The sequence below is a fragment of the Leuresthes tenuis genome, unplaced genomic scaffold (genome assembly GCF_036924035.1).
Source record: "Leuresthes tenuis unplaced genomic scaffold, fLeuTen1.0.hap1 SCAF_13, whole genome shotgun sequence".
In the NCBI taxonomy this organism is placed as follows: Eukaryota; Metazoa; Chordata; class Actinopteri; order Atheriniformes; family Atherinopsidae; genus Leuresthes; species Leuresthes tenuis.
The window spans coordinates 33,648,032-33,754,030 of NW_027325367.1; the positions used below are offsets into that span (position 1 = coordinate 33,648,032).

The 105,999-nt window shown below is 43.0% G+C and overlaps 5 protein-coding genes and 1 long non-coding RNA gene across 8 annotated transcripts in view; 2 read left to right on the forward strand and 4 right to left on the reverse strand.

Moving 5' to 3' along the window:
* Positions 1–655: 655 nt before the first annotated feature.
* Positions 656–1,001, reverse strand: LOC140267521 (uncharacterized). Its single transcript, XR_011907219.1, has 2 exons — positions 850–1,001; positions 656–730 (listed from the first exon to the last, which is right to left on the reverse strand). It is a non-coding gene; the product is annotated as an uncharacterized lncRNA (long non-coding RNA).
* Positions 724–46,023, forward strand: tab2 (TGF-beta activated kinase 1 (MAP3K7) binding protein 2). 2 transcript variants are annotated; one of them, XM_072362828.1, is made up of 7 exons: positions 724–841; positions 25,166–25,361; positions 25,833–27,468; positions 36,806–36,966; positions 41,025–41,118; positions 42,914–43,009; positions 43,982–46,023. In XM_072362828.1, the coding sequence occupies exons 2-7, from the start codon at positions 25,260–25,262 to the stop codon at positions 44,119–44,121; spliced, it is 2,229 nt and encodes a 742-aa protein (XP_072218929.1). In that variant the 5' UTR covers positions 724–841; positions 25,166–25,259; the 3' UTR covers positions 44,122–46,023. The 2 variants fall into 2 exon arrangements, with proteins under 2 accessions (XP_072218929.1, XP_072218930.1); XM_072362829.1 differs by having other exon boundaries at positions 42,914–42,994.
* A 5,534-nt stretch (positions 46,024–51,557) lies between these two features.
* LOC140267522 (probable ribonuclease ZC3H12D) lies at positions 51,558–62,971 on the reverse strand. 2 transcript variants are annotated; one of them, XM_072362830.1, is made up of 6 exons: positions 62,736–62,971; positions 61,189–61,601; positions 57,754–57,893; positions 55,678–55,912; positions 55,453–55,559; positions 51,558–52,906 (listed from the first exon to the last, which is right to left on the reverse strand). In XM_072362830.1, exons 2-6 carry the CDS (start codon positions 61,485–61,487, stop codon positions 51,996–51,998), a joined length of 1,692 nt encoding a protein of 563 aa, XP_072218931.1. In that variant the 5' UTR covers positions 61,488–61,601; positions 62,736–62,971; the 3' UTR covers positions 51,558–51,995. The 2 variants fall into 2 exon arrangements, with proteins under 2 accessions (XP_072218931.1, XP_072218932.1); XM_072362831.1 differs by lacking the exon at positions 62,736–62,971 and having other exon boundaries at positions 61,189–61,776.
* Positions 62,972–75,050: 12,079 nt separating this feature from the next.
* On the reverse strand, positions 75,051–89,746 carry ppil4 (peptidylprolyl isomerase (cyclophilin)-like 4). The gene is made up of 13 exons (XM_072362832.1): positions 89,649–89,746; positions 89,292–89,359; positions 88,287–88,351; positions 88,078–88,195; positions 87,717–87,859; positions 87,343–87,439; positions 87,077–87,193; positions 86,873–86,997; positions 86,681–86,747; positions 81,936–82,047; positions 81,688–81,784; positions 81,438–81,570; positions 75,051–75,402 (listed from the first exon to the last, which is right to left on the reverse strand). Exons 1-13 carry the CDS (start codon positions 89,716–89,718, stop codon positions 75,208–75,210), a joined length of 1,407 nt encoding a protein of 468 aa, XP_072218933.1. The 5' UTR covers positions 89,719–89,746; the 3' UTR covers positions 75,051–75,207.
* A 24-nt stretch (positions 89,747–89,770) lies between these two features.
* ginm1 (glycoprotein integral membrane 1) lies at positions 89,771–94,075 on the forward strand. Its single transcript, XM_072362833.1, has 8 exons — positions 89,771–89,928; positions 90,041–90,112; positions 90,193–90,292; positions 90,662–90,816; positions 91,288–91,447; positions 91,551–91,780; positions 92,327–92,490; positions 92,606–94,075. Exons 1-8 carry the CDS (start codon positions 89,845–89,847, stop codon positions 92,709–92,711), a joined length of 1,071 nt encoding a protein of 356 aa, XP_072218934.1. The 5' UTR covers positions 89,771–89,844; the 3' UTR covers positions 92,712–94,075.
* A 10,664-nt stretch (positions 94,076–104,739) lies between these two features.
* Positions 104,740–105,999, reverse strand: part of katna1 (katanin p60 (ATPase containing) subunit A 1) — a 15,570-nt gene continuing 14,310 nt past the window's right edge. Inside the window, exon 11 of the mRNA XM_072362834.1 lies at positions 104,740–105,441. Within this exon, the coding sequence (XP_072218935.1) occupies positions 105,243–105,441 (199 nt within the window). The 3' untranslated portion in view covers positions 104,740–105,242. The remainder of the gene's footprint in view (positions 105,442–105,999) is intronic.

Sequence of the window (105,999 nt, forward strand, 5' to 3'; positions counted from 1 at the left end):
TGTAGCACTGTGAATGGCCTGTGAATCCATCGTGCCACACAAACTGCAGTGAATATTTGCCCATTTCAGCTCCAGAATAAGCATCATTGTAAAAGCTTCGAGGCTGTTCTGTAGCAGCCTCTCCAGGAATCAAATTAAAGTCAGATGAGATCACGGTATCGTTGGTCATTCTTCTCTCGCTTCATGAGTCACAGTGAAACAAACACCTTGAGCTTTCATGGTTTTATTCCATTAAACATGCTTTCTTTCCTTCGTCTACATCCTCTGCAGATGCGAGCAGCATATTTTGCAATCCTAACGTTCACCTCCCTCGACACAACTCTGCAAACTAGAAAAAAAAGTAAAAAGAAAAACAATTCTTCTTCTCGCGATAGTAGCTCGATCAAGCGGCCGCCATATTCTGAGACAGTATTTTGATTCGTATCTGCTGGTAGTGAGGAAAAAGAGAAAAGTGAAAGGCTGCTGAGGGGAGGGGGCAGAAGACGAGGAGCTGTCAATAAGGTATTCCTGAGTCTCTGTCAAACAGCGCAGGGCCGAGGCTCAGTTTACCTCCCCCTTACGCTATTTCGAGGACACAGAAGGCCCGGGGCCTCGGTGCAGTTGGCTCTTCTTTTCCCTGCTAGTTGCTGGACCCCTTACGGCTTTTTTTCCCAGCTCCGCGGCCCTTCGGAGGCCCGGCGGCTGTCTCGGGTATTGAAGGCGGCCCGGGGAGCGGCAGCGGCAGTGTGGACTGGAAGGCAAGTTACATTTAATTAACACTTTGGCCAATTAGCAACACGCAGAAGAATATGGTTTTAATGGCTTCGCTGTGGGGAGAAAACACATTCCGGTGTTTTCCGCGGTAAGTACTTCTGTGTACGGTCCCAGTCTGTTTGAGGGAAAATGGAGAGAAAAAGTTTTCAGATGTGGAAAAAGTTTTTGTCTACAGCAGTCGGCTAGCTGAGTCAGCTAGCTGGAGTGTTTCGAAGCTGGTTCGAGCTACACGGAGTTGGCAGATCAGCGTAAAGCTGGAAATGAATTCGCTGTCGTCTCCGCTGTGTCCTCTTTGACGTTAACAGCTAAAAGCAGAAATTCGGAGCCGCTTTCTGAAAGTATTCCGCTGCCTGGCGCTACATGTTTTGTAGCCCGTGTTAGCCCATGCTACTTTTTCCATTGAACCCTCCGCTGAAACGCCTCAACATTAGTCGTGGATGGAAACGTTCAATCATAAAACTGTAAGTTCAGCTAGCCTCCCGGGCGGGCTGCTTTCTCTCTAACTAACCTCCAAAGGCAGTCATCACATCACAACCTTTGCCTGAAAACACTGATTTTGTGCAACAGGAAGACTTGGGAGTGAACGCGTCTCCACGCCAGCCTGGAGGCTTCTGAATGTGTCCTTCATCAGTCCAAACGGAACTAACAAACCCTTGGTGGTGTTGGTGTGGGCCGAGTTCAAAACAAGCCGTTAGAACTGAGCTTATGTGTCCGTTTCCGTTTTCCACAGTGTGTGAAATATGTCCGATTTTTGGCAGCTGATGATTGAGTCAGGAGTGGGTCTTGACCTTTGCAGGATGAGCTGCTGTTGTTCTTGGTACAGCCGGGATGGGGATGTGTTCTTCTGAGATCCTTCCAACATGTTGGCCTCTTTCAGTCGTGCTTTATCTATTAATTTATGGCCACTAAACTGGCCCGATGGATGGGGTGGTGGTACACAGGATTCCACAGTTGTTTGAAAGGTGTGATGGAACTGGACTGAGTTAGAGGGAAAATGAGTGTTCCCAGCAGACCTTTGACATATTATCTCTGTTCCTGGTCGGTTATTTTCTTGTGGTGAGTCCATCCTTATTTGTCTTGGTTTTCTCAACACCTTGTAATTGTTGGTAGCATTTTCACACCCAGAAGGGTGTGTTCTGACAGACTGGGTTCATTTAGTGGTACATGTTGGTGGTGGCTGCAGAGGCTGCTGCTTCTGCCAGAAAGTTTGGACGGTAATCTACGTCCAGGTCGTGTTTTTGTCCTGAACGTGAGGTGATCTTGATGTGGTTGTAAATGACAGACGGTTACTTTTCCCTGGTGGTTTAACTGCTCTGCTCTAAAATGGATGAGCTTATTCACGACTCCTACAGCGCTCAGAATCACTTCTCTGTCCGAGTCTTAACTCGGCCGGTGTTGTCGCAGCTACACTGTGAGAGAGTATGTCATTCATTAGCAGCTTGTGCCTGTCTTGACTTGCAGTCAACACTGCACTTCCTGACCAATAAGCTGCCATGGCCAACTGTTTATAGGTGCAGACCCTAACTGAAACCATGTGTGCCTGGAGCTGCGTGAATATGTTGCCAGGAGACCTGGCTGATTTGCCACTCAGCAGTGTCTGCTCAGGGCTCGTATCATAAGTGTTAAGTCGGGATTCTTGTGCAGATCATGGACTTTGCATAAGTGACAAACTGCTACTTGCTTAATGTGGATGCTCTTGGGTAAAAGCTAATGGGCTTCATGAGCCCTGCACAGATGTAAAGGTGGAGTTTGTCATGTTTCTCCATGCCTGCTGATAGAGGTGAAGACATTTAGCTTCTGTACAACAAACAAACAGGGCTTAAACTTGTGTTTCCGAGCAGACTAGGTCTGTGGCATGTTGTTACGAGGACTGTGCCAACACTTAAAGGCTTCTTTCCTGTAAAACCTGTTTCCTGATTTATCATTCGCAGTTTGTACAAGTTATCACCGCTGAGCAAGGGGTGGGGGTGTAGTTTTTTCCCCTTTCACAAGGGGAAAGATAATTACTGTGTGTCTGCATGGCGTACAAATGCTAGTTTGGACTGACAGTGCAGTATCAGTCCCACTCTGGAAAGTGGTTTCTGTGTCTCTGGGCGTCTCGACGGCAGCAGTCACAGATCTGCTGTGTTATTAGCCAGTTTCTGTGCTCATCCACTTGTCTAGATAAGGAAACGGAGAGTGCGTTTTCTTCACTTAGCTGAGCGTCAGCTAAAGTCCTGTAATGCTAACTGTGAGTCAAGTAGGTGGAAGGGAAGGATCCATCACATGGCCAATACTGCAGACTCAGGAAGAGAGCTTGGTGTTTTTAACCCTCCCCCCTTCATAGTGTGTGGCTGTCAGGAAGAGAGCCCCCTCCCCCTGTCGACTTCTCCTGACTTCTCTACTTTAAATGGAGGCTTCCATTACACATGCTCCTCATGGTCCTCCTCAGTCCAAGGGTTAAGTAACATGTAATGAGACTGATACTGCTGCGCCTGCCCAGGCTTACAATTCAGATGTTAGAACTCAAAGGCAGAAAAGCTCTTTAGAAATCATCATATCGAGGCAAAAAGCACGTCTAAAAAAGGTCTAACCTTCTCACAGCTCTGCTCAAATATAGCATGACATGCATATTTATGAGCAAAATCAAAGCTCTCAGCAGAAAACTGTCCGTATGCATCCAGAACGTTGATGAGGGGCTTTGGGAATTCTACAGAATAGTTTTCCTGGTTGCAAAGGTCCTTGTTGTGACCAACAGCCTTTGACTCAGGATGATATTCACTTGTCGTCTTCCCATGTTTTTGCCTCCTGTGTGTCAGCTCCAGACGGAGTAGAGATGTAGGTGCATAGCCTCAGTACAGGCAAGGCAGGGAGCACAGGAAGGAAGAAAAGGCTTATATTTGACTGTAGTTAAGGTATGTTCCATTTATTTTTTTAACTTGGTGCTCTTTGAGGAAAATGTGCAAAAGGTGTTAAAAAAAAGGAATAAAAGTCACTAATTGTATTTGACAAAAGTCAGCAAGTGTTTAAGAGTTGATGCTAATCTGTTAATGCTCTCCACTGGCTCATCACTGCTGTGAAACGCATTAATGTAAAGCTCTGTAATCTTGTATTTATTTCTTTTATTTTTGCAAAAGTGCTATGCAAACAAAGTTCTTATTTAGCTATGATGCTAACACAGAAACAGTGGTCCTGATTCACAGTCTTTGCATCTTGCATGCTTTTGCATCATGTCCTGAATGAATTAGACACTCCTTTGCATACCTGAAACTGTTAACTGCTTGCACTCCCTCACTTTGCTGATCCACTGTGATGCACCTTCATCAGGGATGTATCTCATGAGTTTTGTGTATTTGCAGCAGTTTCAAGCTACATGTGATTAGTTGGACAGGGCAAAATGAACCAATTCTTCATGTTCTACCCATTTATAACTCAGACATTTGTTTAGCACACAGGATGAAAAGCCAAGTTTTACTTGTCAAACTGACTAACTGTTAGTGTTGCAGTACTAATGCAGATAAGAAAATCAAGATACTTTGAGATTAGGTAATGGCTTACAAAAGTGTTAAGTGTTATATAAATGAGATGTAGTTACGGTGTGTTATAAAAGACAACTGTGCATAATTATTCTTATTACAGTAGAGCTGAAACTTACCTATGTTAAAACTGGAAAATGAAACAAGTGCTGCGGACAGTTTCCATTTTAGTACGTTTGGCTAATATTTTCTCACCAGCGCTTAATAGTTTTGATAGTTGCCATTTATGACATCTATTTCAGTTTTATTAATATAGCGCCAAATTACAACAAATGTCACCTCAAGGCACTTCAATAATACAGTCCAATTCAAGCCAATTAGAGTCAAATTCAATCAATAATCCAATGAAATCCAATTAATTAAATTCCAATTTATACAAACTGAGCCAATTAAATAACACAAAAACTTCTCTGATCCAATCCCTCCATCCTGCGCGTGCACGAGGTGACTGTGGAGAGAAAAAACTTCCTTTTAACAGGAAGAAACCTCCATCAGAACCAGAACCAGGAAGAAACCTCCATCAGAACCAGAACCAGGAAGGGTCCATCTGCCTGGACCAGCTGGGGCTGAGAGGACAGGAAAGAGGGGACAACAAGCAGCGTAACACCAGGCCAGAGACACCTGCTGAGAGAGAGAAACACAAGTTAATGACAGCGATGATGTCATCTGTACATGGAGGGAGGAGAGGTGCATCATGGGAGCTCCCCCAGCAGGCTGCGCCTATAGCAGCAGAACTATGGGATGTTTCAGGGTACCCTGAGCCATCCCTAACTATAAGCTTTATCAGAAAGGAAAGTTTCAGCCTGATCTTAAAGGTAGAGAGGGTGTCTGTGGAACCAGCTGCCACTTTGGGTTCAGGAAGCAGAGAGTTATATTTGGCAATATTACGAAGGTGAAAGAAGGCAGTCCTAGAAACCAGTTTTATATGTGCGTCAAATGATAAATTCTGGTCAAAAATAACTCCAAGGTTCCTCACTGTAGAACTAGAAGCCAAGGAAATACCATCTAGAGTAACTATATAACTAGACAATTTCTCTCTGAAGCGCTCAGGTCCAAAGAGAACAACTTCAGTTTTGTCTGAATTTAAAAGCAGACAGTTCTGAGTCATCCAGGTCTTTATGTCTTTAAGACAGGCTTGTAGTCTGACCAACCTGTAGGTTTCATCTGGTTTCATAGATAAGTACAGCTGAGTATCATCAGCATAACAATGGAAATTTATGCCACGCTGTCTGATAATGTTACCTAATGGAAGCATGTACAAAGTAAAAAGAATCGGTCCAAGCACAGAACCCTGAGGAACTCCATGACTTACTTCAACATGTGAGGAAGATTCTTCATTTACAAGAACAAACTGGAATCTATAAGATAAATATGACTTAAACCAGCCTAATGCAGTTCCTTTAATCCCAATAACATGTTCAAGTCTCTGTAACAGAATGCTGTGATCGATCGTATCAAATGCAGCACTGAGATCCAACAGGACAAGCACAGAAACAAGTCCGCTATCAGAGGCTAAGAGGAGATCATTGGTAACTTTTTTTCCCCGTTGTCCTATCCAGCATCATGGCAGCAGAATTGTAATCTGAATACCGTTTTATGCCACATTTACTTTGCCAAATGAAGCTTTATGAATGTAAAAAATGTAAAAAAAAAAATTCAAAAGCACAAGCAGCAACAACACCAGCAGCAAGTACATATAACATAACTGTGGGTACGGATGGCCTGAAACCACAGTTGCTGTGTTGTCCCAACTGTATAATAGGCGTGTGTGTGTTACATGAATTGTGCTCAGTCATGAGTACAATGATAGCAGTTTTGGGGTGCAGATGCTTAGAAGTCCTGCTACCCTAATGGGGAGTTGTAAGTCTGGTTGGTGGAGGATATATTTCTTGGTTATTATAGACTTAAGTTGTTGATATTCTAGGAATTTATTGCTGCCTATCTCATGTTGTGATATGAGCTCATCAAATGAAATAAAATTTCCATTTTGGATTATATGTTCCAGATGTTTGATTCCTTTGATCTTCCACAGAGTAAAGTTTAGCATTTTTCTGTTTTGTAGGATGTCAGGATTGTTCCAGATGGGTGTAAGCTTACATGGGACAAGTGAAGACTTTGTTATTTTAAGAAATTCCCACCAGGCTGTCAGAGAGGTGCTGATGTTAATGCTTTTGAAACATTTGTGATTTTTTCGTTTTGACTAATAAGTGGCAGGTCAGAGATTTCCAGATTATCACACAATGCTTGTTCTATATTTATCCATGGTTCATCTATTGGGCTAGGTTTAAACCATTTTGATATATACTGTAACCTATTGGCTAAGGAATAGTGCTGAAAATTAGGTAAATCTAATCCACCACTGTCCTTGGTCTTCTGTAGGGTTTTTAAACTAATACGTGGTGGTTTGTTTTTCCACAGAAATTTGGAGATGCATGAATCTAGTGACTTAAACCAAGTAGCAGATGGTTTTATGGGGATCATTGAGAACAAATAGTTAACTTTTGGTAGTATCATCATTTTAATGGTTGTAACTCTCCCCATAAGTGATATAGGTAAGGACTTCCAACGAGAGAGATCGTCCTCTACTGTCTTTAATAATTGCACATAATTTAGCTTTGTTAGCTCTGAGAGCCTGGAGGAAATGTTTATGCCTAAATATCTAATATTTCATGACTGTAAAGTGATCGCAGGTATATTCTGGACCCTACAGTTAATGGGCAGAACTGTGGTCTTAGACCAGTTGATAGAGTAGTCAGAAAGTGCTGAGAATTTATTTATGAGTGTGATGGTGTGAGTGAGAGACGTCTGTGAGTTCTGAAGGAAAAGTAAAACATCATCAGCATAAAGACTTATTTTATGCTCAATATTTTGGGGTTGGATGCCTTTAATATTTCTTTCTTGTCTGATAGCAGCTGCTAAAGGTTTGATGAAAATAGCAAAAAGTGAGGGAGAAAGTGGGCAACCCTGTCTTGTACCTCTCTGCAGACTGAAGCTTGGAGAGTTTTGATCATTTGTCCTGAGACTTGCATTTGGGGAGCTATATAATATCCTTATCTAGTTGATGAAGTGTGACCCAAACCCAAATTTGTTTAATGCTGCGAATAAAAATTTCCAGTTCACTCGATCAAATGCTTTTTCTGCATCTAGAGAGACTATTGTGGTTTCCAGCTTGTTGATGGTAGAATAGTCTATGAGATTAATTAGCCTGTGAGTGTTAGTGGATGAGTGTCTACCCTTTATGAAACCTGTCTGGTCAGGATGTATTATAAGTGGAGTTATTTTTTCTATTCTTTTGGCGAGGGCTTTACAAATTATTTTGAGGTCTGCATTTATTAGAGATATTGGGCGGTAGCTGGATGGAAGTATGGGGTCTTTTCCTGGTTTCTGTAGCAGGATAATGTTAGCAGAGTTCATGTGTGGGGATAATCTGCCATTCTGCTTAACTTGTAATACCATTTTGTGAAATGCAGGTGCCAAAACAGTCCAAAATTCTTTGTAGAACTCTGCTGGAAAACCATCTGGTCCCGGGGCTTTGTTACTAGGCATATGTTGAAGGGCTTCATGGAGTTCTCCTATTGAAAGAGGTGAATCCAGAGCCATTGCCTGTTCGGTTTGTAATTTTGGAAGGTTGATATTACTAAGAAACTGATCTATGTTACTGTCTGATGGATCATTTTGTGATGAATATAAGGTTTTATAGCAGTCCCTAAAAGCATTGTTGATTACATCAGGGTCATGGGTGACATTTCCTTCTGAGTCTTTAACAGAAGTGATTGTTGTTTTCTCTTTGCTTCTCTTTAGTTGATTTGCTTAGGAACCTTCCAGATTTATTGTCCTTGCATCAGAAACTGTGTTTGTTTGTTAATAATTTAATTTAACTCGAGTTAACTTTCCTTAATTCATTCAGTATGTTCCTCTTGGGAAGCACTGTAGACAACTTCTAATGATTTAATCCTGAGTTGTAATTCTGATATTCTTGAAATCTCTTGTTTTTCTTAATTGATGAAAAAGATTTATTTATTAAATCTCCAATTCCTAGCTGGTGGTGTAACTCTGTTATTCTTCAGTGTGATAGAAACTGGAGCGTGATCACTGATAGTGATGGGGTGGATTCTGGTGTCTGAAATATCATCATCAAAGAGCTGTTAACTTAGAAATAATCTATTCTTGAATGTGAGTGGTGTATTCTCTAAGAGTGGGGTGGTGGGAGCGCAAAGCATCACAAAGACCAAAATCATTCATATACTGTTTAACAATATTTGTGGACTGCCAGTTCTGCTGACTTCCTGAAGTACTGAGTCTGTCTACTCCTGAGTCAGATACTAAGACCTACTTCTGAAGCTGTTGCACTTGATGATACATCAGTGATAACAGAGGAAGGATTCCATCAATCTTCTCTCTGATAGAAACAATTTTCTTGATGATAAAACTAACTGCTTCATGCAGCACTGGCCACCACAGTGCTGTGAACATGAGATTCAGTTCCATTTTGTTCCTTTTGTATGCACACGCACTACTCGGATGTTGGGCTCGTTGTAGCTCACCTCTTCCTTGCTTTACTTTTTATGTGCATTGGTACACAGATGACGAACCACATCCTGAATAACTCAGACGCATCTTCTGACACAAGCTGAACCTTGGACTGTCTTGGCTGGATGTAGTTCTTCAACCCCAAAAGAAAAAGAAAAGTCTACCCAGTAATTAGTGGGACATGTGCACTTGATAGCTTTACAAAGTTAACATGAAGACTGGAATTAGGTATATGCATTTGAAGTGAAAATACTGTCACTGTCAGTTATTTGAATCTGTCAGCTGGTTGATAGACGCATTAACACATTAATACCAGGTGCTGGTTGATACAAGATGTTCCCATATCAAAACAATATTTGAGATCTACTTATTTTACTTATAATATATTGTATAGTTTTTGATTTAGAAAATTGCTTATTCCTATGGATTATCAGATGAATGCTGTGAAAGTTGTTTGTTTCTCTTGGCTTTTGAATGGCTATATTTATCAGAAAAGTCCACTAAAAATACATTTTTGTTCATAAATATGGGTCCAATTCAATTTCTGTATGAGGCACCTATGCTTACATCGTTAACTAATTGGATATTGGACTGATGTCTCTGATCTGTGTCACAATCCCATCATGGATAAACGTACTTGGATATCTCAGTTTACTGTTGCACATTCTCCTCAACATCCCCAGAGTTCCTGCATTTTGGATGGATAAACACTCATTTGGAAATGCTTATGATCACATGGTAATAGAATACCTTGCAGTCATCTCCAGTGAAGATCTTCACCGCTCAGTAAAGTTGCTTTACTGTTGACATCTGCTCACGGCTTGAAGGTAGAGTGCTGGCATTAAAAGCATTTGGTTCTATAGTTTATAGTCTATAGTACAGGTTTTAGTGAACAATCACTTCAAACTGCTCATTTATAGTGAATGAAATGCACTTTGTTTGGGAAACGGAGAAATGCAAAAACAGCAAAGTGTCAGTATTAATTCAGCTAAATTTATAATAATGCGCCTCATTCACATATTTGTTTCATCACAAACTCAGCCCATTAAGACTATGTGTTAGCTGGTGGTCACTTAAAGCACTTCCAGATTTTATAACCGCATCAGTGACATGTCCAGGATTCCACCATCTGTTGGTAACAAGCTCTGTAATCCTCCTTTACCGTTACCTCCCTGTCTGCAGTCTGAAAGCTGAAAGTTAGAGCTCTTCCTGCAGCCATGTCTCGTTGAAACAAATGATGCTGTTTTGCCAATACTCCAGCTGCATCCTTGTCCAGGCTTCATGATTGTCCATTTTATTGTCTAGCCATGACGTGTTGATCTTGGAAAGAAATGGTTTAAACTTCCCTTTTGTTCTTGTTCGGCACCCGAGATGCCTCGTCTTCAGCTGATCTGGATTTAGGGTCTTATTCCTGCTTTACAGAGCTCAATTAGCTACTTCCCACATGCAAACATCTTTCCTATATTCATGGTTCTGTATTATGTGCCAGAATTACCAGCACAAGTAATTCCAGCCACACAGCATCCAAACCAGCAAAGAAAAACGTGTTTTCACTCAAAAAAATCTCGAGATCCAAAAGATGTCTGGAACTACAGCAGTAGGCTGCCATTCCAGAGTTTATACCTACATTTTAAAGATATCTCCATGTAGCACGAGCTCCCACAGAAAAAAACCAAAGCAGCACAAAGTGGTGGTCCAGGGAAGTGGCACATCCGAACTTTAACTGAATGCACACAGACTGTAGGTTATGGCTGTGCTTAGGTTTTTCTATCTTCCATTCACTGCCTATGCAGGACAGACGGTGAGACGTGTCAGAAAAAAGCAGGCTAAGATGGTAACAAGGACAATAAGTTGTGAGTGAAACTACTGACAGCTACAACTGCAGAGGGACAGCAGGGGTTAGATAAATAAAAAGGTTATCCAGTCCATGACTAATCTATATTGGTCTGAACTGTAATGTCTCAATGCAGATGTTATTTGAAGAGCTATGTGCAGGTATAACAAGAAGGTTTATGTGCTCCTCAGCTGGATCATAACTATTATGATAAGTGTTTCACCTGCATTAACAGAGAAATAAACCTACTAGTGCTAAGATGGATGACAGAAAGTTTGGGAACTTCTTTAATGATTGTTTGGTGTTGCTGTCTTAAACCGACGGGTCATGAGTGAGACTGAGTCATTTTTCAGTAAATGGAACTGATGTTTTATGAGCAAGCACATTGTGAGTTTACTTTCCTGTTGCATGTTTTCTGAAGAACGGATATTGGCGGCGGTTGTCTTATCACTCCTCTGCTTATCCTGTTGGCAGGCTCTGGCCCCTCAGCCCGAACAGAAAGCTTTTCTTATTCTGTGCTGTTCTCAAGTACCATACCGGGACTGCTCTGTCCTGCGTTGGTCCCACTCTCAGCTTTTTAATCTTGCTGTCCAGTTGAACACATGCTGGATGTAACCACCTGAGCTGGTCTTGGTGAAGGAATCCTTAATTGCTGTGATACTTTAAAGGAAACGTTTTCCCTTCACAACACCGTCACAGAGGGAGCCATTAACTTATAAAAGCGAGGACTTTTGCAGCTCGGTGTCAGTGATCTGTCCTGTTAATCTGTGAGAACCTTTCTTCATTGTATAACCTTAAGCAGAAAGTATTGCACAGCAAAGCCAGCCCTCTGCACAGACACACACACACATGCACACCTCCCTTACTGCTGGCCTGTCTCCACTCGTGGTTAGATATGTCATAACAGGTCCACGTTGCTGTGGTGCTACTTGAGCTGCATGTTGTGTGCACAATAGAAGAATTTAAAATTTTAGTGCAACAGTTTCATATTTTTAAAGGAAAAAACAGGAAATTGATGTGTTTTTAAAGGGAAAATACCTTAAAAGATGCTACAGAGGCCACATGAATAAATAAATCTGCAATATGAATCCCTTCCTTTAAAAGTTTAAAGTGTGTGTTAATCACCAAAACATTTCTCAGCGTGGTCTTAAGATAGAATGATAATTAATGTGTTGAGTTTTTAGGGTTCACTTCACTGAGCTGCACGTGTGTTGTCCACTTTCGAACAGTCAGATGTTCACTTGAGCTCCTTTCTTCTTCTTCTTGTAATTGACTCATTTGGAGTGAATGGCAGCTCCTTCTTCAGCACCTGGTTGGATGCATTGAATTTCATTGACATATCTGTCTCTCCTCTTCCATTAGTTTCCTCTTCCATCTGTGGAAGCTGTCTCTGTAAATGTTTGGGCGCAGCTGTACTTAAAGTACATAGTATATAATCCTTTATTTCATATTTTTACCTTTTAAACTGCATAACTGTTTCCTGTCTGAAGGAGATCCAGCCCTGCTCATTCCACAGCATATGAATGCTCGTTTGTTTTGAGAAATAAATCATGTTTCAAAGGGTTGAGCGAAGCAAGACTGACACAAAGTTGCTTTCTGAGCAGACGGGTTGTTCCAAATCTCTTTGTTTCTGAAGTTCAGCACAAAAATGAAACTACTGAGTGTCCGACGTAAGTAGTCCTGAAACTTTGGTTCACTGATGAGCTGATGTGCGTCTCACAGGCAGCTATTTTTTTCTAAAGTGCCGTAAACAGTGTACACACACTGCACTCTTCTCTTTGAATCTGACAGAATAAGGCTCATCTATCAAGAAGCCTTTTATTACCTGTTTTGTTGGGACATACTTCAGCTCAGTGTTCATACCACTTACTATAATGTCAAAGTGTCAGCTGATTTTCTGGCTTTAACACCAGAAGAGAGAATAATTCCTTTGGTGCGTATCTTTGAAGTGCCTTAAGATGACATCCGCTGTGATTTGGCGCTGTATGAATAAAACTGAACTGGATTGAATTGAGTGAAATGATCAATGATTTTCAAAGCTGAGGGAACCATTCTGGAAGCTTGCCACGGTAGAATCCCAGAGTCCACAGGAGAGCTGCCTCCATCATCAAAGACCCCACCCACCCCCAACATGGAGTGTCCCCTCAGGCCGTAGGTACAGAAGTGTGAAATGCACGACCACCAGGCTCAAGAACCCCCCCCATAACCTGTTATTGGTAGTGCAAGGAAAGCGATAACAATATCAGTGTATTAATATACTGTTTTTCTTTTGTTATTTGTATTTTGCACATAACATTTTTTACTGTATATAGCTTTTTTTACTCTGGCATTCTTGCACAGCAAAGTAAGTTTTTCATTGTACAGGGAAACGTGTTTCTACTGTGCTTATGACAGTAAAAAAAACTTTGAATCTTGAATCTAGAAATGATATGACAAGTCCTTGCCATTACTGACAATTGTGTAGTAGGAATCGGGAATGATTTTCAAACCGAAAGATGGATCCACTGAGTGTAGTAAGTGTCAGGACTTACTGCGTCGTGTCTCTGAGGAAGTGCAGACTGCACATTGGCTGGGGAACAAGGCTTCAAGGTATACCAAGTTTGGGATAGGCGACCCAGCAGCTAGTTGTCATGCGTCAATACCACCACAAGATGGCAGTAATGCACAGAGCTGCTTGCTGAATGGAAGACTACTTCCTTTTTACAACGTATCAAGCACTGTGAGCTCAGATGCTAATGGTCCAACAATAAGAAATGTGAAAAATAAAGACCGCAGCCATCACAAATGTTTCGGTGTGGAACTCCTCCAGGTAAAGCTACGAAGTTTACCACAACTATCCCTGCATTTTTTTTTTACAAAAGAACGTGATGGCAAGATAAATAGTTGTGAGAAAGTTAGCTGGCTGTGCGTGCATAATTCTCCTGAGATTTTCACTTGAATTGCACATGTCTAGTTGTAATGTGTTACTGTCACCATAAGGTGGCAGTTTTGCAGAGTTGTGTGGCAGCTGCCATGGAAACATCAACAGAAGACCACTGGTGCGCTGTAGTGAAAATGCTAATGTTGCTCCAACAAGAGGAACAGGAAAAGCTAAAGACTGTAGCAGTCAAACACTTGTGTGCAGCACCCTTTCAAAAACAAATGAGAATGGAAATCCAGTACAAACTCCAGCAGGTAAACATTATACCTTTTAACAGTGGCACAACTCTTCAGGTCTTTCTCAAATAGGGTTCTGGTTAAAATGTATGGGATTGTTCTTGAGAGAGACAGCTTCTTCTTACCATGGCAACTGCTGAGCATGCAGTGGAGGACAAGAAGGAGCTGAAGAACTGAGCAACTGTACGAGTTTGGACTGGAGTGAGACCCTGAACAAGAAGGAGCTCCTGGACAGGTTCTGCCATATAGGCTTAATCAGGACTTGGGTGAAGGGTTAGTTTCTATACGTTTGTATATTGGCTAAAGACACACTGTCATGTTGGCTGTCGCTAACACAAGTTCATGTCATGCTGTGTGTACCGCGTCTTCCTGTCATAAAAACCAGGGCATCCTGTGTGCAGCTTAATACAATGAATGCAAACAACCGATCCGTCTTTGTGAAGTCCAGTGTGGAACAGGCCCACATTGGTGAAACCGTCAGAAGAAATTTGGTTGCTGCACATGCAGTCTTTTGCTAACTCTTTGTGGAACGGTAACTTGTTTTGTCTGCCTCATGTCCATGACTCACTTTATGACTCGTTGTGAATAGACCAGGAGCTCATCATTATAGCAGAGTGATTGGTGAAAATACATCTTTTTTGTGCAGTTACTGGGCACAGTAGTGTTTCCATTTCTGTCCGTTTGGCTAATTCACATTAGACTTGCATTTCAAAGTCAGGCAGACTGTAAAAGGCAAGTTAGCAACTCCTGCTTTGAGGAAACTGTGGAGCTCTGATGCCAGCAAACACGCACTGACCAAGGTTTATAGGTCACTTACTGTTTTCTTACCTTTTAAAATGATATCTTGGTGTGAGAATCTCAAATACAGAAAACAAACTCATCCGGGTTGTTAATCAGACTGGATATTTCCCTGTCTCTCTCTCACACACACCCTATATATCTCTCTCTCTCTCTCTATATATATATATATATATATATATATATATATATATATATATATATATATATATATATATATATATATATATATATATATATATATATATATATATATATATATATATATAGCTCACCCTTTGCAGCTATAACAGCTTCAACTCTCCTGGGAAAGCTTTCCACAAGGTTCAGGAGTGTGTTTATGGGAATTTTTGACCATTCTTCCAGAAGTGCATTTGTGAGATCAGGCAGGTCTGATGTTGGACAGAAGGCTCACAGTCTCTGCTCTAATTCATCCCAAAGGTGTTCTATCGGGTTGAGGTCAGGACTCTGTGCAGGCCAGTCAGGTTCTTCCTCACCAAACTGGCTCATCCATGTCTTTATGGACCCTGCTTTGTGCACTGGTGCGCAGTCATGTTGGAACAGGAGGGGGCCATCCCCAAACTGTTTCCACAGAGTTGGGAGCATGAAATGGTCCAAAATCTCTTGGTATGCTGAAGCATTCAGAGTTCCTTTCACTGGAACTAAGGGGCCAAGCCCAGCTCCTGAAGAACAACCCCACACCATAATCCCCCCTCCACCAAACTTTACACTTAGCACAATGCAGTCAGACAAGTACCGTTCCCCTGGCAACCGCCAAACCCAGACTCCTCCATCAGGTTGCCAGATGGAGAAGCGTGATTGGTCACTCCAGAGTCTCCACTGCTCTCGAGTCCAGTGGCGGCAGCTTTACACCACTGCATCCGACATCACTTGGTGATGTATGGCTTGGATGCAGTTACCATGGAACCCCATTCCATGAAGCTCTCTACGCTGTAGCGATGGACTCTGCAGAAAGTTGGCGACCTCTGCCCACTATGCCTCAGCATCCTCTGACCCCACTCTGTCATTTTACGTGGCCGACCACTTCATGGCTGAGCTGCTGTCGTTCCCAATCACTTCCACTCTGTTATAATACCACTGACAGCTGACTGTGGAATATTTAGCAGCGAGGACATTTCCCGACTGGACTTGTTGCACAGGTGGCATCCTGTCACAGTACCACGCTGGAATCCACTGAGCTCCTGAGAGCGAGCCATTCTTTCACAGACGTTTGTAGAAGCAGGCTGCATGCCGAGGCGCTTGAATTTATGCACCAGTGGCCATGGAAAGCACTGGAACACCTGCATTTAATTATTTGGATGGTTGAAGACTTTTGGCAATATAGTGTATATCTATATATCAATATCTATAGATATACACTATATAGGTGCTATTTTACTGTCCCTGTACTGTTAATTACTGTGAGAGTGAGGAGAGGACCGGTGTTGTGTTGGAAACGCACCTTAAACACTGCTGCAGGTTGTCTGAGTTACAGAACGGAACCGTTCAACCAGAAAGCTTCAGCTAACAAAGTAATGTGAAATATTAGAGCCTCTCTGAATCCACTTCACCATCATCATCATTTTCAATCTTTACTTTTCTCATTATTATTATTTTTCTTTTCCCCAGTATTGTTGTTTTCATTGATCGTAGCATGGTGGTGTTAGCATATGTTCGTCCGATTCTTATCATTATCATTGACGGTAGTATTATTATTATTATTATTATTGTTTGTTATGATGATCAATGTTGCTGTTAAAGCAGGGCTGCTTTAATATATTTTCCAAACGCAGACAAATATTACATGGCTGCTGATTTTTATTTTAATTTCTTTTACTCACACACTGTAATGGTTTTGGTTCATGTGTGTGTGTAACCCTTCCTTCTCTCTTGTCTCTGCAGCTAAATGTCTTGTTTTATCTTCTCACTACTGAAATAAAAGTAAAACTAAATAAATGGACTCATGAACATGAAAGGCGTTTCAGGAGATGTTTCCTTCAGAAAGCAGCATGTAAACAGCTGGTTGTACCTTCTGTAGCGTGTTTCTGTTTTACTCGAGCTGGAGAAATGAAAGCCAGGGTTGTGTTTTGGAAAGCTTTTCTCTTGCTGGGGACTTTTTTAAATATCTCCTTTAAGATAAAACAGCAGTTTGGTGTTTCTTCGTGTTAAAACATTTGTCAGTAATGATGTGAAGATGGAATAAAGCATGTGTTGAGTTGCACGTTATTTGGTTGATAACCACAGACAGCGAGCACACTGCCAGGCTACATTTTGTATTTATGTGTTCAGCTCAGCGCCTGCCACCATGTTTGGCTTTTTTTTTTTTGTCATGGATCAAATTATTTGCTGACACATCAGCCTGCAACACGGTAGGATGAACCGTGAAGGATTTATTTTGTTGGTCATCTCAGTTTCTTCTGCTGACTGACTAGTTGACGCGTACTGCTGTCATTTGGCATCTGTTTCTGCAGATTTTGTGTCATGCTGACCTTGCGCTTCATAATCATCTCATGTTTGGTTTTTCCAGTAAACTAGTTGTCTGTGCAAATGTTGAGCTGCAATGCTAGCAGTACATGAAAGAGCTAGTGTTCCATTCTTTGCAATATCTTCACCTGACAGACTGTTTGGTGTCAGAAGCAGAAGATCTCTGCCTGCTGATTCTGGATGTTATTCACATCTTTGACTGGGATGGTCTTGTCTGAATGGTTGTTTCTTTTGAAAAATACACCATAGTTCAAAGGATCAAGCCAAACGAGGGCAACATTAACAGAGTTGACACAGGTAGACCTGCGCAGACGTGATGTAATCATGACTGAGCAAACTCTCGTTGCCTCTTCGGTTTCTGCCACGCATGCACACTGGTGTGCATGATTTTAAAATACTGCAAATGTCTGCATGTTCTAGTGTTTTGCTGCCACGTAGAAGCAGTCTCATCGATATCTGGAGCCATTTGAGCAGTGGGCTGCTCTTGGTTGTGTTGTGGAAGTGGAAAAAGAGTGAAACGAGGTGTTAAATAATGAGGATTATAAATAATAATTATTATGATAAATAATGAGTAACTTTCAACCACAGGCATTAGACCAGCACATAGTGTCATCTCTGGTTAGCTGTAAGGAAACCGGCACTTCCATTCGTCTAAAAAAAAAAACTGTCCAGGCGCAGAGACAGAGGAATACATAAAATAGATCTAAGTGTTAAGCTCTTACATCAATAAAAAACAGTCATTGTAAGTTTTATGCTGCCACAGCAGCCAGCTCAGTACTATAGGGATATCAATACTAGATGCTGCTTTTAGTATCAGAATAGCTATTTATTTAGTTATTTCTTGACCTTCCTCTAATTTGCCCTCATGTGTGGTCCTTCTATTCACTTCTTAGGATGACTCTCCAGCAGGAAACATTCCACTTCCAGTGTCCATTCCTTTCAGATGCCACTGACACTTAAGGCATAATGATCCAGCCACACAGTCACACCTCCCTTAACACCACTGAAAAGTCTCTGATGCTGTAGAGTTTCTGGATTGCGGTCTTTAAGAACCTCCGACCTGGCAGCTCATAGTGGTGTTTGAAGGTCTGTAGCATGCCCTTACGTGCACTGTCTCCATGTTTCCCTGTCACACCACTTGTATGGATGTTTGATGCTATGTTTCTAGCACCAGTTCAAAGTGTTGGTCGTATAAATTTGGATAAGTTTCAAACTTTGCACATACCACAGCAGAGGGGATCTTTTACAAGCGTATTTAGGCCAAATCAATTCACTGATTTAATTTTTAATCCTAATGCATCACTGACTGTAGGATTGGCTGTAAATGGGTTGAAATGATGGGGAATAGATGAGTTATTAATTGTTAATAATTCAATGATAATGCATTTCATCCATCCATGCTCTTATTGGTCCCCCACACCCCCCTGGTCTCTTCCATCACAATGTTTTAATGCTGACTTTACCGTGTCACAACTCGGTTGGAGCAAACAGGGGGAATAGTTTGTATTAGTTTTCCAGATTTGGACCGTATGACTTGGACATATTACTACGTCTTTGGTGGATAATGTACCTGGGCAGTGTTGTGTGTAAGAATGCTGTTTCCATATTCAGTGAGCAGCCATGTAACGTTTCTAAAAGCTTGCTCACAATAACCGTCATTCAGCCGCTGCATTCATACGATCTAACTTTTCAGCCATCTGTTACTGAAACTTTGAAAACTCTGAGAACCATAGGAGCTGAAATTGTGTTCTAATGATTTTCACCTGTCATTTGTCTAGAGTCTGCATTATAGTTATATTCATTTATGAATTTCTGGTGGTGAAGATGGTGAAAAGAAAAGAAAACTGCGTTTGGGAACATTTTTCTCTCTGGGTTGTGTTTTCACAGCAGAACTTCAGGTGTTTTATGAATGTCCCAACAAAGAAGGCACACGATCTTCTGAGGTACCCAGACATTGCAACTCTTTCTAACTAGCTGTTTGAAGATCAGCATTTGGAAGAAGGATTACTTACCTACAGTATGTATTTGGATCATAAAGTAGGAACAAGTGCTCAGTGAGGGCTGTAACCAACCAAAGAAATTCTTGGGCGACTGAAACCCTGAAATTTCTACAAAAAATCGAGTAATTGGGAGGGGGGGCAAACTCGACTCGGAAGGCTCTGACAGTGCTTTGCATCATGCGCATCTACACAATCTAATAGCCCATGATAAACGAAAATATACTGATATCATATATTGACATAGATGATGGAGGAGGACTCGCTGTAAATGAAACGCTCAAAATAAAGATAAATGTTCAGGAAACCACCGGACGTTGAATAACGTTCAATCTACCTGTCTGTGGTGGGTTGGGCTAATCCAAAATAAGGTAAGCACTCGGTACTTTCCTCCTGATGAAATTAACCCTAGACTGTATGAAATTAACACGGCAAAAAAAATGGACCAATCAGAATTTTGGTCGACCAAGAAGTCTCGACCAGTCGACTGGGACTTTACAGCCCTAGTGAGGACAGTGAGTTTGTTTCATCCATCCATGTCCATAGTTTGGAAGACTGTACGACCCAAATATCCCTCTTTCATCCTCCTTCTGGAGGATATCAGATATAATATCTCTGCAGTGAGTTGTGGGTCATCTGCCAGTCGAACATGCCCAAAAACCTCCACATGGAGGCGACCAGGAGGCAGATACCGAACCACCTGAGCTGACTGCGTTTAATGAGGAGGAGCATTTAACACGAGCCCTTCTCCAGCCACAGAAAAACTTTTGACTCCTGATACTTTTCTCAGCTCTACCGATGGGAAGGTATGGACTTCTGAGGGACAAAATGTGTCTTTAAACAGCTTCAGGAGAACGCTTTCATCACGTTGGTGATCCCAACTACAAAACTTGATTTAAAAGTTTAATAAAACACTCTTATAAAACATATTATTTTGCTCTTGACTGCATTACTGATTTGGTCAAAACAGACAAATTACAGAAATGAGCACATTTTTTGACACATTAAAGAAAAAGCGTTAAAACAAAGAAGCTAAAACTTTATTTCTGTCTGTGAAAATAAAGCAGAAGTTTGGTATTTCTGTAGATTAAACCATCTGTTCAATAACAAATGATGTAAGGATGGAATAAATAAGATACTGTGTCATCCCCCCCCCTGCCAACACGTCAGGGCTAAGGTTCTGTAACTTGGGTCCTGTGAGTAGTCCTCACACATCACGGTCGTACAAGCTGACAATAACCAGCTCCATCATGGTACATTACTCTGACCCTGGTTATCTCAAAGCTCCGGTTCAGAAACGTTTAAACAGAGAATGCCCACCCTCAGATGACAGTAACTTGGGTCCATTACTTGGGTAGAGCAGCTTTAATGTTTCCATGACTTACTGTCAGTAAGGCACACCTGCCTCTTCTTTCAGGTGCTAAATGATTCTGATGAGATGATTTCCTTTTGTTTTCCATTTATCACACAAGAGGAAAAGATGCTTCACACATATTAAACTGCCAAATACTGATGAACTAAGACGATGAAATGGAGGCCACAGTGAGGATCAGTGTAGGAGGGTTTGGTCTGCGAGCAGCATGGGTGCAGAGACTCCTGGGCTAAGTTTTCCCAGCAGACATCACACGTCAGTAACACTGAGCATCTCCTGAAAGGTTCTGGCTGGCCTTTGTACTCCTAATTTGTCCTGTTTTAATGAATAAAAGAGCTGTAAATATTTTTGCTCACGGTTGAGGGAGGGTGCACGTAAAAGCAGCTGTGAGGCTGCTTGATTTAACGCGTATATTTGCACTTCCTGATGTTAGTCGATGAGCTCAGTACTCTGTTGCTGTGTTAAAGAGGAGAATGGGGGGGGGGGGGGGGGGGGGGGGGGGTGAACTTGTTTCTGAGCTGGGAACAGTTTCCCTGAGTTCCATCCTTCCTTTTGTCCTTCATTTGGCTGGTGATCCAGTGATGCTACACAGAGGCCTGCAGAGAGGTGCCACTGTGTGTTTCTTAGACCTTTAGGTTTCCCACAATGCCATGGGAGGGCTTGTCAGGTTGGACAGCAGTTGCCTCTGCCTGCTTCCAATCAACCACCATCTGCTGGTTGTTGTGCTGAAGATTTTTTTATTTCCTGCACACCATCCCCCACATTTACACACATGCATCTGTAGAACAACTCCCCTGTTTAAGTGGGCAACTGCAATGTAAGCAGGCCGCCTCACTGAGCTGATCCCAGCTCTGTGTGCAGCGTGAGGCCGGGGCTTCATGGCACAGTTCTTCACAAAGTGTTCTGCCTTTACCATGTCCAGGGCCTCTGCCAGCCAAACACATGTTGTCAGTGTTTAAAAGGACGAGGAGAAAAGGCTATTGTTTGAAATGCACAGTATTTATACGACGTAATCTTTCACTCTGAGCACATAAAATGTGAAGATCTTTGAGCATCAACACTCTTATTCTGACCTGACCTTCCAGAATGTTTTTCTGAACATGCACAATGGTTTTAAGTTTCCATTAAAGATGCAGTCGCAGTTTATCTCTCGGCTTATTGCAGTCAAACCTTTGACATTAATATGGTGGGATATCACTTTGATGCAGTGGGTTGTGGCTTTTGTGAGGACTTGAAAATCCCTTTTGTTAAGGTTAGTCTCCTGAGTAAAACTTCCATGCATTCCTACATTCTGTAGGAGGCTAGGTAAAGCCTGAGGTTCCTCAGTCATTCATTGCCAATGGGTTGCATTCCTTTGGAACTAGTGTATGCTAGTAACTCATGGAAAAATGAAGGTGGATGGCGTGACGGAAAGTGTTAGAAATCCTCTTTTTATCACTGAAAGAACTGCAGTTTTAGGTAAACCATGCTTGCATAGCTGAAACACTCTGCATCACAGCTCCATTTAATCCTTGAATATTTGGAAATAACCTAAAGCTCTTTATTGTAACTGTCATTTACATGCAAAATGATTCCTTAGAATTGGTGAGCAACTTTGAGGAAGTAATGCTAAGGAATCGATTGGTTTGATCTGGTCCTGTGATTGGAAGGGGAGCGCTGAACAGTGCGTACCTGTAGCTGGTTGTGTTTCCTGCTGCTCTGCTCTGCTCTGCATGCATGCCTGGAAGCATCACTTGACACACTGATCCACTAATACTGTGGAGAACTTGGGAGCCTGCTAACTTTTCTCAACAGCATCCTTTAGCAGTTAGTTGTTTTTATTTGTTCCTGGACTGAAACGCATCACTTCCTGTAGATCCTCCACGCAGGGCTGCTGCCTCGGCTGCAGTGGAAGTTTCTGATTGAAGTTCAAATGAAATCTTCCCCGTTACCACTATAATTAAGTTCTTCATGCACAAGATGCATAAGTATTTAGCAGACGCTTTTATCCAAAGCGACTCACACAGGTAGGCAGTTAGAGTAAGAGGGTCGTGCCTAAGGACCCCTACTGGAGGTAGGACCTTTCATGCAGGAACTCTTGTCACCCACATGAAAGGGGGCAGTCTTACCACTACACTATGCAGTCCAGACAAGATGCATAATTTGAAGATGAGTTTGTTCATTTGAGATTAGTATCCCAAACAGTTCTGATCAGACAGTTGACTTTTGGCATTTTGGTGTTTTTCTTTTTCTTTACTGGCCAATAATGTGCAATGTCTTTGTTTGTGTTTACTAGTCTTGTGAAGGGTAGCGGAGCAGCTATAGTGTCTGGAGCTGAGGTGATATTTCTACCAAAGACTCCCGTTTATGATGTATTGAAGATTTATTTTAATCTGGGCATTTTAGATGCATTCACTCTGGAGTGAATGAGTCCATTGATGGAGCACAGCAGGCCTTCTACCTCTGGAAGTGAGTGTGAAGCTGTGGGTCCATGCGTTGGCAGGAAGCTTTCTCTGTGAGAGCTGGCAGCTCCACACTGTCTCAGACCTTCTTTAACTGCTGTATTGTACTTATTGCAGTTGTATTGCTGCCCCTGATTAACAGGCCAAGAGGAGACCTCATAGATGTAAACGAATAAAGTCTCAAGCTCCAACAGAGTAGTGGGATGTTGGATTCTGTCCAAGGCTTCATTCTTTTGTATGCTGTTTTTTAAGAGGAGGTAGTACATGCTGGACACACTGGTTTGCATTTACAGAGTGGACACACTTCAGCTGAATACATGGAACTTTTCTTGTTCTTGTGTACTGAAAGATAAAGGAAAGCATTGACTTATGGTGAGTTTCAGAGCCTCGTTTCTATAGACAGCGTTGAGACTGTGAGTTTAATTGGAAAGTCAGTCAGGAATAAATGGCTGGAGAGACCGTCTTAAGTTGTCTGTGTATTAGGGAGCAGGCAGGCTAACATGAGTTCAGTGTCCAGGCCCTGGACTTTGTCACATACAGCTCCTCCAGGTAACCTCAGGTGAGGGAGGGTGCCTCCAGCTTCCCGGTACAGTTTAGTCTTCTCCCTGCTGCTTTTCCCTGCTATTGACACACTTCTTCCTGTTATCAGCTGTAGACGGATGCTTTCAAGATTCAACAGGCTTTATTTATCCCAAGGGAAACTGCTGTGCAACAGTTATGGAACAAGGGGTAAAGAACTAAATAAAATGAAAGAATAAAAATAAGACGGAGCAGAGGAGGGTGGGCTTCCAGTGTCACGGTGTTTGGGCAGAATGTTCAACCTTGCATAGCGAGGTGTGGTGAGAAGACAAAAGATGCTAACCATGGCTGTCAGGCACTTCTTCTTCAGTCTTTATGACTGTAATGTTTGAAGGAATGATGATGCCTGGGTGTGTGCTCGATCAATTCCCTGGACACACGCTTTAAAATTAGGATGAGTGAGTGAACGAGGCATTGTCCTTTGGCAGCTCTACAGAAGCTGCAGTAAAATGGTGATGTTGCCCTGGCCAGCTTCCAGGTAGAAGTGTACTTGATGCATCGTGTGAGGACAGGAAACGGCCAAACACTGAACACTATCAGCCAGCTTATTTTTTTGACACATGCTCAGTTGCCAGTGTAGAAGATGTACATGACTCAGATTAACTCTGTTTAACATGTCAGCCTATACGTCCTACCTTTATGAAGGTTACAGTGTGCAGCTGCTGTTAAATGTTTTCAACAGAAGCTCCTCTTTAACGGTGGAACCTGGAGACTGTGCTGTTGGTGCTCTCCACTGTGTATGCCTTCAGTTTGGATGATGCCTAAAAGCAAAAGAAACGTCATCCCTCTTGGAGCAGAAGCCGTAGATGTACACAGTTTATAAAAGGAAGGTTTTGATCTTTTTATTAGTGGCCTCTTTAAAATCCAGGATGGATCATGGCTTCTGAGTTAGTTTACACAGAACCTAGTTTAAAAAGCAATTCAGTGTCTATGGGCTGTTTGAGTCGTCTTCAAAAAGAACATAAACATCATGCAATCTAATCTCTTCTGATTTTCTTATATTACTGCAAGACTATAAATGACAATGGTCATTAATAACAAAAAACCCCAGAAAAATAGGCAGAGAGGCAACACTCTAAATGCTGACACTGTTTGGAGGGTTCAGTGTGAACTTCTCATCCTTCAGGTCTGTGTGAAGTTTATTTCCTGATAAGCAGTGCTTGTGTCACGACCTGCACAACAGAAGACATCTCCAGCGTCTTTATGTACACCATGGAGCACATAAGAAGATTAGCTCACAGGTGTGCAGGTGTGTCCCCGGAACAGCCTTTAAAGTAAAACTACGATAATGACTGAGTCTGTAAACCTGCAGCTCTGTCTTTGCACTAAAGTGGGACTGTTAGTCAGAGCTGTCGTATTGTAAAACTTAATAGATCAATGTCTCGCCCCCTCGTTCCTTAATAATTGAATTATGATGCTGAGATGAGTTGGAAAGGCTGGTTTTCTCAGTAGTCCGTTGGAGATGGTTACTCTGTTATTAAGTAGTTTTGTGGACCTCTGAAATGAATTCGGCCTGTTCTCATTGACAGTCCTTTGGAATTTAGCTTTGAAAGGAAATGGACAAACACAGATGTCCGGTGGCTGTGGTGTTGAACAGAGCTGCAGTGGAGCACATTAGCTCCTGTTTTATCCAGCAGTATGACTGTGAGGATTCTTCTCAGAGTTTGTTTGTTCGTTATTGAATGGTTGTTCTCTCTGTCTTTCAGTTGAGAAGATGTTCAAAATGAAGGCAGTTTACTGCCACTACTGACGCTCCAGTACGCTGAACAGAACCATCGGTCCTGACCTGGTAACATACGAATGGCCCAGGGAAACCACCAGATTGACATTCAGGTTTTGCATGACCTGCGCCAAAAATTCCCTGAAGTTCCAGAGGGTGTTGTGTCCCAGTGTGTTCTGCAGGTGAGGAGGCACCAGAAAAACTGATGTCTGCAAAGTAAAGCCTGGCTGGTGAATTTGATAAAAATGACCTTACCGTATGTATTTAAAACAATGTTCCCAGGTCTTTTAAATTTCTCCCAATAGGCTGAGATCTCCTGCTGTTTCTTCTTACATAAATGTCACTGTGTGAGCCATCATAGCCCAGCTCACTCAGTCTGAACTGAAGTATGTTCTGCTTCATGCCTGCCTGCTTTGTGTAAATGCTTTGTCAGTGTGTATTAATAGCTAGTGCAATACCTTGAATTGGGTAATGCGATAGATTTACCTGGTGGGTAACCTGTTTGTTGGTATCAAACAGACTCTATCGTGTTCAATGTCTGTTAACTGGTACAGAGCGTAGTTCAGGATGGTTTTATTATGGTTTGATGCACGGTGTAAAAGTTATTCTTGTACATCTAAAATGTTTATGTCCTCTCTCTCTCTGTGTTGCAGAACAACAACAATTTAGACGCCTGCTGTGAATACTTGTCCCAGGTCAGTCCGGGCTACCTTTACAGTGAAGAAGGGAATCTCAGTTTTTCTGAAGACCCCAGCTTCACCAGGCTCCGTAATCACATGACCCAGCTGAACCTGGACTTGCAGTCTCAAAATGTGCATGTGGCTACAGTTCGGGACAGCGTGAGAATGAACGGCAGTCGGACTCTGGCCCACAGCATGAGTGACGGGCCCCTCCAGACAGGCCAGGCCACGAACAGCGACTTCTTCCAGCAGGAGCCCCAGTCAGCCCCAGTGCAGGTTCCCTCCTCTCTTAATGTTTTCGGAGTGATGGAGCCCACACGTAAACCTCAGCCTCCACAACACCTAGGACTCTACCCTCTTGGTGTAAAGGGAACAACTATGGGTTCCCAGCACACGCCACGATTCAACCCCATCACCGTGACATTAGCCCCTAATCTTCCGACAGGCCGCAGCACGCCTACTTCTTTGCACATACACGGTGGGCCACAGTCGGGCCTAAGCAGTCCTCAGGGTAACTCCATTTACATTCGTCCCTATGTCAGCCAGCCTGGTACGACCTGGCAGACCCAGCAGCACGGAGGCAGGCCTCAGTACAGCCCCACTTCTCAACCCCAGCAGCAGATCTACCAAATCTCTCATCCTTCTGCCCTCTCTAGCCCGTGGTCTGTTCCTCAGCATCCGTTCTCCTCACATACCTCACAGACCTCTCATGTCTACATGCCAATTAGTTCCCCCACAAATCCACAGGCACCCTCCATTCCTAATACTGGAAGCCAGGCGTCCTCCTCTGGTGTGTCTTCTTGCTGTCCTTCCTCCTCCTCTTCCTCCTCCTCTGCCATGCCTGGCTCCCTGTCTACCATCAGCCAGTACAACATTCAGAACATCTCCACTGGCCCACGGAAGAATCAGATTGAGATCAAACTTGAATCTCCTCAAAGGAGCAATTCCACAGCTGTGTTGCGAACAAGCAGTGGGCCCCGTTCATCTTCCACCTCCTCCTCCTGTCCCTCCTCATCCTCTTCTTCATCCGGAGTGTCAACTGTCCCCACCACCCCTCTGTCCATCGGAGGTCCAGGTCTGAGCCGCAGCCAACCCACTGTATTCATCTCTGCCAGCCCTCCTACTGCTGCTACCACTCCCTCTGAGGAGGCTATCGTGGCCTCAGCTGGCTCTCGCTCCCAACCCAAGTTTTGTGGGGCAAGGAACACAGTCTACATCTCAGCCAACACTCCCTTACAAGGGCCCCCGGGGGCCAGGAACTTGGGGGGCCAAGTCAGCATGGGCCCTGCCTACATTCACCACCATCCACCTAAGTCCCGTGCCTCTATGGGAGCTGGCGGAACAGCTTCTTCGCCTCGTGTGGTGGTGACTCAGCCCAACACCAAGTACACTTTTAAAATCACAGTGTCTCCAAATAAACCTCCAGCTGTGTCCCCTGGAGTCGTATCTCCAACCTTTGAGCCCAACAATCTCCTCAGCTTACCCTCAGACCACCACTTTGTGGAGCCGGAGCCCCTGCACCTCTCAGACCCACTGTCGCCACACAAGGAGAAGCCGAGTGAGACTCGCAGACTCAGCATGGGCTCTGATGATGCAGCATACACACAAGGTGAGCAATGCTGAATATCATCTCTGTGGTGGCATTTTAATCATCTCTGACACACACACACACACACACAGAGTGTGTGAGAGGGTGGGGGTTAGGGTTATATACGTATGTGTATTTATATAAATAATGTGTGTTTTTACATATTTAATGGAAGTGATGACTGAATTATTCAAACTTTGCTTTCATAAGAAAACACACAGCCTGGCAGACCTTAGGCGTTCCAGCTGTCAATGTTTCCAGGTAATCTGATGAGATTTCACCCCAGCTTTCCTGAAGCATCTCCCACAAGATGGATTGGCTTGATCAGGGATGTCCAAAGTGGGTCCCCGGGGGCCGCTGTCCTGCAGGTTTTAGATGTTTTCCTGCTTCAACACACCAGATTCAAGCCTGCTAATGATGATCTGAATCAGGTGTGTTGAAGCAGGGAAGCATCTAAAACCTGCAGGATGGCGGCCCTCAAGGCCCAGATGTGGACCTCCCTGGGCTTGATGGAGTCTTCCTCCGGTCAAGCTGCTCCCACAACAGTGTTCAGATCCGGAGACTGTGCTGGCCGCTCCATTAGTCAGAATTCTGGCTGACTTTGAATATTATGTGTTTTGGGTCGTTATCCTGTTGTAGGATGAAATTGTTGCCAATCAAGTGCTGTCCACAGGGTATGGCATGGTGTTGAAAAATGTTGTGATAGCAACCCCTCAAAGTCCCTTCTGCTTAATCTCCCAGTTTCCCAGCTCCAAAGCACCCCCAGACCATCACGCTGCCTCCACCATGAGTGGCTGATGGTATTCAGCACTGTTTTCACATCTTACCATTTGTTCTGCATCTCACAAATGTTCCTCTGTTTGATCCGAACACTTCAAACTTGGACTGCTCTGTCCATAACACCTTTTTCCAGTCTTCTAGTTTCCAATGTCTGTGCTCTTTTGCCCATCTCAGTTTATCCTTCTTTTTGTTTGGCTGGTCTGAGATTAGGCTTTTTCCAGCGTCCTGAAGTTGATGCTGACACTGGTGTTTAACGGGTACTACTACGGGTGCAGCTGCCAGTTGAGGACCTGAGATGTGTCTTTGTCTTAAACTACCCATTCTCAGCTGTGCATCGGGGCCTCCCACCCCCTTTTCTGTCCTTGTTAGGGCCCGTTTGTGTTTCTTTCTGAAGGGAGTGAAGACGCTTTAAGTTTCCTCACAAAGAGGAATAGCATGCTCCCTGTTTGCTCCCTTATTAGTCCAACCATTTTCAGCGGTGCAACACAATTGAAAAACTAATAATCAGTTGGCCTTATAAAATGTATATCGACTGGCATTTGAGGCCATACCAGGAGATTGATGCTGATTAATTAATTTAGTTAATTTGAATTGTTTGTTAAATGGATAAAATTGTTTGTGGATTGCATGAAAATGTGTTTTTCTTTAGAAAACAAGGACCTTTTCAAGTGATCCCAAACTTTTGAACTTTTGAGTGTATATACATACTTACAAGATGCATAAGAATTACGCAACAATCAAATTGGTTATTAATACGATCCCTGTTTACCACAATCACATTTCCAGTTTGACAGTTCCATCTGACACCATCTGGACCTGCAGCCTTGTTCTGTTTTCCCTGCTGCTTCTTCACCTGACTGCTGCAGACAGACAGGCTGGAGGGGGCAGCAGAGGGGGTCAAATGTTTCTTGATGTGGGAGAAGATGTTTGTGAGACTGTGTTAAGGTCCATGAGTGAGGTGGAGGGTGACATTATGGGGTGTGATGTGGGTACAGGTGAGGTGTGGCAGCGGGGCAGGGGAGGAACATGCTGAGTGTGGATCTGAACAGAACCTACTGAAATACGTTCAGCTCATTGGCTCTGTCCAGGCTTCCACCAGTCTGATGCTCTTTCACATTAAAGCCTGGGATCTTTTACATCCCTGACCACACAGCTCTCCCAGTGTTCTGCTGGAGCTTGCTTTTTAGCTTTTTCCTTTACAACTCCTTGGCATCTTCTTTTGAAGCTGTTTTGAACATTTCTTATTAACTCTGTATTCTACCATGAAGGCTTTCTTTCTGATGTGTAGCAGCCTTTTCAGTTCACTGGTGATACAAGGTTTTTTTTTTTATTGGAGAAGCTCCTCACTCTCCTTGTGGGAATAATTCTCTCCACAGAGAAGTTAATGTAATCTGTCACACCCATGGCATTGATACCATCTCTATGTGGTTCACAGACTGCATTCCAGTCTGTGGTCTCAAGCATCCCTGCAGACCCCCCTAATTATCTCCTCCTGAGATAATTAGGGGGGTCTTCTGGCATGTTGTCTGTCTGGGCTGGTTCAGGTAGGATGCCCTCGTTCATGGCAATATTGTGCAAAACGCAGCATGCCAGAATAGTCTGGCATGCCTTCTCTGGGCTATAGAGGAGTTTGCACCCACTGTATGGAGACACACCCACCTGGCCTTTGGCTCAGTGCGCTCCATAACGGCACGGATGCTTTGATACGTGTACAGTCTATTGCTCTGATTATGTTTGGCAGCCCAGCCATGGCATGAAAGTCCCTCTTAATTTGTACTTGTTGGACAGCGGTGGATGGCTACCATGTACCATGGTTAGGGCTGGGTACCGAACTTCGGTTCTTTTAAGGCACCGACTGAAATGCTTCGGTAGTACCGAGTATCAAAACATGCCTCGTCTTTCGGTACCCAGAGATTAATCAAGTGATTAAGAACTGATCATGCTGCCCTCGATTGGCCGTAATAATGTTACACTTTGCCGTATGCAGGGAAATGTGGTTATGCCCACAGACGGGTTCATGTGTATCTGCGTTGGGAACTGTAGGTGTGTGTCGAACCGGTTAAACAACGCCACCGAGGTCTAAAGCGTGGCTCCATTTCCGTGGCTCCAGATTGATGCAACATGTGCCAAAAAGTCCTCTCTGCTAAGGCCAGCAACACGACTAATTTAATGAATTATTTGACCTGCACAAAATCAATTTAAGAGCAGAAAGTTGCTCCCTGTTTGACTGGAGTCGGACCGCAGCCATCCTCCTCTCAGCATTCAGGTCAGCCTGTGGACGCCACAGAGCCGAGCGGCATAATTAAAAGTCTCCACCACTGGACTCGGCTTCATCTAAGAGCACCGAGGACGGAGCAGTGTGTGGGATTATAACAGGTAACGTTCAGCGAAATCCGGCAGTAAAATGTTACTGCAGCTTAATACGAGCAGAAAGCAGACATGATGATGTTTCTGAAGGAAAACTGCTCAGTGAAAAGTATCCTCAGTATGTGGGATAGTGTTAGACACCAACCTGTCACCTGTTTGCAACTGTTTTGCTCTGGAAATTATTTGTTATAAAATTTTTTCTGTAAGAAAACTGCTTGAATTGAAAAAATAGATGATAAAATAGACCTTGTTATATACAGAGTCAAGTTAACCTTCAATTAGTGCATAATTTAAGTCAAACAGAATTATGTCAGCATAATTATGGGGTATAATATATATCTATGATTACTTCAAAGTAATTAAATATACAATCAACTAGTCAAGCAAACTTGATTAGAATAACAGCAGACTATTTTATAAAACTCCTACGACAGGTCTGGATAACTTAAATAATAATAAATTCACTTTGTACCTGAAAGAAACCTCAAAATACGAAAAAAGTTGGTGAATGCGCAAATTCTCTTAAATCGCTCGTACGCACGACTTAAGAACAAATCTGTTCGTACGAACAGTTGTTGCATGAGGCCCATTGGGTCACTGCATCGAACAGATCAGTGTGTGGATGCAAAACAGTTTTCTCCAGCTAAACTCAGACAAAACTGAAATCATTGTCTGTGGCCCACCGAAACAAAGAGAAAGTGTTATCAGTCACTCTGAGACTCTCTGAAACCTATTAATCATGTTAGAAATCTAGGAGTAATATTGGACTCAGACCTGAACTTTAACAGCCACATTAAATCAATAACATAAGCAGCTTTTTACCATCTAAAAAACATTGCTAGACTCAAAGGAATAGTGTCTAAACCAGACCTAGAAAGACTAATCCATGCGTTTGTCTCCATCAGGTTAGACTACTGTAACGGCTGCTCACTGGGCTGTAAACGGGCCGTAAGACAGCTGCAGTACATCCAGAATGCTGCTGCTCGAGTCCTGACTAGAACCAGGAAATACAACCATATTAGTCCAGTGCTCAGGTCTCTGCACTGACTTCCTGTCGCTCAGAGAATAGACTTTAAAACAGCTCTGCTCGTGTACAAGTCTCCTCATGGTCAAAAGTACATCTCTGACATGTTAGAGCCACATGAACCAGCTGGGACTCTGAGAACCTCAGGGAGGGGTCTCCTGCTGGGGCCCAGAGTCAGGACTAAACAAGCTGCGTTTCAGTTTTATGCTCCTAAAGTCTGGAACAGTCTTCCAGAAGATGTGAGACAATGACAATGGCTCTGACAATGTTTAAATCCAGGCTGAAAACAGTTATATTTAGCTGTGCATATGACAACTGAAAGTGTTTTATCTGCACTCTAAGCTTTTAATTAAATTAATTAATTAATTATTTTTTATGTTTTTGGAATGATTTTATTTGCCTTCTTGTGATTTTATGTAGCTGTAAAGCACTTTGAATTGCCTTGTGTACAAATTGTGCTCAACAAATAAATGGCTTTGCCCACATAAAAAAAAATAGATCAATAAAAAATCTAATATCCCACCTTTCATGTGGGAGACCTGAGTTCAAATCCCCTGCATGAAAGGTACTACCTCCAGTAGGGGTCCTTAGGCAAGACCCCCGTACCCTACATGCCTCCCTGTAACTCGCTTTGGATAAAAGCGTCTGCTAAATGGATCAATACAATCCGATACAATCCGGTTTTTAATTTTTAGTCTTGCCGATCTGATACAGAGAAACAGCGCTGAATTATGGTAACAAACTGTAAGTTTCATTGTGTGGAAAAGACTGGGATCATTCTGTGGTGCAAGGCAACATCAGACTTGACTTAAACATTTCTTTCCTATTTTTTTATATCAATATATATATATATATATATATATATATATATATATAAAACAATCTTAACCATAAAAAATAACAAGTGTAACTGGTTCAGTCAGTGCAACCAGGGATTCAAAATAATGTAAAACAAAATATTAAATAATAAAGACACTAGCTTCACTAGCTTGGTTGGTAGACTTTCAAAATAAATGTCAGTCAGCTCTTTATGTAGTTTAGTGCAAATGGGAATTAAACATCTATTACAAAAGCATCTGAGTAAAACAATACCTTCTGTAGCCTGGTAAAAACTAAAAAAAAAAACTAAAATCAGAGGTAGTCCCAACTTAATTTTTTACCACTAGAGGGGGCTAAAGGCCCTTGAATTAATGCCATGCTGGACAGGAAAAGGGGGAAATTTATTTATTTATTTTTTTAAAACGGCCCATTGTACCCGATACCCGATCTCGAATTTTCTTCAATATCGATACCAATATCCGCTCCAAATATCGGATCGGTGCATCCCTGATTATACACACAATATACGCTGCTACCGGAATAACACGGGAACAATCTCAGAACATAATGTTGACATAAAACGGCACTGTCAATATTTTTTGCCCTTCTCTGTCCTCCTTAGCGCTCCTAGCTCATCCATTTTATTTGCCAGGCAAATAAAACTGGGCTTCAGTTGGCTGTTTGTGCACAGTGTGCCACCAGTGGCTCATTTAGCCCACACTCATATAGGCTGAGCACCATTAAGTAGCCACTTTGAAAAGACTCTATTGGTCTATTTTTTTGTATGTTTGTCACACTTAAATGTTTAGATATTAGAAAAAGACAATTTACACAAGTAAACACAACATGCAGTTTCCAAATGAAGGTCCAAACTTACATGCCCCTGTTTAGAAGTGATTTCCCCCTGAACCTAATAACTGGTAGGACCACCCTTAGCAGCCACAACTGCAATCAAGTGTTTGCCACGACTGGCAAAACACTTTTAAGGTCATGCCACAGCATCTCAGTTGGATTCAGGTCAGGACCTGAAGGCCCTAGGCCACTCCATCATTGTCCTGCTGCAGAACCCAGCTTCAGCTGGAGGTCACAAACTGATGGCTGGACATTCTCCTTTAGGATGTTTTGGTAGACAGCAGAATTCATGGTTCCATTTACCACAGTGAGTCTTCCAGGTCCTGAGGCAGCATAACCGCCCCAGACCATCATACTTCCACCACCATACTTTACTGATGGCATGATGTTCCTTTTCTGAAATGTGCTTCTTTTATGCCAGATGTAATGGGACACACACCTTCCCAAAAGATCAACTTTTCTCTCATCAGTCCACAAAACTCTTGGGGATCATCGAGATGTTTTCTAGCCTTTATGTTCTTTTGCTCAGCCGTGGTTTTTGTCTTTGAACTCTGCCATGCAGGCCATGTTTGCCCTGTCTCTTTCTTATGGTGGAGTCACGAGCACTGACCTTAAGTGAGGCCTGTGGTTCTTTGGCTGTTGTTCTGGGGTCTTTTGTGACCTCTTGGATGAGTTGTTGCTTTGGGTAATTTTGGTTGACCAGCCACTCCTGGGAAGGTTCACCACTGTTCCATGTTTTCTCCATTTGTAGATAATGGCTCTCACTGTGGTTTGCTGGAGTCCCAAAGCTTTAGAAATGCTTTATAACCTTTTCCAGACTGATAGCTCAGTTACTTTGTTTTCATTTGTTCCTGAATTTCCTTGGATCGCAGCTTGATGTCTGGCTCTTGAGGATCTTTTGGTCCGCTCCACTTTGTCAGGCAGGTCCTTTTAAGTGATTTCTTGATTAAGAACAGGTGTGGCAGTAATCAGACCTTGGTGTGGCCAGAGAAAGGGAACTTGACTTTCCAAAGTTGAGATACACCACAGTTAATTTATATGTACGTACATGTTATATGCATGTACATAATAAAAATAATAATAACATTTATTATTATATTATACATATCATTATTATATATTTCTATATATGTATATGTATATATTTATATATGTGTATAGGAAATTAATCTTTGATTATATGGAGTGAACCTTGAATATATTGAATAAAACTCTGAATATATTGAACGAAACTCTGAATATATTGAACGAAACTCTGAATATATTGAATGAAACTGAATTTATTGAATGAAACTCTGAATTTATTGAATGAAACTCTGAATATATTGAACGAAACTCTGAATATATTGAACGAAACTCTGAATTTATTGAACGAAACTCTGAATTTATTGAATGAAACTCTGAATTTATTGAATGAAACTCTGAATTTATTGAATGAAACTCTGAATTTATTGAATGAAACTCTGAATATATTGAATGAAACTCTGAATTTATTGAATGAAACTTGACTGATGTCAGACTTCACAGAAGTGCCTGCAGCCATCTTGTCTAACGTGTAGATACTGCAGCAAAAAGCGAATGACACTGAGTCAGTCCGCTCGGAATCTTGTATGAGGAATATTAAAGAATGAGGACATCATTAACACACTGGGGAATGCGTGTATGGGCCAAAATCCCCCACATACCCGTTCTTCTGACGAGAAAGTTCACTCCCTTTTGAACCGTGGCAGACCTACAACAGGCCAGGCAGCTGTTTATCAGGCCGACCTCAGCATGCCTTCAACCTCTCAGGAGTGCCCCAAAACAGTCCCTGTGTGCAATCTCCACCCGTAAAACAAGAAAGGGCCCAAGACACAAGATGTAGGAATAGCTAGGCTTTATTTAAAACTACGAGGGCTCTTATAGTGCATATAAAAATATATGCGTGTATCGGGGTATCCGCGGGGTAATAAAAAATCCAATAATTTGAATTTAAGGCCTTAAAATGTCTAAAATGATCTTAAAATGTCTTAAATACAATTTTGAAAGGTCTTAAAAAATGTATTAACGTTACTTTTATTTAAAACAAATGCATAAACTTCAGACTTGCTTTTAAGTATTTCGATTTTTTTTTTGGACGCTACAACATAACATCAAAACGGAACTGAAGTACCTGAGCACCCCGGTCACAATTTATCCTGATGGGAAACCCTAACGTGGTGATGTTATTACACAATGTAAAATCACGTTACTGTGCAACAAGTCACCTAATGTTACTGTAATTACTGTATTCTCCATTAATAAAGCCTTTCACAATCCACTTCTACATCACTGCGTTTACATATAAGTGTTGGGGGGGGGGGGCACCTCATCTCATCTCCAAAGTTAATAGTTGAACAAATATTACTTCACAATAGAGGCTTCTGGTGTTTTTAGTCAGGTTCAGAATGTGAAAGAATCCTAATTCCAGGCCTCAGAGTTTCCTTCGGGCCGTTTGTACTTTTTAGCCAGTATGGTTGTGAAATGGGTCTTAAATTGTATTCATGATGGTCTTAAAAAGTCTTAAATTTGACTTGTTGAAACCTGCAGAGACCCTGCATATGTATAAACATATACACACACATATATATCAATGGGTTGGGGTGCATTGTTCTGAGTAAAGAGGTGTTGAATTTGTTTCTGCAGCCAGGTCTCGGTGGAAAAATATTACCCTCCTGATATTCCTGCTGCCTTCCTTGATATCCCTGCTGTGTCCTAATTGGGCCCAAACTTTATTTGCCAGTGATCTCACACTTCCAGTGATGATCAAAGGAAGAAACGGTTTAACCCCGTTTTACCCTTTTTCTCCATTTTGTTCCTGCTCTGGACCCTAGACGTCCCCTCTTCAACTCATCTTGATTTAGGGTCTTATTCAAGGCATTACTTGGGCTTTGGAAAGCTCGGGTAACCATGGTAATGCATCATAACATATGTTAGAAATTCCCAGAGTTCCCAGCAGCATGTTTCAGAAATGTATTGGTTTATTTATTATTGTTTGCACTTCCAAACAGGAAGAAAAGCGTTAAAATGTGCAGGAAAGATCTGAAAAACCTATGAATAACTTTACTTTTGCACCCACCCTCATCATACACATGCATAAACACACGTGCAAATCTGAGTTTTCACAGTAAAAAAAGCTGAAGAAGATGTAGAGAGCGACCCAGTCTGTCCAGAACTGGTTTATGGGGTTTAAGAAGATTTGTTGATGCTGTGTATTCCAGAAATGTTGTTTAATCTCTTTGTTTTTTCAGTAGTTCTGTCTTGTCCATCCATTTGATATTCAGGTTTTGCCTCTTAGTGTCTGAATATTATGTTGGCAAACACAAGAATGATGGCCATCGTTTCTTATATTCCTTTGATGTCTCTCTCTCTCTCTCTCATATTGATCACTTATAGCACCATGCAGTATTTACCTGTTGCAGTAGGAACTGCACATTAGTGTATGCAGCTCATAGGGAACTGTTGTGATAATGTCTCCTTTTGTCTCTCTTCTGTCAGCATTGTTAGTGCATCAGAAAGCTCGAATGGAGAGACTGTGGCATGAGTTGGAGATGAAGAAGAAGAAGTTGGAGAAACTAAAAGAGGAGGTGAACGAAATGGAGAATGACCTGACCAGGAGAAGGCTGGAGAGATCCAACTCAGCCTCCCAAATTCCTTCAGTAAGATCAAAGATCAATTCACATTCCCATGTTCTAAACGTCTGTTTATGCTAAATCTATCATTTGCCAAAAGAAATGTGGTGACTGACAAGAGGCCGACCAGCAGGAAAAAGGCCTGGGTCAGACTGCACATTAGTCAGCAGGCTCGTAGTACAGCAGCGTAGTACAGCAGCGTGTTACAGCAGCGTGGTACAGCAGCGTGTTACAGCAGCGTGTTACAGCAGCGTGTTACAGCAGCGTGGTACAGCAGCGTGGTACAGCAGCGTGGTACAGCAGCGTGGTACAGCAGCGTGTTACAGCAGCGTGGTACAGCAGCGTGTTACAGCAGCGTGGTACAGCAGCGTGGTACAGCAGCGTGGTACAGCAGCGTGGTACAGCAGCGTGTTACAGCAGCGTGGTACAGCAGCGTGTTACAGCAGCGTGTTACAGCAGCGTGGTACAGCAGCGTGTTACAGCAGCGTGGTACAGCAGCGTGGTACAGCAGCGTGTTACAGCAGCGTGTTACAGCAGCGTGGTACAGCAGCGTGGTACAGCAGCGTGGTACAGCAGCGTGGTACAGCAGCGTGTTACAGCAGCGTGGTACAGCAGCGTGTTACAGCAGCGTGTTACAGCAGCGTGTTACAGCAGCGTGGTACAGCAGCGTGTTACAGCAGCGTGTTACAGCAGCGTGTTACAGCAGCGTGGTACAGCAGCGTGGTACAGCAGCGTGTTACAGCAGCGTAGTACAGCAGCGTAGTACAGCAGCGTGTTACAGCAGCGTGTTACAGCAGCGTAGTACAGCAGCGTGTTACAGCAGCGTGTTACAGCAGCGTGGTACAGCAGCGTGGTACAGCAGCGTGGTACAGCAGCGTGGTACAGCAGCGTGGTACAGCAGCGTGGTACAGCAGCGTGGTACAGCAGCGTGTTACAGCAGCGTAGTACAGCAGCGTGTTACAGCAGCGTGGTACAGCAGCGTGTTACAGCAGCGTGTTACAGCAGCGTGTTACAGCAGCGTGGTACAGCAGCGTGTTACAGCAGCGTGGTACAGCAGCGTGGTACAGCAGCGTGGTACAGCAGCGTGGTACAGCAGCGTAGTACAGCAGCGTAGTACAGCAGCGTGTTACAGCAGCGTAGTACAGCAGCGTAGTACAGCAGCGTGTTACAGCAGCGTAGTACAGCAGCGTAGTACAGCAGCGTAGTACAGCAGCGTGTTACAGCAGCGTAGTACAGCAGCGTAGTACAGCATCGTGTTACAGCAGCGTGTTACAGCATCGTAGTACAGCAGCGTGTTACAGCATCGTAGTACAGCAGCGTGTTACAGCATCGTAGTACAGCAGAGTAGTACAGCAGCGTAGTACAGCAGCGTGTTACAGCAGCGTAGTACAGCAGCGTGTTACAGCAGCGTAGTACAGCAGCGTGTTACAGCAGCGTGTTACAGCAGCGTAGTACAGCAGCGTAGTACAGCAGCGTGTTACAGCAGCGTAGTACAGCAGCGTGTTACAGCAGCGTGTTACAGCAGCGTGGTACAGCAGCGTGGTACAGCATCGTAGTACAGCAGCGTGTTACAGCAGCGTGTTACAGCAGCGTGTTACAGCAGCGTGTTACAGCAGCGTGGTACAGCAGCGTGTTACAGCATCGTAGTACAGCAGAGTAGTACAGCAGCGTAGTACAGCAGCGTGTTACAGCAGCGTAGTACAGCAGCGTGTTACAGCAGCGTAGTACAGCAGCGTGTTACAGCAGCGTGTTACAGCAGCGTAGTACAGCAGCGTAGTACAGCAGCGTGTTACAGCAGCGTAGTACAGCAGCGTGTTACAGCAGCGTGGTACAGCAGCGTGGTACAGCAGCGTGGTACAGCAGCGTGGTACAGCAGCGTGGTACAGCAGCGTGGTACAGCAGCGTGTTACAGCAGCGTGTTACAGCAGCGTGTTACAGCAGCGTGGTACAGCAGCGTGGTACAGCAGCGTGGTACAGCAGCGTGGTACAGCAGCGTGGTACAGCAGCGTAGTACAGCATCGTAGTACAGCATCGTAGTACAGCAGCGTGTTACAGCAGCGTAGTACAGCATCGTAGTACAGCAGCGTGTTACAGCATCGTAGTACAGCATCGTAGTACAGCAGCGTGTTACAGCATCGTAGTACAGCAGCGTAGTACAGCAGCGTGTTACAGCAGCGTAGTACAGCAGCGTAGTACAGCAGCGTAGTACAGCATCGTAGTACAGCAGCGTGTTACAGCAGCGTAGTACAGCATCGTAGTACAGCAGCGTGTTACAGCATCGTAGTACAGCATCGTAGTACAGCAGCGTGTTACAGCATCGTAGTACAGCAGCGTGTTACAGCATCGTAGTACAGCAGCGTGTTACAGCAGCGTGTTACAGCAGCGTAGTACAGCATCGTAGTACAGCAGCGTAGTACAGCAGCGTAGTACAGCATCGTAGTACAGCAGCGTGTTACAGCATCGTAGTACAGCATCGTGGTACAGCAGCGTGGTACAGCAGCGTGTTACAGCAGCGTAGTACAGCATCGTAGTACAGCAGCGTGTTACAGCAGCGTGTTACAGCAGCGTGGTACAGCAGCGTGGTACAGCAGCGTGTTACAGCAGCGTGGTACAGCAGCGTGTTACAGCAGCGTGTTACAGCAGCGTAGTACAGCAGCGTGTTACAGCAGCGTGTTACAGCAGCGTAGTACAGCAGCGTGTTACAGCAGCGTGTTACAGCATCGTAGTACAGCAGCGTGTTACAGCAGCGTAGTACAGCAGCGTGTTACAGCATCGTAGTACAGCAGCGTGGTACAGCAGCGTAGTACAGCAGCGTGTTACAGCAGCGTGTTACAGCAGCGTGTTACAGCAGCGTGTTACAGCAGCGTGTTACAGCAGCGTGTTACAGCAGCGTAGTACAGCAGCGTGTTACAGCATCGTAGTACAGCAGCGTGTTACAGCATCGTAGTACAGCAGCGTGTTACAGCAGCGTGTTACAGCATCGTAGTACAGCAGCGTGTTACAGCATCGTAGTACAGCAGCGTGTTACAGCAGCGTGTTACAGCAGCGTAGTACAGCAGCGTGTTACAGCATCGTAGTACAGCATCGTAGTACAGCAGCGTAGTACAGCAGCGTGTTACAGCAGCGTGGTACAGCAGCGTGTTACAGCAGCGTAGTACAGCAGCGTGTTACAGCAGCGTGTTACAGCAGCGTGTTACAGCAGCGTGTTACAGCAGCGTGTTACAGCAGCGTAGTACAGCAGCGTGGTACAGCAGCGTGGTACAGCAGCGTGGTACAGCAGCGTGGTACAGCAGCGTGTTACAGCAGCGTGTTACAGCAGCGTGTTACAGCAGCGTAGTACAGCAGCGTAGTACAGCAGCGTGTTACAGCAGCGTGTTACAGCAGCGTGTTACAGCAGCGTAGTACAGCAGCGTGTTACAGCAGCGTAGTACAGCAGCGTGGTACAGCAGCGTAGTACAGCAGCGTGTTACAGCAGCGTAGTACAGCAGCGTGGTACAGCAGCGTGGTACAGCAGCGTGTTACAGCAGCGTAGTACAGCAGCGTAGTACAGCAGCGTGTTACAGCAGCGTGGTACAGCAGCGTAGTACAGCAGCGTAGTACAGCAGCGTGTTACAGCAGCGTAGTACAGCAGCGTAGTACAGCAGCGTGTTACAGCAGCGTGGTACAGCAGTACCCAGCTTCATCCCGTAAGATGATATCACAAACCGTTTCCTTTAGATTTACTGTGCAGTTAATTATGAAAAGAAAAAAAGCTTCTTTTACTGCACAATGTGAAGTTGGGCTTACACTTAGAGCAGTGATGCTGAACCCGTGCAGGTTCTGATGCAGAGGCACGGGTTGAGGGAGATGGTTTCCTCTACTGTTACACTTTGAGTCAACAGAGAAGTGGCTGCGGGAGGTTAACTGGCCTTTGCTGCTGAGATCAGGAGCTCCATGGTCCTGTGTTGTAAAAGCTGAGGCGACTCCTTGTGTGGGTCTAAGTGTGTCAAACTGTACAGTGGGCCACTGTGACTTAAAGCAGGAACGTCAGCTTTTTTTGGTCTCAGAGCTGCCCTTTTCTCTGACTCTTTCTTACTCTTTTTCAGATTGAAGAAATGAAGCAGTTACGATGCAAAAACAGGTCACTGCAGATCAACATCGACTGCCTCAGCAAAGAAATTGATCTGCTTCAAACCAACGGTATGGTTGTATGTGTGTCTTTGATATAATGCTCAGTATTCTTTAGGATTTTCACGCCTTGGACTTACAATGTGAAATCAGTTTGTTCACTTGTGTTCTGTCACTATGAAGTGAACAGTAAGCCAGATCGGTCAGGCCTGCTTACATCCTCTTCGGCAGGCGCAGTTAAGTACGCCTATTGTGCTGTTAACTACCAGTTCTTCCTGAATTGCCTCCTGTTGCTCAAGAGTAGCAAGATATTTATTACCCCCATGGTAGCACTTCCATTTCCCAGGCTAACCAGCTAACACACATGAAGGAAGGACAAGAACAGCGCACGTGGATGCACTGTGTATCTCTCACAAAAGCTTTATTTAAACAGCTTTTAGGATCCATACCAAAGGTATAAATGTGGTGCACTGGAAAGTGGACAATAATGATAAAGACGTGTCTGTGCACATTTTTAGATTCAGATTTGCAGCTGAACGTGTGCACATGTGGATCAGCCCTCTGCACACCCTTTCCTAATCTTATGGTGAATACAAAGCAGCTTATTCATGTCGTTTCTCAGAAATTAGCCTGCTGATAATGGAAATAGCCATGGAGAGGAAGAATTCTTCTGACAAAAATCAAGCTGCCAATGAGCCAACCTTAAAAGTGTGACATTTTGTTGTGGGTCCCATGTCTCTGAAAAGGTGACATTCAGTGAGCCATTCAGGTCTCAGGGAAACGGAGCTCCTCCCTCTGCATCTCCAGCTAACTTCAGCTTAAATCATGCTGCCTTCTTCTTCTTGCTCTTTGTTTGGACTTTAACATCAAATCTCATCATCGGTCATATCGGACACTTAACTGAAGAAATAAACAAGCTGATAATCATATGTTTCAAGTTTTATATTCCAACAAGGGAATGTGACATCTGGGTTCTTTTATTTTATTTCCTACCAGTCAAAGTTTAAAAATCCAATTTCCCATCGGTCAGTGAATGCATCGTCAGTGCAGCACCATATGAGCAGCAGGCCTTTAGGCAGTGAAAACAGAAGAACTTCATGGAGATGTGTCCTCACCCAGCCAGCAGACAGATGGAAGATTCAGGCTCAAATATAACGGCAGCCGACCAGCGTTGCGCGGTCCAACTGCAGATGAGGGAAAGGAAGTAGTTGCTGTCAGTTTGGTGTGAGGTCTGAGCTCTCAGGTCATTCACCGGATGCTCTTTCATTCTGTAACAACATGCTCTGGACCTGAGGGAGATGAGGGCAGAGGGGAGTCGGGGTCGCTGCTCGCCCTAAAATGATCTGACTGAGTGTAAATGAACGTAAGAAAAGGGAGCTGCTGTGTTAGTTTGACCAAAGCATGTCACAGACCTCAGGAAACTGTCAGCGAGAATATGTCTGCTTTAAATCTGCATCTTTCTGGTCTTATGTAAGAAGCATCATTTAGTATTCCACAATGTTGCTGATGTTTCCGCTGATCAGGCTGATCGCTTTAGACGTGCCAAAGTGACAGAACTGATTTATTCACTTGATTTTTGTTAAAAACGCTGTGGACATGAGGAGGAGGAGAAGCAGGGAAAAGCTGATCCAGCATCAGGGGACGCACACGTGATCAGGCTGTCAGCTGGTAGTTAAAGCTGCAATCAGGGGGAAAAGAAGGGGATTTTCTCATCTTCATCTGTGTGACATTGGAGCTGTAAATGATACTAGGCACATGCATGTCCCACCATCGTGGCATTATTGTGTTTTAAATCTTTACATTTGTATTCACAGCCCTTTGCATTAGAATGTAAACCTTGATTTCTTCTGTCTCCATCTGTGTACAGGACCACACTTAAACCCCAGTGTAATCCATAATTTTTATGACAACATTGGATTCCTTGGTCCTATCCCACCAAAACCCAAAGGTACTTTATCTATTGGTAAGTTTAAGAAGGTCTGTCTGCATGGTCCCGTCTCTCTTCATTGGGGACATCTTGGGATTATTCACCATCACTGATATTACTTTCCTGTTTCTTTATATGCTAAAGTCAAGCCACATGTGTGCAGGTGATGTCATCAGACATGTGACATCACTCATGTCCACTGAGTGACTCCAAAAAACCTTCTCTAGAATGGAGAAAAGCTGTTGTGCAGTCAGTTGTGTAGTAAAGACCAGAAAGCCAAGTGGATTCCTGTCATTCATCATCAGCAGGACAACTGGAAGCACGGCTGAATATATGTAGTGTCCACCATGTTGGATATATACTTCTCATCACTGTACAATATTTTAACGAGCCTATTTAGCGTGTCCCAAACATAATTAGTGTAACGACATTTGATGGAAAGCAGAGCTGCTTCTGGCCCGTGTTGTGGATGAGGGTTAGACGTTGGTTAGTCATGAGAGGAACAATAACTGATCTATTCTTCTAGTGGAATCTGTAGGGACAGCGAGCTAATGTTTAAAAGATGACTGACGTTAAATAACCTGCCTCTGTAAACCCATGTTCACGGTTTTCTTTCTATGAGACTAAATCCAATAAAAGCAGCCCTTCAGCTGGGGGATCTTTCTTTGCTGTATGCAGACTTTACCTTTTGAATTTCCCCAGCTTAGAAATGAGTTCCACAGGACACCTGAGCTGTTAGGCTCCATGTGGCCATTATTCAGAAGTGATAAGACAGGAAAGGGGGTGGAGAGAGTGTGGGAAGCCTTATGGCCTGCTTTAGTCTTCCAGATGCTCTGTTTCTAGTGTCGCACTTTGAAAGGTCATTTAAAGTGTGAAATGTAATGTGAACCCTGCAGAAAAGCTTGTATGTTGACACTTTTCACAGCAGCTAGGCTGAACATTTTGACACCTTATGACACCTGCTGTCCATGCTGCGCCTCACACTGACTGCCTCGCTCTCCTTCCCAGAGTCGGGCGGTAAGACTGTGAAGCCCACCGCAGACCAGGAGGAAGATGAGGGCACGCAGTGGAGCTGCACAGCCTGCACCTTCCTCAACCACCCCGCCCTCAACCGCTGTGAACAGTGTGAATTCCCACGGCACTTCTGAGCCCAACGTGGCTGTGGCGTGCCGCTCCTTCCTCTGCCCGCCTGCCGTCTAACAGACTGGAGAAGACGTAGCCCTCTTTGGTTTTCTTTCTGTCTTTAGATTTATTGGACGGAGCGTCTTCGTTGTGCATCACACAGCCTTTTTTTCTCCATAATATTTCCCTTTCTTCCTCTCTAAGGTTCGCAGAACACTGTCCTCTGAAGGCTTGACTGGACAGTGTTTCCAGCTTGTTTTTGTTCCTAAAGATCGGCTGATACCTCACCTTAGAGACTTGGATCATGTGGGGTGGGTCACTTGCCCCTTTTCTGCTCAGTGGGCGACACTTTACCGCCGGGGATACCTCGCTGCTCCCACTTACAGTATTACGAGCGTGGCCCTGCAGGGTGCCGGCACACACTTTAACATGTGCTCACCACACAAGTGTCAGTGTGCCATTTCCTGGTTGAATGCTTTAGTTATTTCTTCTTGGATGGCGCGACCTGGGATGGGGTCTGTGTTCAGCCACTGAAGGGAAAACTAACAGACTACTTGTGGACTTGCAAGTTTGCCGTTTCTCGAGGATGCAGAAGGGCGAACAGCCAGCGTTGCTGCCACTAAAAGGTGCCTCTTGTCATCCCTTCAGCGCCTCTTTTCTGTCTACTCAGTTGTGATTGATTAAAAAAAAAAAAGTTGCATGCTTTGTGTACAGTACACGGAGGCTCTTTACTGTACATAATTTAGAATGTGCTTTAAAAACCTTTTCTTCACACTATGAATCACTTGTATTTCCTGTAAGTATAGCTTCATAGACTTTATTAACTTTTTTGTCTTGTTTTGTGTCTTCTTTCAAACAAGTAAGCACCATGCTCCCTGTTTAAGCTTTTTACTTGATATCTGTGAGAGTTGAAGCCTTGCAGAAAGAGGAGTTAAACCCTTGCAGTCACCATGAAGCTACGTCTGCTGGCCCATTCATTGCTTGTGTAATTACTGAGTTTCCTGTGTACGATCTGTAGATGTTGAGTGTCGAGGCGGTGGAGAACTTATCTAGTTTTCTTTAACAGGATCTGTTGGGGGTGGGGGTCAAAAAGCAAAATGACAAACTGCCATCTTATCTGACAACTGGAATGTAGGATTTGATGTGTTGGGACGAATACACCTCAGTGCAAAGAGACACTCGTTTTCCATCAGAATCAGGATCAATGTCCAAGTGCTTCTGGAGCAGCTGAATGGTTCTGAAGTTTCTGTGCAACCGTCAGAGATCAAAGTCAGCCGGTTAAATTTTGCTCTTATACTTCCGTGATTCTTTTATGAGCCCCGTGCCTTCTACACAACAGGTCCGAAGTGTTGCATCACGGAAGCAGGCAAAGCCAAAGAAAGAAGAGAAAACGCCCTGAAAATACGAGCACAACGTGACTGTCCACTTTGTATATTCTTGTTTTTATCTGGCTCAGACCATCCTCCAAAGTTTTTATTGATGAGGGTGCTTCTAAAGTTTACTTATTGTCATTAAGTTACCTTAACTGTGGAGTAGTTTCTTTTTTGGTTTGTTTTTGTTTTTCCACATTTGTGAACTGTTGCCTTCCATAAGTGCCTTTGAATTAATAATGACAATCTATTCTGTAACATCAAAGTGCTATTTTAAAAACCAAATTCTTACTAATGTGTAAACCCAGTTAGAAGTAGAAGATGAATTATGGTCTCTTAAGCACTTATGTCATACTTGTTCCTTTTACCAACCAAAGAAACCAGTTTTCAGCTTAATCTGCACCGTGGTGTGAAGAGGCGGTTTATTCATATTTTATTCATTTGGGGGGCGGGGGGGTGTAATTTGGATATCTTAAGTATTTTTTGATTTTTAGCTGGGAAAACTGTCTTTGTAACAGATAAGTTATTTGTAAAAATAAAAGATAAAAAAATCTGAAAGTTGTTGGTGGGCCTTTTGTGACGTTACATTTTGGATGTATTCTCTAGAAGATGGCAGTAGGGATCAACCTGTGGTTTGTTTCTTTACATGCCTCAGAGAAGGCCCTCATAGTGATACATCAAAGAAACGCATGACCCAGTTTACAAAAGAAGTAACACCAGAGGAGCTAATCATCAGCTACTGATCGGCAGAACTGTCACTCCAGACTGTAAAATCAGGTGTATGGCTTTCTTCACAGCCTGACTGACTACAGGAAAGCCTACAGCTTGATGCCACACATGGATAGAAGAATACTTGCAAGAGTTCACCAAGAATCCAACCAAACCAAGATATCCTTTGAATGGTGTTATGGTGTTTTTCCCCCCTCCTTTCCCTCTTTTCTGTCTTCTCAAACCCCAGCTGGTCGAGGCGGATGGCCACCCTTCCTGAGTCTGGTTCTGCCAGAGGTTTCTTCCTGGTTCTGGTTCTGCCAGAGGTTTCTTCCTGGTTCTGGTTCTGCCAGAGGTTTCTTCCTGTTAAAGGGAGTCGTTCCTTTCCACAGTCCCTCAGGCTCAGGACGGGAGATTGGACTGAAGACAAGTTTCGGTGCAATCTGTTGGTTTCCTTAGCTAGGATATTAATTTTTTGAATTGGCTCTATATGAATTAATTGGATTATGATTACAATGAATTGAATTCCAATTGGCTTGAATTGGACTATATTACTTAAGTGCCTTGAGATGACAATTGTTGTAATCTGGCGCTATATAAATAAAATTGAATTGAAATTGAATTGAACTAAATGGGACTGTGGAAGACAACCCTGGAGGTAATTTCTAAGCCAACTGCACAAGTTAACATCAAGTGCTGTCTCTAACAAGGAGACGCTCCCTGCTGCTGTTTTGTAAAGGCCTGAACCCCCATGGAGTGGCTTTGGAAACCGGTTCTGATGAGCAACAACCATCAGCCACCTCTTCTTCATGGTCGACTTCAAGCTGTATGCCAGGACTGAGCGAGACATCAGTTCAGATGCATCTCCCCAAGATATTCAGGAAGGACCTCAAGATGCTACTCGGACGAGATAAATGTGGCCGAGTGAGAGGAAAGGTGATCACAGCTAAAGGAGTTGAACTACCAGCAGGCACCACATCAGATGTTCAGGACAGTTACAAATACTTTAGGATCCAATAGGCAAATGGTAACTATGATGAGACCATAAGGAAGTCAACCAAGTAACTACAAAGAGTGAGGAAAGGTCAGCTGAATGAGAAAAATATTATTACTGGAACAATAACCTGGCCAAAAGAAGGAGGTAGAAGCCACTGGTACCAAGACAAGAAAACGCCTCACAATGCACAGAGGGTTTCACCCCAAGTTCAGCACGCTGGGACTGTGAAAGAAGGGAGGTGGGTGTCAGAGCCACTATCCAGGATGAAAAGACAAATATGAATATAGAAATAGATGAGGACGATGGGCCCCCAGTGGTTAAATGCAAAGTGAATGTCTGGGGCAGCTAAAACCCTGGGCAGAGGAGGAGGAACTATCATGGAAAGATGAGCCTCTGCACGGCATGCATCACCGACAGAATGAAGAAGTGGCTAAAAAAGGCTGGTCTGAGGCATTAATAATGGCAGCTCAGGAGCAGGCTTTGAGCACAAGAGCAACAGGGGCCGGGTCTACGTGCAAAGAGACCTCTGAGAGAGTCCAGCACATAGTAGCAGGGTGTAAGATTCAGGCAGGTTCAGCATGCGTGGAGCGCCAGAACCAAGTGGCAGGAACAGTGTGCAGGAACATCTGTGCCGACTGTGGTTTGGAAGTCTCAAAGTGGGAGATGTCTCCAAAGGTGGTGGGGAATGACAGAGCTAAGATCCCGTGGGACTTCCCCATCCATCCATCCATCCATCCAGACTGATAAACAGGTGACGGCTGACCAACCCGACATTTTGGTAGTCGAAATACAAAATATACCAAGGGCTGAAAGAGGAAGTCGAAAAAATGTGGGAGGTAAAGGTAGCAGTGGTAATCTGTATCATTTTTCACTTTTGGGAAGTCTCATGAGATTTCTGTTATTATCCATTTGGACCCATGATGCAGATAGAAACTGTTAGCTGTATGGTGTTCACAGATCATTTTATAACATATCAAATAGGTTGGTGGGAAATGGCAAAGACCTTTCCAATGTTGCTGTTAAAGGTCATCATGCGGGGGGTAGATAATGTGTTGTTGATGAATGATGGCCATTGTTGTGCACAAACACGCTCACATTCGTGTGTTCATGAGCAGTGTTCAGATTGAATGTAACAAACATGAAGTGAGCTCGAAAGATTCAAGTTATTCTTCTCTAATAGGAACAATGAGGATGGTCTTGGAGCAGTTTTTACAATCGGTTTGGGCACATGTGTGGCTGCGTTGCCCTCTGCTGGTTAAAATCTGAACATCTGCGATGATACAAAAGTTTAAAGTTCACTTTACATAGATTAAAATGAGCTAGCTCATGTTCATGGTTCACTATCTGAACTATGTTAACAGTTCCAAAAGTAACCAAGTGATGTTAATCTTTCACTTTTTTATGAGTGTCACTGAATTTTCCTCCTCATATGGTACAAAGTGTTTTGCAGGGCTATGAAGTACTGGAACTTGGACCCATGGCCTCCTGAGCGGATTTATATCTGCATTTATGTATTTTATCACAAACTGCTAAGATACTCCAAAACAAAGTAAGAATGAAAAAATGAAATGCATTTTTAATGTTTTTAGAAAACAGATGAGAGTTTAAAAGAGTGCACGTGAGATCCAGCAGTTCTATTTTAAAACAGTACATTTCCCCTCACAAATCACATTTTTTAATATCATTCTCATCACTAAAATTCTGTTTCTGCCATATTAAATAAAACATGTATGGCTCTAAATGATGACATAATATTTTCAGCATCCCCTGCATGATGGTTAAAGCAGGTTCTGCTAGTGATAATGCAGCCAGCTACCTACTATTCAGTCTGCTACCTACCCTTCTCCTGCCTCTTGTCGTCCCAGCTCCAATCAAGCATTTCTCACACTCATTAAAGCTTATCAGCCAGATCCAGATACAAGCTCTTGAATTTGAATATTAACATCCCCAAGTGTCAAATGCTTCAACATGGTAGGAATGAGAGTATATCAAAGTAATCGCATCTTAATTCTCGATGAAGGTCTTTGCAACCTTCCAAAAACTCTGAACCAGTTTTTTTATGCTTATATGCACCTTATTACTGTACTAGATAGAGCTTATAGTTAGGGATGGCTCAGGTGACCCTGAAACATCCCATAGTTATGCTGCTACAGGCCCAGACTGCTGTCTTAATTATCATCAAGACCACATCCTGCACCCTGCAGTGCTCTATTAGGAAAATATCTTACAATTAAATCTTTAAGATATGATGGAGCTCGGTCATTAAGAGCTTTATATGTGAGGAGAAGAATCTTAAATTCTATTCTGAATTTAACAGGGAGCCAATGAAGAGAAGCTAAAACTGGAGAAACATGATCTCTCCTGTTAGTTCTCATCAGAACTCTGGCTGCAGCATTTTGGATCAGCTGGAGGCTTTTCAGAGAATATGTGGGACAGCCCAATAATAAGGAATTACAGTAGTTCAATCTTGAAGTAACAAATGCATGAACTAGTTTCTCTGCATCACCCTGAGACAGGATGTTCCTGATTTTAGCAATATTACGAAGGTGAAAGAAGGCAGTCCTAGAAACCAGTTTTATATGTGCGTCAAATGATAAATTCTGGTCAAAAATAACTCCAAGGTTCCTCACTGTAGAACTAGAAGCCAAGGAAATACCATCTAGAGTAACTATATAACTAGACAATTTCTCCCTGAAGCGCTCAGGTCCAAAGAGAACAACTTCAGTTTTGTCTGAATTTAAAAGCAGACAGTTCTGAGTCATCCAGGTCTTTATGTCTTTAAGACAGGCTTGTAGTCTGACCAACCTGTAGGTTTCATCTGGTTTCATAGATAAGTACAGCTGAGTATCATCAGCATAACAATGGAACTTTATGCCATGCTGTCTGATAATGTTACCTAATGGAAGCATGTATAAAGTAAAAAGAATCGGTCCAAGCACAGAACCCTGAGGAACTCCATGACTTACGCCAATGTGTGAAGAAGATTATTAATTTACAAGAACAAACTGGAATCTATCAGATAAATATGACTTAAACCAGCCTAATGCAGTTCCTAGGGAGGAGGGATGCTTTCTTGGAGGTTTCAGTATAGCTCAGGGCTCAGGCTTGGCGAACCCAGAGTCCTGCCCGGTGGTGGATCACAGGGCACGGGGGTGCCTATTGTAGCCAACCAGGGAGCTGGCTTTTGTGGGAGTTTCATTACTCTTGGCCCTTTTTTTCTCCTTACATCCTCACACCCCCTCTCTTCTTACTTCTCTTACATATAACACATCCATTCACATAGGATTTTGGGGGGCGCGTACATGCGTGGGTGTGGGGTCTACCAAACTCTGCGGCCGCCTGCTCCTCAGTTTTATTTGCACCTAAGACACACTGACACCTCACGCACACATACACTTAGGGCTTTGGGGAGGTGGGCGTGCTGCGTAGTACCTGGTGGGCCCTCAGTGTAGTACAGTTTCCTGCCTGTCAATTTTTTAACAGCTCGCTTCCTCCTCTTTATTCCCTCCCACTCCTCCCTACTACCCTCGCTGGCAGGTGCATCTGGGTTCCAGGGGCAACTTTGCCTTGGATGCCGGGTCGGGTGCTGGCTCGCTGGGGGCAACTGTCTGAGGTGGCCCTGTCCTCTCTGCCGGGTAGAGGTGTGGTCCTCAGGCACATGGGGCTCATGGTCCTGTGCTCGTGTCTGCCCAGCGGAGCCCTTGCCCAGCGGAGCCCTTGCCCAGCGGAGCCCTTGCCCAGCGGAGCCCTTGCCCAGCGGAGCCCTTGCCCAGCGGAGCCCTTGCCCGTCGCCCCTGGTTCCCTGGCTCCTTCGCTCCATGGCTTTGGGGGCTCTACCTGGGGTCTTAAAGCAGTTGGTTATTTGTTTTTTGGCTGTTGGTGTCTATCTTTTCAAACTCTCTCCTTTTCTCTCCCTTTACTCCCCCTCTTTCTTTGATTTATCCTTTCAAGTATTATTCAGTTTTCAAAACTTTTCAATTTATTTGCTAGATGTGAAGTAAAAACTTTAGAAAACCCAGTTTCTCTCTAAATCTATAGGTACAGTCGAGAGCAGGCCAGCTGACAGTCTTGCCTGGGCCCGGGATGAGATCATTTTAGATGCCCCCCCCCCAAAATGTGTTCATTACATGAATATAATTTAATTTTCTCTGTAGCACTTCATGGGTTTCATAAGAAACACATTATAGTTGTTTATACAAAGTGTAAAGGTAAAAAACAATATCTTCATTTTAGATGTCAGAAAGTATTTGCGCCTCCCAATGTTTTCTTTTCCGTGGAATCCGGGTCCAAATGGCGCTTTGAGTGTTAAAAGGTTGCCGACCCCTGACCTAGCTTGAACAGTGAAAAGTATATACCCTCTGTAGGCACAGCACAGAGTTAAACTGAGTTGTTTAAGTGCTTTTATTCACAGGTGCACAAAAACACAAGGCTCCGAACTGATATTAAAACTGTATCAGTAAAATTCTTCACAAAAGTAGAGAATATAGTGTTCCTCACTTTGAGGCAACATGGAAAAACAACACATGTTGCTTTATTAAGATCAGTGCCACAATAAGTAGCTGAATGGAGTGAAGTGCACTGCACTTTCACACTTGGATAAAGAAATAGCATCAGATTGTGACATACTGTGGACTCCATCAGATCGAGTCAATTTAATGCTTAAAATGGAGTCTGGAATGAGTTCAAGCAAAGGCGACTGGTTTATGCCACAGTCTGATTTGTAATACACATTCAGTCCTTTTGACAAATGTTCACTTTCTTTCAGTTTTCCCGTTACTTCTGGGATGTGAACTCAGTTTGCATAGACCAAAAAGGTTTCTGCAGTCTAAAAGCAGATGTGGCTGCTCCGGTAGCGCTGGATGAGAGAAATCAGTTCAGACATGTTGGAGACGTGTGGGTGAGCATTCATGACTTGCTCCACCATGCTCAGAGGAAACAGAGTGCTCAGCTGGCTCCTCAGGTCCTTCCTCTGCTCGCTGGGCAGGCTCTCGGCCTGGCCGCGCAGCTTGGTATTGGAGGGGGTGCCCTGCATCCATGGGTCCCTGGGCAAGCTGTGGGTCTGTCTGTGTGAAGGCTGTCTGAAATACCGCTTCTCTGAAAAATGAGCAGGGTGCTCCTCGTTAAATGGAGGCAAACCTGGACAGGAGCTCCACATTTGCTGATGGTTGGTGGACATCCTGATGTGCTGGACACCACACCTGCAGTGGCTGCACATGGGACACTCACAGGACACTGAACCATTCTGATGAGGGTTGTAACCTTGTCCGCTCAGGGAGAGCCTCTGGTTGTTCCCGCTATATGAACCAGAGAAGAAGTCGCCATGGCTCAGACTGTAGCTGCCCACTCCACTGCTGTAGCTGTGCAGAGGGGACTCCATGCTGTATGTCATGTCTTGGATGTTGAGCTTGGACAAAGAGCTCTCCATGGAGCTGAAGGCTTCGTCTCCATCAGGACTTGGGCAGCAGTGGAGACTTCTGTTTGACTGGCCTCTGAGGCTGCCAGTGTCCCCCTGACAGAAGGATGCGTCACTTGGTGAGGTTTGGTGAGACAGGTCATCTGTGCTCGGAGGGGGGGGGGTAGATGATGTGAATAAGTGCTCGGGCTGATATGCGGCGGATGATAAGTTCTTGGCCCTGTCTCCCAGAGCCCTCAGTTCATCAGCCACAGACAACGGGGATTGGTTGGCCCTCTCTGGATGGTAGAACTTGCACTTTACTCCATAAGTACATTTCTTACCTGAAAGAGGCAAATGCAGTGATACAACATTTTAATAACGCAGGATGTGTGCATGTTTAAGTGTGTGGTAAACCCTAAACTCCTGTCTCAAATAAAAGCTGTTATATCCAGACACAGTTTACACTTACTGCAGAGCTCTGTGGAGCTTCTGGGTTTGCTGTGTGGCCCCAGCTCTTGTGTTTTAACTTGTGTTTTATCTGCTCCGTACCTGGTTCCCACCCATTCTGACAGATTTTTGGCAGTAGGGCCAGTAGCATCACTTAGAAGAATCTAATTAAATCTTTACCTAATGAAACTACGAGCAGAAACAGTGGAGCGTGAGTCAGGCTCATTGCTCACTTTTACAGAACATATCATTGCTATGAGTAGTTGTAAGTTTGTTCAGCAGGATCCAGAGATACTCTGGATTGTGTGAATTGATAACGCCCCTTGGAAACTGAAAGTGACATGTTCCAGCCTGATCCACAATCATGTATTTGAGTAGCAGTGTCAGACAGAAGCACAGGCAGGCAGAGAAATGAATCTTTCTCCTTCTGATAGATGAGCTGCCTACTGTGTAATTGTAATTCTCCAGCTGGGAGTCCTTGCTGAATGAAAACAGAAGTTTGACACATTCTAAAGAGAAAAGGGATTACGCTGTATTGAAATAACAAAGTAATACAGGAGATCATTTGGCATTTACACTTTCTCTGTGGGCTGAGAAAACATTTTGTTCTCATGTAATGCTTTAGAAACCAGTTGGAGAATCTCTGTGATCAAGTGGTTTCTGTCCACCCCTTTTCAGACAGATTGTCCGACAATGAGAAAGCACAGACAGTTCTACACTATTGAGTTACTCTTTGGTTTTGATAGTCTAAAGATTACAATGAGGTTTCATGGTTTTTATGAACTAAGACTTCCATGTTGTTGGTTTGAGATCAGTTCACCACAGTGACCCAGTCTATATCTCACCAACTCTTAGATGGATCAGCAATTCAATCTTTAAGTGCCTTGAGATGACAATTGTTGTAATTTGGCGCTATATAAATAAAACTGAATTGAATTGAATTAATCCGATTTATTTTTGCTTAACCTTTTGGCTGACATTTCTGTTTATCGCGACATTTCTCTTTGATACATTACTGGTCCTCAGTAAAAAATGCTTGGACTGTCATTTTTTGCCAACTGCAGATTAAAAAAGATTTTGTCCAATTTGAACTTTAGTGCCAAAGAATAAATATTAGTATGCTAACTAATTAAACTGAGATTGTGACCACCCCTAACATCAGCATCCAAAGACGATCATTGTGAGATTATTTGGATTTAGTGAAAATGTGCGGCCATAGAACAGGCTCACAGCGCTGCCAGCAGGGCTGTATGATCCTACAGGAGCCATAGGTTTCATGTTCAAAGAGCTGTTTGTATCTTTGTCTGGATCCACAGGTTTAAAGGTCATTTAAAGAGACTCTGAAACTGCTGGTCCTTCACATGGACATTGTTTTTACTGCTATTCCTTTTATTGGTTTGGATGAGTGATTTACACAAGTGTCTATGTGGGAAAATGTGTTATAAGCTATGGCGTAACCACGCATTCTTTGGGGGGGGGGTCGTGTCCCCCCCAATATACAGAAGAAAATATGTAAAATGCATGTGCATATGTCTTATTTATTTTCAATGTATTTCCGTGTGTTACCATGGGAACGTAACGGCTGCGCCGCGGTCAATGAGAGTGACCCGCCGGGCGCGCCGCCGGGCGCGCCGCCGTCTCAGCAGCGGCTCTCCTTATCTTTACGTTGGACTTCTACTTTTGACGGAGCCGCAGCTCAACAGAGCAGATTGTACCAGAACAGGAAATCCAACACAGAATCAACAAAATAAACTTCCGCCCCCTTTCAAAATAAAACAACTTAAAACAAAAATAACATTAGACTATTAGACTTTTCATTGTTAAAGCACATTTTGAGACAAAAGAAATGAAGCTGAACTTAAAAGTCCTCAGCACATTTTTTGTTAAAGGAAAAGTCTGTAATTTGTTACATCATTAGTTGTCCTTATTAAAATATTTCCATAAACAGGCTTTGGGTATTTGGTCGTTTTCCATTGGAAGCTGTCCTATTTGCTACAGTACTACTGGAAGAGCATAATTGTAATTGGTAGGTGTGTTTAAGGTCAGTAAACAGTGAGCAACTAACCAAAACAAAGTGGGGGGGCAGTCACTGTCTCGGAGAAATTACACTATTCCTTTAGAGGTGAACTTACATGGTCAATGTAGTCCTCTAAACTATGTTCTAAATGTCCAATTTTTCATATATAAATAAAGAATTGTAGATAATGCACTCAACAATTTTGTTTTTCTTGGACCCCCCCAATGTCTAAACCATGGTTAGGCCCTTGGTTATAAGTGTGAAGTATGCACCCCTGGTGATTGAACTTTCTCAGAAATGTTCCACTCTGCAGTTTTTAAACAAACTTCTATTTAGATGAAGTTGTTTTAGTATCTTCATACTGCTTCTTATTGTCATTTGAATTACTCCGAAGGAAGTGAAAAAACAAAAATATGAACCAACCGTATGGACAGTGCTGCAGCTTATTGTCTGGGAGCCATGGCTTCTTCCGGAGAAAATCATCAATAGTGGGACCATTTCTACCAAGAGGATCATCTGGAGGCATGAACCTGTGCCAGCACAAAGATATGGTTAAGCCAAGGTGATATGAGCTGAGTACACATGACCCAGCTGATTATTCATTTCCCTTCAGAATCTGTTCAGGTCTCTGCACACAAGAACACTTACTTGTTATTGGCAAAAGTGTACATCAGGAGCCTCTCCTCTATGAACTTCTTCCACTGCGGGTTCTCTGTCTGCAGGTCACGGTAGTTGTCGTTGGACACGATAATACCGTCTGAGTCGAACGCCAGCTTGATGATGTACCGGTCATCGTAACACACCACCCTCTTACCATTCACACAGCGGGACGGGGTGTACACCAGGATCTTCCTTCTCTCCAGTTCATGGAGAAAATGTTGATCTACGGGACAGATGAGAGTTTAGTGTTTAGTATAATGCTTCATTTTTAGCTGATTCTTGTTATCTCTGTGATGGTAAGTTGGAAAATTTGTTGCACTTAGCTCAACCTGATTGAGTCATTGCTTACTTGATTCAAGTGTGTTAAGCCCAGGGAAACTTCCTGGGTGCACCACAGATTTCAGAGTCAGAGCTTTTAAACCAGTTCAGGGTAGAAAACACAATATGGTCTCTATCACTCATCATAGAATGCAATGCTAATTTTGTTGCTGCGTTACAATGTCTTGCTTAAGCTGCACAATCATTTTAGCATTTTCTTGTTTTTAAAGACGAGTCATGAAAGGTTCCATCAACCAGAAAATGCATGTGCTGTTGCACCTGCACAGAGAAAAGCAGGTTTTGCTGCACTTTGTGGCCATGAACCATGCCTACACTACCAAATTTAAACAATTCAGAATGGTAGAAAATCCCACGTGAAAGTTTTCTTGCTTTTGTGTCTGAAGTTAATAACTGAGAAACAGAAACACAACACAAATGTTCCAGGAATGAGATCATTCCCTGTTCACAAATGGGTTCAATGGTTAATATAGGAATTTGTTGAGGAAGCAGCACAGGGACATAATCATATAATAACAGTGTAAAAAATCATTTCTGGTGCTGCTTTGATAAATGATGTCATTGTGTCTATGTGATGCCTTTCCACAGCAGACAGTTTGACTTGTCATGTAAGCATTCTGATTAGGGAGCCAGAAAATCTACTGCAGCTGTTCTGTTGTTTTATCTTCTGAAGCAGGTGACCTGCACATTGTAGTCCAGTTGATCCCACTGTGAAAAACGACTTGCTTTGACAGTAAACTCTACAACAGGAGCTGATGAGTACGCTCTAAAAGCTCATTTTAGCAGTCATGACATGAACATGAACTGGGGACCTGTCCAGGGTGCACCCCACCTTCCACCTGCTGACCGCTGGGAGAGGCTCCAGCCCCCCGTGACCCGACCGACGGATTAAGCAGGTATAGAAAATGGATGGATCTAACATACCCCCACAGCAGTATTGAACGGTTAAAAAAACCCACTGGAATAGTTGATTTTACAATTGTCACTCAGACAGTTTTTTATGTAGATATAAAATAATTGTTTTAACATTATTTATGACGAGCATGTGAGAGACAACAACTGAGGGCAAAGAATTCCTTGCATGTGTCTACATACTTAGGGAAATAAAGCTGATTCTGATACTGGATTTCAGTCAGTTATACTCAGTGTTTATGGAGTCTCTATTAACCCCTGGAATTACGTTGATGCCAAAGAAGCCACCATCAGTCTAAGCTGGCTGCAGCTGCCAAACAGGATGAATATAACAAGGGATGGGAATTCACTTCCAGCCTTCAGGTACATGCCCGAGTAAACTAAATTAGTTTAAATTAGATGAACAAAGGCAGCTTTGAAATAGAAATTAATTGTATTTAAATAAGACAACACAAGTCCTCTCGAAGCACTTCACAATTAAAGCCCCTTTTATACACACCCTCTCACAGCTCATTTAATTCTAGACTTTCTGTTACATTCTCGCACACACAACACATCAGCAGGATTCTGGGATCCAGTATGTTACCTGAGAATTAAACCACTGATATTTCAGTGTCAGTGAATTCAAATAAGCATTCAACTCTCGTCATCAGCAGCGGCAGCAATGCTGAAGTGTCAAAGACACCAGAGACCCTCCTTTACTTTGAGCAAAGAAAAATGACAAACGGAAATTCTAAGGTTACAGGTGGCCTCTCCCTTTGTCTGGCTTCCCACCTGGTCAGAATGAGGATCTGCAGCACAGTCAGGTGACCTCACCTGTGATGGGGGCGTCGGGCCGTGGCAGCTCTTTCCTCCACAGGGGAACAAACACTGTGATGTCGCGCAGACCTTTGTCCCAGAACCAGTTCACTGCCAACTGGAGGCCCTGGCATGAAAACACCTTCTTGTCACCATGGCTGCAAAGACACAAATGTCAGAGACGACAACAAAAAACTCATCTTTTGCATTTCCATTCATATTTTGCAGACACAGCTCTTTTTCCATTTTCAGGAAATTGATGGTGTTGCAAGTTCTCAAAAACGCTAATGTAAAAGCACATGAATGAGTCATCTGACACAGAACTGAGACTTCTCACATGACTCACTTATAACTGTTAAAAGTGACAAATCTGAGGGTTCATTTATTTCCTTTTAATGCATTGTAATCAAAGATGCTTTTTGAAACTGTGGAAATAGTTCTCGTTCAGAAAGTCAGCACCTTCTTGGACTGAGAAAAATAAATGAACTGTATCTGGCAGTTGTTATCCATCCAGCCGTTATCTTCCACTTATCAGAGCTCGTGCTGTGGAGGCAATGGGTCCAGGAGGGAAACCCAAACATCCCTCTGCCCAGCTACACTCTCTGGCTCCTGTCAGGGGATTCCAAGGTTACCCGGGCTGGATGGGATATGGAATCCCTCCAGTGTTTTATGGGTCTACCTATGGTCCTCCTGCCCGTTGGACAGATGCCCGAACCACCTGTTGACAATTGGTCAGAGCCTTCTCCTCAACACCCTGGAGAAAACCTTCCTAGGAAGGCTGAGTAGTGGTTGGAATATAGTTGGAACACACTCTCCAATCCCCCTTCTTAAAAATGGAAACCATCTTCCTCGTGTGACAATCCACAGGCTTTGTCCCAGACCTCCATTGAAGAGACATATTGGCCAAAGCAGCCACACAATGTCCATGGACCACCCCAGCACCTTACTCTCCTCTACATAGAATCCCCATCTTAATGTCGTGGAGGGGTTTGAGTATTCCTGTGATCCTACAATCTGAAATTGTCCAAGGCTCAAAGTGAGCGTAACATTTTGTGCTTTGATTCTTCAAAACAGAATAAAGCTTTTATATGTCTATCTAACTGGATTTACTGGTCAATATGCCATTTCAACTTATGTCTAGGATTTAAATGCTAGAATAAATGGCAGTGGAAAAACTGAAACATTTACAAAAACACAGAACATCTCCTTCATCCAAACCTGCCGTAAAACCTGTATGACCAGAACATACTCAAGAGCTTCTGAAGAAGTAAACTGGATTGTTTTGCCTGCAGGAGAAAGTCATAAATGTGTGTGTGCACACACCTGTAGGAGTTCCCCCTCTTTTCATGAGCAGGAAGTGGTGCGAGAGGCTTTGTATATAACGACAAAGCTAGCTAGTTATGAATAACTTCATCTTGCATAACTTCGCTGATGGATAATCAAGGTCCCTAAGTGATGTTTCATTGATGGTTTAAACTTACACTGCAGGGCCTGTAACTCTTGCTCAGATCCAGTCAGACAGTTCCACATTAGCAGCCGGTTTATTTGTGATTTTTAATGGACTTCATTAGCTAAGCAATCATATGGGAAAAAAGTGACCTGCATTCATATAACACTGATACACTTCAAGCTATGTTCACATCGATACAGCCTCATTCTCTCTGTCACACACACTGATAAATGCATCGGAGGCAGTGTTTTGGCCCCAGTATGAGATGGGCCACAATAGAAATATGCTTAAACTAATTGTATTTGCATTAGAATAGACCTAAATTAGAAAGGAAAAGCTAAAGGACTAACATTATATCACATTACACAGGTGGACACAGGTGGACACATGAATCCGATGAAGAAATGTCTGAAGCACAGTGTCACCGGTGACCACCTGCCACTGGCTCCAAAACATCTCTGGCTCCAGAAATAAATAATTTAGTCAAATCATGTTTAAGTATCACTATAGAGGCCTTGAGATTGAAAAGGCATGTCTGTCATTAGCCATCTGATTTCATGCAAGTGAGATACTGTATTTATGAGGGCCTCTGTGAAAAAACCTTTATAAATTGATCAGGAAGAAAGAGTTACAGACCTTCAAAGTGAGAGGTCAGGAGGAAAAGGGAAGATGAAAACGTGCCATTCAGATCAGGATGAGTCTGTAAAACAAGCCTGAGCTGGGGCAGTCATGCTGCCTTGTCTGGAAAAAGGTGTGACAGTAAATACTTGATCTTTCTTCCTCTTTCACGTCATGTCCTTACAGGAATATGAGTTGTGAAAACATCTCTCTTTTGTTTTGCATTTTAAATTCAAACCATTTCCTCCACCCACTCACAGTGTAATCTGTTTGAGCTACTTTTGACTCAGAACTTCCTTGTGTGTTAACCATGTGATCATATGATGCTGCAGTTCTCACTGTAGAGTTCCACATATAACGAGTCACACGAGACAAAAGATAATTCAACGTCTGCGGGGTGTTTCTGTTACTAGCATTATCATAATCATGTTTGAGCTCTGAAACATGCTTGAGCATAATTTGTTCTCACCTGCAGCTCCCACACTTTTCTTTCCCTTTCCCTTGCTTCCAGTAGACCTCAGCTTCAACGTATGTTGAAAAAATAAAGAGAAAAGTCCAAGTCTCAGGCTGAAAAAAGAATTCCTTGTATGACTTTTCTTTTAAGTACGCATGGTAAACAGACCCAACAACGGTCAAACAGCTCAGATCTAAGGCACATGTAAAACCACGTGTTACACTGCCTCTCTTCAAATGAGTAGACAAGAAAGAGAGGAGTATAGCCATAGATGATGTTTTCACTTCCACCATCTGCAAAGAGGAAGTGCGGTCTGATCACATCTATGAACTGAGACAAGGTTTGACACGCACAAACATGATCTATAAACTAAAATCATTGCAAAACACAGAAGAGGATTATGTTTGTTCTCTTCATTTCTTTCTTTGGATTCTGAGTATGAAACAATAGCATCCTGCTATTTCAAGCCATGTTTTTTTTCCAGGAAGTGAAGCGAGAAATCTTCACTGTCAAATTAAGTTTAAGCTTGAAGCTTTTTAAGTTTTTGTGTTTCACTGTTTAGTTTGGCTCAAAATGAAATGCTGGCTGGACAGTGGAAGTACTGCACTGTTCTGCTTTATTATTCTTAAACAAGATTCAGTATGCATATCCTGCACCGTTTAGTCCACGACATTTGTCTGTCAACTATGGGACAATCATCCCTAACATGACTGCAGGCTGTTAACAGTCTTAGACATACTACTCCCGTAAAGATTGGGACACAATAAGGACAAATCAAATTGTGGGTAATAAGCTTTCAGTACATTTTGCAGACAGTTCTTTGGTGTTACTGTTGTTTGTTGAGTGCTTCATGTTACATTACACTTAGCTTAAAAATGCAAACACTGAGATATAAAACAAGTGTTGTGACAGAGAAGTTAAGTGAGCTCACCTCATGGCCACGTTGCTACCATCTATTACCACAGGTCTGAAGCCAGCAACTGGCTCTCTGTCGGGTCCCACTCTGGCTTTGCTGGGACTGGGGCTGCAGCCTCTGGGCACCAGCTTGGGGCTGTTTGGAACACTCTTGTTGCTGTAGGTGCGAGTGTGGCAGGTTTTAATCAGCTCCTCCAGTATGTCATTAGTCTGGGCATCTTCGTGGAGGCTCTCCAGCACCCTTACAATGTCGCTGTGAGAGTATCCTAACTTAAGGAATCGCTCCACTTTGGTGCACTGCTGCTGCTGGTCCATGGCTGACACTGAGTCAGAGTGCGTCCTCTCCTCGGTCTTCTCAGGACTATCTGACTTGGCAGTCGCACTTCAAGCCTCCTTATTCTGGCTCATCAGCGTCTCCACAGTGACAACCTGTGTTTTGGAACAGTTGACAGGTGTCAAAAAGGGGATGGAGACAGAGAAGCTCTCTCAGTGTAAACACAGGAAGCACAGCTGCGGTCTCACAGGGGCTTCCAGAAAAAAAAGATTGTGGTCTGGTGTGCGCTGATAGAATCTGCTCTGGTTACCACAGCCTCATGACTGTCAACGCAGCGCAAACACCGGCTGACGTCACCCTGGTTAAGAAAGCCCCGGTCAAACCAAGAGAGGAAGCAAAGAGTTGGCAGTGATGCCTGGCCTGATTTCACCCCTTCAGTCACTAAGATTAGCAATAAAAACACAAGTGAATGGAAATGATGTGAATGGGCATTAATGTTTCGAACCTCAGCCCCACTCCACATGGTGTTGTTAAACTCTCTGGGAACCCCCTGAGCCTCAAGCTCAACGAAAGATTAGACTGATGAAAGCTGCTGAGTGACTCATCCATCGTCCCTCCCACAGTAGAGATATTATAAGTTCAAAACTTTTAAGATCCGCATACAACAGAAACCATTTAAAACACAAAACCTTGTCAATAACTCTGCCGTACAAGATGTGCCGTTAAGACAAAACTCTTTCAACTCGCAAGATGGCATGATAAAATGTACTGCTTTACATGGCACCGTGATATTTGAAGAATGAGGAAAAAACAAGGATGTCAGGGTTTGTTTGCTTGTTAAATGCAATGAATATGTAGTAAGTGTCAGTCAGTATCTTATCTTAGTATCTTAGGCAGAGAAAATGAATAAACAGGGTGCCTGCACGTTTGAAGTTTGAAGTTGAAGGTGTTTTTAATCTGACATGTCTTCATCTCGGTACAGCTTTGCTACAACATGCACCAAACCACATCCTTTGCTGCTCATTTGAAGTTCAAATAGTCTCTTAGACTCCTTGTCTGTTCTGACATTGGAGATTATCATTGACTCTGCTTGTTTGCTTTTCTTGTCTGACAATATTTGCTCTTTCTGACGTTGAGCTCAACACAGACCACAGCCTGCCCCCAATAACAGCCTATCACTTACAGTCTGAAGCTTTAACAAGACAAGAGGAAGAGAATTCACATTCACACAAAAAAGAAGCCGGGTGCCTCTGTCACATGACTAAAACTGTGTGTTATTTTGAACTTACACATTCAGTAAGTGTCTGATCGCAGCACGAGTCCCATCTCCTGGCTGTGTCTCTTTCTGTGTGCGTGAACTGCTCTCAGTCAGTCACTCTGATGAAAAAACCGGTCTGTGCGTGCCAAACTGCTCTTATTACTCAAAGGAAGGGAGTGCTGCTGAGAAAAAAAGAAAAGTCTCCAACCAGCAAGGAAAACAGCGCTCTGAAAATTTGTGTCAACCACTTCCTCAAAATGACCCATTACTGATCCTGGACCTAGTAGCTGGGATTCTACCCTCCCTCCCCTTGCTTTCTTTTTCTTGTTTTTCTTTGTGATGTTCGTGAACACTTCCTGGTGAGGTGCAATAGATTCAGCCACAATCTATGTGGCTCCAGGAACCCTGCAAAGGATAAACCGAGGCATCAGAAAAATGTTTAGGCATTTGATTTTAATTTACCGGAGAGTTTCCAACTGTTCTCATACAACAGTGTGAGACTCAGAGAGTTTAAAGTGTTGTAAGTTTTGCTGAGTTCTCCAAAATGACAGATTTAATGGCTGATAAGTAGAAAGTCTTAGTTGTGACACTGACTGACCACACTTTGGCTGCCACCCAGACGCAGTCTTTCAACATGGGGGCAGTAAGAAGGTGCCACTGATGTATCATCAAGTAGAGCAGCTTTAGAAGTATCTTTCTAACCTGATTTGTATTCAGACAGCTTCTGCCCAGTTGATCTCTCTGAGCTAACAACAGCAATAGTCTCTTCTAAACCATCAACTTGTATCTCAGACCCAATCCCAACCAGACTGTTCAATAATCCAGTGCACATTATCTAGTTTGGGCAAAAAAAGAAAGAAAATATATGATATGATTTTGTGAGCCTTAGTGGTGCTGGTTGTTTTACTTTGTAAGGTTGGTCAACCTCTCATTGCTCTGAAAATTGCTTGTGTGCCAAGATATGCAAGCGTCATCTTGATAGTTTATATTAAATGAGCAATACACTGCACAATAAAGCCCTGTTCCAAATCCAATGTGTCATATTTAAAGGTGTAGCACTGTTGCATCAGTCCAAAAAGAGTTTCTGTTTCACAACTGAATGGATAACTGCATCATATTCATAATTCAATTCAGTTTTATTTATATAGCACCAAATTACAATAAATGTCACCTTAAGGCACTTAAATAATATAGTCCAATTCAAGCCAGTTGGAGTTCAATTCATTGTAATCATAATCCAATGAAATCCACTTCATTAGATAAATAATTAGTTACCACAATTATGACAATTATCACAACAAAAGCTCTACTCTAACAGGCTTACTGTTTCACAATGACTTGGCTATGAGTCATCCCATTCAACCGATACCTTTTTTTAACAGGAAGAATAACTTGTGCAATTTTAGGGCTATTGGCAATGCTTCACATACACAAAAATGCACAAAAGTTGCTTTATTGTTACACTGGAAGGCAGATCTGGACCCAAATGCAGGTGATTGATTCCAAAAAGAAACAAAAGTCACTGACCCGAAAAAACAGGTCATGATACGCTTGTTCTGAAGAGAAAACACAGCGAAACTCGCTGGCAGATGAAAACCAGCAGGCTAAGCGGAATAGATCAGAGGGGGTGACGCTAAACATACTCCAGCAGGTTCAGAAAAGCAGAAACACCGGGATGATCTGACACCAGGGGATGGGTAAGTGAGGCTTAAATACATAGACATAATGAGGTGCAAGTGGACACAATAGGAATCAGGTAGGCACAGGACAGGTGTGGAGACACATGGGAAGAAGTGACCCGAAAGGCAAAAGGATGTGAGTGTACAGAATAAAAGTCATCGGAAATAACTGAAATGTGTAAACAAGACATAACATAAACAGGTGCAGAAGTCCGGGCTGTGACAATTACGAGAATTTAAGCAGCACAACCAGCAGAATGGAAGGATAAAACAGCAGAACAGCTTCGAAAATTAATAAAGTTTTGATGAAATAAAGGTTGGCTTGGTGGTAAATATCTGCCACGGTTGCCTTACAGCATGAGGCTTCTAATCCAATCCAACTTTATTAGTATAGCGCTTCAAAAACAGCACAGTTGGCCAAAGTGCTGTACACATATATCAAATACAAGTGAAACATGAAAACCATAAAAATAAAATCAAACAAAGTAAAAACAATAAAAAGTCACAGTAAAACAACACCTCAGACTGAATTAAAAGCCAATGGACTTAAAGACATTAAGTGAGTCAGCCTGCCTGATGTGCAAAGGTAAAGGTCATCCCACAGTTTCGGGGTGGTGACTGAGAAGGCTCGGTCCCCTCGAAGTTTTCTCTTTGTTTTAGGGACGACGAACAGTAACTGATCTGCTGACCTGAGAGAAGTGAAGGAGCGTACTGCTGAAGCAGGTCAGACAGATACTGTGGGGCAAGGCCATGGAGACATTTAAAAACTAAAAGAAGAATTTTAAAATCAACTCAAAAATTAACTGGAAGCCAGAACTAGAGTAATGTGCTCAGGTTGTTTTCTACCAGTTAGGAGCTGAGCAGCAGCAGTCTGAACCAGCTGCAGACGAGCAAATGATGCTCGACTTAGCCCAGAATGAAGTGCATTGTAGCAGTCTAAACGAGTCGTGATAAAAGCTTGGATTGAAATCTCAAAGTTAATGCAAAGAAATAAACGGTTTAGCTTCAGTAAGTTGTCTCAGTTGATAAAAGCTGGACTTGACCACTGAGCTAACCTGTGCGTCAAATGTGAGATTACTGTCCAGCCTTACACCGAGGTTTGTTGCAACTGGTGTAACAAGCCCAAGTCAACAGGTACTGTGGAGCTATGTGTAGGCCCAGACAACTTAACCTCAGTCTTATCGTCATTAAAGTGCAGAAAATTCATTGACTTCATGCCTTAATTTATGAAATGCACTCGATTTTTAGTGGATTTGCAGAATATCCATTTTCTTGCTTCAGTTGCATATAAATCTGACTACCGCCAGCATAAAAATAGAACGCAATACCATATTTCCAAAGAATTGATCCAAGAGAAAGTAGGGGGAGAAGAGAAGAGGCCCAAGAATAGCACCTTGAGGTTCTCCACACCTGACAGGTGCTGGAGAGGACTCAGCAGTTCCAACACGGACTAGCATGGTGTATTAAACAGTTACAAAATAAAAGATCCATTAATTCCATTCAAAATGATAAGGCAGATAACATAGTTGATCCTGTAGAAACAAATTATGCCTTTAGATATGCAGTCTCAAAAACCCTTTTTAGATAACCTCTACATATCTGGTATTCATGAAGGGTCCAATTTAGTAGCTGGGTTATCTTTATCAGAGATCCCTGATGTAATCAACAGAATAAAATCTGTAAAAGCTGCAGTGCCAGATTGTCTACATATAGTTCTGTATAAAAAATGTTTAAATCTAGATTACAGACTCTGCTTTTGGATATGTTACTAGAATCCTTTCAAAAGGAGTTACTTCCACCATCTCTGAGAGAAGCCTTGATTACAATGTTACGAAAACCAGAGAGGCCCTGCAATAGATGTGAAGATTGATAAGTCTTCTTAATTCAAATGTAGATGTGCAATGTAATGTTCTTGCCAAATGGCTTGATGGTTTACTCACTGAGATAGTTGCTAAAGATCAAAATAAGTTTATTAATCAAGGGTTTCATAATGTCAGGAGAGTACTGAATATATTGTATAGCCAGAAGGAAAAAGTAGAAACCACTCTTCTGTGATTAGACGCTGAGAAGGCATTTGATAGTCAAGTGGTCATACCCCTTTGATGTCCTTGAATGTTTCTGAGACGGGAACATTTTTTGTAAATGAGTTAAATTGCTATATAGTGACCCCGTTTTGAAAGTACTTAGGAATAATACAATATCCAAACCATTTATGATCCGTAAAGGATGTCACCAAGGATGTTCTTTATCACCACTTCTGTTTACAATGGCAACAGAACCTCTGGTCATAGCTGTCCGGTTCCACACAGAGATCTCTGGTATAGTTATAGGGCAAACAGACCACAGAAATGCTTTATATGCAGATGACGTTATTGTTTTTTTTTTAGAAATCTAGACATAGATTTACAAATCTTACAAAAATCTTACATTTTAAAACTTACAAATCTGCCATAATGTACTAAACTCTTAAAAGAGGCATAACCGAACTGCACAAGTCTCCCACTTAGAAATTGTAAATGATTTTACAGATTTGGGTGTAAATATATTTCCAAACATAAAAGATGTTGTTACTTCTAATTATGACTCAAGTTCAAAATCCGGTGCTGGTGCTTATCCCAGCTCTATGGAATAATTTTTTTCCAATTTTTACAAATAAGAATTTCACTGGAACAAGTCAAAAACATTCACAAGATACACCTCCATACTCGCTGTTAGAGGAATTAGTACTGTATAAGAAAAGGCATGATAGCTGAATTTGCTTATATCTGGGTCCCCTGAATCCTCTGAAGTCAAACTTTGGATTCAGAGTTTGGAGAGAGGATCTACAGGAGGATTTCTCATCTGATGAGTGGAAAGTTTTTGTAAAGAGGCTCAAACACAAACAGCAAATACCCGTCTTAGGCTCTTGCAATATAGCTGGGTGATGTACCAATATTACTTTAGAAAAGCTGAATCTGAATCATATTCCAATCAAATCCAATGAATTAAATTCCAAATTAGTCCAATTCATACTTACAGAGAGAATTCAAAGAAAGTAGCCTAGTTAAGGAAACTAACAAACTACACCAAAACTTCTCTTTGATCCAATCCCCAGTCCAAGCATCCCGCATTGCATCCTCCATTGCCCACATGCATGAGGCAACTGTGGAAAGAAAAAACTCTTAACAGGAAGAAACCTCTTACCAGAAATGACAGTTTCAATGGGGGAACTGAGCTACTGGGAGCAAAAGTGTCAGGCAACCAAAGGGAAACCTAGTGGTAAGAGCAATTGGGTGTTGAGCAGGCATAAAGGAAAATAAGGGTACACATGTGTCTAACTTAAATACAGTCTGTGGGCTGTGAATAAATTGAGTACTGAAAGTTATCAGCCAGTGAATCAACACCTAGTTTATTTAGATGCAGCCCATCTCCACTAAAAAGGCTGTCGCAATTACAGAGGGGGCCCGCTGTAAGATGGATACAACGTAGCATCTCCCAGCTGATGTGTCTGGGTAGAGGGAGACGGTAGTTGGACCTCACTGGTGCATTTTCCATCAGCAAAATATCCTGAACAAGGAAGCTGACGCAATGGAGTCCAAGGAGCCCACGCCAGAGGATCTCCATGCAGAGGGAGGAGGACGCTGGTCTGGAATATCTGTGGATGAATGCCCCAGCGATGATGACCCAGGTTGATAGTTCAAGAGGTTTGAGTATGGAGATGACAAGTTCATCCGGGGGCAGCATGTAGCTAAGAGGGTAAGAGCAGTTGCTATCGGTGGTTGACTCCCGGGCTGCATGTCGAAGTGTCCGAGGGCAAAACACTGAACCCCACGTTGCCTACCGATTCGTCCATTGGTGAATGATGTGAATGAATGCATTACAAAGCACTGGCTAAAGCCTAGTTTATGCTTCTGCGTCACACCTACACCATAACTACGCCATCACCGTGGACCCCTACGCCGTAGCCTCATGTGCACCTCCAAACATACTAACTAAACATCGCATTGACCCGGACCATAAGGGCTGTGATTGGTCCGCTCAGAACGTAATTTCCGGCAGTTGCTTTTTCCCGTCTTAATGGCTACATATGGTGAAGAAGCTGGTCAAATCGGCCCGTTGACATTTGAAAGTATCGAAAGTGTATTTGTTCATCCAGGTCCCTCAGTGGGTGAACCAGTGTTGTAAATTCACCCGTTCAGCCTTGAACAGACCACCTCCACAAACGTCTTCTCTGTCGCCTGCACATCAACATTTACAATTTAAGCATTTGTTCTTCATACTGATGAGCTCCAGCTGCAAATACAGCTGCTCCACCTCGGTGGCCATCGTTTACTGTTGTTAACTGTGACCAGACGAAAAAGCAAGGATTCTGCTATAACCTGAAACCACACAAACACACAGCCACACCCCCTTAGCAGCATGGCGGTGAACTGCAGAGCAACGAGTTCCCTCGACACAGAACTTCGAATGCTCAATGACGGCGTCACATCCTGCGCTGTGGATGTGACGCAGAAGCATAAATTAGGCTTAAGACGTGTGTTTGGGTGGATGGGTGAATGTATCGTGTAGTGTTAAAGGTCAACTAGACTAGAAGAGTGGTATACAAGTCCATTTACCATGAGCTTTGGACTGATTTGGAATTTGAATGGATTTAGATTCAACTTTTCTAAAGTAAAATAAAGTGTCAGCCAGCTATATTGCAAGAGCTGCTGAGCTGCAGGGTCTTCATTGATAGCTATTCCGAACCATGGTCTAGTGATTGGTGGGCAGTGAAGTAGAACAGGATCATGCCTCATAACCCAAGACGAGGCACAGTTAATAAAAATAATAACTTGAATTTCTATTCAAGTTATTATTGAATATTACATTTATCAAGGTCTCTTTGCAAGTGTTGAATACAAGACAGTTCATGCCCGATGCACAGTTTAGCTTGGTGGAAACTGTTGTATCCAAGGACACTGGTTTTGCTTAGTCCCCCACCAGACCATGCCCCCTGACAAACCACGGAGCCTATCCCAGCAGTCATTGGGTGAGAGGCAGGGTACACCCTGGACAGGTCGCCAGTCCATCACAGGGCCACATAGAGACAAAACGAAACAAACAACCACACGCTCACCAAATGAGTTTAGATCAGCAGTTATTTTTGTTTGTGCCGCAGTGAACTAGTAAGAAGTTCAGATTTTTGCTGACAGCTTGTCCACATCTGCTTTTAGACAAGAAACTTCTTTATTTGCCTTGGTGTACAGCAGACTTTTGTCACACTATAGCCATTGTGTCTCTCATATAGCTGAAACTCATTTTCAGTTTCTCCTGTTTTCAGCAACTGCTTTTAATGAACATGGGGTCCTCTAAGTTTTCATTTTGACAAATTAGTATTGCAGTTATACGATACCTGTAGAAAAACTTTGGATGTGGTGGCCCCACTAAAAATGAAGTTCCCTAAACCAACACCTCAGCCCTGGTTTAATGGGAGGCAGAGCGCAGGGGGAAGAAGGATGAATTGCAGGTGTCTTTTGACATAATGAAGCAGTACTGGCAGTGTTACCAGAGTACTGTAGAGAGTGAGAAAAGCAAACATTTCTCTGGTACTGTTTCTACTAACCGTCATATACACATATATGTGTTCTTTTTAATACTATCAACTATATTCTTAATGTTCTTCAGTATGCCAGTTTGGGAGCCTGTGAGAAATTCAAGTTAAAGTCAAGTTCACAAGAACACTTATCCCACCTTTTTATATGACCCATTTATCAATGTCAGCTGCTCTGTTGTTTTTGATCATGTTGAGTCTGTCACTTCCACTTTTAAAAGACATTATAAGTCATATGACACTTTCAGGTTCTCACATGGATGCTTTACCCTCACATCTTCTGATAGAAGTTCTCCCGAGTGTTGGATCCTCCATCCTGGATATTGCCTCACCTCTAAAGTTGTTCCTCTGGCTTTTAAACATGTTGTTGTACAATCACTGACCAAAAAAATCTAATCTGAACCCCTCCATTTGGTCAAATTATAGGCTGATTTCTAAACTCCTATCACTTTCAAAGATTTTACAGAAAATTGCTGTCATCCAATTGAAAACCTTTTTTGACAACAGGAATAGTGTCCTTGAGGCATTCCAGTCTGCATTTAAAACCCGATTCACCACTGAAACAGCCCTCTTAAGGGCCTTTGATAATATTCTTTTAGTTAATTAGTCAAATGAGTCAAATTCATACATACAGAGCCAATCAAAATTAAGTTGTCTCACTCCAAGGCTCCTCACTGTAGAACAAGAAGCCAAGGAAATACCATCTAGAGTAACTATATAACTAGACAATTTCTCCCTGAAGCGCTCAGGTCCAAAGAGACCAACTTCAGTTCTGTCTGAATTTAAAAGCAGACAGTTCTGAGTCATCCAGGTCTTTATGTCTTTAAGACAGGCTTGTAGTCTGACCAACCTGTAGGTTTCATCTGGTTTCATAGATAAGTACAGCTGAGTATCATCAGCATAACAATAGAAATTTATGCCATGCTGTCTAATAGGATTACCTAATGGAAGCACACGATATCCTAATTTCCCATCTGGAGCATTCGGTGGGAATCAGCCTTTAACTTTTTTCTTTAATTTTCGGCAGACAGAAGTTTTTGTGTTGGTTTGGGTGATTTTATGTCGTCTTTGGCGCCTCTTTACTGTGGGGTGCCACAAGGTTAAATTAAAGGGCCCTTTATTTTCTCTCTTTTTCTGCTTCCTTTTGGCCCTATTTTGTGGAAACATGGGCTGTCTACCACTGCTATGCGAATGACTGTCAAATGTTTATCCCTTTAAAACGTAATAGCTCTTATTCCATCCAACCACAATTAGAATGCCTCAGTGACATTAAAGAGTGGATGTCAAGTTAATGTCAAGATATTTTGTTTGGTCCAAGTGCTGCCACCCCTCTTAACCCCCTTTTAAACTTCCTTTTAAGACTCCTTTTTTACTTTTGTTCTCTGAAGCCTGATATAAAAAGTACTGTTACTAATTGAGTGATTTTAAATTTGACAAGCAAATCAGCGCTGTTCAGACACGGAAAAACTTTGAAAGGGAGATTCATGCTTTTAGGACTCGTCTTGACTACTGTAGTGTTCTTTATGTTAGGGATAGCCCCTCTGTTCTTTCACATCTGCAGCTTGGCCAGAATGCTGCTGCTTGCTTTTTAACCTGTGCGCACAGACATGAGCATATTTCACCAATTCTGTCTGCTCTTTATTGGCTCCCTGTGCTCTGTTGCTTTTTAATGTTCATCATCGTGAATCTGGATTCTGCTCTTTTAAGTCATACCATCCTCACTTTAGAGGTGCACAGGCAGTCCCCCTCAAGTGTGTTTCCTAAGATAATTGCAGAAGAGTTGTGTATAGAGCGTAGGTGGCTGGGGAAGTCTACTGGTGGTTCCACTCAGGGTGTGAAACAGTGCAACACTTTATTTCCACTCTGCTAGTGGCTTTCACTTTTCTTTTTTTCAGTTCAGTCTTGCAGAACATTTTCCGTTACCCCCCCCCCCTCCACCTACACAACACTGTATTTTTGGGAAAACACTTTTTCTTAAGACTGATTTATGTCATCAAAGGAAGATTAATGTGTTTGTTTGAGGTTTAATGGTGACAGACAACTTTTTTTTCAACAATATCTTTATTGTTTTTTCTTTTTTAACATAACAACCCCAGAGCTGAATAGTAAGACCATGCACAAAGATCATCAAAGCTGTCACCAAGGCAGCTTTTTACCAACTCAGAAACATCAACAGAATTAAAGGTTTTCTCTCCCAAAAAGACCAGGAGAAACTCATCCATGCATTCATCTCCAGGAGACTTGATTACTGTAACGGTCTTTTAACTGGACTTCCCAAAAAGAGCATTAAACATCTGCAGCTCATCCAGAACGCTGCTGCTGGAGTTTTAACCAGGACTCAGAGATCTGAACACATCACACCAGTTTTAAAATCTTTACTCTGGCTTCCAGTCAGTCACAGAATAGATTTTAAAAGCCTGCTGATGGTTTACAAATCCCAGAATCTGTGATATGTTCAGAGAATATAAACCCAGCAGAGCTCTTAGATCCAAGGACTCAGGTCAGCTGGTCCAGTCCAGAGTCCAGACTAAACCTGGAGAAGCAGCATTTAGCTGCTATGCTGCAAACAAGTGGAACAAACTGCCAGAGGAGATTAAACTGTCACAAAATGGAGACATTTTTAAATGCAGGTTAAAAACATTTCTTTTCTCATGTGTCTATGCATGAAATCTGCACGATATCTTTTAACTGATTGAGACTGTTGCTTGTTTTAATTTATTTGAAGTAATTTTAATTATTTTATTTCTTTCTATTTATATTTCTAGTCTAGATGGTGTCCAGCAAACAGCGTGGGCTACATAGATAATTGGCAATCTTTCTGGAGAAAACCTGGTCTGATGAGGAGAGACGGCATCCATCCCACTTTGGAAGGAGCGGCTCTCATTTCTAGAAATATGGACGAATTTATTAGTCATCCAAAAACATGACATCCCAGGGTTGAGACCAGGATGCAGAGCTGTAGTCTTACACACTTCTCTGCGGCTTCCCACCTGATGCTGCCCCCCCCCTCAATCAAAAAACACAAAAGGAGCAAAACCTCTTGTGCAAAAAAAATTTAAACAAAAACTTTAACTGAACAAAAACATCAAACTATTAAATGTGGTTTGCTGAATATTAGATCTCTCCTTTGAAGTCTCTGTTAGTGAATGATTTGATCTGTGATCATCATATTGATATATTTTGTCTTACAGAAACCTGGCTGCAGCAGGAGGATCATGTTAGCATTAATGAATCAACTCCCTCTGACTATTTAAATGTTCACGTTCCTCCAACCACAGGCAGAGGAGGAGGAGTGGCAGCTATCTTCAGATCAGGGTGACTAATCAGTCCTAGACCCAAGATTAGTTTTAGCTCTTTTGAATCTCTGATTCTCAGTTTTTCCCACCCAAAGTGGAAATCACAAAAACCTCTTGTGTTTGTTGTTGTGTATCGTCCACCTGGCCCTTATTCTGAGTTTCTGTCTGAATTCTCAGAGTTTTTATCCCAGTTAGTGCTGAGTACAGATAAAGTCATTGTAGTGGGTGACTTTAATATTCATGTAGATGTTGAAAATATTAACTTTAATTCTATATTAGACTCAATTGGATTTTCTCAAAGTGTTCACAGACCTACTCACTGCCTTAATCATACCCTCGACCTTGTGCTGACTTATGGCATTGAGAGTGAACAGTTAACAGTGTTCCCTCATAACCCTGTCTTCTCTGACCATTTTTTAATAAAAAAAACACCATAACGCCATTCAAAGGATATCTGTTGGAACAGGGAAACACAAGTTAATAACCACAATAATGTCACATGTACATAAAATCATTTGTGAAATTAAACAGGGGGAAAAAGAGAGCAAAGTGAGGAAAGGTGTGACAGATGAGGTCCCCCAGCAGTCTAAGCCTATAGCAGCTTAACTATGGGATGTTTCAGGATTACCTGAGCCATCCCTAACTATAAGCTTTATCAAAAAGGAAAGTTTTAAGCCTAATCTTAAAAGTGGAAAGGGTGTCTGCTTCCCGGACATTTACTGGCAGCTTATTCCACAAGAGAGGGGCCTGATAACTGAAGGCTCTGCCTCCTATTCTACTTTTAGAAACTCTGGGAACAACAAGTAAACCTGCAGTTTGGGAGCGAAGTGCTCTGTTAGGAAACTATCTTACAATTAAATCTTTAAGATATGATGGAGCTCGGTCATTAAGAGCTTTATATGTGAGAAGAAGAATCTTAAATTCTATTCTGAATTTAACAGGGAGCCAATGAAGAGAAGCTAAAACTGGAGAAACATGATCTCTGCTGTTAGTTCTCATCAGAACTCTGGCTGCAGCATTTTGGATCAGCTGGAGGCTTTTCAGAGAATCTGTGGGACAGCCCAATAATAAGGAATTACAGTAGTCCAATCTTGAAGTAACAAATGCATGAACTAGTTTCTCTGCATCACCCTGAGACAGGATGTTCCTGATTTTGGCAATATTACGAAGGTGAAAGAAGGCAGTCCTAGAAACCAGTTTTATATGTGCGTCAAATGATAAATTCTGGTCAAAAATAACTCCAAGGTTCCTCACTGTAGGACTACAATTAAAATACAAACTAAACACTGGTGAGAACAACCATCGACTTTGAATTTAATGACAAACTTTAGAAAAACCGTGCATCTTAAAAAAAGAAAAAAAAAAGATCTAATCGCACTGAGAATCTTGTCGCCTGAATTTAACACACCTGAATGCTGCAGACCAGCAAACTGAATGTGTAATGTGTCATGTGTTGTTGTTCAGCGGAGGCTGGATTTCCTCGTTTAAGACCTGGTAAGGACTGAATGATTTTTTCTCAGAATTTAAAGAGGGATGACTTTCTCTGTCACATTACCATAAGCCAAATAATGACTAATTTAAATAATTTCTTTAAACATTTAAGTGCATCACTTTAGCTCTATAAGGTGGGTGAAAAGAGACACCTGGGAATTCCTTCAGCAACTTTCCATCTTGATATTTTAGGAATGCAAAAAACCCATCAGTCAAAAAAGTCACAGTTGGGATATAAATCATCTGCCACTTCTGTTCTAAATCAGGCAGCGCGGAAGAGGAAGGTGCAGAAGAAGTAGACAACACTGACGTACGAAAGCTATTCATTTATTCTGCTGATCCAGACAATGTGCCGAGGATCTGAACCCCTTCTTCTCAGTCAGGGTCAAATGACTTTAAAGAAAGTTTAGGCTGAATGAAAACACTGAATACAGTTCAGAAGCTGTGGCACAACGGCATCCTGTGGGATCATCTAAATCTGCTTCTCTCTTTATCCTTGGACCTCTTGGGGGAGCGGCTGCGGCTCCTGTCCCTGTGGCCTTTGTCACGTCCCTCTCTCCCATGCTTGGCCCAGGACTTGCTGTGTTTGTAGTCCCGATCTCTGGAGCGGGAACGGGAGCGCTGGTGGGCCATCTTTCTGTCACGCCTGCCCTCGTCACTATCCTGGAAAAATGTGGGGGGGGGGGAGGATGAGGACAAAATTGGAAACGACGGTGAGGTTGTGTTTTAAGCTGTTACAAGGAAGAAAGAAGACTTATTATGAGAAGGAATTATGGCTGTCAGAGAAAGAAATTCTGAACTTCACATTATCTGTGACAGACTGAACAGATAACATGAGACCTTCAAATGTTTGAGGTTTCACGATATATAATAGAAGCAGCTTCAGTGATGATGACTGATTAGAACTCATATACCTCTGTCAGAGCCACTATTTCAGAGCTAAATCCACCTGTCAACTTTTGCACTCTGTACCTGGAACATTTACTTAATATCATACGCGATATGTGCTAATATAAACCATATTGATATTATGTACAATGTTCTTATCTTTTGCACATTCTACTTACATATTCACATTATATTATTGTCCCATTCTGTGTTTTTATTTATTTATTTTTCTACCTCAGTTTTATCTTTTACCTCCGTAGCTTTATATCAAAATAATTTACTCATTTCCCATCCCAGCCACCCAACTCCCTCTGAAACCACATTCTGAAATTTAATTCAGGCTCCAAAGGGGTTATTGGGAACATATCATTCCTACTAAACACATAAAATTTGGAGCCTTTGACATCGTTAAAGACTCAACGGGAGGGTGACTTGGGGTTTTAACCAGTTCAAGGTTATGCATGGCCTTCATTAGGCGCATTCGGACAGAGGCGTTCTAAGAACACAGTTCTAAGAACTGTCCACCTCGAATTTAGTTATAAGCACTGCCCTTCCCCAGGGGAACTGTTTCATTTTGCATTCACACATAAGTCGGGGAGCTTGGTCGGGACTGATGTGACGCAACCGTCTGCAACAGTGACGTGTTACTGTAGCGCCACACTCAACAACAAAACCCGCGAAAAGAAGAAAACAAAACACCACCAAGAAGCTAACATGGAGAGTGAGGAGGCCACCGTGTTCATGGTCTGCATGATGGTGATATTAATCATGGACGATCACATCAGACGTCTAAGATGGAGGCTGGAAGAGCGCACAGCGAGAGTCAGGAGACAAAGAATCCAGCAGCGGGCGATACTTCTTCGTTTCATGAAGGAAAGAAGGAGAGCAGAGCGCCGCAGACAAAGGAGACGACGTCTAAGTTTAACTTATTAAACATGCACCGGTTGGGTCTGTGTCGTATGAGAAAATATTTCAGACTAGGGGCGGAGCTACCAGCCACCAAACATCTACGTCATATGTCTTCCTGTGGAACCCAGAAAAGACCCTGAAGAAGCTAAAATGGTTCCAGGAACTGAGGGCTGCAGTCCCGAGTTCCTGCAGTGGGAATGTGCCTAGTGGTCTGGTGAGACTATCAAAGTTCACACCTAGCGTTGAGCCCATCTGTGATCGATGCAGGCAAATGCCAGCCACCCTCTCACATATGTTCTGGTTTTGTCCAAAACTAGACAATTTCTGGGAGTCAATATTTAAAACTTTTTCAGATGTTTTACAAGCCCCTATGGAACCTTCGGCCATCACTGCCACATTTGGAAGAACTCCTCATGACACTCACCTTAGTCGCCTGGCAAAGAATATGATGGCTTTTGCATCTCTCATAGCTGGGCAATTAATATTGTTCAAGTGGAAGGAGAAACTTCCCCCAACCTTTAAGATGTGGATCAATGACCTTCTACACCATTTGGTATTAGACAAGATTTGTTATTCTATATGGAAACCCTTGTTAATTTATATAGAGAAATTAGATGCTGCTAATATTGGTGTTCTATGCAACTGAACCTATATTATGCAGAATCTGGAACCCATAAGGACCAGTTACTTATTGTTTTTGTGTTGGTTTGTTTTAATTATTATTATTTACTTGTGTACCATGCTGTCTTGTTTTAATTATTAATTTGTACATATATATTTTTGTATATGTATTTTTTATATGTAAATTATGCAAGGGCATGTAGGAGCCTGTAGGAGTATGCAAGGGCATGCGGGGGCATGTAGAAGTATGTAGGAGTCTGTAGGAGACTGTAGGAGCCTGTAGGAGACTGTAGGAGCATGTAGGAATCTGTAGGGGCACGTAGGGGCCTGTGGGAGACTGTAGGAGATTTTAGGAGCCTGTTGGAGACGGTAGGAGCATGTAGGGGCCTGTAGGAGTCTGTAGGGGCCTGTAGGAGATTTTAGGAGCCTGTTGGGGCCTGTAGGAGCATGTAGGAGACTGTTGGGGCCTGTAGAAGTCTGTAGGGGCCTGTAGGGGCCTGTAGGAGATTTTAGGAGCCTGTTGGAGACGGTAGGAGACTGTAGGGGCCTGTAGGAGATTTTAGGAGCCTGTTGGGGCCTGTAGGAGCATGTAGGAGACTGTTGGGGCCTGTAGAAGTCTGTAGGGGCCTGTAGGGGCCTGTAGGAGATTTTAGGAGCCTGTTGGAGACGGTAGGAGACTGTAGGGGCCTGTAGGAGATTTTAGGAGCCTGTTGGAGACGGTAGGAGCATGTAGGGGCCTGTAGGAGTCTGTAGGGGCCTGTAGGAGATTTTAGGAGCCTGTTGGAGACGGTAGGAGCATGTAGGAGACTGTTGGGGCCTGTAGAAGTCTGTAGGTGCCTGTAGGAGATTTTAGGAGCCTGTTGGAGACGGTAGGAGCATGTAGGAGACTGTTGGGGCCTGTAGAAGTCTGTAGGGGCCTGTAGGAGATTTTAGGAGCCTGTTGGAGACGGTAGGAGCATGTAGGAGACTGTTGGGGCCTGTAGAAGTCTGTAGGTGCCTGTAGGAGATTTTAGGAGCCTGTTGGAGACGGTAGGAGCATGTAGGAGACTGTTGGGGCCTGTAGAAGTCTGTAGGTGCCTGTAGGAGATTTTAGGAGCCTGTTGGAGACGGTAGGAGCGTGTAGGAGACTGTTGGGGCCTGTAGAAGTCTGTAGGGGCCTGTAGGAGATTTTAGGAGCCTGTTGGAGACGGTAGGAGACTGTAGGGGCCTGTAGGGGCCTGTAGAAGTCTGTAGGGGCCTGTAGGAGATTTTAGGAGCCTGTTGGAGACGGTAGGAGCATGTAGGAGACTGTTGGGGCCTGTAGAAGTCTGTAGGTGCCTGTAGGAGATTTTAGGAGCCTGTTGGAGACGGTAGGAGCGTGTAGGAGACTGTTGGGGCCTGTAGAAGTCTGTAGGGGCCTGTAGGAGATTTTAGGAGCCTGTTGGAGACGGTAGGAGACTGTAGGGGCCTGTAGGAGATTTTAGGAGCCTGTTGGAGACGGTAGGAGCATGTAGGAGACTGTTGGGGCCTGTAGAAGTCTGTAGGTGCCTGTAGGAGATTTTAGGAGACTGTAGGAGACTGTAGGGGCCTGTAGGAGTCTGTAGGGGCCTGTAGGAGATTTTAGGAGCCTGTTGGGGCCTGTAGGAGCATGTAGGAGACTGTTGGGGCCTGTAGAAGTCTGTAGGGGCCTGTAGGGGCCTGTAGGAGATTTTAGGAGCCTGTTGGAGACGGTAGGAGACTGTAGGGGCCTGTAGGAGATTTTAGGAGCCTGTTGGAGACGGTAGGAGCATGTAGGGGCCTGTAGGAGTCTGTAGGGGCCTGTAGGAGATTTTAGGAGCCTGTTGGAGACGGTAGGAGCATGTAGGAGACTGTTGGGGCCTGTAGAAGTCTGTAGGTGCCTGTAGGAGATTTTAGGAGCCTGTTGGAGACGGTAGGAGCGTGTAGGAGACTGTTGGGGCCTGTAGAAGTCTGTAGGGGCCTGTAGGAGATTTTAGGAGCCTGTTGGAGACGGTAGGAGACTGTAGGGGCCTGTAGGAGATTTTAGGAGCCTGTTGGAGACGGTAGGAGCATGTAGGAGACTGTTGGGGCCTGTAGAAGTCTGTAGGTGCCTGTAGGAGATTTTAGGAGACTGTAGGAGACTGTAGGAGCATGTAGGAATCTGTAGGGGCACGTAGGGGCCTGTGGGAGACTGTAGGAGATTTTAGGAGCCTGTTGGAGACGGTAGGAGCATGTAGGGGCCTGTAGGAGTCTGTAGGGGCCTGTAGGAGATTTTAGGAGCCTGTTGGGGCCTGTAGGAGCATGTAGGAGACTGTTGGGGCCTGTAGAAGTCTGTAGGGGCCTGTAGGGGCCTGTAGGAGATTTTAGGAGCCTGTTGGAGACGGTAGGAGACTGTAGGGGCCTGTAGGAGATTTTAGGAGCCTGTTGGAGACGGTAGGAGCATGTAGGGGCCTGTAGGAGTCTGTAGGGGCCTGTAGGAGATTTTAGGAGCCTGTTGGAGACGGTAGGAGCATGTAGGAGACTGTTGGGGCCTGTAGAAGTCTGTAGGGGCCTGTAGGAGATTTTAGGAGCCTGTTGGAGACGGTAGGAGCATGTAGGAGACTGTTGGGGCCTGTAGAAGTCTGTAGGTGCCTGTAGGAGATTTTAGGAGCCTGTTGGAGACGGTAGGAGCATGTAGGAGACTGTTGGGGCCTGTAGAAGTCTGTAGGGGCCTGTAGGAGATTTTAGGAGCCTGTTGGAGACGGTAGGAGCATGTAGGAGACTGTTGGGGCCTGTAGAAGTCTGTAGGGGCCTGTAGGAGATTTTAGGAGCCTGTTGGAGACGGTAGGAGCATGTAGGAGACTGTTGGGGCCTGTAGAAGTCTGTAGGTGCCTGTAGGAGATTTTAGGAGCCTGTTGGAGACGGTAGGAGCATGTAGGAGACTGTTGGGGCCTGTAGAAGTCTGTAGGTGCCTGTAGGAGATTTTAGGAGCCTGTTGGAGACGGTAGGAGCGTGTAGGAGACTGTTGGGGCCTGTAGAAGTCTGTAGGGGCCTGTAGGAGATTTTAGGAGCCTGTTGGAGACGGTAGGAGCATGTAGGAGACTGTTGGGGCCTGTAGAAGTCTGTAGGTGCCTGTAGGAGATTTTAGGAGCCTGTTGGAGACGGTAGGAGCGTGTAGGAGACTGTTGGGGCCTGTAGAAGTCTGTAGGGGCCTGTAGGAGATTTTAGGAGCCTGTTGGAGACGGTAGGAGACTGTAGGGGCCTGTAGGAGATTTTAGGAGCCTGTTGGAGACGGTAGGAGCATGTAGGAGACTGTTGGGGCCTGTAGAAGTCTGTAGGTGCCTGTAGGAGATTTTAGGAGACTGTAGGAGACTGTAGGGGCCTGTAGGAGTCTGTAGGGGCCTGTAGGAGATTTTAGGAGCCTGTTGGGGCCTGTAGGAGCATGTAGGAGACTGTTGGGGCCTGTAGAAGTCTGTAGGGGCCTGTAGGGGCCTGTAGGAGATTTTAGGAGCCTGTTGGAGACGGTAGGAGACTGTAGGGGCCTGTAGGAGATTTTAGGAGCCTGTTGGAGACGGTAGGAGCATGTAGGGGCCTGTAGGAGTCTGTAGGGGCCTGTAGGAGATTTTAGGAGCCTGTTGGAGACGGTAGGAGCATGTAGGAGACTGTTGGGGCCTGTAGAAGTCTGTAGGTGCCTGTAGGAGATTTTAGGAGCCTGTTGGAGACGGTAGGAGCGTGTAGGAGACTGTTGGGGCCTGTAGAAGTCTGTAGGGGCCTGTAGGAGATTTTAGGAGCCCGTTGGAGACGGTAGGAGACTGTAGGGGCCTGTAGGAGATTTTAGGAGCCTGTTGGAGACGGTAGGAGCATGTAGGAGACTGTTGGGGCCTGTAGAAGTCTGTAGGTGCCTGTAGGAGATTTTAGGAGACTGTAGGAGACGGTAGGAGACTGTAGGGGCCTGTAGGAGACTGTTGGGGCATGTAGGAGCATGTAGGAGACTGTTGGGGCATGTAGGAGCATGTAGGAGACTGTTGGGGCATGTAGGAGCATGTAGGAGACTGTTGGGGCATGTAGGAGACTGTTGGGGCATGTAGGAGACTGTTGGGCAAGTAGGAGCATGGTCAGCTTTACTGAGCAATCTGAAACAACTTTTCCTGGCAGAATGCAGTGCGTCTGACAGCAACACAAGGACAAACACTTCCTTATCCAACCTACCTCACACAAGCTTCCTGCAGTAAAAATACACTAATTTAATCCATCTTCATCATTTAACACAAGCAGCACATAACTGTTAGCTCTAAGATTCAGAGTGAAACATTGGGTGAATTTACTTTGTGCTTTTTGGACTTCTTGCTGTCCTCATCATCTGAATGATGGTGGTGCCTCTTCTCCTTGCGTTTCCTCTCAGAGTGGTGATGGCTTTTTGTCACCTCTTCTTCCTCAATCAGCAGGTCATACTTGGAACTTTTGGAAAAATTAAGGAAATCTCCAGGAAGTTTCAAAAGGCAGAGCAGAAATACATGGAATCTGGTACGTGTGGTGCACAATGATGATTTATGACACATTAACACACAAGGATACTCTTGTTTAGGCTTGACTTGATCCTTCAGAGCCAGTTTGGATCGGTTCTCCACATCTTTCTCATAGGCTTTGAAGTCCTCCTTAGTGTACTTCCCACCTAGGACCCAGAGGATGAGAGGAAATGAAGGAAGGGCAAGTTAACTCAAAGTAAGGAAGACAATAACGATCAATATGAAGACTAACTTTACTTTAATACAATTTCTTTATATAAATTATAAAACAAATCTGAGAGGCCTCAGCAAGAGTACCTTTCCCTTTCCATTTGATCTTTGCAACTGACTGGCTGAAGTCGACGTGAATGCGTCGGTCATCAATGAGCACATTGTCCATTTTATAATAAGCCTTCTCACAGTCTTCTTGCTGTTGAGACAAAATGTACGGAAAAGTTACTCTGAATGAGGAGAAAAACTATGTTTAAGAACATACCTTACATTTAAACTGCAAGTCTCATGCCACAAACTCATTTTCTCTTTGTAATCTTCCCAACATCTTCAGGATCTCTTTATTTGCCAAATGTGCAACGTACTCAGGAATCTGACCTGGTGTAACAGCACCACAGGACAAGTAAACAGTTAACATAGCAGGACAAGCTAACAGTTAACATAGCAGGACAAGCTAAAAGTTAACATAGCAGGACAAGCTAACAGTTAACATAGCAGGACAAGCTAACAGTTAACATAGCAGGACAAGTAAACAGTTAACATAGCAGGACAAGGTAACAGTTAACATAGCAGGACAAGCTAACAGTTAACATAGCAGGACAAGGTAACAGTTAACATAGCAGGACAAGCTAACAGTTAACATAGCAGGACAAGCTAACAGTTAACATAGCAGGACAAGCTAAAAGTTAACATAGCAGGACAAGCTAACAGTTAACATAGCAGGACAAGTAAACAGTTAACATAGCAGGACAAGCTAACAGTTAACATAGCAGGACAAGTAAACAGTTAACATAGCGGGACAAGTAAACAGTTAACATAGCGGGACAAGGTAACAGTTAACATAGCAGGACAAGCTAACAGTTAACATAGCAGGACAAGCTAACAGTTAACATAGCAGGACAAGCTAACAGTTAACATAGCAGGACAAGCTAACAGTTAACATAGCAGGACAAGCTAACAGTTAACATAGCAGGACAAGTAAACAGTTAACATAGCAGGACAAGCTAACAGTTAACATAGCAGGACAAGCTAAAAGTTAACATAGCAGGACAAGCTAATAGTTAACATAGCAGGACAAGCCAACAGTTAACATAGCAGGACAAGCTAACAGTTAACATAGCAGGACAAGCTAAAAGTTAACATAGCAGGACAAGCTAATAGTTAACATAGCAGGACAAGCCAACAGTTAACATAGCAGGACAAGCTAATAGTTAACATAGCAGGACAAGCCAACAGTTAACATAGCAGGACAAGCTAACAGTTAACATAGCAGGACAAGCTAAAAGTTAACATAGCAGGACAAGCTAATAGTTAACATAGCAGGACAAGCCAACAGTTAACATAGCAGGACAAGCTAACAGTTAACATAGCAGGACAAGCTAAAAGTTAACATAGCAGGACAAGCTAATAGTTAACATAGCAGGACAAGCCAACAGTTAACATAGCAGGACAAGCTAATAGTTAACATAGCAGGACAAGCCAACAGTTAACATAGCAGGACAAGCTAACAGTTAACATAGCAGGACAAGCTAAAAGTTAACATAGCAGGACAAGCTAACAGTTAACATAGCAGGACAAGTAAAAAGAAGTTGTACTTTGAATAAAATAAAAATATATACAGTTGAGGTGGGATATGTACAGAATGATATGACCGGTACAGTTGAAGAGACCAATACTGTAGAAGAGATGGGGGAGAGTGCTACTGTTATATCTGAAGTGCGCATGAAGTGCAATTTTTTAAATTTTTTTACCTAAACTCTCTTCACAGCACTCTAATGGTTGAAGTGTTTACTGCGAACTCTCATCATGCACTTGTTTGTCCGGTTTCGGTGCAGTGTGTTGGCACTGACCTCATCCCCTCCCTGTTTCTGTATTCAGCAGACGCTTTTATCCAAAGCGACTTACAAATGAAGATATAACAGCTTTATAAAAAGCTAACAATAAGCTACATAGAAGGAACCCAGGAGTCCGACTCTGTCAGAGGGGACAGAGTAGAGATAGGGTGCAGGCATAGAAGGAAGTGCAGAAAGATAAAGTGCAGAGATAGAGGGGGTAGGGAAGTACAAGGTAAGTGCTGGGATAGGAGATGCTCTCTGAAGAGCTGGGTTTTCAGGAGCTTCTTGAAGATAGACAGGGACGCCCCTGTTCTGGTAGCGCTCGGTAGGTCATTCCACCATCGTGGGACGACACATGAACAGAGTTTGGATTGTCTTAGGCGTGGTGTAGGAGCTGCTAGACGACAATCCTGGGACCAACGGAGGGACCCAGTTGGGACAGAAGCCTTTGCAAGAGCATTCAAGTAGATGGAGCCGTTCCATTAAGCTCTTTGTAGCTAACATCAGGGACTTGAGTGAGTCACATCAGTGACTCCCTGACTAACATGTTTGCAGAGGACTCACCTCGCTGCAAGTAACTGTGCAAAAGATATCCAAAAATTTTTTTACAGGGAAGTTGCCATTTAATTATCAAAGTCAACCAGGTGTAGCAGCTGGTTGTCTGGTTTTTGTTTCTATTTTTGTTCTGTTTCCTCTTCTTCTTTCCTTGTCCCCCGGTCCGGTTCAGTTCTATTACATGTCATATATTGTCAACAGAAATAAATAAATGGGCATCAAGGGGAGCTTTACATTTATAAGACTTCCCTTGGAAAAGCAAATCTGTTTGGCATCAAAAGTATTCAGACTACAATTCTGCTGCCATAATGCTGAACAGGACAAGGGGGAGAAAAGAAAAAAAAAAAATTAATTATCAAAGTCAGAAATCTCAGTCAGAAACTGGGGCTAGGGCTGTAAAGTCCTAGTCGACTGGTCGACTTATTGGTCGATACTTCTCGGTCGACCAAAATTCTGATTGGTTGAGTTAATTTCATACAGTCTATGGTTAATTTCATCAGGAGGAAAGTGCTAATGGGGTTGTTTTCAGAGCAGCCCTGTTGGAATTGGAATTGTCAGTTTTATTTATTATTATTAATAAAGATAATTTTCCCTGAATTTCCTTTTGTGTTTAACTGCCTTCTTGTGAATCCTTTGAATGGTGTTATGGTGTTTTTCCCCCCTCTTTTCCCTCTTTTCTGTCTTCTCAAACCCCAGCTGGTCGAGGCGGATGGCCACCCTTCCTGAGTCTGGTTCTGCCAGAGGTTTCTTCCTGGTTCTGCCAGAGGTTTCTTCCTGAGTTTGGTTCTGCCAGAGGTTTCTTCCTGAGTTTGGTTCTGCCAGAGGTTTCTTCCTGAGTTTGGTTCTGCCAGAGGTTTCTTCCTGGTTCTGGTTCTGCCAGAGGTTTCTTCCTGGTTCTGCCAGAGGTTTCTTCCTGGTTCTGGTTCTACCAGAGGTTTCTTCCTGTTAAAGGGAGTCGTTCCTTTCCACAGTCCCTCAGGCTCAGGACGGGAGATTGGACTGAAGACAAGTTTCGGTGCAATCTGTTGGTTTCCTTAGCTAGGACATTAATTTTTGAATTGGCTCTATATGAATGAATTGGATCATGATTACAATGAATTTAATTCCAATTGGCTTGAATTGGACTATATTATATTAGTGCCTTGAGATGAAAATTGTTGTAATCTGGCGCTATATAAATAAAATTGAATTGAATTGTGCTGATATCAGTATATTTTCGGTAATCATGGGCTATTATATTGCCCACACCCCTCGCGATTACTCGATTTTTAGTTGAAATTTCAGGGTTTCAGTCGACCAAGAATTTCTTTGGTTGCTTCCAGCCCTAACTGGGGCAAAGTTCACAACATCCAAGTTTTTTTTAAACTTTTGTTGGACAGCTGGCCAACCTGCACCAGGTCTGTGGATATTACACCATCTATTTACATAACTGTCACTTCTCTCACAGTGACTCAAGTAACCCCATGAGACCATAAACAATATGGCATAACAAGAACAAACAGTGCATGACCCATTTCCATTTTTCACATCCTGCAGGGTTTTTCCACGTCATTTGATGATATATTTATCCACTACTGACAGACGAGCACCTGAATGGAAAACTGTGATAAACGCATTAACAAGTCATTTCATTACCGTGTCCAAAAACCTCATAAAGGGTGGAACATTGAGAGCCATTCATGACCAAATTCTGGTTTGAGCATTTAGAGGTGGCTTTTAATTCAACACTTGACCCATGGCTCAGGACACACTGCTGACCCATGCTTGCATTTTCACAAATGTTGGAATACTAAAGCTGCGTGTGAACAGAAAACTGAATGCCAAACCTTAAATGGTCTGTTTGATCATCTCTTCACAGATGTTACTATAACTAAAGGTGTCAAAGTGGGCATGTATGTCTATAAGCAAAATGTTAAGTAGAAATTAGGTCACAATTTCCAAAAACCACTGCTTTGTTTGGGTTTTCCAAGAATGAAATGCATGATAATCTGCTGATCCTCAGTTTCTTCACTCCAGATCATAATAATGTTGGCTAATGATGGCTTGTTTTAAAGAAATGAAGCTGACAAATGAGTAGAGATTGTGACGTTACGTTAGCTCTTTGTTTTCTGCCGTCACTGCTGCCTCATTCTCTTCACTGAACAGCCTATCAGGGAGCTGCCTCACTGAAAATTCAATATATCGGAAAGATAACACTGATAAAGTCTGACAATGCCAACGGTGTGTTACACACTGAAAATACAGGAGAGACAGATGTTCACCAACACTCCAGATGTGCCCCATGGCAGTCAGCTGCTTTTAAATGATTACGATCATTTCAGCTTCTTGTCTAAAGTGTACATGAGTATATCCAGGTTTTCTGAACCTGTCCTTTAAAGCGTAAACACATCAGTACCAACTTTGTATACTTCTCAGAAAAGCTCTGACACATAAGCTCCTCACCTTTTCAAACTCAATAAACGCGTAACAGAGGGAATCTCCAGTTTTCCAGTCTCTGATGATCTCACAGCTACAAGAAAAGTATTTGCAGAAGAAAAAGACATTACTGATTTCAAGTAAACTGTAATCACATGCAAAATGTCCACAGAGACAGATCATAAACAAGTATTTGTGGGAGCTGGAGGGTAACCTCACCTTTTTATGGCCCCAAAGCGAGAGAAGATAATTTCCAGGTCCTCGTCTGTGGTTACTGGATTCAGTTTACACACAAACAGAACGTCCTCTGGAGGCTTGACGTCTGCATCAGGGAGGTCACCCACCTGGAGGAGGGTGCAGCAGAAGGTATATAGCTGACGCAGCCAGTGTCTTTGGAGGACCGCGAGCAGGTCTTTCACTCACCATCTCCAGCAGAATAGCCTGAGTATTGGCCTCTTTCTCCTTCAGCCTCTCCTCCTGTTCCTCAGCCCCTTTTCCTTCTGTATCGTCAATTTCTTCATCTGCTCCAATACGGCCACTCTGCATACCCACGACACAACATTTATGGCTACTTTAGGCACCAGATAAACTTATTTGTGTAGACATACTTAGCTGAGTGTTCCTCGTTTCCTTCTGAACGTGCTTTAATGACTGCTCTCTGTCAGCATATTTAGATAGACCGCACTCACATCTAGCTGCTCCTTGGTTGGCTCGGGTGACCGATCGGGCACTGGCAGGTCAGGAGGGTCGTCGAACGGATCCTCCAGAATCACTGTGTGGTTTATCCTACAACAAAAGGACAAGGTTTTAGTAAGGATTTAAAAATCAGGTGGGCTTCAAGATTTAGCAAAAAGCCTCCATTGATCAGTCGGAACGAACAAAGATGGGTGCATCTGCGTTGTGACATAATAACATGACTGCTTGTGTTTTTAGGAAAAATTTGTTTCAAAGTGCTTTTTTCATTTTCATTTTTAACACTGAATGTAGAGTTGAAGTCAATTCTCAAGTCACACTCATATGGCACTTCAGGTTTGGTATACATGAAAAAAATTGCCCGACTCACCTGATATCCTGAAATGGGATAAAATCCTTGTCAACAAAGGTCTCATTTATTTTGGTCAAGACATCCATACCTTCTGTAACTTCTCCGAACACAGTATGTACTCCATCCAGATAGTCCAGGTTCTCACCAGTTGTAATGAGAAACTATGAAGTATACAACACTGATATAGTAAGTCTGTCTTGTAACACATCTGGGACACTTAAAAACAGCTGTTTTCATTATGAGTTATGACAAAAACTCCAAATCTTTCAGAGTTTGTTATGTCATCTTTTTCAGAAGACTGATCAAGTGATATTTCATGATAGGCAATTTCCCACAGTCTCTCCTCTGGAAGCAGAGTGTCAGTGTCCATGTCACTCACCTGAGAACCATGCTGATCATTTCCATTGTTCACCATTGACACCGTCCCCCTCTTCCTGTGTTTAATGCGAGGTCCTTTCTCCACATCAAAGTAACGGGCCTGGTCTCCATAAAGTTTGCTAATATCCCAGAGGAGAGAAAAACTGTGACTGTGTTCAACTTGCTATGTTAAAAAAAACTTCAACTTTACTTGTGAGTAAAATGGCTGACCTGTAGACAGATTCTCCTCCACGACCCGTTCCAGTGGGATCACCAGTCTGCACAATGAAGTTTCTCTGAAAATGAGACAAACGTGAAACTAAGCGTGGAATAGGCTTGTTTTTGGGACCACTTTTTTGTCCACCCCATAGAGAACATTAAGCATAGTGCCTAAATGTAGTTGTGGTCCACATCATTTAATAAAATGTACATGATGATCGAACAAAAAGATCAAAGAAAAAAAGGAAGGTGAAGGTTACGTGCATATGTTCATCCTCTCACCTTCAATCACATCAGTGCATAATGCCAAATTAGAGAAGCATCACACCGCCTGATGTTACAGACGTCAAAGCAGACTCTATGACAAGTACCAATGATTTATGCTCCATCAGCCTCCGGATACGGCAGCTTAGTTTCAGACAGAATAAACCTGCCTGTGCCACAGCTCAAGATTTAAACATCCACACAAAATCATGATGGCCTTCACTGCAAAAATGAGTGAAAACTAGATTGACAAAATTTACAAAAGTGAAAATCTGGACAAATTTGACCTTAACTGCATGTCTTTGTTCATTTTGGGCCATAGCAGATATTTCATTCTAAAGCCTTTATTGGCCAGGACTCACACTTTGAGTACTGTGCAGATTCCTCTGTACAAACTACCAAACCAATCTAAAAAGAACACTCCATCACAATAATTACATTTTGTAACAACACAACTATATGGAGAGATGTCAAACAAAACCAGTAATGAAATTGTGTAATTCACAGCCAATCCAAGTTATTGGATCCATGTTGTAGGAAAACTTTGCCTAAACTTTTACTGACTAACTTTACAGACTTTTACTGACATTAAGCTGTCTCACATTTTTTTTTAAAGTCATTATGGCAGACATACTGTAGCCTCCATCACTGAGACATGGGACCTGCCACCCAACAACATCCTTCCCCAACCCCGAACGTTTGAACAAATACGCAAAAACTTGAATCATTTCTGTGTTTTTGCTGGACTTTTACCTGCACATTGTGGATGAGGCAGTAGTTGTAATATTTTATCTTGCATAATTTCAGAAAGTTTAGGCAAGCTGTAAAAGAGCACAGAGATGAAGTTACACGAACAGCTACCACAGACCACATTCTTAGTACAAGATAGCGTGTATTAGGCGTTAAGGCGTAAGTGTAAGCTTGTTTCAGTGGTTAATTAACAGTAAACCAAGTGAGCAAATGTTGAAGAAATAAACGAATGCGCAAACAAGCTAACAGCGATAGCTAACAGCACCGTATTTTCTAACTCAGCCCGCCAGTGGCACAAACAAATATCAGTCACTTCATGATATGAGCTGCTGCTATGTGCAAATCACTGCATTTTCTTACTTTTAGGCCTTTCTTCTGAAAACAAATCAATTACAATATCACCCAGAGTAGTTTCAAGGAGCACCGCCATGCTGACGCCTCAGGTTCTCGCGAGAAACCTGTGGATATTCTGTGCGCATGCGCAGTCTGTATACCTGCTCAATGTTTTTGTTGTAGCGATCTTGATGCTTGTAAGTGAAGTCAGACCAAAACAGAGATGACAGGACCAAGAGTTTGTGCTGTAGTTCTTCTTATGATCTCAGTAGCTCACGGAGAGTCGGCAGCCAGGCAGTTGAATACCGTAAGAGCCAAATACGATGTAATGTTGATATTAGCCTAGCATTAGCTCTCTGACCGTTAACTTATCACGCCTGTTTGCAGTTTTTCATATTTTTTACTTGTGATTCCCACAGGAGAATATCTTGATTAACGTGACAGCGGGAACGCTTGAGGATACCCATCTGCAAGATTCCAACAAGTTACAGGTAAAGTGGTGTAAATGAAATAACTAAGCAGAGTAGCAAAGCCTAGTCTTTTTCCATCCTTGTTGCGCTTCCTGTTGCAGATCAATTTAAACATCTCGGTGGGAGAAGAGCAGATACTGGTCAATGACGTCCCAGTGGAGCTGTCAGGGGTCACCAGGTTCAACTGTCAGGCTCTTCTCTGTGAGTCTTCTTCAGCACTAACATAAATCATAGATTTATGTCCCCACTGCATTTATAAATTCTGCGAAGTTGCTTCTGAAGCAGGATCGCTTCTGGAGGTCAATGGGACGGTGTCCTACAAAATGCTGGCAAAAAGTGAAAGTGGAAAGAGTTGTGGCAGTAGTCTGTTACCGTGGCCCTCTCCTTTGTGTTTTCCCTTCGTATATTGTGCAGATTTCTCTCCAGTACATCTATAACAGCTCCTTGCTGTTGATAAATGACTTGAGTGTTTAATTCGTAATCAGACTTTGTATTGAAGAAGTTACGGCTACTTATTGGTGGAGCTTACGGCACAAGCTTTGAAATACCGTTGGTTTGTTCGTTTACCAGTGGACAGCATCAATGGAAGCAGCCAGTTCGACTCTGGGGACGTGGTGTCGACTGTCACCCGGGTGATGGTGAGCCAAAACAGGCTATACAGCGACTCAGAGGAGGTGGTCGCTCTGCAGGTGTTCAGTGAAGTGATAGAAATGGAGGGCAAAGAGGTAAACAGGTTTTTTCTACTTTACACATCTCATGTGACATATGTATGCCAAAGTTTAAATATTATGAGAGACTCTGAGTTGAACATGTGCTGTACTCCACAGTCCGTCCCAGATAAATGCTGCGTTAACCTTGGCTGGGTTCTGCTTTACTTGTGTTGTGCACAAGCTTTATTCTACACATATAAAGATCTATATCTATATATGTACAGTATGCAGCACTTTTTAAGTACAGATTAACATAATGGGGTTCAGTGTCTTGTGCAAAGACACTTCATAACGTGTGCACACTGGGGATCGTTCCACCACCTGTCCAGCTGGAAGCTGACTTTCTGAGCTGAGCCACAGCCACCCCAACATCTGCCCCTCAGGTGTTGAGGAAAAATGTCACGCAGTGTTACAGAATGACCAAGGAAACCTGGTTTCACCCTGTTGCTGAATATCTCAAACTTGCCTTGACTTGGTGTGATTTAGGTCCAACAGCCTGACATGTGTGAGGTGAAAATATTGCTGAGCCCGGACTTTCAGAAGGTGGCTCAGTTTACCAACATCTACCCCATCGGACACAGTGAGATTTTCAGGGTTCCAAGAGAAAATGATGTGGTTGTCACATATCAACCAAATTCAAGGAAAGGTTTGTTCTTGGTTTTCTTTTAGTCTCCTATTTGTCGTTGTTGCCATTCTGTAGAAGTACGGTGTGCTGTGTATTCTCTTCTCTAATGTGTTTTTTAAATCAGACGAAGAACAGCTGATCTTCCAGACGACCAGCCAGTACCCAGAGGAGCACACAGAGACCACCCAGGAAGAGACTGCAGCCCCAGGAAAACTTCCAGAGACCCCCCTGCGTATTGACCCTGACGTGCTGTTTGATGTCAGATATGATGATGACTTTGATGACAGGGACCAGAGCCAAGCTGATCAGAACCAGATGGAAACTCCACCCAAGGAGTTTGAATCTTCTTACTCAGTAAGCCAAACCGCTGCTAATCCAGTTGATGGCATACAGTACGCGTTGCATGGGAGCCATCTTGCCTTTTCTGGAGTATAATTGCTTGTTGTTGGGCCTTGTTCTGTAGGAGGATTCAGGAGATCAGAGAAAAACAGGCTGTCTGTCTATGAACTGATACTTTATTGAAAATGAAGCTTGCTTTGTGAATCAAGGATTTTATTGTTGTGCACTCAGCCAGAGGGTCGGAAAGTCATATACTGTATTTTGACCATTTAATGTATATTTTTTACTGTTTTAGAGGTGAGTCGTGTACCCCTGCTTGCATTTCCAAGTGTAATCCTTGTATAGATATCTGCCAGGACTGTGTGACGAATGGCAGCTGCTAGAAGTCGTAATGTAAACAAAGGGAGGGGGGGAACTACATCCTGCTGTTCACAGCTTAAGATGGATGATGACACAAGTGCAAATCTTCCTAAAATGCTCAAAAAACTTGATGCAGGGTGCAGGCAGGAGGACTGCATATAGCTGCAAGAGATGCTCTTATCCCCATGTCCATCTCTGCAGGCCATGTGTCAGTGGGTGGAGCAGGTGAGGGAGCGTCTGCGGCGCTTCTGCTCCGAGTCCCTGCCCCTCTTCTTCCTGGTTATGTGGGTTGTTGTGATCGGCGTTGTTGGATCAGCAATAATCGTCAAGATATTGGACGTGTTCTTCCCAACTTGTGAACACAAGTACGTTTGTTGAATGCAGTCTGAATGATATATCTGCTCCACTATCCAGAGGGTGGGGTTGTCTAATGCTTCTTCTCTTGTTCAGGACCCTTCACATTTTATTTTCTGTTTACAGGCACATTTTTCACCTAAACCCTGTCACTCTAATGCCAGAGGATGAGAAGTGCAATCTGCTGGAAAACATTGAAATAGATGCAGCTGAAGAAGATAAGAAGCCTTGAATATTGACTCGACCGCCTGCTTCCAGTTTGGTCTTGTTTGTTCTTTAAAGCTCTAGATCCACTTTCCATTTCAGTTCAGCCTTTAAATATGTTGGCCATGAAACAGGAGAATGTTTTATGATAATCCACGTAAATCCCAAAAATTCAGCTGCGTGATTCAGTCCAAAGTAACTGGCAGAGATCTTTGGGCAATAAGAAAATAAGCACATTTCATCAATGTGTAAAACTTTTCCTTTAAAACCAAAATGTTGTGGCACATAAGTACCAAGGTCCCGGTCCTGTAAGAGAAAGTTGAAATGCAATCTGTGTTTAACCAGTGAATGACACAAAGTGAGTATTAGGAGCTCCATCCAAGGACTTTTTGCTTTTAGCACTTCTGGTCAAGTCACAGTTTTGTTTTCATTCAGAGCTTTTTTTTCCTTCTGAAACTGTAATCCACAGCCGAAGAAAGGTTTTTGGGAATACAGTACGGTGTTTATTTGGTGTATATTTTTTTATGGATCAGGTAGTGTGTGCTTATCTGAAATGAGATCATTGTGAAAAGCATTTTTTCTGAATGTGTTACACTAACGAGACGAGACAACATGCTATGTGTCACACCTTAGAAGCTCCTGATTTGAATGTCCTTACTGAAAAAGCATGTGCCTTCGAGGCCCACTGCACATTATTGAGGTTCTTTTGTTGATTGTCATTCACAGTGCCTCAGTGATTGTTTTGAGGATTCTATCACTGAAGAGTGGGGGAAGGGGATTGTATGACACTTAAATCAGTTTTGTGTATGGCTTCCTGTTACTAATACTTTACTAATACTTTGATGTGATCAAAACCGTGTAATTAAGAGAGATTCAAATGTTGAACTTATTTTCTTCAATATTGCTCCAGATATTCTGTCAGGTTGGGTCTGAGAAATCAGACAGCTGGACAGGTCTCGGTAGTCCCTAATCAATATGCTTTTTTTATTTTTATTTCTATTCTGTACCTTAGAGCTTGGCCTCCACAGGACTCAGTTAAACTGCAGGATGCATGATGTACTGAGTTAGCAAACGATGCATGTGTAGGGTAGATAGTGAATGTGGTTGTTATACTTTAAAACTCTGCATGATCAGTCAAAACAGTTACCAAACCAGCCTCAAATTGATCCAACTCTATACCACAGAGCGCTGCAGATGAAACCCAATGAGCTTTTATGGTCGACAGTGTGAAGGCATGAACCTGTTGCTGAAGAAATGAACAACAAATGATGTTTAAATTTGCTTTGTTAAATGATATTAGATCCATGTGTTATCTGTGTGCATAAACTATGAATTACAGCTGGACTCGTTTGGAGTCCAAAAAGTGCTTATTAAATGCTTTCTTTATGACTATCATGTTGACATTTAGTCACATTTAGAGCCTGTGAACGTGGGACCAGAGCAGACAGCATTCTTTAAGCTTACACAGAAGTGCCATAAGGTTTACAACTGGACAATCAGACAGATGAGCCTAAGAGCTAAATCACTTACAAATATGAAGTATTAGCTCATCCCTGATGAAAATGATCCAGCTGTATATGTACAGTTAAGATGAATGTCAGAGTTTCATTGAGTTATCTGTAAATCGGGAAAATTATTTTTACATTTTTAGGCAATCAGCATCGGCCAAGTATTACACAAAGCTGGCAAATACAAAGTGAATGCAGAGAAATCCTCACGCTGACTAACTTGGATTTATGAATGGGACCAGCCTGGGAGCCAACAACACACAAACCCAAAAACATGCACATATATAAAACTTTAAACAGTTTCCTCACTGAACACATGTGTACAGACAGTTTGTATTATCATGATTTTGCTGGAAGTGACGTTTCCTTATGTTACAATGAAAATACAGATTCAGCATAAAATACCTGTCCCACATTTGGGGCTCCGCACATCAAACTCAAACAACAATTGTCATCTCAAGGCACTTAAGTAATATAGTTCAATTCGAGCCAATTGGAATTCAATTCATAGCAATCATAATCCAATTAATTCATATAGAGCCAATTCAAAAATTAATATCCTAGCTAAGGAAACCAACAGATTGCACCGAAACTTGTCTTCAGTCCAATCTCCCGTCCTGAGCCTGAGGGACTGTGGAAAGGAACGACTCCCTTTAACAGGAAGAAACTTCTGGCAGAACCAGAACCAGGAAGAAACCTCTGGCAGAACCAGAACCAAGAAGAAACCTCTGGCAGAACCAGACTCAGGAAGGAACCTCTGGCAGAACCAGACTCAGGAAGGGTGGCCATCCGCCTCGACCAGCTGGGGTTTGAGAAGACAGAAAAGAGGGAAAAGAGGAGGGAAAAACACCATAACACCATTCAAAGGATACCTCTTGGAACAGGGAAACACAAGTTAATAACCACAATAATGTCACATGGACATAAAAAATGTACACTCAAAGAGGACAAAAATCAGAAACAAGACAGGCTAAAGGATCTGGATGGTATGCACTTATACAACAGTTTCAACAAACATAATTCCTGACTTGGTTTGAAAGGCTCAAGCCTTCAATCCTTGCTACATTCTGGCTCAGCAAAACATCAGCTAAATCTAACTGAAACTCAAGCAGCTGCTGCACTAACATGACTTTTAATCATTGATGGCAGTTAGTGTGCTTTGTGTCTGAAAATCATCTGCTCTAGCAGGTGTAGTGTTGAAGTAACTCACATTCCTCTCATCAAACACAGTCCCTGTGACATATTTGGACATGATTGCTCTTTATTTAAAACAAAAGAAGCAAATGTCTGTTTAAAAACATTAAAGGGGGGGCAGAATATTTCAGTCTGACTTTCTTACTCTGAAATATTTCATTCCCCCAGGTAACTTTGGTAAGGAAAGAGCAAATTTCTTAAAATTAGCAGGAATAGCCGAGTATTATGAGTGGAATAAATAACCCAAAACATGAGATGATTGGTTACTCTGTAACTCTATATATGTGTGAGATATAGGGGGGGGGAGGCAGAATATTTCAGCGTGAGAAAGTCAGACTGAAATATTCTGTTCCTCCAAGTAACTTTGGTAAGCAAAGAGCAAATGTCTTCAAATTCACAGGAATAGTTGTGTATTATGAGTGGAATGAATAAGCCAATAATTCCCCAACCGTTTGAAAAAGAACAATTCCCCTGTCATACTCACTCTTACATTACGATCCCTGGGGAACATAGGGATCTGCATAGAAAGAACAAAACAACAGATTGAAAACAACATGAATTCAACCCTGTGTGGTCAGTCTTTTGGGACAGGGTCCTGGTCAGAACTTGCAGCTTTGCAAACCATATTTGAGGATGTGCGCCTTTGCCCGGGCACAAAGTCAAACAGAATCACCTGTTAACCAGTCAGGCCCCTGCGGAAACAGGAAGTGAAACAACCACACTAGGGACAGGGACGCCCCTGTTCTGGTAGCACTCGGTAGGTCATTCCACCATCGTGGGACGACACATGAACAGAGTTTGGATTGTCTTAGGCGTGGTGTAGGAGCTGCTAGACGACAATCCTGGGACCAACGGAGGGACCCAGTTGGGACAGAAGCCTTTGCAAGAGCATTCAAGTAGATGGAGCCGTTCCATTAAGCACTTTGTAGCTAACATCAGGGACTTGGATCTGATGCAGGCGGCTAAGGGCAGCCAGAGGAGCTCAGTGAACAGAGGGGGGGCGTGTTCTTTTAGGCTGATCCAAGACCAGACGCGCCGCCGCGTTCTGGACCATCTGCAGAGGTTTCACAGCACAGGCTGGAGAGCAGTTAGGAGAGCAGTTAGGAGACCAGTTAGGAGACCAGTTAGGAGACCAGTTAGGAGAGCATTGCAGTAGTCAAGGCGGGAGATGACCATGGCCTGCACCAGCAGCTGGGGGGCATGTTGGGTTAGGTATGGTCTGATCTTTCTTATGTTTAGTAATGCAAAGTGGCACGAACGAGCAACCGAGGTAACGTGTTCTTTGAAGGTTAGTTGGTCATCAGTCATGACACCCAAGTTTCTAGCAACCTTTGATGGAGCAAGAGATAGGGATTCGGTTTGGATGCAGATGCAGTGGTGTGTGGTTGGTTTGGCTGGAAAGACCAGCAGTTCAGTTTTTGGGAGGTTAAGCTGGAGGTGATGGGCTTTCATCCATGCTGATATGTCAGAGAGAGTCTGAGATTCGTGCTGAGACCGTGTGGTCGTCAGTTGGGAATGACAGATAGAGCTGGGTATCATCAGCATAACATTGGTATGAGAAGCCATGTGATCGGATGATCTGGCCCAGTGAGTTGGTGTATATGGCAAAGAGAAGAGGTCCCAGTACTGAACCTTGGGGGACCCCTGTGGCGAGGTGGTGCGCTGCAGAAGTGTGACCAAGCCAGGATACTTTGAATGACCGACCAGTGAGGTACGATTCAAACCAGGAATGTGCTCTCCCTGTGATGCCCATGCTGGAGAGTATGGACAAAAGGATACTGTGGTTGACTGTCAAATGCAGCCGATAAGTCGAGCAGGATAAGTACAGAGGACTTAGCTGTCACTCTGACTTCTTTTAAGGCTTCTGTCACAGCTAACAGAGCCGTTTCATTGGAGTGTCCACTTTTAAACCCAGATTGGTTTGGATCAAGGAGGTTGTTATGCGAGAGGTATGAGAAAGACACCATGAGTTGGAGGGAGGGAAGGTTTCTTGAGCAGCGGTGTAACCTGAGCTTGCTTGACTGTGGTAAGAAATGTGCCTGATGTCAGTGAAGCATTAATCACATGCGTGACTGCTGCAGTTACAGTAGGAGCATTGGACTGGAATAGAGTTGGGCAGTTCAGTAAACTGTTTGCTTATAGCTGCCACTTTGTCAGCAAAGAATGGCAAATGTGTCTGCTGTTAGATTGGTAGCAGGTGGCGGAGGATTAAGTAGAGTTTTGAAGGTGGAATAAAGTTTCTGGGTGTCAGTAGTACTGTGAATCTTGTCAAAGTATGGCCATTAGGGTTGCCACCCATCCCGTAAAATACGGAATCATCTTTTATTTGGCAATTAAACCATGAGGTCTAATTATTGAGATCCGTTCCCTATTTTGAAAAATATCACAGGAAAAACTAAGGCCAGCAAAATTGTCATTCGTGGGATCGTTGACTGAGTGGTGGGATTTGCGCATGATTTCCGGTCCTCTGTTCCTGGCTACCTGAGATTAAATTGTCATCAAATGTAGACATTTCTAAATCCAGATTAAAAACATTTCTTTTCTCATGTGTCTATGCCTGAAATCTGCACGGTATGTTTTCACTTATCTAGACTGTTGCTTGTTTTAATTCATTAGAATTATTTTATTTATTTCTCTTTATATTCTTATACATATTTCCAATGCTGTTTCTGCTCCCCGCTGCAATGCTTTAATTTTCTGTAAAGCACATTGAATTGTTTGTACATGAAATGTGCTACAAATAAATGTGACTTTTTTATTTGACCTGCGGGTGGTGCTGTCACCAGAGTTACTAACAACTTTTAAAAATAAAAGAAACAGTCTGACATAAGACAGCGTGCATTAGGAGAGCAACACTGCAGACAAGTCAGAACGCAGAAGATAGAAGCATCAGTGTCAGAGTTCTTCCTACCCCAATCATCTCCTGAGACTGATCCGGTATGATGTTATGATTCATTCAATTTCTATTCTGGTTGTACTTTTGCAGATGTTACATGCATGAGTCTTCTTCAGAAGACTGCTGAGGTTTGATTAACTGTTTAGGGTGTTGAATTTTAAAAGTCGAATTGATTATTAATTATTTAATACACAGTAGTATTAACCAATATAAATATCATATATGGCCACAATGTGAACAAATCATACTAATATATTGATAGATAAATAAATAAATAATGTTAAGAGAATTTTTTTTTACATATATAGGGTACATTTCCTTGATTAAAAATGTTTGTACAGTTTTATTCTATGTCAAAATGTATATATTTAAGGAATACAGTGTTCAGCAATCATTACATATATTATTTTATTAGTGTGGTTTAACTGTTTGGATGACCTGACTTCACCTGATTTCAAGATTTAAGTATGACTAATTGCTTTCTTGATCACCCTTTTACTAAAACCACTCGCAGAAAGACAGAAATACCTTGTGGCTGTCCCACTTCTAAAAAGTATAATTCCTTCTACAGTGGGAATTATACTTTTTAGCCTATCTGGGAAAATATGTGCTGGGATTCAGCACTTTGTTCAGAAGATAGTCAAACTCAGATCCAGGAAGAGCAGTGAGGTTTCCGTCCTGGTCATGGAACACTGGACCTGGGGCCTCATGTACAAAGGGTGCGTTCGCACTTTTTCACATCAACCATCAGATGTATCAAGAGCAAAATGACCGTGGAAAGAGGGGTGGCACACAGCAACTTCAGGGCAAGCGTACACACTTTCCTACAGCTGCTGATTCTTTGGCGACACTTAGAGGTGATGTTGGGAACTGTTATAATAAATAAATGTGAAAACAATTTGTCCTCAGACTGAGCGATGTGCACATCTGAGACACATGAACAATTAACACTGATGAACAATTAACACACCCATAATAGTATAATGATTTTATGTCCATGTGACATTACTGTGGTTATTAACTTGTGTTTCCCTGTTCCAACAGGTATCCTTTGAATGGTGTTATGGTGTTTTTCCCCCCTCTTTTCCCTCTTTTCTGTCTTCTCAAACCCCAGCTGGTCGAGGCGGATGGCCACCCTTCCTGAGTCTGGTTCTGCCAGAGGTTTCTTCCTGGTTCTGGTTCTGCCAGAGGTTTCTTCCTGGTTCTGGTTCTGCCAGAGGTTTCTTCCTGGTTCTGGTTCTGCCAGAGGTTTCTTCCTGGTTCTGCCAGAGGTTTGTTCCTGAGTCTGGTTCTGCCAGAGGTTTGTTCCTGGTTCTGGTTCTGCCAGAGGTTTCTTCCTGGTTCTGCCAGAGGTTTCTTCCTGAGTTTGGTTCTGCCAGAGGTTTCTTCCTGGTTCTGGTTCTGCCAGAGGTTTCTTCCTGGTTCTGGTTCTGCCAGAGGTTTCTTCCTGGTTCTGGTTCTGCCAGAGGTTTCTTCCTGAGTCTGGTTCTGCCAGAGGTTTCTTCCTGAGTCTGGTTCTGCCAGAGGTTTGTTCCTGGTTCTGGTTCTGCCAGAGGTTTCTTCCTGAGTTTGGTTCTGCCAGAGGTTTGTTCCTGGTTCTGGTTCTGCCAGAGGTTTCTTCCTGAGTCTGGTTCTGCCAGAGGTTTCTTCCTGGTTCTGGTTCTGCCAGAGGTTTCTTCCTGTTAAAGGGAGTCGTTCCTTTCCACAGTCCCTCAGGCTCAGGACGGGAGATTGGACTGAAGACAAGTTTCGGTGCAATCTGTTGGTTTCCTTAGCTAGGAAATAGTTATTTGAATTGGCTCTATATGAATGAGTTTAATTAATTGGATTTGATCACAATGAATTGGAGTCTAATTGGCTTGAATTGGACTATATCATTGAAGTGCCTTGAGATGACATTTGTTGTAATTTGGCGCTACATAAATAAAATTTAATGGAATTTAATTCTTTTTTCTTTATTTTCTGATCGTGCAGAGAGGAATCGCAGGTGCTGGGCTCATTTAAATATGATTTGCATATTTAAGTAGGTGCATGGACAGGGAGGAGTCGAGTACTCCAACATGTGCGCTCAATTTCACGTTGATTGGGATGTACAAAGGAAATGTGCTTGGATTCATGCGTACGCACAGATTCATATGTCCGGATATTTTTGTGCATAAAACGTTTTCTGGATTTGAGCGTACGCCATGTTTCAGTAGGAAATCCACTTAAGTCTTTGTACATGAGGCCGTGTTGTTTTCGTCAACGATGACAAAATCATTTTGTTGACGCCACTTTTTTCATGATGATAACAAGATGAGATAAACATGGCTCTTTAATGACTGAAACATGAAGGCTTGTGTGAGTTTTCGTTAATGAGACAAGAATGGACGCAAATGTTAGTGGGTGGTCTGTCAGACGTTTAAAATGCATGGCATGTCTGCTTATTGTGCGTGTAATCTGTCAATTAAAACCTAAATAGCATCTGCTGCTGCATCCTTTCCTTGTTTGGCCACGCCCACCACCTGGCAGGCAGCGCAACACGTGCTCAACACGTCACACTGTTGTCACTCATCACAGACACCGGACCATGATGGCGGCAGTTTCAACAGGGGCTTGATGGTCACAAATGTAGAGATGACATATGGGTGTGTTTTAAATACAACCCAACAGGTAATAAAACAGAGTGTATTGTGACGGGAGATGGTGGCAAATGTGGCCACAAAGTAGGCGGAAAAATACGACCGACCTTAAGGCGTATCGAGAAGACCGCATGAAAGTAAATACAGAGGGTTCACTGCAAGGTGCACGCCGCTCATAAGCCTCAAGAATAGAAAGGCTAGATTGGACTTTTCTAAAAAAAAAAAAAAGCCAGCACAGTTCTGGAAAAACATTCTTTGGACGGATGAAACCAAGATCAACCAGAATGATGGCGAGGAAAAAGTATGGAGAAGGTGTGGAAGAGCTCATGATCCAAAGCGTACCACATCATCTGTAAAACACAGCGGAGCAGCGTGATGGCTGCCAGTGGCACTGGGACACTAACGTCTATTGGTGATGTGACACAGGACAGAAGCAGCCCAATGAATGCTGAGGTGCTCGGAGACATAATGTCTGCTCAAATCCAGCTAAATGCGGTCAAATTGATCGGCAGGCGTTTCATAATACAGATGGACAGTGACCCAAAACAACTCAGGAGTTAATGAAAGCAAAGAAGTGGAATAGTCTTGAATGGCCAAGTCGGTTATCTGAGTTGGAAGGCCAAGCTATCGATTTAGATTCCAACCCTCATCTGTGGTTATGAGTTGTGGGTAGTGAAAGAATGAGATGCTGAATACAAGGGAAATGAGCTTCCTCCGAATGTCGGTTGGGTTCACCCTTAGTGATAGGGGAGGGGCTCAGGGAAGAGGCCATGCTCCTCTGAATCAAAAGGAGCCCGTTGAGGTAGTTTGGCCATCTTGGCAGGATGCTTTCCGGACATCTTCCTGGGGAGGTTTTTTGGATATGTCCCATCAACGGGACGCCTTGGGGGCAGATTCAGGACCTGGGGGAGAAACTGTATCTATTGGTTGGTTTAGGAAGAACTTGTTCCTTCAGATGAGCTGGAGGAGGTGGCTAGGGGGAGGGAGCTCTGGGGATCTCTGCTTAGACTGCTGCCCACAGATAAGAGTCAGAAGATGGATGGATGGATTCAGTCCAAAAGCAAACAGACCATCACTATGACCACACTATTTCAAATATTAGCTACACAGCTCTGTTAAACCATTTTCCTTCTTTTAGACTCTTCTTTTACACTGTGTCTCACACCAACCTCTGAAAAAAAAAACTTCCACTAACTTTCCTTCCGTGAACCTTCCCTTAGAATGTCGTTCAGACCTACATACCTTTATCAATCTATAACTACACTCCATTTTGTTCTTTTAGCAACACAGAAAAATCCTTCTTTCAACTTCTGCACTGTTTTTAAGAACACCTTTCTATCTTTAATTTACATAAACCTTCTTTAATTGCATTAGCATTTTGTTCAATACTATGTGTATTTAGGCTGTATGTACTAAATCTGTGTGTGCTTTAATCATACGATAAGCAGTAAAATGAGAATGAAGAGAGTCAAGGAATGGAGTGAGTTGAAACCTTGATTTTTCACATAAAAATCCTTTTTCAAATAACACAATCAATCTGGTTTATACACACACCAAGTCAGCTGTCAGTCATTCAATTATCCACAATTTTAAATTGTTTGGTTTAATTCATTGAGACTTTTAATTTCCAGGAGATATTGACATAGACGATATATGAGATTTAAAATATTTCCCTTTATGAGCCTTGTGGTTTATTCATGAATCAGAAGAAGCTGACGTGCACGTTATCAGCATCACTTGTGAGCTCTTATATCTCCTCTGGTGGCCAATTCATGATCAAATTTGAATTCTCTTCTTAAAATATTTTCTATACTGAATTCGAAGATAACTCCAAAGAGTTTTAAGCAGATATAATAATAATATTAACATCTATTAAAACAAGCCCCTACAGAACTGGAATATATTTTCAGAGTTTTCTTGAGATGCTTATTGATTCCACCTTCAAGCTTTTTCTGTTCTCAGGTCAGTCAGTCATCAGTGATGCTTTACCTCCCTGACTGCATCCTATTTGCTCCGAAAGCGGATCCACAATTCCTGTTCATGGACTTAATCCCGGCCGGGGCTGAGCGGCCAGTCCTTCACTCACAATTCACAGTGCACTCACATCATCTCACATTACAGCACGGCTGGCCTCCTTCACAGCCACCTGCTTCACAGACACACAAGCTGCCGTTTTCCCAAACACTCGGTACCTCTGTGTGCCAAGGGCATAGAATTGGGTAGAGATGCTAGGGACACGACCCTACCAATACTCAGCTGCTACAATGTAGTCCCTATCAATACAACCACTGTCCGTAGTCTCTAGTGTTTAATCAATGATTATGGCACACAAAGGGTGAACAGTCTCTGCTCGAAGTCTAACCTAAATATCGCTCTTCGATTTGCTGCCTGTTTCTTGCTTCCATACATGTGATTGGCTGTCCCCGCTGTCACTACATCTGCCTGTAAAAGTTACCCGTTAGTTGGACCGGACGGGAGGCAGACAGTCAGTGCGTCCACATCAGGGATGTCAAACTCCGGTCCTCGAGGGCCGCTGTCCTGCAGGTTTTAGATGTTTCTCTGCTCCAACACACCTGATTCAGATCGATGCCTCATTAGCAGGCTTATGCAGAACTTAACAATCTTTTGAAGGGATCCATTTGATCTGTGAATTCTGTTAATCTGTTCCACAGCTGCACATCATCACTAATCACCTCCCCACAGTATTCAGTTTCCAGGCTCACGCATGTCATTGCTGAATCCTTACCTCACCTCACATGTTCCAGGTCTTGTTTGTCCACGTCTCGTCAGGTTTTGCCTCTTGTTATTTATAAGTCATAGTCTTGTTTTGTTTGTTTTTCATAGTTAAGATTTTTTGATAATCCGGCTCAAAGGACGCAGGTCCTTTGTTCCTGCCTTTGTCTTTTGTTAATAAATCAAGTCTTTTTTGAAGTTCCACATCTGGGTCCTCCCTTCCACACCTCGAATCCTGACAGCTCTGTCCCCATTTCAGCTATCGCTAATAGAGCCACTTCCTGTTGACGTCTTCACCACCAACAACAACAAACTCAGGCATTCAGAAAGATGGAGAACGCAGAGCGAGATGAAGCTGCGTCCCTCTCCATCTGTGATGAGCTGGTTATGGCACAGACGATGCACAACGGTCTCCATCGCCTTGTTTCTTTCTGCACAGAGGAAATAAGAGGCTACAGGGGGGAGCTGACCACCTTCTCCTGTGTTCTTAATCTGAGGGAACCCCAGAAGCTGTCACACTGAACCTCTACAACAAACATCTGCCGCTTTAAATGGTTAGAGGAAAACTTACCGGCCGGCTTTGCCAAATGATCTCAGCTGCCGGGGCACAGAGGACTCACTCAGTGGGGTTCCAGGAGTCCAATTCAAGGACCTGCTCCCTCCCACTCCTTGTTGAACACGTGCAAATAAAACTCCAGATTTTGGACCTTACTCTGCCTTGGTTGAATCACTGTGATCCAGCTGCAACGTGGCTACCTCCTCACAAAAATCATACGTGAGAATTTTTATCAAAGATCTGGATATTCGTATGCTCTTGGATCTGAATCTTCAGGCACCTTCGCTTTAGTACAGTTACCACCATTAAATTATTGTTTAGTGGTTTTTGGTCTCTCCTTTTTCTTATGAAAAGTAGTTTCTGGGGTGTCTATGTATAACAGTAAAAGACGACAGAAAGTTCAGCATTACAGGAGTGGAATATTAATAAGTGTAGTCATCATATACTTCTAAGAGAACCGTCCTCCCTTTGATTAAATGTGTAGCAATTTAGGAATTATATTCTTTAGCAGGCATTGTGAGTCAATATAAAACAATACTACTTTCCATTAACATCAACTTTATTTATAGAAATATCTTTGTGTTACAGTCTTAAAAATTTGCTTGGCCCAGAATCTGAAAAGCAACACATGGTTCCATCTAAAAATATAGTGCAATGAGAAGAAAAAAAGTACAGAATTACATGTGATAGGGTCTCATGTATGCTGGTACAAATATCAGGCACTTGGACACGTCTAAGGAAACCAAGTCCCCAGCACCTTTGTGCTTCATGTTTCATGTCTGCCCATTTCACAATCAAACATTTCTGCAACTGAAATGATTTGAACTATGTCAAAAGATTTCTGATTTCACTGAGAAATCCTTCAGCTTGACTTAAGACACTTACCTAACCTGAACATGATTTAGAAAAGTAGAGTTTTAAAATTGCACCCGTTTAACTGAGGTAATTAGCCTTCATCTAAATCTGACTGATTGAGAACAATACAGCCTGACACAGCCGTGCCAAACCTCAATGTTAAGCTACGTATAACAACTAGCATACTGGCTATTTTTCAGCAGGATCCAAACTCCTCGATCCACTTTTCATACTTCTCCAGGTCTGCTGCAGAGACAGATTTGGACACTTTCCTGAGAGCGGACTGAAAATCTTCCATGGTGGTTGGCATGTGCATCTCGTCCCGAGAAATGTTGCGGATCTCCTCTGGAGTGAGACCCTCGATTCTCCGTCTCATGGCCATTAAAGAGGCGTCTCTACACAGTCAGAAAATAAAGGTTTTAGCAAATCTCTCCAAGCAAACATTTGAGCTTTTAATGACAAATTAAACAAGTTATTCTGTCCCTTTATATTAAAACTATGGAAGCTGAGAAGGACCATGCCCGTATTCATTTTTTGAACTTCTAAAGATTGCATAAAGCTTATTTTATCTCATCATCTTTAGAAATGGTTTTTTTGTCTTCTCAAGTTCACAAGATGAAGGTGGGCTTGTTCCTGTTAACATCTAACTTCCCTATCACAGTCATGTCAGCTGTCCATCAACATTAAGTGAAGGCGTGCATGTGTCATTCTGTTGGCTCCACTGACTTTAGTAAATATCTGCTCATGAGTGCAGACGCTGCGGCCCCTGGGGCACAGAAAAGACTCAACCAACTCTGCTTCAGCCGGCTGATGCTCTTCGATGGATTCTACCGTTTGTGGTGCACTTCCTCACTAGGTCCAATCAACCAAATATATTCGCCCATTACTTTGAGAAAACAAGCCTGTTATCTCAAGATTACAACATAAATTTAGCCATTATTACAACAAAACAA

Bases quoted from the DNA above. Each gene is read 5' to 3' on its own strand.
- ginm1 (XM_072362833.1), top strand. From the start codon at position 89,845: ATGACAGGACCAAGAGTTTGTGCTGTAGTTCTTCTTATGATCTCAGTA. The intron at 89,929-90,040 runs GTAAGAGCCAAA...TGATTCCCACAG, and splicing joins CAGCCAGGCAGTTGAATACC to GAGAATATCTTGATTAACGT. The intron at 92,491-92,605 runs GTACGTTTGTTG...TTCTGTTTACAG, and splicing joins TTCCCAACTTGTGAACACAA to GCACATTTTTCACCTAAACC.
- tab2 (XM_072362828.1), top strand. From the start codon at position 25,260: ATGGCCCAGGGAAACCACCAGATTGACATTCAGGTTTTGCATGACCTG. The intron at 27,469-36,805 runs GTGAGCAATGCT...CTCTTCTGTCAG, and splicing joins TGATGCAGCATACACACAAG to CATTGTTAGTGCATCAGAAA. The intron at 41,119-42,913 runs GTATGGTTGTAT...ATCTGTGTACAG, and splicing joins TGATCTGCTTCAAACCAACG to GACCACACTTAAACCCCAGT.
- LOC140267522 (XM_072362830.1), bottom strand. From the start codon at position 61,487: ATGGACCAGCAGCAGCAGTGCACCAAAGTGGAGCGATTCCTTAAGTTA. The intron at 55,913-57,753 runs GTGAGGTCACCT...TCTGTCCCGTAG, and splicing joins GCCCGACGCCCCCATCACAG to ATCAACATTTTCTCCATGAA. The intron at 52,907-55,452 runs GTTGGTTCATAT...TGCCTCTTTCAG, and splicing joins GCTGCAGCACTGTCCATACG to GTAAGAAATGTACTTATGGA.
- ppil4 (XM_072362832.1), bottom strand. From the start codon at position 89,718: ATGGCGGTGCTCCTTGAAACTACTCTGGGTGATATTGTAATTGATTTG. The intron at 89,360-89,648 runs GTAAGAAAATGC...GCTCTTTTACAG, and splicing joins TTCAGAAGAAAGGCCTAAAA to CTTGCCTAAACTTTCTGAAA. The intron at 75,403-81,437 runs GTAAATTCACCC...ACATTTTTCCAG, and splicing joins AGAAGTCCAAAAAGCACAAA to GATAGTGACGAGGGCAGGCG.